General features: G+C 38.8%; 5 protein-coding genes, 1 long non-coding RNA gene and 1 other non-coding gene across 9 annotated transcripts in view; 2 read left to right on the top strand and 5 right to left on the bottom strand.

Moving 5' to 3' along the window:
- The first annotated feature begins 12,229 nt into the window (after positions 1–12,229).
- plekhf2 (pleckstrin homology domain containing, family F (with FYVE domain) member 2) lies at positions 12,230–50,715 on the top strand. The gene is made up of 2 exons (XM_040030542.1): positions 12,230–12,395; positions 43,510–50,715. Exon 2 carries the CDS (start codon positions 43,521–43,523, stop codon positions 44,256–44,258), a length of 738 nt encoding a protein of 245 aa, XP_039886476.1. The 5' UTR covers positions 12,230–12,395; positions 43,510–43,520; the 3' UTR covers positions 44,259–50,715.
- A 5,494-nt stretch (positions 50,716–56,209) lies between these two features.
- On the top strand, positions 56,210–72,880 carry LOC120732744. Of its 2 annotated transcripts, XR_005695667.1 has the most exons (6): positions 56,210–57,555; positions 65,407–65,548; positions 66,654–66,768; positions 67,310–67,354; positions 67,631–69,027; positions 71,664–72,880. It is a non-coding gene; the product is annotated as an uncharacterized LOC120732744 (long non-coding RNA). The 2 variants fall into 2 exon arrangements; XR_005695668.1 differs by lacking the exon at positions 67,631–69,027 and having other exon boundaries at positions 56,222–57,555; positions 65,407–65,505.
- On the bottom strand, positions 64,599–82,862 carry wdr73 (WD repeat domain 73). Of its 2 annotated transcripts, XM_040030544.1 has the most exons (9): positions 82,658–82,862; positions 81,651–81,718; positions 81,422–81,507; positions 81,234–81,322; positions 79,307–79,374; positions 77,925–78,089; positions 75,754–76,119; positions 71,655–71,934; positions 64,599–65,049 (listed from the first exon to the last, which is right to left on the bottom strand). In XM_040030544.1, exons 1-8 carry the CDS (start codon positions 82,714–82,716, stop codon positions 71,681–71,683), a joined length of 1,155 nt encoding a protein of 384 aa, XP_039886478.1. In that variant the 5' UTR covers positions 82,717–82,862; the 3' UTR covers positions 64,599–65,049; positions 71,655–71,680. The 2 variants fall into 2 exon arrangements, with proteins under 2 accessions (XP_039886478.1, XP_039886477.1); XM_040030543.1 differs by lacking the exon at positions 64,599–65,049 and having other exon boundaries at positions 70,716–71,934; positions 82,658–82,861.
- Positions 82,863–93,703: 10,841 nt separating this feature from the next.
- cunh8orf37 (chromosome unknown C8orf37 homolog) lies at positions 93,704–106,964 on the bottom strand. Its single transcript, XM_040030547.1, has 6 exons — positions 106,735–106,964; positions 106,356–106,458; positions 102,160–102,224; positions 101,733–101,798; positions 101,423–101,518; positions 93,704–93,969 (listed from the first exon to the last, which is right to left on the bottom strand). Exons 1-6 carry the CDS (start codon positions 106,878–106,880, stop codon positions 93,810–93,812), a joined length of 636 nt encoding a protein of 211 aa, XP_039886481.1. The 5' UTR covers positions 106,881–106,964; the 3' UTR covers positions 93,704–93,809.
- A 2,831-nt stretch (positions 106,965–109,795) lies between these two features.
- On the bottom strand, positions 109,796–109,877 carry trnas-aga. The gene has a single exon. It is a non-coding gene; the product is annotated as a tRNA-Ser (tRNA).
- A 3,069-nt stretch (positions 109,878–112,946) lies between these two features.
- cd83 (CD83 molecule) lies at positions 112,947–116,992 on the bottom strand. The gene is made up of 5 exons (XM_040030546.1): positions 116,882–116,992; positions 116,582–116,718; positions 115,571–115,799; positions 114,842–114,945; positions 112,947–114,623 (listed from the first exon to the last, which is right to left on the bottom strand). The coding sequence occupies exons 1-5, from the start codon at positions 116,925–116,927 to the stop codon at positions 114,462–114,464; spliced, it is 678 nt and encodes a 225-aa protein (XP_039886480.1). The 5' UTR covers positions 116,928–116,992; the 3' UTR covers positions 112,947–114,461.
- A 7,706-nt stretch (positions 116,993–124,698) lies between these two features.
- Positions 124,699–144,179, bottom strand: part of zgc:113232 (uncharacterized protein LOC541546 homolog) — a 31,636-nt gene continuing 12,155 nt past the window's right edge. The window contains exons 12-24 of the mRNA XM_040031045.1: positions 143,730–143,780; positions 138,185–138,328; positions 138,049–138,102; positions 135,321–135,374; positions 131,780–131,851; positions 131,200–131,235; positions 128,886–128,930; positions 128,723–128,755; positions 127,501–127,647; positions 126,215–126,391; positions 125,980–126,070; positions 125,592–125,669; positions 124,699–125,311 (exon numbers count right to left, since the gene is read on the bottom strand). Coding sequence (XP_039886979.1) covers positions 125,115–125,311; positions 125,592–125,669; positions 125,980–126,070; positions 126,215–126,391; positions 127,501–127,647; positions 128,723–128,755; positions 128,886–128,930; positions 131,200–131,235; positions 131,780–131,851; positions 135,321–135,374; positions 138,049–138,102; positions 138,185–138,328; positions 143,730–143,780 — 1,179 coding nt within the window. The 3' untranslated portion in view covers positions 124,699–125,114. The remainder of the gene's footprint in view (positions 125,312–125,591; positions 125,670–125,979; positions 126,071–126,214; positions 126,392–127,500; positions 127,648–128,722; positions 128,756–128,885; positions 128,931–131,199; positions 131,236–131,779; positions 131,852–135,320; positions 135,375–138,048; positions 138,103–138,184; positions 138,329–143,729; positions 143,781–144,179) is intronic.

Genomic DNA, 144,179 nt, shown 5'->3' on the forward strand with positions numbered 1-144,179 from the left:
GAACAAGTGAAGCGCTGTGAATACTTTCCAGATACACGGTAACCGAGGGGAAAAAACCAAAAATAGAGAGAAAAAGCTCCCAAAGGTGCAGAGATGCCTTGCTGCTGTATGATGAACTTTTCCTCAACTTGTTAAGAATTGTTCAGTTTACTTCGTAATAATAAATGATTTTTAAAAGGTTTGTTATTTTAGTTCTACCTCAATTGGATAATTAGAAGCAATTTATAATTTTCCTGTTACTTTGTATACCTGTATTTCTCACCTAATAGCAAAACTTAGTAACAATATATAAATCAAAATAGCTTTTTTGGTGCTAAAGGCTACTGACCCCCACATGAGATGAAAGGTTAGTATATGTATTCATGGTAATGATGTATCTGTCCCACAAACAGTTATTTATATGTTATATATACTTATTTATTTATATCAACTATGCCTGTTGATCAGATCAGACAGCCATCTATCCTAAACAGAACATATTAATAAAAGTTGTTAAAATGCCAAGCTTTGACACCGGAATTGATTAGGTGATTAATCCAGGCATCGATATTGCTCAATAGTATGGTCTGGTGGTACAGTGGATTAGGTTAAGAGTCTTTAAATGGTACAAAACAGAGCAGCAGGAATTGTTCTTTGTTGTGGGTATAGAACAAGTTTGTAACAAAAAATTGTAACAAAACCATAGATGTCTTTATTGGTTCACTGTTATATATTGATTACTTCATTCTTTACTTTATCTGTTAGAATTATTATTATTACAACGAGTCCATTCTGTATAAAAATTTGCACTTCAGTGCAGATAGACATGAATAGTCTACCCGACAGGCTACAGGAGGACATTTTTTATTAAACAAAGCAACAACCAATTCAATTAAAAGAACAGTTTTATAAACATGGAGTTTACCACCAATACAGATAACAACAGAAACCAGTAACACTGTGTTTGTAAAATATTTAAAACAATATTCTTTTGGTCTGACTTTTGATCACAGTTGAAATTGTTGAACCATGAACGTGGATTTTTGTTTGTCTGCTGTAATGAAATTTTCTGTTATATTATCAGTGCTTACCCTGATGTGAGGCATAGTTTGTGTTGTAAAGAGATGTCTTTGTTGCTTCTATATGTGTTTTGTTGTATAGGTGTGTATGTTCTATAGTGCACTGTCAAAATGTAAAGTTTGTGACTCCAGGAAAAATAGCTGGATCGCGATAAATGAAACTAAATCAGTAGAAATGTAAGCTCTTGGAGTTTAATCAGGAGTATTGTGATGTGGACTAACACGTACTTGTTTTGACTCTTTCTTTTTTTTTTTAAGGCATTTGTTCATCAAGACAAAAATATAGAATTACGTCAATCTTACCCATTTGCTATCAGATGGCACCTGAGTATGATATCTGGCATCATGATTGTGTGACGTTCAAGGAACTAATGGAAACAGACTGTGTGTCAGTGTAATCACACAGTGATTGTTTCCAGAAATGACAGAGGAAGCCGAGAGCTGCTTCCACACAGACACCTCCTGCCAGGAGCAGCAACATCAAGTGTAAAGATTCTCAGCAGGTGAAACTACATATTCCACAGAGAAAGCAAAGCCACCTACCAATCTTAAATATACTCTGGAAGGTTACAACTGAGTAAGGCCTCAGTGAGGTAAAAATTGTCCTTAGTCTATCTTCCCAAATTTGAATAATCCTACATGATTCAAATTATATTTCCAAATATAATGTGTGATATGTATGCAGATAAAATCTGGGTAAACAATGAGCAAAGTGTCATCTTGGCCAAGATGAAGCAATGAGGTCGACAACTGCAGCTTCCACAAGGTATTTTTAGCCTGCGTGTGTGCGTACTCACACGTGTGTTGTAAGTGATAGACAAAGCTGCTGCTTATTTTGCTGAGGAGCTATGAAACTGTCGCAGGGAGCAAAGGGGGTTGAATGTGTAGCACAAAGCAAGAAGTGAAAAAAAAAAAAACAGTGATCTGTCACATTGCAGTGAACCCTCACACTTGTTAGCATACTTTTGCTTCCTCTTCAATGTTGTTAAAAGCTCTTCCTTGTCCATGTATCCTCATATTATCGTGTTATCAACTTGTCAGCTAGTTTCATATGTTTGCAGAATGCTTTACTAATCTGACTCCTGAAGATGCAATTAAACTGCAACAAGCAGAAAGGTAACTGATCTCAGAAAACATGACTGAGAAGTTGGAGGTTTGGTTGCATTAGACATCCAAACTAAAGATGATTTTTATGATATTAACTATAAAATCTTTGTAATGGAAAGAATCTTCTTCTTCGTGAGCCTGAAAAAAGTTACAATTATTAATGTTCTGTATATTTCCCCAAAAGAAAAGTGTGCCATTATCTCTTTTTCTGTTCTTTAATGAAATGGGGAAAGCTGAAAGATGACTTTATTGGATTTATTTGACTCAGACCTTCATTTTTGGGCTAACAAAGGACAAAAACATTTTAAAATGAAACGGCCTGACAACCGTTTCAGCTGCATGCCTTTCAAGTCAGCATAGTTAAATATGACATAATGCCTATATTTTATTTACTCACTTCACTAACTGATAAAATAGAGTTGAAATGTTTGGGAATAGCAAAAATATAGATGACTGATATGAAATGATAAATATTATGTGTAGGTGTGAAGATTAATGTTGAAAAGAAGAAGCTGATGGACTCCTCGCGCTCCTCTGTAGTGAAAAATAAGAAACAAATTTCTTCATAATTTCTAACCAGTTGTCAGTTCTTTCGAGACATCACTCCAACTAATGAACTCAAGTTTTCATTTTCAGAGTCATGAACCAGATAATCAGCAGTGCATTCCCATTTTACGGGGACCACGGTAAACGAGGCTCCACTTAGCAACACCAGAGATGTCAGATGTCTCAAGTGAGGCTCCGGGTCACAAAGTAAAGGAACAATTTTCTCTGAAACACAGAACTGCTGTGCTGATCCATTAATTTAAGGACATGCTGTGTTCATTTCCAGTTCACTGAAACTTAATTTGCATTTAGATGACATGACATCCATATTAGGGTGAGCAGATATGAAATCGTAGCCCTACTCATGGTCATGAGTCGCTGATAGACACATCAGCTGCCACGGTGGTTGAAGCTGTAACCTTGGTGCTATAGCAAATGCTTCTCAGATCACCAGGCCATCCTGCCCCCAATTAAATCTGCCTCTACAGATAAGATCCTGGCTCAGCTCTCTGCAGCTCTTGTTTTTCAAAAGAACTGCCCCTACCTCCCAATACCATGAAGAAATGGCAACTAAATCATGGAGGACACAAACTATTTCTATATACATTGAAAAAAACAATGCATTGGAGTCAGTATAATTTACAGTCTTTCAGCTTTTACTGAACAAACAGTGTCAAAAGCTCAAAAAGGTATAATCAAGTATCCCTTCCTTCCCTCCCCATCTCCAGCTGCCTCCCTCTTCCCGCTCCTCCACAACCACCCACACATGCAGGGCCTTGGAGTAGGGGTATGTCACCAGGGTGCAGAGGAGGCTACCCCCCCCTCTGTCCCCTTCTGGCTGCCTCTGCCTCAATTTTATCCCACAACTTAGACATTCACATTATTCACACTCTCATTACACATACATATAGGATCTTGGGGGTGGGCACAATCACGGAGTCCAAATTACCATCAGGGTGTATACCTCACCCCTGACGTCGTTGCCCACCTCTCAATTTTAAATACACTTAGTCATTGAGGGCTAGCAGGAGGGACTATGCGCCTACCTGCTGCTCCTTGGCAGGTAGCTCCATGCCCTCCTGGGTTTTAATTGCACCTTAGAACACATATGCATCAACACTACAATGAGCGGGTGGAGGGAGGTTTGGAGTCTTCTCCCACCCCCATTCTCTGCGGCCTGCTGGAGCGGGGGGGCTAGGAGGAGGAGTTGGCCGTCCGACTGCGGTCTGGGGTGTGGGGCCTCCCTGCTGCTGCGGAGTCGGGGTGGTCTGCCTCTCCCCACCGCAGGGAAAAGGGTAACACCACCTGGGTCTGGGTGCAATTCCCCCCTCCAGGGGCAAGGGTACCTAGACCCGGTTGGTAGAGTACGCTTGGGGAGTGTGATTGTGTGTACAGCGTCTCTTTATGTCTGTCTCCATGTTGGTTGAGTGTGGAGTAAGTGCCTATGAGAGCATGAGGGTGGGAATGGATGTTTGTGTCTGTGTGTGCCTGTATGTCTGTGTCTATATGTCAGGTTGGGTATCAGACGCCACCTCTCTGGGGACATCTCAGGCCCTCCAAGGTTTGGAGGCCTATCTCCACCCACCACCACTTCCCCTGCCAGTGGCGGACTCCCTCAGGTGTCAGTGCGTTGGTGGTTCTTTGTGTCTGGGGGTGGGCGTCTGGGTACACACCGGCTCACTCCTTGGCGGCCGCTTATCGGGGCCTGGAGCCTGGGGCTCGCTCGGGCCACTCCGGAGGTGGGGTGGCCCCGGCCTCTCGGCCTGGGGCTCGGTCACTCAGGCACAGCTGGCTGCCGGCGGAGCTCACGGGCGCGTCACTGCAACTCCCCCTGGCTTCTGCTCCGCGGCTGCTGAGTGAGCCCTCATCTGGGACTCTCCTCAGCTCTTACTGGGACAGTGGCGCGGCTGCCCCTCTGTTGGTCTTCCTTGGTCTCTTGTGTTCTGGGGGCCTCTGGATGTCTGGAGTCTTGATCTCCTCCATACCTGCTTCATGCCCTGGAGGACGGGGCTGTGGCTCCCCACACTCCCTAGCAGATCGTTACATGGAGAAACCTTTGGAATGCAAGCATGCTGATCCACACAGGTATGCACACAGGTGTACACACGGGTATTCACAGACGCGGACTACAGCTTTCTTGGCTGCTGCCTCAAAGCACATTGTGCGCTGTCTATCTTGCGTGCTGCACAATATCGTTTATTATTTAGTAACTATTGATATCTATGACTAGCTAGTTTATTGTGATGGTGCTTTGTTTTCTTTATTAATTTGCTCTTTGTTGTGCTGTCTCCTCTGTTTGTTTGTTTTTTGTTGTTTTTTTCTTTCTCCATACAGGTGACCCAGGAGTTTTTTTTTTTTTTGTTTTTTTTTTTGTTTTTGTTTTTTTTTTTTGTTTGTTTTTTTTCTTCTCTTCCCCCCCTTCTCACCGTCTCTTCTCCCCTTTGGTTTTCTCTCTTTCTCTCCCTCTCTTTCTCTCATTCATTCCCCCTGTCCTATTTATTAAAAAAAAAAAAAAAAAAAAAAAAAAAAAAAAAATGACAAAGGATGAACTGAAGCTCTGCCATCACGTAATGTCGCATACTGCTGTTTCTGATGTCATTTAAAAAAAAAAAAAAAAAAAAAAAAAAAAAAAAAAAAAAAAAAAAAGTGTACTGCCTCCTCTGAAATATAGCGAGTAACTGAAAACAAGACGGGTACATGTAGAGACATGCAGAAATGACAGAAATGATGGAGAAGTGGAGCAAATTTGGGAGGCAAAGAATGTAAACATTGCTCATCTCATCTTTTAACTACACTTAAACAACATTTTAAGTACTCTTGATCTTTTCCAAATGGAAGGTTTTAACAATTTATGATTAGTCAGAATTAGCCAAAGTCATGGGTGTCAAACACAAGGCCCAAGGTACAGAACTGCCTGGCAAAGACTCTAATCCATCCCACTGGATCAACTTGGAAAATGTGAATGACTGCATACATTTTTGACTTTAACTCTATTTGCATAAGTTTTACAGCTTTTTTTTAATTTAAAAGAAAAAAAGCTCCCCCATGACCAGCCATACTACAACAAAACACTAATAGATAAATGACTAAATGACAGAAAAAAAAATTGTATGGTTGAGAAGAGTCATGCAGTCATTTTGTTCATTTATTACAACAGCATTTCGTTATCACGTGAAAAAACTTAGACACGCTGTTGAAAGTGCACTTTATCTTATCTGGTTTGGGCCAAAGTGAGATCAAAGTGGCCTGTATGTGACTACGATGTAAAACGAGTTTGACATCCCTGGTCAAAGTGATACCAAACCAAGAAAGAAACTCAAAGGAACAACTGTGATAGTTCTATTGTGTTCAAATTCAAAATTCAAATTCAAATTTATATTTTATTTGTCACGTACACAGTCATACACAGTAAGATATGTAGTGAAATGCTTGGACAACTGCTCGTGACCTAAAGAAAACAAAAAAAAAGGAAAGGCTATGAATAAGATAGGAAATAAATATGAAAAATTAAAAAGGGTAAATTTAACTAGGAAGGAATAAAATATAAATTAAGGTTAAAAATGAAATAACTGTACAACACAAATTAGAATGAAGGGTAAATTTAACTGGGAAGAATAAGATAAAATATATAAATTAAAGTTGAAAATAAAATAACTGTACAACAAAATACACAATATAGAACTATATAAGAATGTATGAAGAAATCTAAATATAAATAATATATACACAATAACAGCAGCTGTACAAGTATTAACCGGAAATGAAGAATATAGTGACCAGTGTTGTGCAAAAACAAAGTCCAGAAAGTCCAGTGTGTGTGTAAGAACTGTATGTGTGGGTCAGTACTGTGTGGTGGTGTGATTGAGAGACCGTATCGCCTGCGGGAAGAAGCTCCTCCTCAGTCTCTCTGTGTTGGTCTTCAGGGAGCGGAATCGCTTTCCTGACCTCAACAGAGAGAACAGTCCGTTGTTGGGATGGCTGAGGTCCTTCACGATCTTCCTGGCCTTGGTCCAGCACCGCCTGCTGTAGATTGAGTGCAGGTCAGGGAGCTCGGAGCGGATGGTGCGCTCAGCTGACCGCACAACCCTCTGTAGAGCTCGTCTGTCCTGCATGGTGCTGTTCCCGAACCAGGTTAAGATGTTTCCCGCCAGGATGCTCTCTATGGTGCACGAGATCATTATCTATCATTTTATTATCTATCATTTATCTATCTATCATTTATCTATCATTATCTATCATTTATCATTATCAAGATAAAATTCCTACACAGAGCAACATGATGATGGTTGGAGAGCTTTAAGTAAACAAAAACATTTTCTCATCCTTTTTGATGTTCCACCTCTCATTTCCTCACCCTAAATTTTTAAAGTGCCTGTTGTTGTTTTTATGGGGGTTTTTTGGGTTTGTTTTTTTTGGGTGGTTTTTTTTTTTTTTTTGCTGTGTTCTCATTGAAGTGAATATCTCCCTTCACCACACCAGCCTCTCTGACTTATTTTCAACCAGTTCCTGTTATTGGCTCTCTTACTGCTGGCTGTCCTTACTGACCCCATAAAAACTGACCAAAGCCTTCAGAGCTGCCAGTTATGGCTTATTTTATACCTGTAAAGGGTCATGCTGCTGAAAGATTTTACACAAATAAATATATATATATAAACATGCAGAGAAATTGAGGTAGTTTGTATCTGCAGTTTGAATAGAATGTGAAATTACAGAAAACAAAACAAAAATAAAAACAAAACATATCTGTAGCTGATTTGGAGAAAAAGGGTCCTTCACACAACACTACATCGACATTCGCTGCTCTCCCTGAAGAAACTGGTTCTTTTTGTATTTTCCTCTTTCTCGTCTAACATATCAGTCGGCTTGAAACCTGGACTGAACTTATGTGACTGCAAGAAACAAGATGACACACTCAAATTGCCTTCACACCTGAGATTAAATGTCATTGTTTGGAAAATCAGGTTGAGACAGGCTTGTCCCTTCTCACTACTGGAAATAGTTTGTTTGGTTTCAGTAAGGATGCTGCATGGGAAGAACACGAAGAAGATAGGACACATGATGGCCACTCACCCAATGTGAATTCAATTACTTGCTTTATTCTCACGTAGGTGCTATCAGACAATACACACACTTTTTACAAAGGACCTGGTACAACAAGCCTATCTAATTTCCTGTCTTAGTGAGCCACATATCCATGTTCTCACATACAGTTTAATCAGGTAAGGGCTGCATTGCATGTCATTGCAAAAATTGAAAGTCATCAGTCCAAATCATGTTTTTCCAATCTTCTGTTGTCCAATTGTAGTGAGGTTGTGTGAATTATAGCTTCAGTTTCCTGTTCACGGTTGACAGACGTGGCACCCAGTGTGGTCTTCTGCTGCTTTAGGTTTATGTGCTGTGTATTCAGAGAGGCTCTTCATATTTTCGTTGCGACAGTGTGAGTTAGTGTTGCCTTCCTAGCAGCTCACAGCAGTCTGGGGATTCACCTCTGAACTCAACAAGTCATATTTGCCCAAAGAACTACTGCTCACTGGATATTTTCTCTTTTTTTCCCCACATCATTCTCAGACATCTACTTGGATTTATTCACTTAAATCAACTTTTCAATCACCTGTTCCGCTTAAGTCACTTCATTCTGATCTGTTGAGTTGCCGCCATATTATTGGCTGATTAGATATTGCATTGGTGAGCAGCCAAACAGGTGTACCTAATAAGGTATGCATGTAGACTCTAATATACCTCTGGGGTGATTTAATGAAAAGATGAAGTGATAAAGTCGGTTAAATTATACAAATAATCATGTTAAGTGAAGTGAGTGAAACTAATTTTGTCACGAAAATATTCCCAATTTTCTCACATTTAAAGATGAGTTTAGAGAGCTTGTGATCAGACTTTTGTATGAGCACATCCACACCAGGGCACTGCTTTAGTATGTTGGTGTTGTTGTTACTCAAAATTGAAGGAAAACATGATTTTACATAAAGGCAATTGCAATGAGGGAAACACTTACAGCAGAATGCGTTGAAATTAAGAAATTATGGTTATGTTTGAATTGGCCAGCTTCACTATTTAGTCCTGTAAATAGCAGTTTCAGTGGTACAGTGCACAACAAAGCTTGCTACACACCAGTAAGCAGCATACAAAGGCTGTGCATTAAATATGTCAGCCTAAACAATTGTGCTGTTTGAATGACAAAAAGGGAAATTAGATATCTCGTTCTGAGCCTGAACAGCAAAAGATAATAATAAATGTCTGTTTATAGAAATGCTCAGTCCAGACTGTAACATTAGTAGACTACTAATAGACTATGAAAAATTTGCACATGAGCCAACGTGAAATATGTGCAATATGTGTTAATTCCCCATGAATAATACTGAAGAGTAGTATATAATAGCACAGATACAGCCACAGTTTCCATGCTGCAATTGTTTAGCTAAAGTAGCCTAAGACAGAGGTGTCCAACTCCAGGCCTCAAGGGCCGGTGTCCTGCAGGTTTTAGATGTCACCCTGGGTCAACAAACCTGAATCAAATGATTAGTTCATTACCAGGCCTCTGGAGAACTTCAAGACTTGTTGATGTGTTGGATCAAGGACACATTTAAAACCTGCAGGACACCGGTCCTTGAGGCCTGGAGTTGGACACCCCTGGCCTAAGATGAAAATAAAGTTAGGTATACAGAGAAATGTCATTAAAGTTGATTTAAAAGTTATGGAGAGCTAGATGTCATTTAGATGTACTAATCTAAAATGAAATGTAAAAACAGCTGTATGCTACATGGTATAGCAAATGCAAATGCAATACTGTGAGAGACTGGGAATGAGGGGGACAGTTAATTACAGTATAATTAATCTTATGTGAAGCTAAAGCTAAGCTAAAGCAGACCACGTTTGGATCATTAGGATCCCAGTGATGATCAGATTGGGTTCACAGACACTCTCTAACAGCAGCCATTAAAGACAATCTTTAAGGACATTTACATTATTCATTCCATTTACCTGCAGGTGAAACTGGGGTCAAACGTCTAGCCAACAGGCGTAGGTGGTCATGAATAATCAAACTTTTGTTTCAATAGATTCCAAAAAAGCCTGCTGCGGGACAGAAGTACATGCCACAGGCATTTTTTTTTAAAGCATATGCAGTGTTTCACAGTTTCTTTCATTTTTGCCACATTTAGATTGAAAACTACCTACAGAGAAGGGTGAGACGCATTAAACAATCAGCTGGAAGGAAGGAAAAGTGACACAAGTTGATGTGTAATGAATAAAAAACTAGACCCAAAGAGAAAAGTTAAATCCTTTGATGATAAGATGGAGAAGAAAAGCCAAGTTAAACTGGCCACCTTTGTCCTACAAGTTCTCATAAGGGTGAGGTAATTGGAAGCTCCAGGTTACGGACAATTAAGTAGTGGAAAAGCTTCTTAAAGTCTGCGACCCCTGGGCCACCTCACCTGGCTGGTAATCTAGTGTTGAATGACAGTGGACATAATCTTAAAGCTGGTGTTATGAAAGCTTTGAAAGCTCATTTTGTTAGGTGAACCTAACTGGATAATGAATTTCTTTTTTTCACTCAGCAGTCACATGATTCAAACTGAGAACAACCCGGTTAGGTCACGGGTGATTAGCGTTGCTGTAACTGTTGTTCACTAATCTCGTCTGTTCTAGTGCCTCACTGAGCATCACGATCTATAAAGGTTTGTAATCTCCTCAGTCAGAGCTCTATAGATAGACTCAAGAAGTGACTGTGATCAGTGAGTTTCCTGTTCCACTTAATGCCTTCTAATGTAAACTAGGAAAAAGATTATTTAGGACAAATATACATTATACACTGACCGGGCACAATATTATGACCACCTGCCTAATACTGTGTTGGCGCCGCTTTTGCTGCCACAACAGGCCCTGACCCTTGAAGGCATGGACTCCACTAAAATCCTGAAGGTGTGCTGTGGTATCTGGCATCAAGATATTAGCAACAGATCCTGGAAGTCCTGGAAGTTGTGATGTGGGGCCTCCATGGATCGGACTTTTTTGTCCAGCACATCACACAGATGCTTGATTGGATTAAGATCTGGGGAATTTGGAGGCCAAGTCAGCACCTCAATTACTATTTTATCATTTTTTATTTGGCTTTTAAGTTTGTGCTTTTTTCTCTTTTATATTTTTTCTTAGGGTGATGCAAAATGGCCTTGTAGCAGATTGGCCACCGTGTAGTACCAGGCGTGAAATCTCAGTCCATAGCATTTCATTTTCTGGCTCTTCAAATACTAAAATAACTTTCATAATTTTCTGGTTTCTTATTAAAAACATAGATAACCTCCATTATTTTCATCAGGGAAACATTCATCTCTCTTCAGTGTATTTCCCCTTATTGATTGTGTTGATTTTCATTTACTTTTCTTCCTTGTTTTCCCTTCTTTCACCTCCTAACATCAGCCCCAACAAAATCCATCTTACTGATGCAAACTCCACTAGAATAAAAACCAAAATCAGCTTTGCACTTGCTGATCTGAACGTGCTCATTCCATCCATATTTTGTCTGTTTGTAGGGAAAAATAATCTCCAAAGGTCCAAGTCTTTGTAAACATTCCACTCAGCAACACAAACTCAGATGCATAACCTTTGGAATTATTTATTAGAATTCATCTTTTTTAGCTGGAAGTTAATTAGTGCTAGTAAAATAAATTCAGACTCAGTTAGTATAACTTAAAGTTCAAAACATTGAAGTAAACACTTTGTTACCCATCTTTCTCATTGCTTTTTCCCCTGCAGTTTTCCACCATGACTGATGAATTTATTTAAAGATGACAGTGATAAATAGTTGACATGTGAGCTTAGCAGCTTTCTCCAGAGATATTTTAGACTATCAAGCTTGTGTTAGCCTAAAATATCATACGAGCAAACAGCTAAAAGCTCTGGGGGAAGCACCTAAGTAGTCATTGGGTTTGGACATACAAATAACAATTTTCAAGATCCCACTGTCGCTAAAGTGCTTGCTCAGAGACGGTTATATGATTGTTGGATTTTTCTCTGTATGTATAATTGTAGGGTCTACCTTACAACATAAAGCGTCTTGAGGCAACTGTTGTTGTGATTTGGCGCTGTATAAATAAAATTGAATTGAACTGAAGGGAATTGAAGTTTTATATCCTTGCTTTAACCTGATTCATATTTCACCTCTTTTCTTAGTTACATTTCATCTTTTGTTCGATCGTTCCACTGATTCCTGTCTTGCACCCTGTGGTTTTGGGGGTTACTTTACTAAGTAATATAAGTGTAAAAACTTATTATTTAAATAATTGTCAGTTGTTTGCTGGACGAGACAAAACATGTGAAGTTATAAACCTGGATTCCGCTAATGATGATGGGCATTTTGGCATTAAAGTTGTGCCAGAATAAAATATGTCATTCACATTTCAGCTTTGTTTGAAGTTTCTTACATGTTTGCAGGTCAGAGACCGCACGTTAGTTTTGTATTTACCGGCTGTCCAGCGCGCCCTGAACGCGGCGCGGCGCTGCCATGTTGTTGTTGTATTTTCTGGGCAGCGGCGGAGTTTCCAGCTGCTGTAGCTGTCTGCGGACGCGGTGGGTAGTTTCGGTGGGGGAGGCACTGCTTTAATCACTCTATTTGGATTACAACCGAGCTTCAAGTAACAGCAAAAGTTGCCGGACAACAGGAGCTGCCGTCGGGTATGTAGTTTTCCACGTTTTTAAACTTGTCTCCGTTGGTGTCCTGTCACTCTTTGCTAAGGGGAGCTACGGCTTGCTCTGTGGTTTGCTTCTACTTTTTCCCATTCATGCTAACAGGCGGTAGCTTAGCGCAGTTGAGCAGCTATCTTTCTTTCCCCGGAGTTCCACACAGGGAGTTAAAATCGATAAGTTTTTTTGTAGTCTTAAAGTCGAAAAAGCGGAGTTGATTTTTGTTTGACACAAGCAGTAACAGGTGAACATTGTTTGGGAAGCTAACTTGGGAGCTAGCTGGCTAACGCTGCCAACTGACACCAGCTTGGAAAACTTACGGGGCAATAACTTGAAAAGTCACAGAAACTTCGTGTCGTATCGTGTTTAAGGTGTTTCAATGTAAAGAAAGAATAAACTGAGCGTGATGGTTTCAGTTTGCCTCACCAGTGGTGGCTTTTTGAGGACTGCGAGGAAAAGTCATTGCGGTTTATTTATTTTTAGCAAGTCAGGACAAGCTGAAAAGGGACAATTTATCAGCGTTGGGTAATATTAGCCTGATGCGTGGTTAAAGAAACTGACTTTTCCACCTAGTGTAAAGTTTAATATTTATTTGGACTAACTTCACCCACCTTTGCCTCACTGTGCAGGTAACCTACAATCAGTTAGAGGTCCAGGCTCTGTTATTACAGCTTTTGTGGAAGCGAATGTGCGAATCTGATTGCTGGTGAAACCTGTCTACCTCAAAATGGGAAGTCTGCAACGCCTTGCCTCTGCCTTAGTCAGGTTGCCCATTATTTTCACTTGACTTCTTCTTCCACTACACTGAGTCTTTGAACTTAAGGTTAGAGGACGATCACGTGTCTTCCCTGGCCAGTATTCGCGTTCTCTCCTGCAACTGATTAATTTTCAGTTGGAAGAAGATTTGTACTATTTTTAATTATAAAATCCCTAATTCGTGGTTTTAAGTTTTTCTTCTTTGTCCACTTTACAGTTTTAAGCTACCCCAAATAATTAGAATAACTCAAACAAAATAATTAAATAAATGACATCCACTTTCTGCTGCTTATCTGGGTACGAATCGGAGGGGCGGCAGAGATAACCAGACCTCACTATCCACATCAACTGCCCGTAGCTCTTCTGGTGTGACATGGAGACGTTCCCAAACCAGCTGAATGACATAATCTCTACAGCATGTACTAGACTTGTCCTTGGGTCCCCTCCCAGTCGGATGTTCCCAAAGCACCACACATAGGAGGTATCTAGGAGGCATCCCAGTAACCTCAGCTGGCTCCTTTTGATATAGAGGAGCAGTGGTTGTAGGCCCCTCACCCCTCCTGTAAGGGAGAGCCCAGAGGACCCTATGGAGGAAATTAATTTCCACTGTTTATACCCACAGACTCATTCTTCCTATCACTTCCCAGATGTTGACAGCTGTGCCTTAACACTTAACTCTCTTTTCATCACAATTGAGTGGTGCAATGTTTGTAACACTACCACTGCATCTGTCAAGCTCTCACTCCATTCTCCTCTCACTAGTGAACAAAACTGCGTTGGAATAGTCCTCCATTTGAGGCAGAAACTTGTTCCCATGTTGGGGTGGGCACTCCGGATTTGGATATGGCTGCAATACTGGTGCTTCGACAAATCACTCCAGTGTGAGACAGTGGTAATCACTTGATGTATCTGACAGGATCATCTGCAAAAAGCAGAGACATGATTCTTAGACTACCAAGCGTGAAACCCTCCGCCTCTTGGCTGAATGTGAAATTCTGTCTTTAAAAGTTATGAACAGAATCTGTGACAAAGGGCACCTCTGGCAGAGTGCAACACCCACTGGGAATGAATGTGACTTATTGCTGCCAATGCTGACTAAGCTCTCACTTTGCATCTGCATGGACTGATTAGCCTGTAACAACATGCCTGGTACTTCTTAATTCTGAAGCACCCAAGGGATGTACGTGACACACCGAGACATGCATTCAAATGCCTTCTCAAAATCCTTTAGCCTAGTTGATCAAACTCCCACATGTACACTTGAACAAAAGAGTAAAGAGTATCCCCTTGTTCCCTCTTGCATTGTGGGTGCTACATTGTGACTAGATAGCTGTCGGTGTTGACTTTGGTGGCTGTCATCGCCCTGTTAGCAAACAGGATTACATTTACCTTTGGCAAAGGCTATTGTTTAAATTTTTAAAGAAAGTATTATTAAGTAGTATTAAACCACCCCACTGTCTTCACCTTTTCTCATTTGTCTCCCACACTTACAAAAATAATGCTGGAACAGCTGGTGGTTAAAATGTAGTAATTAACAAATCTTTTCAACTCTTAAGCAAAGTACTATGTCATGGTTAACAAAATATTTTTGTTTTTTTGGACATATATTAATTTTTATTAAAAAAAAGTATTTAGCTACAATTGTTCAACTTGAAATAAAACAGTGATTCTCTAAATCTAACTAAATAGCTCTGGGGAAACAAATACAGTCTGTAAGCAAACATCTGTTATGACTGAGTGTAAAGAGCAGGAAGAGATTTACATATTGATAAGGATGCTTTCTGAACTACTTTGCCGTGACAGGAACAGCTGGGCTTAATAAACTTACCTATATGGAGCATTTTTGTAGCGATCACTTTTGGAATTTCTGTAGGAAGAAGGTTAAACAAAAAAAGCACCCTCACACTCTAATAATCCTGTTCTACTATAGGAAAAACTCTGCTGTATTGCATTGATAGACTGAGTATCTCTGTGGGAACAAAAGGTTAAAGGAAACTGTGGGCGAGAGAAGATCTTGTTATAAAAATGTGTTTTCTTTTAATCAGACGTTTCATTAACCCTTATAGCTGCGTAGGTTGGTAGTTATCTTATGTTCCAACATGACATGTCTTGTAGTCTAATGGTTGCATTTGGATAAAGTTACATTTTTGCTTAAAACTGTGTTTCACGGTTCTAGAGTTGACTGCCTCTTTGCCTAATTATTGGTGATAAATGTGTGAGATCTTTTTTTCATAATAAAACTGAAATGTCACCCACAGCTGAGTGTCAGGCCTTTCATAATTTAATATGGTCTTCTTTTTTAAGTTCACTAGTATTTCATACATTAAATGAGCTCAAGGTATATTTTCACTTGTCATGCTTTAGCCAAATGGCACCCAAAAGCCTAAGGGCCTACAATGTAGACTGATGTAAAGTAGAAGAAAGCAACAGATCTTCACTTTGAAGAGATTTTTGTATTTCCATAGATTTAGGTTATATTTCTAGGATAAAAATTAGACACTCACTGCCCCAAAAATACAGTTTTTAACATTCTCCCTTCTAAATATTTAAAATACCAACTATATTGTGTCAAGTATATAAAAGTTCCTTAAGAGCTTGTCCAAAAAACTGGTTAAAAATAGTAATTAACCTTAAATCTTTATAGTCAGCTGCCTCTCCAGTGAATCACAGTCCTTAGGTTTAGAACATGAAGTATTTCTCTACCTGCAGCCCCCTTGAAACCATAGACATTATAAAATATGTACCTACCATGACACAGATTTAAGGCATTTGGGATCTATTGGACCATGGGACAAGAGACACAAGCAGGTGAATGTTGAGCATCACACAAGCAACCTGTACAGAAGACCAGCTGTAGGGAAAGAACAGAACAGGAATATACTGGACTGATCTATAAGCAGCACTTTCACTATAAGAGTGAGGAGATCAACTCTAGTATCAACTAGTAATCCAGAATCCAGTAGTAATCTTCTAAATAGAGTCTCTATACAAGAAACTCTTAACTTGTACCTAACCTTTTGAAACTGGGCAGCTTATTCAGCTTTAATACCAAAACTAGGGAAATAAAAGAACCCGGCATGCTTCTGAAGTGTCATGTGATTTTGGGAGTCTGTTACTGACTACTTCCTTAGATGGCTGAAAGTAGAACGCTGGGTGGGAAATTACCATCAGTCTTTATGTAATGAGAAAAATGGGACCTAATTAATGACTCCCTGGAAGAGAAATTGTGACTTTCCGTTTCTATTCCCCAAACAATGCACCTGGTAAATTGCAGCACCCTCCTCTTAGGAGGTAATCATCCATTTATTGTGATTTATCCAACGCTGCAGCTTTTGGATGATCTTCTAAGTTTGCAAGTAGCAAATCAGTCAGCCAAGATATCTTCTTCCTTTTCGTGTTTGAATGTGGTTCAAACTAGTTCTTCCAGAACTCCTGGGCAATGTAAAGTACACTCAACTACCCGAGGAACCAGGAACCCCTTTACCCCTCATCTCACTTTCGAAGTAGTCAGATCTGGCTCTGAGTAATCCAATATCCTGCACATAATCCAACGTGTCAGTTATAAATGGATGCAGATAAGGACAGCGGGTCATTTCCTGACTGACACATCAAGGAGGTCACAGATAAACAAAAACAGATTATCTAAACAGTGAGTGCTTCGTTTACTGTTTGTGAGGATGAGTATCCTTTGGAATCTGTAGAAATCTGCACATGCAAAGCACAGTTTTAAAAATATACATTTTTAAGCACTTTCCTCCTGTATACTTTGTAGCACACAGACAAAATGGTGCAAAGATAGTAGGGAAGCGCATCATTTATGTGATTTGCAGACAGAAGTGCACAGCCAGCATGTTGTTAAGTCCTAACATTTCATCATAACGTTTTGTCTTTCAGGCTGTTAATGTGTAAAATTGGTGCACCTACCTCATCTTTTCTGCACCATGGTCTCTCTATTTATCCCACTAAAACAAGAACAAAAATGAAGAAATGAGATAAATTAGAAAGCTTTAAATTAAAAGAGACAAAAATACTCTCTGTGTGGTTTTGTTTACGCTAGGCCATTTTAGCTGCTCGCCACAGCCCTGTTCATTTTAAGGAGTCCAGAGGTTTCTGTATGCACAGTCTCACGCTTGTTGTGTGTGATATATGCAGGGATGGTGATATGGCAAGATAGTGAGGGAAGTTAAATTTAATATGAATTTAAAGAATGTAATATTGCTATTATGCATTAGTGGGAAGAAAAAAAACTCTAAATATTGTCATGACTGGCAGACTGTTGGCAATCACCAGCACAACCCTAATTTTCTTTAGTTATGGAGGATGTTTAATTGCATATTTAGGAAGGCTTACTAATATCAGTAATATGTTAGACCGCTTCTTGTAAGTGGTTTAGTTTGAGTTGTATAATGTGTGAAATGTGAGTTTTGTTGAAATCGAATAACAAATATGCTATAAGTTGAAAAGTTGCTGGGAATAGTTCCTCTGCCAAGACAGAACGAAGCTTTTTAATTACAGCTCCTTGGCTTTTTGTCCTCCTGCAAAAACTAATAGGCCAAATTATGTAAAACTTTCTTTAGAGGAGGGGGTTCTATGCTCAGCGCTAGAGTTGTTTCTCTATATATCTGCTCTCATTAAATATATATCTGCTCTCATTAAATCATGACATCACAACTGTCTGAAACCCAAGCTTTTGGGTCATAGATATTATGTAAGCATACACAGATCTCATTATTGTGAAATATATATATATATATATATATATATATGTACACACACACACACACACACACACACACACACATATACGGGAAAAAAGAGGGGGGGAAAAGCAAAATTGATACCCTTTAAATCTACAAAATAGGGCATTATACTTTATGGCTCTCCAACTGCCTCTCTAGGCATTGTCTGCCTATAAGCCTCAGTTTAAGGGATTGTTGTGACTCAGGATGTGGATGTTATTTTAGAGATAACATTCATGAGAGGGTGAAACTGAACAAAGATGCTCTACAGTGATCTGAGAACTATTTGTGTTTGTTATCAAGTCATTATCTATTGATACAAGATATGAAGCCATTAAAAAATGAATGGACACTGTGTATCCTACTTCTTTTAGTCTCTCTCTGCTGTATAGCTAACATTAGCTAGACTGTGCTAATATAAGGTTGAACAGAGCAGCTTAATTGTGAGTGGACTTTCAAATTTAGTCCTGTTTTAGAGTAGATGTTTGTACTTAGTAGCACCTTGTTTCAACTAGTAGATGACACTGCATTCAATAGTAATAAGAACTATGCATAATTATTCTAGTGGTGCATGTTTTTTAATTATTTATAGGCCTCTTGTAACATTTGTTACGAGAGTGTGTCCCACAAAAATAGTGTCTTTGTGGTGAAAGCGAGGAAGAAGGTGCATATGTAAGCATGTGTGGAGGCACACCCATCTTTTCTCCAGCTCCACCGCCTGGATTGCAGTGCGCAATGTGATATCCCTGTGTTGGTGGTGTTCTGTATTATCATAACAGTGATGGTCCAGGCTCAACTGACCCGTCACATTGTCCTAACATTCAGCAATTTTTAAAATTATCACTAGCAACCCAACATTAGTAAGCTATATTTGGCTAACAGGAAATCTAACTTGATGCTGCATTTATTATATTGTATAAATTATTAAAGAAAACTGGAGACAGCTGAATCATCAAAGACTGTCACACCAAGAGTAATCTGACCAGTTTGCTCATAGGGAAACACTAGACTTGAAAGTCCTGTGCTAAATTGAGTGCATTGTCCAATAGTAAATCTCTCAAGCTTTTGTTTCAGACAGGTGAAAAAGTGAATTGTAAAATATACTCTGTGTGGGGAAAATGCTGCACCTCAGTAGTTTATTTGAACTCGTTCTAGAATACAGGAGATTGGACTTAATGCACTTACAGGTGACAATTCAATAGAAGTGTTGTACAATTGAATAAATCATGCTGTCTTTCTGTTTTTGGACATTGAACAAGCCTTTTGATCATGTAGGTCAGTACTTTGAATATCTTTTCAATTATAAAAAGCATTAAATATTTGCATAAGTCACATACAACAGCTTTTCTATGAGACTAATAGGGGACTAAAGTAACAGTACAAAACTAAGAAGAAGAGCATGTCCTGTAAGCATCTACTTTCAGCATTAGTACTTCTCATTTTCATTTCAGGCCACACCATTACTCAACACTTAAAGGTCTTCCATAGTAAGTCACAGTTTCACTTCTGGGTTTTTTTTTTTAACGTGGCCCCAGCAGAGCATGTTTTACTTTTGTTACTCTAATTTGGCTTGTCTGTGTCATTTGTGCTCATGAACCATGTCCAGTTTATTTCAGATTTCATGTCGGTGCTTATTCTTGTTAGATTTAAAGTATTATTATCCTACACTGGAAAGCTTTTTAGTGTTAGGCAAACAGTCTACTGAATATACTCAGCCTGTGCAGTGACATGAAGTAACATGGTTATAATCTTTATTAGGGCTGGGCGATATGACCCAAAATTCATATCTCGATATTTTTTAGTTGGATGGCGATATAAGATATATATCTCGATATTTTTATTTTAAAAGCCATAAAGTAAGAACAAAAAGAGAGTTCTTAGTCAAAGCTGTGTCCCAGATGTCACACAGGCACTTTTATTAACATAGAGCATAGATGTACATAAGATTTACTCAAAAATAAATTATGAGCATTTATTAAATAATCATGCTCCATAAATAAAAGAAAACAATGTTGTTTTTGTGCATAACAAAAAGCTCACAATTGTGCAGTCAAAATGTAAACTAACAGACGCTGAGCATAATAACAAAGACAGCTTTCACAGCTGCTCTGTTCCCAACTTCTACCGTGTGACTGACAGCATTGAGTTTGAAATCCTCTTCGTAACCACGTCTCTTAACAGGTGCCATTTATAGTCCTTATACACAGTAGGGTAATATTACGTTGAAGCACAGTACGTATCACTCCGCGAGGCTCCTCGGTAGCTGTAATGCTCTGACAATCCATCAAGCGGTGCAGCTCCGTAGCTTACCAAAGTCGTACTAAAACATTTTTGACAGATTGCTGAGCGCCGTGTACCACATAAAATCGGTTCGCGGCCATCAAGCACAACCCGAATTCATACATAAGGCGCGCTGTCAACTTTTGAGAAAATGCAAGGATTTTAGGCTGTGCAGTGCCTCTGGGCTGCATGGCGTTAGCGTGGTTAGCTAGCTAACACGTTGACGGCGTCCAGCCCCACGCACGGGGCGATGTGCAGTAAGTCGGACACGGCAAATCTCCGTTAACATCTTGTCGCTTCCTGCAGGTGAAGCGATGGGGGAGGAGGGGGAGCTGTGTTCAGTGAAGGAGGGGCGAGGCCGAGTAACGTTGCGTAAAGACGAAAGTGGACGAAAGAGAGGCAAACTTGCGGCTCCACAAGTATAATTATAACGTAACATAGACTATATCGATATAAAGGATATTGTCACACCTTATATCTCGTATAAAAATATATCGATATTTTTTAAAAACTCGATATATCGCCCAGCCCTAATCTTTATATTTCTCAGAATATCATTTTTCCTTCCTACAGATGCTCAGGGGTGTAAAACAAAGCCAGGCTTTCTTGTATTAACCTGCTTGACATAACTTACATCATTATTTCTGACTGTGATTGTATCACAATGAAGATTAGTTTCTCCGGAAACCCAGGCGCTGTGCTTCAAGTGAACGCTCACTTAAAAGGGGCGATTGGCATTTTACTAACCCATTAATCTTACTTAACTGTTTTTACGTTTTTTAATCTTATCACTGGTGCATCTCAGTGTGTTTGTTTTGGTTGTCTGTCATCAAGTTTGTATTTGACCTGAGAGAGAGAGAGAGAGAGAGAAATTAATAAATACTTAATAAATAATCAGAAATTTAGTAAGAGAAATTATTTTGCTGTTGGGATAATTTTCAGTTGTCAAATTGATCATTTGAATATTTCCATTTCTTAGGTAACTATTCTATAAGGTATCATTGTCATGATGTCATCCAGCATGTTATCAGATATTCATTTGTTGTGTAGATATCTGGTTTCTGTTTAGGGGATTCATGTTTTATTTTTAAAAAAACATGTAAATATATACCGTCTCTTCGTGTCCAACTGACATCAGTCACAGCAGTAGTTATACTTCAATTCACATCATTGTTGCTGGCTCAAACTTGCTGGTAGATTTCATACTGTCATACCAGAAATTTTTTCATTGTTTGCACAGAAGGAAATCCCCCCCCCCCCCCCCCCCCGTGGTGCACAGTGGGAGGGAAAAAGTATTAGAGCTTTTGCTCCTTGTAAATTTCTTTCAAAGACAATTATTGTGCTGTCATTTCTGTTGCAGTTCCTCATGAAACAATGTCTCGAACCTGTGTGGTGATTTTTGTTGTGAGTCTTTGCTGCAGCTGCCACTATAGATTACTACAAAGCTCCAAAGCTCAACTCAAGACATTCAAGACAGCTAGATTTACAATAATAATTTCACAGTGTACATATTTGTCTGTTTATATGCTGCATACTAAAAAATAGTAACCTCATGTTACTATAGGGTTGCCTTAACATCGAAACTTTTTTCACACCTTTGTTTTTCCAAGAAAAACAAGATGACTATATTAATCTTCTGCTAAAGTAGCACATTTGTCTATAAGTACACTTTATGGTGTTTCCATAGCTCTCTGAAATTAAGGGGATCCTTCAGCTAATAAAACACATTAGAGAACTTGAGTACCTCAAAGTACTGTAATAAATCGGATAGTTAACTGGCTTGAAATATAGTTGGTTAACCACCCAGATATTTGATGTAAATTATGAGGCATTAATTCAATTCAATTTCTTTCATTTTTATTCATACAGCACCAAATCGCAACAAAAGTTTCCTCAATGCACTACTTACAATAGTACAAAGAAAACAGAGTAAACCTCAATAATCATGTGACCCCCCCTATAAACAAGTGCTTTGGCGACAGTGGGAAGGAAAAACTCCCTTCTAACAGGAAGAAACCTCCAACAGAACCAGGCTCAGGGAGGGGCGGCCATTTGCTGTGACCAGTTGGGGTCACAATTTGAAGCTGGTTCTCGAGGGAACCCTGTGGAACTCCATAATTAACCTTAGTGTGCGAAGAGGACTCTCCATTTATATAAACAAATTGGAGTCTATTAGGTAGATAAGATTCAAACCACTGCACCGCAGTACCTTTAATGCCTACAGCATACTGTAATCGCTGTAATGAAATATTATGGTCAGCAGTATCAAATGCTGCACTGAGGTCTAGGTAACAGAGGTAAGTCCACTGTCAGAGGCCATAAGACGATTATTTGCGACCTTCACTAAAGCTGTTTCTATAATATGATGAGCTCTGAAACCTGACTGGAAATGTTCAAATAAGCCATTTTTCTGCAGATGATCTGTTAGCTGTTTGACAACTAGACTTTAAAGATTTTTTGAGATTGGCCAATAATTACCTAAGACAGCTGGGTCAGTGATGGCTTTTTAAATAACAGTTTAACTACTGCCAGCTTGAAGGCCTGTGGTACACAGCTTAATTGAGATAGGCTGATCATATTTAAGATTGAAGTATTAATTAATGGTAGGACTTCTTTGAGCAGTCTTGTTGGAATGGAGTCTAAGAGACACATTGATGGTTTGGAGGAAGTAATTACCCTAGTTACTCAGAAAGATCAATTGTAGAAAAAAACTCTAAATAAATATCAGTGGTAACTGTACATAATGTTACGTCTGTGAGATGATTATGAGTAAATTTTTTCTCTATTGATTAAAATTTTATTTGTTTTATTTAATAGTAAGATGTTTGAGCTTTACAGAAGGCTTTTTTTAAAGCAGCAAACTCTATTTCCACGTAAATGACGATCTTATAAAATAGTGAGACGCCATTTCCTCTCCAGCTTACAAGTTATCTCCTTTAAGGTGTGCATTTGAGAGTTATACGAGGGAGTCAAGTACTTCTGATTTGAAGCTTTCTTTTTCATACATAGTGAAGAAGTAAAATTATTAACAAGATAATCGACCTCTGTGGATGTAGCATTCAGGTAGCTGCTCTGCTCTGTGGTGGCACAAGAAGATAACAGTGGATGAATTATATCCCTAAACTTTGTTATAGCACTTTCATAAATACATCTACTGTGATGGAATATATTCCCCACTGCTGTATAATATATTATTGTAAATTTAGATGTTATTAGGAAATGATCAGACAAAAGAGGGTTTTCAGAAATACTGTTAAATGTTCAGTTTCTATTCCATAGGTTAGAACAAGATCTAGAGTGTGATTAAAATGGTGGGTGGGTTCTTTTACATTTTGAGAGAAGCCAATTGAGTTTAATAATAGATTAAATGAAAAATTAATTTTGCTTGTCCTCACTTTAGCACAGAGAAGTTAGTCGGATATGGACAGTATTGCAAACATGAACAGTTAGTGACAGCTAAAATCAGTTGAGTAGGCTGTGTGTGTTTAGGATGGAGGATGGGTTTAGTTTAGTTTCACTTTCAGGGTACTAAAATCAGAGGTAGATATAGTGATAAGACTTGTGATTCAAACACCACTGGTGTTTTGTTATGCATAGTTGTTCACGTGTACACAGTAGATACTAGAAAATAAAATAATTACTTGCTATTAAGTAACAAATAGATAAATACTATTTACTAGTATTAGTAGTATTGGTATTTAATGCTAATACTACTAAAAAGAACAGTACCATTCTTAATTATAGCCATTACAAAACACAGATATTTGTAAAAGTTTATATTATAATATCCAGGACTGTGGTAGTAGCTTCTTTCCAGTTTTACTTTACCCTTAGGATTGAATTGGCAGCCTCCAGTTGTTTTCTGTTATTTGGATAGAGTGGGAGTGAATGGGCCGGAGAGATTTGGGGGAAGAGATATAACAAATTCTTTTCATGGTGCATATAGAAACACCCTGAATTAACCATAAAGAAATGGAAACCGTACAGCCAAGCCAACACTTGGGTCACAACTTGCTAGTACCTGTTGGGTTTATTTACACTGGAAAAGCTCAAAGGTTGATCTGCTGCACATCTGAGTTCCACGGAATGAGATGAACAGATGGAGGACTGTTAAAAGCACATTCCTCAAAAGCTCTGTTCTGCCAGTATCATTTTTAACACATCAACACTAGAAACGTATATTCAAACTGTGCCACTAAGTGTGTTTTAGACCAGTATACACATGCACTAAGCCAGCCAAGTTCAAGTTCTGCTTCTTTGCCCCCCCCCCCAAAGAAAACCCCAAAACAAAATGAAGTTTGATTAAAGTTTCGTCTGTTTAGCCTCCAAAGTTACATGTTTGCATTGTGCTTCTAATGTTGCACTGAATTATTGTAGTGCTACCAACCCATGATAATACTAATTATGTGGCACAGCTCTAAAGGTGTAGCTGTGCTGGCCTTCTGACATTCAGTGAGTGACAGGAAAAACGTTAAAAGTTAACAGTTTATTAAGCACTTAAATTAGCCAGAGAGCAAAAAATCATTGTCCACTTTGTTCACATATGAGAAAGAACAATCCACATGTAATTAGTGGATAGAATTGGATGAAAGGTGGGTAAAACGATATTGGATTATATTAAGTACCTGTTTCTTTATCCTTTTAAAACTTCTTTATAGTTAGTTTAACTGTTTTTATATGTATAATGTTCCTAAAAGCAGCGCAGTATCACATGTCTGTTGGGAAAGATAGAGCCCAATCCTACGTGTTATAAAAAGTTCATAACACAGTTACAAAACAGGAAACCAAATGCCTAACCATATCTTACCAAGAAATAAATATGCCGGTTATAGTTGACTATTAAGGTATCTCACAGACTGATATTTTAAACAACAGATTTTGACCTTTTAAAATATGGACTTTAAATGATCAAAGGTGAGATATATATATATATATATATATATATATATATATATATATAAAAATTTTTTTATTTAAACTTAAATATTCACAAAATGTCTTTATGGATAACCTATGGGAATTAAATGACTAGGATGACTCTGTTCCACAGTATATGGGTGTGGATGACTTAAGTCTTGCGCAAAATCTAAAGCAAACATGGGCAGGGATAACTTTTAGGTGCCTTTTTGCCCCTCTCTTCCTTTGCATTCTATGCCTACTGTGTATTTCAAGTGATGTGTATGTTTACTGAGGGTTTTTGAGTTTTACTCTATGCTTCACAGTAGACAGTGTTTTGCTTGATTGTCCAGTTACATTTTATCTAATGTACCTATCTGTGGTCCAGGAATTTAAAACATCTTTATGATTTCTGTCATGTCACAAAAACTTGATTCTAAAAGTGTGACGATTTGGTCTGCAGCACTGGTTTTCTATTCTAAAGACTTAAGTGCAAGAAAGAACACAAACAATCAATGTAAAGTTTTATGAGCGCTAGCCTTTTGATAAATTTTAGCCAGTGGCTCTTGTTGGGAATCCGCAGCACGTTTCAGCATGTATTTGGCGCAACAGCTTGCTAGATTGCCTGGTTGTGCATTAAATCTGTTTGAACCTGTATGTGTGACAGATTAAACTTACATTGCTGCTGACTGTAATGACTGAAGGGAGGTGCGATGAAACGATTTCCTTCCCGTGTTGAGGCTTTCCCAGGCAAAGCAAAGATCTCAGCAAAACAAAACAGTGATAATACCACTCTGTTACACGCTGAAGTTCCCCGTGCTTGCTCTGTAGTAAAGGTTTTATAGTGATAAGATGTCCAGAGAGTATGTACTTTGGCATCCCAGACTAGAACTCACTGAAGTGGCCCAATTCCGATGTTTGTAATTCCCTGTCAACAAGCTTAATAGGGATGCACCCATTGTGAAATCCAGTCAATAGTTGATACCATTATATATTTTTCTGATTATTTTTCCCTTTTGTGTAACTGAAGCATGTGCAGTGTTCAGTCTTTCAGTACTCAAATGAGTTTGACAGCTTAACTTAGTTTGTTTTGTTTTTTTAACTGTAATTTCTTTTTTTAAAGGATTTTTTTTCCCCAAATCTTTTGAGTATTTTCTGTGTTAGATTTTTGTGCTTTTTTTTTTAATATCTTCATGTGGTATTCTTTCAGTGACACCAATGTCACTTAGACAAAATGTTTGACAGAAAATAACATTATTATTATTATTATTATTATTATTATTATTATTATTGCTAGTAGTACTGGCATAGACACCCCTTTCCTCTCAAAACTACCTGAAATCTTCATTGCATAGTTTCAACAAGGTTACATAAACATACCTCAGAGATTTTGTTCACATTGATACGATAGTATCAAACAGTTGTTCTTCAGCTGCACATCTCCCGTTCCAACACATTGCAAAAGTGGATTGGGATCTGGAGACTGTGGAGGCTATTTGAGGACAGTGAACTTAATGTTATCTTATAAAAATTGGTCTGAGAATGTTATCCTGCTGGAAGCAGCCATTAGAAGACGGGTACACTGTGGATGCTGTGGATGGTCAACAAGAATACTGTGTTATAATAATGTGTTGTTTATTCAGAGATGCTCTTCTGCATGCCTCGCAGCAAGCGGCTGTTGAAGTTACTGTTGCCCTCTTTTCAGTTCAGGACAACCTGACTCTTTTCCTGTGACCTCTGACACACACGGTATTTTCAGCGAGAACTGCTGCTCACTATTCTGATGCTGGGTTTAAATTTCAGCTTGCTGTCTGGACCGTCTTCATGTGTTGCTGTCAGCAGCTCGTCATGAGTTGCTATCATATGATTGGCTGTTTAGACATTTTCATTAACAAGCAGTTGAACATAATAAATAATAAAGACCCTTGTGAATGTAGAAAAGTAAAGTTGCTTGTGTACCAAACAAAAGAAATATTGAAGCACATGTTGATTTGTTTTTAAATGTGTGATATTATAAATTGAGGTGAAAGGGTGAGTTTATTAAAATGGATGTTATTTAATTTTTAGTAAAGGGCTTGCTTTGGGATCTGCTTTTTTTGTAAATAAAAAAAAGACTCTCTGAAGGAATGTGTGATTGTAATTTAGAACATTTCCTAAGAGGTTACTGCGCAGTAATAAAGCAATAAACAACTTAATGATATTGAAATGGTGACACCATAGTTTTATAATCTGTGGTAAAGGATATCTCAGTTTTAACTTTTACTCTGAAAGTTTCTTTGTGGCTCCTGGAAGTTAAATATCTCCTGATCTCAGTGACCCTAAAAGGGAAACTGTTTCATTTGGGAAGGGATTTAATCACTCTGCTGATCAATGTTTGAAGACAGCTAAAGTCAGAATGGGAAATGACTGTTTAGATGATTCACTTTTTTAAGTTCTGGGGGCTAAGATGAAGACTATTAAGCTTCATTATGTAATTAGTGATAATTGCTTGTGGCCTCTGGGAAATTTTATTGTAGTTTGTTCTACAAATATTTGTGTAATGTTCTCGTGGAACTTCTTTTGAGCATTTTTTCCTTGGGAAGAGAAACTTTAAATCATGATTGGGCCCATTAAAACGGTGGTGATTATTAGCGTGACATTTACAGGTAAAAGAGCGTTGACTGTTTGGCAGAAACCGATGTCTTAGAGTAGCCGACCTGTTATTTGTCAAGAGTTTTTGGCCTGTTATTAGTGTGATTTTAACCCTGGATGTATCTCATTTAGAAAAGTGGGTTTTCCCCCCACTTGATGGCCTCTGAAGAACAGAGTGTTTATAGGACTGGTGGCAGTTGTCATTACCTCAGTAAACTGTTTCCACTGTTCTTGCACACAAGTGAACTAGAGTAGGATGGAAATATTAGTCTTCTCTGGTTTGAGTAGTCTTAAGGGGAAGCCCTGTGTCACTATCATTTGCATGAAGTGTGAGAATTTGCTCTTAGATATGACATGAGGCAGTTCCTCTTGGAGGTGCAATATAGTTCTTAACAGTAATTCAGCAAGTGAGAATTATGTTTACTATGCTGACAACATCAGATATTGTGATAGGTTAAAGATCGATACTGTCACGGTGGGATGCGTTATGGTAATGTAGATGATTGCTTCTACATTTTTTTTTTAACGTTAACGATAAGAATAAGCATTACAGCTCTTTATCATACTCAAATACACAGTGTGTTAATATATAGGAAGTGTTTTGAAAAGGAAAGCTGTGGTAATTAATCATGGGAGGATGAGTTAGGGCTGAACTAGTTTCTAGTTAGCTCAGTAGGTTTGAGGAAACACTGGCCAAGAGTTTCTTTCACAAATTTGATGTGATAAAGAACAGGATTAGGAGTGAGGATGACATGCTTTCTGCTGTCTCTAATTTACAATAGACTAATTTACACAAATGCTGAGGTACAAGAGGCAGGACGTTTTTCTCCTCAACGTGGTCTTTGTCCCATTAGAAATAAACAGTGTCCCTTATTTGGATTTTACTGAATATTGTTATAAAGAGTGTATTGTTTCAGACAAAGACTTTATCGAGAGAATAGAAAAGTACTTTAAATTTTAAATTTCAATGAGCTAAAGACTCAAGGAACACTCGAGAAACTTTTCAAGAAAGAAAATAACAGCAAAGTGAAACAATGAGGGAGAAAAACTGGTACACGTTGTTTAACTGATATTTATTCCATAATTCTTAGAGGAAAAATTTCGCCTTCTGTGGGATTGAAGAGTGGCTCTGAAGATTTTATATTGAAAGTGAAATACAGTTAGTTATAAAGCAGGGCGATATGACCACAAATATTTATCACGATATACATTTGAAAATTTGCAATAACGATATAACTGACGATATAATTGACACTAGACAAAATACTTTACAACTCCACATCTTTATTAGTGCAAAAAAAACCCCCCAAAACATCAATGTATTTTCACTTAAACAAGCAGCTGTTTTTTTTATCTGCATTAAAGTTATATAAAAATTTAACAGTGCAAATGCAAATTGCTTGCTGACAGTTTAACCAAAAGGCATTTCCAGTGGAAATTGGCCGACATATCCTCAGCATAACCATGTATAATATCCACAAAACTTAAAAAGAGGTTATGCACACACAATACGGTAATATTATGTTGAAGCACAGTACGTATCACTCCGTGAGGCGCCTGCCTACGATAGCCGTAATGCTCCGACAATCCATCAAGCGGTGCAGGTTCGTAGCTTAGCAAAGTCGTACTAAAACATTTGACAGATTTTCGAGCGCCGTGTACCACATAAAATCGTTTCGAGGTCAGTAAACACAAACAGAATTCATACATAAGGCGCACGGGATTATAAGGGGCACTGTCGATTTTCGGAAAAATCAAAGGATTGATTTTAAGTGTGCCGTATTTTCAAAAGAACACGGTAATAACGACAACCCGCTAGCATGCTCTACCAAAAATAGTCCTTTGTTGTATATCTCCCGGACGGAAGCCAAACCAGTTCCACACTACTGAAGTTGCAGCATTTTTACAAACCAATTCTGAGTCATCTGTTTCATTCAACGATCCGCTTTCGCCCTTCTCATTCTCTGTCGCCACCATGCTTTTTCCGCCATGTGCTTATGAAAACAACCCGTATTCTATCAGGATGTTTCATTTTCTTATCGTTGCCCAACATTATACCGTTATTACCGTGAAAGGTATGATATGGCCCAGCCCTAGTTATAGCCCTATCCATAAAAACTTTCTGACCGAGTAGACTAAATAAAAAAAGATAATAATCTGCAGGTTTATTGATATTATTTTTAATGCTGATGTAAACTAGTAAACTCTGGAGAATTTTACTGTGTATCTACATGATCTCGATAATATCCTGTCTAGATATATTTCTCAGAAGTTTCCCAAACTTGCTTATAGCTTAAGATCCCCTAACTGGACCGGATTCAAGCCTGTGTCTAGAGAAGCTATGAATCATTTTCCAGTTAATGATGGGGAATGTAGTCATGCATGTCGTAAAAGATTAATAAATAATTTATGTCAACTTACAGGAAGACATAAAGCGATAACTGTGTTGTTGTTTTTTGGGGGGGGGGTTGTCTTTTTAAAAACAGTGCAATTCAGCCTGATACTAGATTGATAAGAACTCCTGTTGATTTACTAAGCGAGCAAAGTCTACCAGTTATTCAATTCAATTTTATTTATATGGTGCCAAATCACAACAAACAGTCACCTCAAAGTGCTTTATATTGTGTGTCATGCTGTGAAGAAGGTACTTTCGGCTCCTCCCTTATTTCCCAAAGGACCACAACGAATGGATCCAGATGTTTTTGGTTTTTTTTTTAATCACACAGATTTTATGCCAGATCCATTTCCTGACTGAGCCCTCCTATTTACCCCGGCTTGAGACAAGCATTGGGAGTACACAAGCTTGTAACCCCTGGAGGACAAGTTTGTGTCTTCTCCCAGAATCAAATCAGGGGTCTTTCAAATGTAAAACAAATTTTTTAACCACCACACTACTCTAATAAATATTAAATAATGGCAGTGCTGTTTGTGATTCATGCACTTTTTTGTTCATTTTACATGCAAGCAGCAAATATCCAGTGCCATGTGGCATTTTGTGTAAAATCACAGTAAAATTCTGGTGTTCCAAAAGTTGTTTTCAGGTTACAGACACAAATACTGGTTCAGAGACTAGCCTCCAATCCCTTTATCTGGTGTTCATTCTCACACGGCAGCTCTGTAATCCTTTGTAATGACATGACAGGATGTTGTTGGCACATAGCAGCAGGGTGCTGCGTTCAGGTCAGCAACAAGCAGATAAGACCTCTGTGAAGGAGACCGTGGTCAAAGAGCTGTCCCGTTAGCTTTCAGTCAGACTGGGTATATCTGAATGCAATACATGTGTTTAGTATTTCATCAGGAACTACAAGAAAAAAAAAAGATCTCTTACAGTGGAATAATAACTCCTCTGTGCACTTTTTTTCATAATAGACAAAAGTAGTACAATGAATTTTCAGATTCGAGAAATTGAGACTAATAAAACACTGGGACACGACCACATGGTAATTAACACATAATGCACTACACACAAGCATAAGACATCAGCAACTTTCTGAGACTACGTCCACACTAATGCGTTTTCTCTCCGTTTTGGCCTCCCGTTCACACGGAGACGGCGTTTTTGCTGAAGGAAAACGCAGCGTTTTCAAAAACGCATACATTTGGAAACGGTGCTTTCGTGTTGTAGTGTGGACAGCAAAAATGGAGACTTTCTAAAATGATGATGCATGTTAGTCATATGATGCAGACATGTGACCAATTTAACTAAGATAGCGGAGGGCATTATACAGCAGTTGTTTATTTTGCTCTCAGTTTTGACAGCCCTATTAAAGATTAATCAGTCTGTACATGCTTCAGATAGCTTTTCTTCAAATTCTTTAACTCTCAATCGCTTTTGTAACTTTGTACTTTTGTGTTACTCGCAGCAATAACTCCACCTCATTGTTAGTCCATTTAAAAAACTCGGGGCTTTCCCTCAACATTTTGCCACGACGTTTCAAAGAGCCCGAAAGTAAATAAGCGGCAGACAGAAATGAGGCAGGTCGAATCTTATTGTGTTTCACGCATGCGCAGTACTGGAACGTAAGCGTTTTCGTCCGTTTCAATGTGGACGCACAACTCTGTGAAAACGACTGAAAATGCTAGTGTGGACGCAGAGTGTTTTCAGACGAAAATGCCGTTTTCAAATCTATCCGGGCTAGTGTGGACGTAGCCTGAGGTTACGTTGGCTCTACAAAGATTCCCCGCAGCAGTCTAGCGATACAGTGGTAGTCTGCTTCTGATTGTCCTGAGAGTAGGGCTGTGCGATATGACCAAAATCTCATATCCTGATACAGGATATTTGTCATCCCGATAACGATGTATATCACAAAATAGTGCTTTTTCTGTAAATTCTTTGAATCTCCGGCATCTCGACTTGTGTGAAGTGTTTTCAGCTTGGCGAGTGTTTTGACCAATGCATTAAGCTGTAACGGCCGCCATTTTCTTTGCGATTATTTATTACAACCACTGCCTAAGCGAAAAAACCTGTGTAGGTGATCCTGTATGTGTCAGGAGTATCGGAGCCGTGAGACACATTTTTTCTAAACAGTGTCTCTGTGGCTTTCAAACCCCAAAACACGCTTCACCAAAAATTGGTCCACCCCAAGGATCTTGTCCCCTGACACAAACAGAGTAACCTGCCAGGATTTATAATCGGGGGAAACCGAAACAACTCTGACGAAGCGGATGGGCACAACACAGAAGAGCTACCTCGTCAGGCCAGGACTCCGCAGTCTATTTCACAACATACAGGGCCTGTGGACACTCTTTCATTGTAGAGGCTGTACAACATCTGGGGACAGGGAAGGACTGCTTGTTTGAGCGGGGAGGAGTCAAGGAAGCCATAAGTGCAAGGGGAAGGACAATCTCTGAATCGAGGAGGGGGCATTAGGGTACATCTTCGCCATCATACAATGCGGTGTATTGCAAGCCATTCCCAACTCTCGTGATGGTACTCATGGCCATTGATCAGTGGTTGGATCAATGGTTCTGAGAATTTGCATAATTATGATTAAGGAAACTGACCTACCAGCATTGTTTCTTTCAGTGGGCTGGTTTCAGTAAATTATGCAAAATACATGTTGCTAAGATTGGGGAAACTCAGTCAGCTATAGCCTGAAGAAGAATCACTTGGATGAGTGGCAAAACATTTCTCCCACTGAAAACGCTACATCCAGATGAACAGAATCAACTTTTGGAGGTATTTATTACATGGTGTGCTGCTGGGAAAAGCCTCTTCTAAAGTTTGAGTCTCCATACTCTTTCACCTGATTCTTGCGTAGGTGGTAGAAGAGGTTTGTCGTGTTTGAGTCTGTAGTGGGGACAGGTTTGCGGCATAGTTTTCCGTTTTCTGCTGTGTCAAGACTTTTCATAACCAAACCATGTCCATGCTACAGAGGTAGCCCCTCGTTTAGGAATAAGGTCCTTGATTTGTTTTGACTGGTCCTTTTATTTGGAGCTACCTGTTCCTGCTTCATTTTCACTGGCTATGCTGGTATTCTCTGTGCCCCGATGCCTAAACAGTGTATTTTGCGACACCATGAAACAAAGGATGGCGTATAATTTGAAATGATAGATGTTTTCATATCATCATCCGATATATTTTGTCATATCGCACAGCCCTACCTGAGATCTATTCAAACTGGGAATGATTTGGTTTTTGTCTCACTTTGGATGAAGTTTATCATCATGCATAATTAAATTTATACATGCTAAGTTTGTGTGGTTTTCCTACTGGTGATATGTGGGCCAACATGTCAGACCTGTTGAACTCCTCGTATACATGGACAGAATTTAAACTTTACAAAGGAGAAAATTGGGTGGGGGAATTTTAGTTTCTGCCTTATTAAATATAATGTTAATATAAATCTTCCCTTTACATTCAGTGTCAAAACACTGTCTGTACCATTTGCTTTTAGATCAGATTTGCTGCTTTTAAAATGAAGACACCTTTGTATTGATCGGTTCTAAAGAATATGTTTTAATGCTTTATCATTTGTAATAAGAGCAGCAGCTTAAAGAGATGTAGAATGGAAAAGGCAAGAACAAAGACACTGCCTCATCATTGATGGCCTCCACCCTCACATTCTCTCCTCTGGATAAATGGGTGCCCTTGTGTCCGTGTTTGCTGTTTACAGTCTACAGAATGGCTCTTTCTCTCTTCCCTGCCCTGCTTTCACCATCTTTACTCTCTCCCTTTAGCGTCTGACTCATTGCTGTCACTGCTTCTTACTTCCCAGACTTCCCAGTGCGGTGTCCACTGGTGGTTTAATTGCTGGTCATACTAAAGTCTTGAATCACCCACGTCATCTTTTCGTATATTCCAGAGAAGTCTTCTTTCACAAATATCTCAAACATCTTATTTGCAAACCACAACCAAATTACAGAAAAGGCAGTTTCTCTGACAATTCCCACGAGTTGGCATATTCATGCTATTATCTATGTAATTTTGAGAGTACGTGCTATACTCAAGAAAATCTCAAGACTTTTTAAGGCCATTTTACACTGCTTGAAAATATTAAATGAGAAATTGCATCTAATTCTGAAGTTCAAAGTTAACAAGTGCCATGTAATAATGACTGTAACCAAGAGGTCCGCCTGCAGTAGAAACACTTAACATAGGTGGTTATTTATAATTAAGTGTGAGATTGTTTTACACTGGCATCACCTTGGCAACTCTAAAGTAAAACCTTGTTTTTGCTTATTTGTTTGCAAAATTTTTATTAGATGGCCCACTTTAGAAAGCAAAACAGTTCACACCACAACTCCCCAAACTTTAGCAACTGTCAGAGCAATTGGAGTAAAAGGATTGGAGATGAATCTTAGTGAAATATCGCTAAGCACAGTATCAACAGCAGTGTCTTCTTTGTGTATTTTTCCTACAAGAATCATATTTATTCAACTTATTTTAACTCTACTTACCACAGTTTGAGAGCACACACAGATTTCACCTTATAAAGCATAGAATAACTGAACTTAAGATGGAAAACGGGCAAGTTCTTTTGTATTGAGCACAATAAGATGGGACTTAAAAAGGAAGATAAGGTGGGGTTTTTTTGTTGTTGTTTTTTTCCTTTTCAGGGTTTTGTTGGGGTTAGAACATCTTGCATCTCTCATAAAGGGTAATAGCCATGACAAAACCATAATCTCTGCCTTACTTGTCGTGTCGTTCTTCCCCACTTGTTAAAGAGAACAAAGTGCCCTGCTTTTTAATTATTTATAATTTTAATATTTATTTATTTATATTATTTATTTATTGCTTTTTCATGGAGGTTTTAATGTTTTTGGGTGCTGGCAATAAATGAACACCTCTTGTAAACTGAGAGAGAGGTCAGCAGCTCGTAATGAATTAATCATTGGGCTTATCTAAAGCCACTGCTGTTCCCGTAACCCTAGGTAGCACAGCCAGTCGTCATTGACATTCAAAACACCAGACTCCAGCTAAGAAACCAAAACTACCCATGAACAGCCCTGTTTGAAAAGTTGAGATGGTATGTGATTTGCACTAGTTTGTAGTAAATAAAATATATTATCTTTAGGCAAAGCTAATGAAAGACCATGCGGGCAAATGATTAAACAATTTGCAAAACACCTCTGGGTTTTATGGAAAAGTTACTTTTATTACAGCTTGGTAATAACATGGAAATAGTGGTGTAATGTGGGATCTAGAGAAGTAATAACCAATTAAAGCACTTTAAATAACATGTAATTAGGTAAGGCCAATGTACAAAATGTAACATTTCTCACATATTAACATTGTTACTAAAAGCTTACTAAGCCATTTTTTCATCACAGGTATTGTTACATTTGTTTTCACATTCTTAACCCGAATTGATACCACATTATATTCATTTCAGATAAAAATCAAGATTGTTACAAGCTATAACTGGGTTATGACCAAAAATATTTATCATGATATATACGCAGTACGTATCACTCTGCGCCTGCCTACGATAGCCGTAATGCTCCGACAATCCATCAAGTGGTGCGGGTTCGTAGCTTAGCAAAGTCGTACTAAAACATTTGACAGATTTTAGAGCGCCATGTACCGCATAAAATCGTTTCGAGGTCAGTAAACACAACCAGAATTCATACATAAGGCGCACGGGATTATAAGGGGCACTGTCGATTTTCAGAAAAATCAAAGGATTGATTTTAAGTGTGCTGTATTTTCCAAACAACACGGTAATAACGACGGCCCGCTAGCATGCGCTAGCAAAAATAGTGCTTTGTTTTGTATCTGACGGACGAAAGCTAAACCAGTTCCACACCACTGAAGTTGCAGCATTTTTACAAACCAATTCTGGTTCATCAGTTTCATTCAACAATCCACTTTCGCTCTTCTCATTCTCTGTCGCCGCCATGTGCGTATGTAAACATAGGCACTGCACATGCGTGTTTTACCCATATTCTATCGCGATATTTCATTTTCTTATCGTTGCCCAAAATTACACCGGTATTACCGTGAACGGTATATAGTAGGGGTGCAACGATACACAAAATTCACGGTTCGGTTCGATACTTTGGTGTCACGGTTCGATATTTTTTCGATACAAAAAAAATGTTCATGCCTTTTTAATTTGTCATTTATTAAAATTATAAATATATATTTTAACTCAAAAGTACAGTTTTTAAATTTAACCCTAACCCTTGTGCGCGTTTTTTATTTTGACAGCGAATGCGCACCTGCGGACCACTTATGTGCAGCCCTGGTTATTTAGCTCGTCATATTGCAGCCACAGAAATTCTTTTGTCCATGAAACCATAAAGCTGCACTTTCTTTTTGCCTTATAGTCTCATTTGTCATAACTTTTCCGTTTTGTGGTAAGCTTTTCTTTGGCTGTCACTTCTTCACCCTGACCTGTCTTATTTGGCTCAGCAGAACTAAAATATATATCTGTCTGTGAAGGTTCTCAGTCATCCAGGTCATCGTAGTCAAATATAAATCCTGCTGCTTTTACACACGCACTCACATAAGCTCAGTGATTCTCTGCGCGATCAACCTCTCACATGTTTAAGCTTGCTGCGGGAGATTTCACTTGTCATGTTTGCATAGTAAGCTAACGATTAATAAGACGATGTCAGAGGAATTGGTGCACAAATTATCATCACTCACAGATCAGTGCTGTCGCTCTCTATACACAGTTCGCACGATTGCAAAGTGAAAGCAAAAAAACAAGCACAAATTCAAACGCGATTTCAATATGTCACATATTGACAGTGGCTCACCGATGCCAATGACATAATTACCCAGCTACATTTCTGAAAGAATGCAAAAGCATTGACATATATTTTTCCTTCCTACAATAGCCCGACGGGCAGGGTAGCCCGTCTGAAAAAAATCGCTAGCTCCAGGACGTCGGGCTAGCGATATTGCAAGCCCTGTATCTGATTGAGGAATCACTCATCTTTGGAAAAGAGAGTTTATTACAGAGAAATGGCTCTTTCCAAAATAAAAGCTATACTATCCGCTTCTTCTGGGCTATATTCTCAGCAGCATAAGGAGAATCATGTGCTAACAGCTGTCTAAATGACTCGGCTAAAGTTAGTAGCATGCTTGTTGTTTTTGTCTTTGCACTAAGATGATGTAAATGTGCAGTCATATTCGTTGTGTTCCCACTAGTGCTTTCAGGTTAATCTCGTTGAAATGACCTTAACGCCACAACACGGCAAATCTCCGTTAACGAGCTACCGCCAATCGCCCCGTGCATGGGGCTAGACGGCCAACACGTTAACGAGCTAACTGCGCTAACACACTAGTTCCCACCCATGTAATTGAGCATTGCATGGCACATCCAACATACTGTTTTACTTTAGTCCATGACTCGCTTACCTTCAGGGTCATACGTCACATGAAAACCAAAATAATTCCAAACGCCAGATCTGAATGAAAGTGGGGAACGTCCATGTTGCAAGGAGAGCTTAACTTCTGTCTTGCTAGCTTGCCCTGCGCTCTTCCTTCTGACTATGCTGTCTGTGTTGAGCGCTCAGTGAATCTGCGCTCGACAGTGCAGCCTAGGCGGAGTAGTCGAACGCAGATTCACTGAGCGCTCAACACAGACAGCATCGTCAGAAGGAAAGTTGATAAAATAAATTACAAATGTTGTATTGTTCGATACATATGCGTACCGAACCGAAAGCACTGTATCGAACGGTTCAATATCGATACGAATATCGTTGCACCCCTAGTATATAGCCCAGCCCTAATGTAAATTACATCATTCGGTGTGGTTACTACCCCTTTATTTCAACTTCATTGCAAACTATTACTGTTTTATTACCGAAGAAGAGGGAAAATGATCTAATATATTGTCCATAATATAATTAAATGAAAATTAAAGATAACAAAGATGTTGAGTTGGTGAGAGGTGGAAAAAACCTTGGTATTCTTCAGAGTCTTCTAGAAATCAGCAATTGCATTTATATACATCACAACTAACTGTGCTAAAATTACCACCTCTGAACTATCGTCTGTTTTCCCTATAATTAGCAGCAATTTACATAGGAAATGCAAACTCATAAAACAAATTTTCTGTGGGTGCACTGCTGCAAGGGTCTCTAGGGATATTCAAACCTGTAACCTTGGCAGTATTCACACCTTAGTCAGGCAGCTGTAATCTGGTGTCAGGGTGGTTGATGCATTAAATAATTTGCTCCAACCTGGCTCAGTTTCGTCTACCTCTCTCTGTCCAGGGGAGCACAGATGGATGATTGATGTATTCATTTTCACAAATGAGAATCAGCAGCTGGTAAAGTTGAGCTCCACAGAGGGCAACGCTGGCACAAAGAGTTCAGTTCGCCAATCTCCAGCTGGCTGACGAACCCAATCTATCCCAAAGGGAAACTGACACTAAATACCAACATAACAGAGATGGATAATTGGTTCTGTCTGTGACGTTTATTTCTTTTATGAGCCACATTGGCAAATGAATGTAATGGACTGCATTTACTTTTTATCCTTCACTAATAATCCCAGTATCATTTGTTTTTTTTATTGATTTAAATAAATTTTCGCCAAAGTCTACTTAATCAATTACAATGTTACTTTACTTTCATCAATAAAACAGATTTTAATTGATGAAATTATTACATTTACACAAAGGCATTTCTGTTTCCAGAATTTTTCTTTATTTCCTTTGGCATATTAAAGTCGGCTTTCTTAAGCTACATTAAAGAATGTGTCTGCCAGCAGAAGCACCTATCTGTTAACTGTATTCCTGAAACAAATAACACGTTTTTTGTTTTTTTTTGCTGTAATTGATCATTTATCTTATTTATTTGAAATCCCACAGAGATCATACATAACTGTTTTGCTGTACTTTAACCACTTTTAAAAGGATAATTATATTTGTTTTAATTATTTTTAAATTGAAGCATTTACAAATGATAGCATTTTGAGCTTAAGGTAAAGAAAAGAGAAAAATCATTAGAAGAAACTTGACCTGTTTGCAAGATGACATTTCACTTAAATGACAAATAACTGAAACTGAAATGTCTCACCATATTAAATCATTATATTGACCATACCATTAAACCGTCATGACTGATTATGCCCTCAGAGTTCTTTTGTTTACTCCCGGCTGTGTTCCTGTCTTTGCTCATGAAAGCTGTCATTTATCACTGCAGAGCAAAGAAAGCTCTTTCTTCTTGTAGCATTTTCTGTGCATTTTTCAGTCTGTTTCATCCCACTCTGTCTCACTTTGATTACTGGGTTGGGAGCCTGCAGCCTGTATTTATGCCGCTATCTCTCACCAGAACCTTTTGCTCTTTGTGCCTTCAACTGTCTGCTGATGGGAGTTGGTCCCCGGGCTGCCTCGGCAGTGGGAAATGAGCCCTCGCTAACAGGGTTGGCGTTTCAGCAACCCCTCTGTCCTCTACGGGGCTTTTTTGTGGCAGTTCACTCCCTCACTCAGGGTTATTAGTGTGCAGATCACTAGGGAGCCCGGCCCAAGCTGCACTGGCATCTGCTGGCTAATTAGCATCGTTTCTTGCACTGCGGTTTTGTTTGGTTGTTTGTATTTTTTTTTTTTTTCTTTAAAGTCTGAAATCAAGAGTGCAGTCACACCTAAACTTTGGTTTCTATATGTTACAGTTAGTTTAGTTATGCAGTTTGTTCAAGTTCAGTCCACCCACTTACCAACAAACAAGTGGCTAGGAGCTTATTTGTTGCAGAGTTACAGAAACTTTCAAATAATGAAGTTTGGGAAGTTTAGAAGGGACATTGTGTAGCTTTGCCTGTGTTTAAAAATGATCAAATTTCAGGAATATTTTAAGAAATGTTGGTTCTAGACCCTCAAATGTGGTGAAGTTGGGTGCCGGTTTAGCTCATTGGGACGAGCAGGCGACCATATGCCGCATGTCTTCTCCTGTCTCTCTTTTGTTCCACTTTCTTGTCAGTCTTCGCTATATCTACCCAAAAAAACTAGAAAGGCCCAAAATAATTTTAAAAAATGTGGTGTGTTTCCTTTTTTTTTTTTTTTTTTTTTACACTTTTGTTTTGTATGAATGTTAATGTAATATTACTGACCATTTCATCACTGAATCATTAGTCTCTGAGAAACTTGCTAATATCTCCAGTTTAAAAACAAAACATTATTAAAGAAATAGTAAGAATAACCAGAGGGGTGGAGCAAATAATTGTGTTTAAATTTTTTAGTCAGGTTTAATAAGGCTGATTGGAAAGCACCGGGAAAAGAAAAAAAAGCAGAACAAAATATACATGTATGGGTGTTCACAGCAGTGGGAAGGGTTAAAAAGGAAGCCGCATCCACAAGTCAAGATCTTAAGATGAATGAATCTCAGCAGGCTTTTTCTAAGTAAATAAGACTTCAGAAGTTTATCTCTCTGATTTCACCGTATCCATGCTGCTTGTGCATGGCTTCATGTCTGTACTATAGTGTGTACTTCATCTTATCTTTTTTGAGGGCACGACTCTGCTCTCAAACCCTAGGGCTCGCCTAGAGAGTGCCAGCATCCTTTTGTATCTATCACCAGTGACCTTTGACCTCTTTCACTGCGCTTTCAGCCAAAGGGAGACCCATAAGCTGTGCTGTTATCTGGGTCACATCAGAGAAGAGAGACCTGCTGGTGTTTGGTATTGAGTCTCAATTGAATTCTCTCTTAAAAGCTTGAGGAATGGATCCATTCAGACTGTAACCTTTACTTACAAAGGACACACAAGAAAAAATAAAACTGAGATAAAATAGTGTTCAAAAATGCTGGTTCATGTTCAGGAATTGAAGAGTTAAAAAGAAGAGACAAAAAAGGTGCACATCGGGTAAACTATTTATTTATGTGTCACCCTGCGGGAGAGATGGCTCGTTTTTACCTACATTTGGATTGTGGGATAATATTATGTAGGCTAAATGTATTTTATGTGAAGACATTTCCCACACATTCAGTTATTCAGTGTTGTTTCAGTTTGTAGTTTGGGACTTAACAGCTTTTCTTTCTTTTCTTCATTTATTTCTTTATTTTTGTAATGTTAATGTCCAGTGGGTTGTTTGCTACACCTAGTCGCTAGGGTGATATGACCCAAAATTCATATCTCGATATTTTTTAGCTGGGTGGCGATATAAGATATATATCTCAATATTTTTTTTAAAGCCATAAGTTAAGAACAAAAAGAGAGTTCTTAGTCACACTGTGTCCCAAATGTCACACAGGCATTTTTATTTACATACAGCATAGATTTACATGAATAAATTTCTCAAAAATAAATTATCAGCATTTATTAAATAATCATGCTCCATAAATAAAAGAAAACAATGTTGTTTTTGTGCATAACAAAAAGCTCATAATTGTGCAGTCAAAATGTAAACTAACAGACGCTGAGCATAATAACAAAAACAGATTTCACAGCTGCTCTGTTCCCAACTTCTACTGCGTGACTGATAGCCTTGAGTTTGCAATCTGCTTCGTAACCATGTCTCTTAGCAGGTGCCATTTATGGTCCTTATACACACACAATACGGTAATATTACGTCGAAGCACAGTACGTATCACTCTGCGAGGCTCCAGACTACGGTAGCCGTAATGCTCCAACAATCCATCAAGCGCTGCAGCTCTGTAGCTTACCAAAGTCGTACTAAACATTTTTTTGACAGATTGCTGAGCGCCGTGTACCACCTAAAATCGGTTCGCGGTCAGTAAGCACAACCAGAATTCATACATAAGGCGCGCTATCAACTTTTGAGAAAATGAAAGGATTTTAGGCCGCGCAGCCCTTGTGGGCTGCATGTCGTTAGCGTGGTTAGCTCGCTAACACGTTGACGCCGTCCAGCCCCACAACTCGCTAACGGAGATTTGCCGTGTCCATCTTGTCGCTGCCTGCAGGTGAAGCTATGGGGGAGGAGGAGTTGTGTTCAGTGAAGGAGAGGCGAGGCCGAGTAACGTTGCGCAGAGACAAAAGTGGACGAAAGAGAGGCAAACTTGCGGCTCCACAAGTATAATTATAACGTAACATAGACTATATCGATATAAAGGATATTGTCACATCTTATATCTCGTATGAAAATATATCGATATTTTTTTAAAAACTCGATATATCGCCCAGCCCTACTAGTGGCTAATTATTTTTTTTTATGCCACAATCACCAGAAGTCGTAACAAATAAATTGGATATTTAGTATTTATTGCTGACAGATGAAGTGTGACTGATCAATCTGTTTAATTTGTTAAAACCCCTTAGCAGTCGGACGTACCGCCCACGGTACGTCCGACTGCTAACCCTCATAGGCAAAATTTGTAGGACTGCTAAGGGGTTAATGAATGAGGTGCTATCTCTTGCTGTACGAGATGAAGCCATGGGAGTTTGGCAATATGGAAAATTGGGTTTTATATGATTTTTGTATTTGGCAAATGTCACTGTCAATTAAATATAACATGTGCTAAAGACCATACGTTTGTCAGCCAATGTGATTATCGCATTGCTACTCGAAGTCACATTTTACAATATAGACGCCAGTCTTAAGCACAGACAGCTTAAGTGTAAAATCAGATCATGTGGCACTAAACCAACACGTGACAGATGAGATCAGTGAAGTTACCAGGGAAAGTGGAACAGTGATTCATTTCACTGTGGTTCTTCATTAGAAAGAAATACAGGCACTGGCAGGAAATCCGCTACTACAAACACAGTTATGCCAGTATAACTTAAGAACAGGGTGAGAGAGATTGTTTTAATGGTTTCTACTCCCCTCTGTATTTACAGTATTATACTGTCAGTAAACGGGAATCAGTATAATCAGTTTATGGCATAACAAAGTGAAAGTTAAACGCCAGAAGAACCCCAATTACTCTGCTTTTTTTTTTTCTTTCTTTTTTTTCTTCAAAATGTTAAACTGATATCAAGTGGGAACTCACAAGAACTCATAAAGAATCACCTAGAATGAGTAAAAGCATTTGCAAGAAAACAAAAGCATACATGTGACCAAGAGTTAAATATGTGAAGTTACTCTAAAAGAACTACGTAAAGCACTGCTCACAGTGATGGACTTGGCACGATTTTGTTTTAAAAAAATTTTTTTTTTTTTTTTAAATTGTCGGGGTCACTCTTGGTAGAGTGTTCTCTGTCTGGCTTTATTTGCTCTGCGGTGACTCAGATGGGCATAAAAATAAGTCCTGAAAATATTACTTTTCTTGCAAGTCTGCTATATTTTAATAAGATGTTGATAAAAATTTAATTAGTCAAGGCTCGCTGGTCTCGTTTTCAAACTAGAAACTTTTAGAATTGCTTATTTGGCTGTGTTGCTCGATTTAAAAAAACAAAACAAAAAAAATCCCCAATGTTTGTTCTCAACTTTCTTCTGTTTGTCTTCCTCCAGGTGAGGTGAAGATGGTGGACCGGCTTGCGAACAGCGAGGCCAACTCCAAGCGGATTGCGGTGGTTGAGAGCTGCTTCGGCGCTGCAGGTCAGCCACTGGCCATCCCAGGCCGTGTGCTGATTGGTGAGGGTGTTCTCACTAAACTCTGCCGCAAGAAGCCAAAGGCACGGCAGTTCTTCCTCTTCAACGACATCTTGGTTTATGGTAACATCGTCATTCAGAAGAAGAAGTACAATAAGCAGCACATCATCCCTCTGGAGAGCGTCACCATCGACACAGTGCCAGATGAAGGCGACCTGCGCAATGGCTGGCTCATCAAGACGCCCACCAAGTCTTTCGCTGTGTATGCTGCTACTGCCACCGAGAAGTCCGAATGGATGAACCACATAGGGAAATGTGTCGGAGACTTGCTGCAGAAGAGTGGCAAGTCCCCTACAGGAGAGCACGCGGCTGTATGGGTGCCCGACTCGGAGGCCTCTGTGTGCATGCGCTGCAAGAAGGTGAAGTTCACGCCAGTCAGCCGCCGCCACCACTGCAGGAAATGTGGATTTGTGGTCTGTGGGCCGTGCTCAGAGAAGAAGTACCTCCTTCCTAGCCAGTCGTCCAAACCAGTTCGTGTCTGCGAGCACTGCTATGAGCAGCTGACATCCGTAAACCAGGCGCGCTCAGACTCCATCACTCGGCCGGGGTCAAAGTTCCACAGCAACAACCTCTCGGACGATGACGACGATGACGACAGCAGTGACTGAGGAAGGTCCGATCCTCCCAACAGTCTGTCCATCTCTCTGCCGTGGAGGAAGTACTCTGCTGATTACATTTTTTGTGTTTTCCATCCTTGTGATTGAATCATGATCCACCAAGAGAGGAATTCTGGATTAATTCATTAATTCACTTCGGAGTTCTGGTCTCATCAACAAACCAAAATGTTTTACCCTTTTCTATGAATCCAGCAGGGATAAATACTTTCCTGAACACAGTGATTAATCAGTCACTTGAGAAACTGCCTGGGTGACCAGCAGCACTTTGAGATAAAGTTTTGACTGTTCATCACAGCCCTTCTCCCTTCCCTCTTAATTAGCTTCAGTTAGTCACTACAGAAAACAAAGGTGCTAATGAGAGACTTGCCCTCTGCTCTATACTCAGCTTAAGTTAATTTCTTCTTCTTTCTTTTTGTCTTTCTTTCTTATTTTTGTCCGTGCTCTCTCTCCATGGACCTAAACAAGGTAACTGCTTGTAATTTCTGCAGGGAAAAGCAAATGTTTGGGCTGTAGCCTGTCTTTGGTTTTCTTTCAGGTATTTCACCAAACAGGACTTTATTATAACAGAATTCTGCACTATTTTTGTAAATTGGACTCCAGCAAAATGAAAAGTTTCCCTTTTATAAATATCTATTGTGCTAAACCCAGAGCTTTTTCTAATCTACTATAGCTGCTTTTGACAAATCAACTAAAGCTTGTCTCACGGTGAGCGATTGTTTCTCTTTTAACAACCACGTATGAGTTTTCTTAGAGGCTGCCCCCAAGCTTACTCTGCCTTCTTCTATACCCTCACATAGTGCCTTGTAGAAAACTCAGCTTAGCCTTCAGCAAGCAGAAAGGTTATTAGATAATAAAACAAGACTGCAAAAAACAGCGACTTCATGATAGGTTGACTCTGAAACACATTATAGAGGGTAGGGTTGTTGTTTGGTTTTGTGTGAAGACCAGGGCGATTATAGACCAGGGATCAGATGGGAACGGTTCAATTTGTTCCTAGAAACACTTGAAAGTCACTTAAACCAGCCATCCAATCTTGTAAGGGCAGTCACCGGCTTTTCCATTTAGCTGCTAGTGGGCAATTTTTCACTAGAGGAACCTAATTGCCTTGTTTCCACATTGTGTTAAAAACCAGAGGATGAATGGAAAGTATTGGTGATCAACATTCTCTCTCACACACTCACACACACACACACACACACACACTCACACACACACACACACACACACACACACACACACACCTTTCAACAGATGGCTTGTGTGGACCTGTGTTCCAGACGAGGCTGATTGAACGCTAGTTGAGAGGTTGCTTTAGACCTTGTGAAAATCTTTCGTAGCCGACCATGGCTGGGAAATCTAGTTAGACTTCTATCAAACACCCCATTGCTTATCAAATAATCTAAAGTTTACCTTCAGAAATAAATAACTAGCCAGCCAAATATACTCTGATTCTGAATATTGATTGAATAAAGCACACATTACTTTGCAGTGCTGGGCTGATATGTTCATTTGTTCCCAAAAAGCTGTTGCACTGACCCCGCCTGTGAGTAATTATACAGCATTTCCCACATATTTTAATTCCATTTTGGCTCCATTGTCCATCCATGCTAAACAATACCCTTCATAAAGGGCCCTTTTTGAAATGTTTTAATCAGCAAGTACCCTGTGATACATAAGTAATTGAGCGTTACACTCACCTGTATCTCCAATGAGTCTTTCATCCTCTTTAGCTGCTAGGCCCTGTTCTGCTCTGCAGCTGAGCTCAGAGTTTGAGACACAAAAAGCATTATAGCTTCTAGCAACCGTAGTTCTAGGGTTTGCAGCAGAAGATCTCCAGTTGTCAGATGGAGTACAGGACAGTGGTGCTAGAATCCATTGAAACAAGAACTTAAGCAAAGTAATGACCTCCAAGTCCAACACAATGCCAAGATGGCCAAAATAGCATCTTGAGTAACGTGAGATTAGAAGGCCTTTGGGACTGAACTTTTAAAATAAGGTCATGGTGTTATCAGCTACCAAATCAGTCATGGATCGTGGTGTTCCTTCAAACAGACTGCAAAAATAAAATCTGCTAAACCAAGTTGCAAAATATTCTTGTGGGGCTGTTAAGTCTTTGCTATAACTTTAATGTCACATTATAACAAAAGACAAAAATTGGTAAAACATGAAGTTGCTAGAGTGGGTAAAGACAAAGAATTGAAGTTTTTTGCACCTGGTTGGGTTTTGTTAGCTGTAGGTTATTTTTATCTTTGTGTTATACAAACGGATCCGATTAATGTAATACCTCACAGAGAGGTAGCAGCAAGCAGTAGTTTGGATTCTGTTTGCAATACGATTGTTTAACACTCAGCTAATGCCTCCAGTGAATGACTGAATGAAATGAAATGCAGTAATAAGGAAGTTTTAGGGCCTGGTGTGTGTTTTTCTTTTCTTGCACAACTGTGTGTGAACCATAGGTTGTGAAATTCCTACCTGCTCAGCAGCTTAGCAGGTTTTCTGGAATGAACATCAGGAAATCGGCATGTTGTCTTCCTGTCACTTGCCCTTTACTGTGCTGCTCTTTTACGTCAGAGGGAAATACTGTGTCATAAAACAAACACACCTCTTTTGAACTCTGCCAACACAAGCGACCATAACAGTCTGTCCATCTTTCTTTCCTTCCTTCCTTCCTTGTGTACTTGCTTCCTTTTTCAGTACCATCACTTCTCCATGGAAACCACAGCTTGTAGATCATGTGACACAGTGTGTGTGTGAATTAAGTCATGTGATTGGGTACTGAACAAGGAACTGAAAAAAAATACTCCTTTGGGGAATTGACTACCTTCTACAGCCTGCAGAGAACTCAGGTTCAGTTCGCTTACCAGATGTTCATGTTATCAGTTTCAGTGCGAGTTTCTGTTCTCGGTGAGTCCTGTGAAGAGTTTCATTCCTCAGACCAACATTTTCAAATAAACAGCACTCAAAGTTGACTCTGAACTCCGCAGGATCATAAATTTCTCGGTATTTATGACCCAAGCTTGTACTCAGATACTCGTCAGTCTGCTTTTCTGCTGGCTCATTCTGTGCTGTTGGAGGTCTCAGGATTGTCACTATTTGTAAAAGTGCACTTGTAGCATCTAAACCAAGACTGAGTTAGGATTCTCGTCTGTCCTGTTTCCCTGCGTCACTGCATGTCTGCTTAGAAAATTCAACATTTTTATCAGATTGACGCATCACGCGTCACATTGACAGTATTCTTAAGAAAAGATTTTGCAACTCTGGAATATTGACGCAAATTTTTTTCAGTCACACTAGAAACGCAAGACATGCAGTACATGACAGTCATGTCATCTGCCAGGAATGCATTAGAATGCCAGGCATTTTACCTATTGACAACTCGACTGAACGAGTAATCTTAACATATTGTATGAACCTGTCGAAGTGTGAAAGCAGGACATCAGCAGCTTGGATGAGACTTTTTTTGTTTGTTTTAAATGAGCTACAGAGTGTAAAGGTCACCATAAAGTCAGCGTGGACTGCTGCATTGATTTCACTAAAGTGCATCTGTTTGATCGGCTGACTGAAAAAGTCAAAACACCTCCTACGGGACAGCCTTTCACACCCAGCTCCATCCAAGCAGACTCTCACTCACGTGAAACTTCATTTTCACAGACGGGTGAAAGTGTGAACTTGTATTTTGGAAGTTTTCTTCTCGTTAAATAGAGCACACTAACTGCATCAGGTTTTTTGGAATGAAACTCATAGGTGTTTGTTTAAAACAAAAGACATGGGATAAGATGTACATGAGCACACTGCAGTCAGGACTAGAAACCGAAACCACAGAAGTGATTTTGCTTTTATCTGAGATCAAACGGGATTGGGAAAACAAGTTTGCGTTGCTTCTAACAAAAGCCGAACCTTTACCTTTATGTCCAACACCTCTGTGAGTGTCTACAGATGATTTCCTTCATTTTGACTTTCTTTCTACACAGATATATGGTAACAGTGCAGCATTAAGCATCTCAGTAAACCAGCAGAACAGGAAGAAGAAAGGGATCATTTTCTTGTTATGATCTTATAGGTTAAACTTTCTGGTAATGTTATAGCGATAAGAGAAATGACCATGTTAATGATCACTAACCAGCTGTCCTTTATACTCACTGTGGCGGTGGTGCTCACGGAGAGACGATGACGTCACAGTCGAATCCAGAAGCACAAAGTCCGGCCTCAGGTTTGCTGTGGATTGCACTCAACAAAGTCGGCACATGGACTCTGATCCAGGTTGTTACCATATACTGTCAGATCCACAGCGACTGGACATTTTCAAATGAATCCTCATGTTGTTTTAAGCCTGTTGATTTTTGTACATTTGTACAGATTTGGGTTCTTTGGGTTGTAATGTTTTTGTTGTACAGTTCTCATAAGTTTCTGAAATGACGCTGTCTCAAGTCTCTTTGTGCTCAGCCCTCCTCTTCGTCCTGTCTGTCACATGTCATCAGCATCTGCAGCTTTGTAATACGGTTAAAAAACAGATGGGAACGTTTTGATGGCCGCCATGCAGCCACGTGTGTTTTAAGAGATCCTGCTCCTCAGGACAGGCAACAGCAGCCGGCAAATATTAAATGCACGGTTCAAAGACACCTAGTTCCTGTGTTTTTTGGGGGGGTTATATGCACTTAAACGGGTCACAACGCTGATTTCTTGGTAGTAAAACTTCTAGTATACAGTACAAAACTAAGGATTGCAATATGTATTTGTTTTTAAATGTCTCATTCCACAGTTTGACTAAAATTGAATCAAACTCCAGTCAAATTAGATTTTTTTTTTTTTTTTCACCTCCCAACCTCCCAAACATATTGACCAAGAGAAATGACACAGTCTGATGCAGACGTACAAAAACCCGATGAGTCATTACTCCCCCCACAAGATTGTCTGTACAGTGTGATCCTGCTGCAGAGTGAACCATGAACATAAAAAAACATCATCTGAATCTTGGCTGATTGAGAATGTTACACTTAACTGCCTTTTATTTTTTTTTTCCCCACTTTTCCATTTGGCCAGAATTTTTGTGCTGTAAAATTACAGTGTCCAGCTGTTTGTGTGTTCACACTGTGAGCAACATGTCTGACAGTTGGCACTGTTTGTGTTGATTGTAGATTGAGGGGTTCTGATTACTTCTCCAAGCATTGATTAAGAAAATGTCACATGTAAACAAATCACACATGTAATTGTTTTGATTTTTAGAGGATTTCTTTTTCTTTTTCGTAAATGGCCCAATAGTGAAACTAATGCAGGAAGGGCACGTTAATAACAAATAAATAAAATAAAAATAAAACCTTCAACTGAAAGAGTGAATATAATGTGTGTTACTTGTGACTTTTTTTTTTTCTTTTTTTTTTTTTTAAGCCGATCACTCCTCTGCTGCATTCAGGCGATGCGCTTGTATTCAAAACTCTAACATTATCTCAAGCATGTGACCTTTATGTTGTGTTTATAGGTCGTGAAATGGCAAAGCAGTGGAAAAGTCACCGGAGGCTGTAAATAATCTAAACCTAACATCTAGTATTTGTTCTTGTTAGTAGCATGGATTTGCAGCTGGAAGCTGTGCAGAAAATTGATTCATTATCATGATTTTTCTCGGTTTTTTCCAGCACACATTTCATCTTTCAGTGGCTGTAAGAACAGCTGAGCCAGCCACAACGCTGCAGGGATAATTAAAGCTCAAAATCTACTTTTTTTTTTTTTTTTTTTTTGGACAATTTGCTGTGAGTCTGACACATACGGGTCTATCAGGATAGTGTGGACTCACTCTCCACACATGTCCAAACTTAAGCGCCAAATGTGACAGAAAGACAGTCTTTGAGTCCAGAGGTAAAATACTAAGGCTATAAAGATATAAATAGGAGAAAAGTGAATGTTTTTATTTTGAAAATATGGGCCAGTAATTTTTATATTCAGCCAGTAAACTAACACATGGTGGTTGAATGCTGCTCAGTTCAGCTCATGTCGCTCACAGTATGAACCACTTGGTTGAGGGTGGTGATGTTTTCAGATGTGGGATAATATCCCCAAGTGAATCGGAGAAGAGCTGCAGATCTTGAGATTCACACATTTTCCTTAGGAGCCAACTTGGGACAGCTGAAAAAGATCTCATTGCTTCTTGTGATTTAGGTTTTGTTGTACAAATGTTTTCTGTTGCTGTTTGATTTCATTGTTTGTTTTATTTCCTAGTTTTGCGGGTAATCTTAATTCTCTAAAAAGGGCTTAAATCAGAATGTAACCCGGCATATCATCTTCATACTAATTCTTTAAGAATTGCTTTAGTATCTCTTATATAAATGATGTAATGGTTAAAATTCAAATATTGTCCTGTGTTGTCTTTATTTGACCTCTTTCTGGGAAAAAATAAGAGGGTCATCTTGTGAAAATAGATTTCATGATTATTAAACGTGATTTTTGCACTAACAAATGCAACTGAGGTTGATTTCATCTTTAAAAGTGTGTTACTGTTGAGTGTGTCTTTTTTTTTTCTTTTTTTTTAGTTAGTTATGTAGTTATTAAAGAAAACTTGGTATGAAAATCCCAGCAGTAAGAAATAAAAGCTCGTCTTCACAGCCATGACAAACAGGAAAACCAAAGAAACGTAAACAGCTCGAACTAAGTGTACTGTGGTTAACTGAGTTCCTGATTAAGATCAAAAGCTGCACGGAGAAATCAAACACCCTATACACTCCTGGAGACTAAAGGGCACAGTAAAAGTGCCCAAAAGAAGTCAGAAAAAAGAGCTGAAGACACATTTATCTCATATTCTATGACTCGTTGCATTTATTAATTTTTACACGCTTTTTCCATTAGTGGTTTTGTCAGGAAGGGGTTAAAAAAAATCTGCCAAACAAAACATCTGGAGTCACCGTGGCGACACCTTGTGTATAAAGGAGCACCCAAAGTAGCTTCATTGTGTTAACCCCTATAAATTAGCTCTTATACCAACATATAAGCACTATAGACTAAGTAAGTTGGTATGAAATTTTAATTACACTATAATACTTTAACGTAGTCAGATGAAATTTGACGTTAAATTTATAGATTATTCAGTAGATACTGTAGAAATATTACATCAATATGTATGTAAAATGCCTTATAACCTTATAACATTTGTTATAACACTAGTGTTTAGTACAAATGGCATGCGGTAATCTAAAAATAAATATATTTCTGTGGGTCAGTACTGGAAACAAACCGGTAACGTGTGGACACTCTTGTTACTTTTAGTCTAATTTAAAAGCATGGGTAACATAAAAATGGCCACAGCCATTGTGATGTCACCTACTGGCTTTGGACACCATATTTGGCCACTGCCTCGGTTGACAAGCTGCATTCACAAATTGTATCAGTGCAGCAGAGTTTAATCAGCTGAGTAGCTGACAGACTAATAAAATGCTAGTTTTTAACTCACTAAATCCTGGATGGTGTTTACTATACAGTGTGCTGTAGTATAAGTCAGATAATACATTCAAAATTGCACTGAAAGGCTCCCAGCAGCACACACATCATACAGTTTAATGACTGACGGTCGTGGATGAAGCCTAGCAGAAGCTGATTGACTCCAGATGTTTGGATGCCTGTCGGTCCACACCCCTGATGCAATTACCCACTGAATGAGCTGTGAAAAGTAATCACCCCAGGCAGAGTTGTAATCCATAGAAGTCAAAACACATTTGACTTTTTGCTTAACCTTTTAATGCTGTACAGTTGGACATTTTAACATAAGAGCCTATTATGATAGACTCCCTTTTGGGGCTTTCCTCTAGTGGCCGATAGAGGAACTGATTGATAGACTCATCTTTTGGGGGCGTTCGCGTCTAAATAAGTCTGTTTTGCCGTGAATGTAAGTAAAACCCTTATAAGTTATAATGATCTAACAATGCCTGACATGTTTCCGTCCTTTAGTTTTAGCGATTTGTATGCAAACTTTTTAGTTTTTTAATGTTTAATTATAGCACAGTTCTTATTTGTGGCCTCAGTTTGTACACTTAGTCCAAATTTGGTTCCAGTTAGATAAAGCATTTAAAATTACTGATCTGATTTATCCTCACGGGCCATCCATCGCTGTCACTGCTTCTGTCGACTGCCTTTACAAACTATGAAAGGATCATGTGAAAACAGTGGGGCAGGAGTCAGTCAGCAGATTATTCAGCCAAAACTGTAGCTTTCCACAGTTTCCATTGCTCTTCTGAGTGTAAATTAAAGAGTTGTCTTGCCAGCTAGTTTCAGTTCATTTTTATTTATGCAATGCTATTTCACAACAGGCATTTTTAATTCCCTGTACACTGTAAAGACCTAACAATATTATAGAGAGAAACCTAACAATTCCCTTTAGGCAAACACTCACAGTAAGACGGTGAAACCTCTGGGAAAACCAGGCTCATAGAATAGAATAGAATTCAACTTTATTGTCATTGCACATGCACAGGTACAGGGCAACGAAATGCAGTTTGCATCCATCCAGAAGTGCTTTAGTGATATAGATATATTACAATATATATTAGCAATAATATAGATATGTGAGTATATTACAGAAATGGGTCTATTATGGTATGTTATAATGTACACGGTATGAAGTATGTTGTGAATATTCTATAACTATAAGTATGTACAGGCTGTAGTGAGTACAAGCTATGTACGGATATGAACAGGATATAAACATGAAAAACTATACAGAATATGAAATAAATAACTTTACAGAATCTGAGATATACAGCTATACAGAAATGGGAACTATGCAAGTTGTAAACAGTTGTAGGATTAAAGATTATCGAATGTACAGAATGATTATTTACACAGAGCTATACAGTAGTGCAGTTAAGATAAGTGAGGGTGTAGATAGTTTCTACAGAGGCTATATAAAGTGCTGGTGGTTGTGAGTGGTGGTTCAGTCCATGTTATTATTGTGTGTTTGAGGGTACAGTTGTCCATTGTGGGTGTGTGTGTGTTCAGTCCATGTGTTTAACGTGGGTCAGATGTCAGGAGGCAGAGTTCAGGAGTCTGACAGCTGTGGGGAAGAAGCTGTTCCGGTACCTGGTGGTCTTAGTCCGGAGGCTCCTGTGGCGCCTCCCAGAGGGCAGGAGGGTGAAGAGTCCATGTGATGGGTGACTGGGGTCTTTGATGATTTTCCCAGCCCTTTTCAGACACCGCTTCCTGTAGATGTCTTTTATGGCAGGAAGTGGTGCTCCGGCGATGCGCTGGGCAGTTTTCACGACCCTCTGCAACGCCTTCCGGTCCGAGGCAGAGCAGTTCCCGTACCAGACTGTTATACAGTTGGTTAGGATGCTCTCGATGGTGCAGCGATAGAAGTTCACCAGGATGTCTGAGGACAGGTGGTTCTTCCTCAGAGTCCTCAAGAAGAAGAGGCGCTGGTGAGCCTTCTTGACCAGCTTGGAGCAGTTGGTCGTCCAGGTGAGATCCTCGGAGATGTGGACTCCCAGGAACTTGAAGCTGCTCACACGCTCCACAGCCGTCCCCTTAATGTGGATGGGTGGATGTGGGTCAGCATTCCTCCTGTAGTCCACGATGAGCTCCTTGGTCTTCTCGGTGTTAAGCAGCAGGTTGTTTCTGTCGCACCACTCAGCCAGACGATCCACCTCCTCCCTGTAGGCGGCCTCATCGTTGTCACTGATGAGGCCAATCACCGTGGTGTCATCTGCAAACTTAATGATGGTGTTGGAACCATCAGCAGGTCTGCAGTCGTGGGTGAAGAGGGAGTAGAGGAAAGGGCTCATCACACAGCCTTGTGGTACACCGGTGTTCATTGTGATGGTAGATGAGCAGTGGTTATCCAGCCTCATCATCCCTTGTGAAGAAAAAGTGTAGTTAGAAAAGCACATAGAAAAACAATAAAGCAGCAGGCTGATGTGGCCAAGGATACGTGCAAAAAAGGTACAGCAAGAAAAGGAAAACTTTAATACATGCAACAGTGGCATATGCACACTTTTCATTAAAGCCACCATACCTTGAAAATACTTTCAATTCAGCTATAAAACATCCACAGCAACCTTCCCACAGTGCTTGCAAGTTGTGATGACATTTTTCAATTGTGGGCTTAAAAACTTTGACTAAGACGTTATGTTTTCATTGAAGCATTCTGAGGATGATTTGCAAATGTTGTTGAGGTGCAGAATATAAACAGTTTAAAAAGTACCACGATTACCTGCAGCAGTCTAAATATGTGTTGGGGACATTAGTTAATTTTAACACAATGACGTTATATCAAAATTGTTACCCAGAGCTATCAGAATAATAGCTTTTCTCCAAAGCATAGGGTTAAGGTTTGAAGCTAAAGTTGGAGTCATCATTCTGAATGTCAGCATCCTGAAACTTGTGTCCATAATGTGCCCATTAGATTGCCTGATATATGGTGATTAATGGTCCTCAGACAATATAATGTAGTTTTTGATTAATTCATGGTGACTCTTTATCTTTGGTACTACGCCAATAGCATATTGCATAATTTCGGGAAATTAAGCTTGTTATGACGCAGGCCAAAATTTATATATCTGATATTATTTTAGTGTGGGACTGATTATTTCTCCCTCTGTGTTAGCCCAGTGATGTGACTGTGATTGTCCAGGGTGTACCTCACCTCTCTTCCTAAATTAGCTGTGATAGGCACCAGCACTCTGTTACCCATATTAGATAAGTGATTAAAAAAGGCATGGATATACTGATGATATTTCAAATATTGAACATGTAGAATATCCTTTTCAAAACTTTCTTATTAGGGTTGTCTGTTTTACAGTCTTCATACAAACTAAAGCCACAGCAGGAGCCAATCAGCAGCTTTATGTTAAATTTTAAAGGAACGTAGTTTGCAGGCTTCATACGGTTAAAAAAGTCTTTAATCCCATTATGCTATAGGAGATGTAAGTGTGTGAAGGAATAATGAATAAATTATGATATGTTAAAATATCTGTCAAACACACACAACTTCTTTATCAAAGCAAATCTCAGAAGTACCATAACAAGGAGTTCAGGTGTTTAATATTTATTAAATACAGTCAAAGTTATCAGACGTTTTCAGCACTGCCACTGCTGGATGTGTAATATGTTCATGGAGATGGCACACAGCTGAAAAGTAAAGCACAGGATGAGATTACTCAAAGAAAAATGTTTTATCTATATGAAAAATTTTTGATCAGCAGAAAAAAGTCAAAAATAGTGTGTAAAATATCATCACTAGATGTGAGTAGGTTGCAGATTACAATCAACTGAGTACTGTTTTCTTACTCCTCCCAATTTGAGCATAAGTCTAGTTATGGTGGCTTCTGTAGGATACACAACTCTGGCTGATGTTTATCTGTATTGAGTGTAAGCTATCACTCTGTGTTTACCTAAGTCGGTGTCCTTTTCTTTTTACTCTGAAGGAGGCTGTAAAACTGAGAAAAGAGTTCAGTACGAGTCAATGAGTCAGTGACGCTAACATGTGCTCGATTGCAGCGATACTGAGGTGAGTTGTTGAGAATATTCTGAAATTTTCTGTCTTTAATTGCTGCAGTTTTTGCTACTGTTAGCTGCTGTTAGCCTCTGTTAGCTGCTGTTAGACAGCATTACTGAAACATTCTTTGTAGTGGCTATAATATTTGTGTGTCATATGATGTGAGAAAGTAATAAAACTGTTTATCAAAGGTGTTGTTTTTAGGACACATGAGCCGAACATTAACTCCCATAATATTAATTTATACTCTCTTCCCTGCTGTCCGAAAAAAGAAAGGGTCGCACATTTAATCTGCTGACAATATGCAACTGTCACAATATCAGGAATAAGTGAGCATGTTTTCAAGCATTAGTCCCCTGATTTCAGTTTTGTCATGAGTATAATGCTCTTTTTTGGATTACATTCCTATTAAATACCTAGTAATACTGATTACATTATTTGAAAATAAAAAAGATTTAAGTATAATTTAGTTGTTGATTTCTTAGAATAAAATACTCACTACAGTAAAATAAAATGTGCATAATGTGAAAATTATAATAACTCAGTGTTGCTAGAACTGCACTAAACAAAATTGAAGGTATTCCAGTATTTAAATTTTCACAAAGCCCTGCATGAAGAGCATGTTTGTGCATCAAGCACACTTTACGTACAAAAATGAAAATGAAACAGCAAAAGGTGACAGAAAATGCTCTGACTGTTTCTGAAAAAGGAACCTGCCCAACTTTAATCACCATGACAATGATTTTTACTGATGTGCACACTCAAAAATACTACACCAACACATTCTTTATGTAAACTATGCACTGTAAGATATCTAATGTAGCAAAAAATAATTATTTTATCAGAACCAACATTATTATATTAAATGGCACCTGGACCTCTGTATAGAAATGACATGCACTATGTGAAAGGTACAGCCAAGGATGAGACACAAGATATTTTTAGAATCAAACATGGTCATATTCATATCTCATCTAAAACATGATTAAACTGAGGATCAAAGGGAATCTAATGCTCATGCAGCAGGGGTGCCAGAGCCTGTCTGCCAAAGGGTCCATTATGGTACATTGGATGCCTTTGGAAAGAGTGAAAATTACAGAGAAAGAGGGCATAATTTTTGGACTGTACTTTGCACCTGGAGAGCACTCTGCAGCAAGTCATTATTAATGGATCATGTCAGAGTGGTTGTCCAAACTGCTCATTTTTTCTGAGGCAGAAGTTTGAACAACTGTCACTTTTGCAGCTGTCTGAATCAAAGCGCTGAGCCCGCCGTGCATCTGTAATTTACAAAAGCAGATTACACTGATGTGGAAAAAGTGAAAGATTTTTGAAATTTCACATTTTTCTTGATTCGTTTCATGCAGTTCACCCTCTGAAGAAAGTTACATTACAAGTTAAAAGTCATAAAAAAAACAAACTGCGATGTAAATGATCAAAAACGCTCTGCTACTCGTTCCCCAATTTACGTGCTGCATTGAATGCAACGTTCGTTTCACTTGCATTTACACGGGCCACCACAGGGGGCTGTAGACGGCTTGGCTATAGACTGTATATGATATACTACACGACAGATTTAACACAATAAAATGCAGAAATCGACAGCGGCAGCATTGAAAAGGTGGATTTTAAGGTCACATCGTGGAGTGTGATCGCAAAGCAGAGCTGGCAGAAGCCTCAGTTCACTCACCTGTTCAACAAAGCTCTACGTCACCAGGCCTGGCGCCAGGTAAACAATTACTGCAGTTAAATGACACCTGCCATGGATTCCCCTTCATGGATTAGCTTGCTCATGTGAAAGCAGCATTAACCTGGCCTAAGGTAAGGTGGCTGTTTTGTGTTACCACCTGTTGGGGCTGTTTTGTGTGTTGTGTGGATGAAGAAAAGTTTCAAATGGACAGGATGGGGTTTAACATTTTCTTAAGTGCCACATTGTGCTAATACCACCTGTCATTTCTTCTTTTTTTATGTGCCATTGCAACATTTTTTTTTTTAATGGCAGTTTCATGCTCTGAATTTGTCAGTGGCTACTACACCGTTTCATGTGTTTTAAACAATTTTGGCTTATAGACAGATTTTATTGTAATTTTCTGTAATATATTGTTTTGTAGGGAACTATGGTTCACACAGGATATGAACAAACCTGCTGCTGTCGGAGATTTTTTATTTTTTATTTATTTATTTTTTTTGCAATTGGTTTGTAGCCAGGTTATCTGAATACTATCTCCTATTACCTTCCTGCTATTTTATCTCTGTGTAGATTAACAGCTGGTAGCTTTCAGTGCCAGCTACAGTTTCATGCAGTGTCTCTCTTCTAAACCAATCCAAGTGTGGCATAAAGTCCTGGAAAAATTGTGCCAGAACTCCTGCTTTGCATTAAAAATGATTTAAAATCATAAATACAGACACGGGAAGATTTTAGAATGTCCACCATGCATAAAAGAAACGGCACAAGGAGGTTATAGGGGCATACTTGATATTTATCTAAGATTTCATATGCGCTGCACTTGTGACTGGATTCTGATTTTTTTTTTTTTTTTTTTTTTTTTTTTTTTTTTTTTAAGCATGTCTTTGTACATGAAGTATCTAAAACTTTCGGACAGCTGGGATGCATTACAGAGATGTGGTGGAGTAGAAACTTTCCACAAAATAGAAATATTGTTTTACAAACTCCTCTAACAGTGAGGAGAGCTGCATGAGGCCATAAAGGTGCTTTTTATTTTTGAAAGTTCTGAAGAGAAAGAACTAATTTAACATTGTGTGAGTAGGATTATTTAAAGAAGAGGTGATGGATGAGTATCAGACTGAAGGCAGACACGAGTGTCTGGTTTCTCTCTCTTCCTCTCACCTCATCTACGAGACAAACACTGCACCCTCGGGTGATCCCTCGCGATGTGATATTTATTTCTCTCCAGATGAAAGTCATGAGAGAGTTGATCACCTTACACTGAGCCTAGGTCTGCCTTAAAGATTCCACTGACTGCAGCGTCCCTGTGAGTGACAAGTAATCAAAGCAAGCAGTTGCTATTAGTAACCTGATAATGGAGTGTAATAGCAGTAATCATGATGGTTATTTTTAAAGAGATATCAATCCTGTGTTACACCGGTGCTGGGTGATATAACTCCAGGTCAGACTGAGGCCGCGGGCTCTGCCAGTAACGATTCACTTAACACTGGATGGAGTCTGAAACTGGACGCATTTCTCAACCTTACCGTTTTTGAACACAGTGGTTATAATAAATAATGCATCTGGAAATTTGCTACATCATTATCTGTCCTCCTTTTTTGCACCTCTTCAGCAAATATCCAATTTGTTTTCCTTTCTTAAGGGTCATTGTAGATGATGATATTCTGAGACATTATAGCACCTTGAAAATCTTGTACAGTGATAGCATCACAGCTGCGGAAGATCAGAATAAGTTCACAGGCATGTTGTTGAAATCAAAATGAAGGCTTCAGAGATGGGTCTGATCTGACCAAGTGAAAACCCCTAAAACTGAAAAATGCACTCAGTGGCTGCTCGAGGCTGACTCCAAAAGCAAATCCATCCCCAGAGACTTCCTGGTTAAAATGGCCAACATTAGGGCATAAAAAAAGCCAGGTCCAATGCATATTAGGCCTGTAATGATAGTTTCCTCCCTTCGTAACCACTGTATAGGGAGCTGATATTTTCTTACTCATACACCTGGACGGTGGAGTTCGCAGTGTGGCTGCTTTGATTGGCAGGTTTCTGGACTGTAGCCAATCACTGCTGGCTTCACCTCTGCTAACTGGAGTCACTGACCTGGACCGCTACACTGTTTTCATGCTGTTTGTGCCATTTGGAGCATTTTTAATGGATTGTCAGACAAATGATATGGTCTGATGTGTGATTCCATACCATCCAATAAGTCTGTGCATCAGTTTTGAGAGGGGAAATTCTTGCATTTGATTAGTTTGTTACTGAGCACTAATTTGCAGGTATCTTGCCTGTTTATGGACGCAGCTTGAGATGATGAAAGAAATCATCATATTGACTTTATTCATGGTGATAGTGTGATTTGTTTTTTTATGGCCATTTTGAGGATGGTTTTTTTTTTTCTGTTATTTGACAATAATCGCTGAAACACTGTAGTTTTGTCTGCTTTTCCTGCTTTTTGCTTACTCAATATTCCTCAAATGAATTAAAATGGTGCTACACTTTAATATCTGTGTAACTGTTAACTAAACAAAGCGCCACAAAGGGAGAATTTGACGCTTTGGGTAAAATGGCAGCATGAGCAGCATGATTACAGTATTTAATTTAAATACCTCTGAGGAATTAAATCTTCAAAGACCTCATTTACAAAAATATTCCTACATTAATCCTTCCAAACAGTATGCTTGTGTTTATTGGGAAAGATGCTGAGCATTAAATTAAAAAAAACAAAAAAAACACAAACTTGGGCCAGAAATCTTACAGAGCTGTGATCTGTGTTTCTTGTTTCCCTTCCTGGCACAAATGAGGTTTTATGCATAATTAGGGACCAAAACAGTAAAGCAAAGATTCAGAAAGACAAGATCACGGTGATGGTCGAGGTAATTGAAGCTAGGCAGCAAATTATTTAGCTCAAGCTCTAACTTGATGTACAAATAATGAATTATGACCCAACCCCAGACACACACACACAGACACACACCCCAATACTCATTTTTCTGCCAGTCACCTCTTGCACGTTTAAATGTACATTTTTAGTATAGCATCCAATGAGTCTAACATGAGGCATAGCAACCTTACTGAAGCTAGTGTTAGCTCAACATGAATACAATGGCAGCAAAGATTAGCTGACCTATTTTGATAAGTAGAAAAGCACAAATGAGACACTTTCTAAAATCTTGAACACAGAAACATCAGATTAGTCAGAAGTTTAGGAATTAGTTTCAAGATGGCAACACGAAAACTTCACAAGTACACCGAAGAAGTTAATGTTGGTTGAGGTGGATACGTTTTGGTAAAATACTGCCACCTCATGGTGAAAGTCTTCATAAAGTTTTGTATTAAAAATATATATAAGGAGACCTACTTTTCCTTATTTTCTATATATTTTGAAGGGCTCAAAGTGTGATAGTGAAGGGTCCACCAGACCACTACACAAACACCAGCAGCCTGAACTCTTGATACAAAACATGTTGAATAAATGAATCTGGTGATTTCAGTTTCATTTGTGTAGCGCCAATTCACAACAACAGTAATCTCAAGGCACCTACTGCAGAGTGAGGAGTCTACAAAGTTAAATGGAAAACTAACAATCTAAAACCCTTTGAGGCCTTGGCAACAGTGGGAAGGAAAAACCCCTTTAAACAGGATGAAGCTTTTTTTTTTTTCTTCCTTCCTCCACTCAAAACAGTCTGACCATTCTCCTCTCACATTTGAAAAACTGGATATTTTCTGCGTTTTGGTCCATTCCCTGAAAACTGAAGAGATGATTGTATGGGGGGGGGAATTCCAGTAGGTGAGCAGTTTCTAAATATACTCAGACCAGCTAGTCTAGCTCCAACAACCATGCCTCACTCAGTCATTTAAATTGCTTTTTTTTTTTTACCCCGCTCTGACTGATGCTTTGACCATGTCTACATGCATAAATGCATTGAGTTGCTGCCATCTCAGGCATACAGCTTGAGTTTTGAGCAAAAAAAGCCCTGCTCACATGCTCTTCTCAGGGACAGCCAATCAGAAGAAAGTTTGTTAAGCAACTTGTTTCACAAACTGGGGGAACTGAGTCCTTGTTTGACCTATACGGGGATTATTTTGACTTGTAAGTCATGCAGTACTACTCTAGTGGAGTCCATGAATAAAAAAATGGGAAGACAGACCTTTTTCTGCTCATTTCTATGTAGTTTATCATTCCTATCACATTGTTCATAAAGCTTTCAGTCTCGCAGTGGAAACTGCACGAGTGCGAAGATGACTTTTCTAGGAGATCGTTTCCATTTCAAAATAAGGTTTTCTAAGTAACTTGTACATGGGTTCTACTCAAGTCAATATTGATCATCAGTTTTATAAATAAGACCTTTTGTTAGAGTAGACATGTTCCCAGAGCTGTACAGATGTCTCTAGTGCGAGGCCTTAAATTAAATTGGCTTGGAAATGATTTAATTAAATGTTGACACAGTTTTTGAAATTGAAAACCAGAACTGAATGAAAATTGGAAATGAAATGCTCTAAGCTCATCTGAGTGTCTTTCTTTTTTCTTTTTATTGGCTGAACTTTATTGGTACTTTAACTAAATGATCATCACGATGTCCCACCAGAGATGCTCAGTTCATAACAATCAAATATTAAATAGAAGAGTTTCTGTTTCTTTATAGATGTAATATAAAACCAGAACAAGTGGTAATTTATCATGAAGTTTGAAAGTCCTTCAGACTTTAAACCAATAAATTCAGGCCTGTCATTAGAAATCATTAACATCAATATAAAGCCGTTGCAGTCTCCAGTCCTCTGGGAAGCTCCGCCTAACGTTATCGTGTGCACCATCCTGCTTAACATTCGTGATGACTGTTCAGCAAATGTGGTTGAAAAAGACGTACCGGCCCTTTATTGGTGCCGGCTGGAGGAAGCAGTAGATATGAGAAGTGAAGAATATTTCATATTCAGAAGCACGCATCAATAGATTGGAGATCTTAACTATTTGATGACTTTATTGATTTGCGTTTGTTTAAAAGTTTTAAGATTGTCCTTTTTCTGTACTCCACACTGAGGTCATTGCATTTCATTTTGTTTTTTTCTGAAGGTATGAGTTGAAACTTTGCAAAGGTCAAGTGGAGAAGCAAAACTGAAAGGCTTTTACCTCGCCAAGAAAAATAAATATGAATAGAAAACTGGAATTTAAAGTAATATTTAACTCTCCATTGAATAAAACACAATATTCATCTAAAATTTGAACGTAAATTCGCGCCCACTCCTGCCAACAAACGTTTTTGGGTTTGTTTGTTTTTTAAGAAAAAAAAAATCGTTGTGAATGTTATTTTAAATGGAGATCATCCTTGTTGGAGAACAGTGAGGCTGATGGGTGATTAATGAGTAGTTACTGGTGGTTGGCTGTGATTTCTTTAAGCAGCATTTTCATATTAAAGCTTGATGACGCTGGGCTGAAATTACTTCTAGTATAATGGCTGTTTGATAACCACTTATTACCCACACGGCTTAGCTCTCCGCGGCACACTCTGCAGAACAGAGTCCAATCAGGAGCTCATTCACAGACGGGCCGGATTCACACCGACACAGAAAATGTTCTTTTGTTATGGTTTTGACTGCGTTAAAGGCTTTCTCTGTGTCCTGGTAAGGCTGAGCGGTTGAACTATTCTGTAAAAATTATCATATGGAGCTGAATGTGAAGTACTTTTTGGTTCACGGTGCACTTGTTATTCTGCAGTGCACACTGATCTCTGCCAGTGTATTATAACACTAGCTAAACATGACTTTCATGTTAAGAAAAGAAAAAAAGTAAAACTTGGCACGGTCACAGAAACTTGCTGGCACCATGTGGCACCGTTGAAGTAGTTCTCCTTTATCTTTCTTTCTGAGCTATACAGTCCTGTGGTGGAGGGGAGGAAAAAAGGTTTTAACAGGACTCTTTAACGCCTTTTGAAAGAGATAAGTATCAGCTAACCTGCTAAGCAAGTATACTTGCTCAGCAAGTGTGATCACTTCTATAAAACCAGAAGTTTTCGTGGTTTGCTGGTTTCGTTCAGGTGTCTGTTAAGGAATGGACCAAAGTCAGACCATGCAATGCTCAGAGGAACTGCAAAAAAAAATCCCAAGAGCTATAGCTCAGACTTTTATGATAATACAATTAGATAAAGATTGAACAAGTACAGCTTGTTTGAAAGCATTGCTGGGGAAAAAAGTTGGAACCCTAATATAACATAGCAGACCACTAAATTGATATAACAGAATAGAAGATAGAATAGCCCTTTTATTGTCACTGTACAGCAGGAATAAATGTATACAATCAAGAGGGATATGTCGAAACAAGAGAAATGTATACAAAAATAAGCGAAAAGCGCACATTAGAGAACAAGTTGCAAAGTGCTTGGAAGTGGTGCAAAGACAAGACTTGGTCTGACTAGAGATCTGCTTTGGACAGATGTTTCATCATTATGCAAAAACTAAACACAGCATATCAAGACAAATGCTTCATGCTAATCGACAAGCATGGTACCAGAGGGGTGAAGATTTGGGTTGTTGCAGCCACAGGACCTGGGAACATCGTAGCCTTTGGTATGCAGAGGAGTTCGTGGTCAACTAAAAGCATTCTAGATTCATATCTCCGGCCATTTCTTCGACAGCTCAAGAATAGAGTCCTGTGAGAACTTCCTGTTTTGCACCTGCAGCTTTATGGTCTTTCTGGATGCCTTTTGATTAGCTGTCCTAGGCTATAAAGAACACGTGTATTGAAGCTGCTGTTCAGTCAGGTCTCAGTCCAAAATTTGTGCACTTCCGTGAAAGCCCCTGTACTTAATGTAGAGTTCTCTGCTGGCTGCAGGCATATTTGGATAAATATTTTTTTAATTGCAGCGGGTATACACTGTCTTTGGTGTAAAATATCATCATAGTGTTTGATGACTGGGGGGGACTGGAAATTGTTTATCCTTTAATGAGATAATTACAGATTTAATTAAGATGAGATTTTGCTCACATTACTGTTTTTTCTTTAAATGAGGATTAATAGATGACATTTATGTACAACCTCGAGTATCAATGCAATGATGAAAACCACTCAATAATGAGAATTAAACTGAGTGTTTTCAAAATGAAATTTAAGAAACAAAGACTAAACAAAGACCACTTGCTTTTGGTTTTTTTTTTTTTTTTTTTTTTTTTTACAGGAAAAGCTCTCGAAACACATTCTTGTTGCAGGAAAATGATTAAAATTGTTTAAATTGTGCTGGTTTATTTTTCTGGGCCTTTGTCAGGGGAATAAACTAACAGCTGAAATCATTCAGATTATGTTCAACAGTGATATGAGGTCTAAACACAGGTAGGTAGCAGCTTTATGGTCCATTAAATCTAAATTGCCAGTTGTCAGTCATTCTCAGGGGGCCACAAGTGTCCTCTTAAATGTAGGCAGATTTCCATTTAAACTCGATTTCGCACACAGGCGTTGCGATGTTCCGGTATCAGAGAATAGGCGTGACTCAGTGGGATCTCTTGGTGAAGATGTTATAATGGCTGTGGCGTCATTAGGCCATGAGAGAGTTCAGGCTCACGGCACACTCTTCTGTCAGTCAGTATAATTACCGTCTCCCGGGTCCTTTCAAAAGCCTCCTCACCGCCTGCCTGTATAGTTTAGCCTTCACAAACACAAACACAGAGTCAAGAGTCAAAATTTCTTTCAGAAGTTTTCATTATACTTTTTTTTTGCCATTAATAGAAACCGGGGTTTATTTTGACTGAAAGAGAGACTCTCTGTGGTACCCATGTAGTCAAAACTGTCATTCAGAGAGACTGTCTGAAACACATCTGGCTGACAGGTGTATAGAACAAGGAAGTCATGGAAACAACGAGCTTGTAGACTCAGTGAATGTAAACTTGGTTCCATTTATGGAAATGCAAAGAGGCTGTGTGGGAGGTCACTATTTTCATTTGTCTAAATTGTAATTGACAAAATGAAGGCCATGACAGCATCCCTCATTTTGATGTTTTCTTAGTGGCAGTTTCTGAGTGGGTGGACACTGAGGGCCCATCCCTGACACTTCGTTCCCAGCAGCCCGGTCAGCAGATCAGTGCAAGAGAGCAACGGCTGAAGGGTACAAAAATTTCAAATTAAGTTTAAGGTCACTCAGAAAACGGGTTAGTTTTTCCTACATACATTGTTTTTGTCTCTTCATTAAATCTTGCTGTCAGGACAATAATAAATGTATGTAACCTTTTGGAAAAACTTTGTAGCATTACTACATGTTTACGTGACTCTGTAAATGGTGAGGCTGTTTCACAAACTGCTGGGATTTTTCCCCCATACAGCCATCTCTGGGATTAATGGTCCCAGTAAACAGCAGTTCTGTTGATGTCAGAGGGTATTGAGCTAACAGGTATGCAGAAGAGCACCTCTGAAAGCACAACATGTCAAACCCTGAAGCACTTTGGCAGCAGAACAATCAGTTGGGGTGTCACTTCTCTCAGCTAAGAACAGGAAACTGAATCTACAAGCTTAGCAAAACTGGACGGTGGCAGATTGCCTGGTCTCATAAGTTTCAGTTCCTGCTGCGACATTCAGATGCAATGGTCAAAATTCAGTATTTAACCACCACAGCCTGCCTGAGTATTGCTGTTGACCATTAGGCACACAAAGTATGACCATATCTTGTGCACCATGTCGCAAAGCTCACATCATCTCAAACTGGTGTCTTAAACATGACAATGAGTTCATTGTACTCAATAGAGCACTTTTGGGATGCAGTGGAACGAGAGCTACACATCATGGATGTGCAGCTAACAAATCCGCAGCAACTGCGTGGCGCTATTTTTTTTTTTTTTTTTTTTTTTTTTTTTTTTTCTTCAATATGGACCAACATCTCTGAGTAATGTTTCCAGCACCTTTGTTGAAGAATTAAGGCAGTCCACTTCAGCAACATGTACTTAATAAAGTGGCTGGTGAGTGTATGTAAATGGAAAAAAAAATCTGTGATCTGTTATTAATCCTGTAACACCAAGTTTATCATATTTGATACCCAAATTTTCAAGGGGTTTCAAGGCTTCTACATCAGTGTGATCTAGAAAAAATATTATACATATTAAAACTCCTATTTTTGTCAGAAGGTTCAATAAACACGTTTTCTCCGAGGAAGCCTTGAATGAAAATGTAACTATATGAAGCAATAGAAGCAAATATACCTACAACACCTTGTTGAACCTTTTGTGTACCTTTTTAACCATGTCATTCCCTCTGTGTTTTCAGAAAAACTGAGTTGTCTGATGATGTAATGAAGAGAAGCTTTCAGTGGGCTGCCGCCAAACAAACATGTTCAGCTTTAATTAAATGGTTGAACAGAGCGTGCTCAGTCTTACGGCTGGTCTGTTTCTACTCTTATATATTTATATTTTCCTATGTCTGTGTGCTCGTCTCTCTTCCACGCTGTTATTTTTGAGTCTCCAGCTTTCTCCCCACAGCTCCTCAGCATCTGCTGGACTAGAATAAATTCACTCTTTACTTAAGAAATACTTCATATCCCAAGCGTGTGCATCTGTTGTGTGTCAGCTGGCTGTGTTTGGGTTTTTATTGGAAAAAAAAAAAAAAAAACACGAGTCTGGGGTAAATGGGCTTTTATAGTAAATATCCATGTTTTGAGCAGAAATCTCAAACATTAATCACACTTGTCACCAAACTGGAGCATTACATTCGGAATATTTGGGATTATGATCATTTTATTATTACTATTATCATCATTTTACAAATTGCATGTTCTCCCTACGGCTGCATGGATCACTTTAGACAATCGAGCTCTCCACACAGTCCAAAGACATGCATGTTAGGTTAACTAGGGTTGGATGATGTTGATCATGTTAGCTCTGTGATGAGTGGGCAGCCTGTCTAACGTAGACCTGTGTTCTCAGGTGGGATTGGCTCAAGCCACCTGTGACCTTGAATTCGATAAGCAGGTAAGAAAATGGATGGATTTACATGAAATATACCAACATAGAAAAAGTAAAACTGGATGCAGAACGTTTAGCTTTCAGGCCCCGTCTGTAGCTCTGCTTTTAAGATTAGCCATAAAAATGTCCTTTTTGATAAAGCATCTAGTTTACAACCCTTAGCTCCACTGCAATAGGCTTAGGCTGCTGAGGGCTTCCCATGATGCACTCTTGTTCGCTCTCTGTGTGTTCACACGCCACTGTGCGCTTAATTGTGTTTTTGTTTTTGTCTCGTCTTCCTAGCTTCACCCTCAACTGGTTGCAGCAGACGGCTGCTCCTCTCTGGGCCTGATTCTGCCGGAGGTTTCTTCCTGTTAAACTGGGTTTTTCCTTCCCACTGTTGCCAAGTGCTTGCTCTAAGAGGATAGTTTGATTTTCAGTGTTTTTTAGTGCCCTGAGGCAGCTGTTGTTGTATAGTTTGGTGCTGTATAATGAACAGCTATATGATGAATAGCCGGCATAAATACCACATGCAGGTGAACTAAGCCATAGAATCAGAGTAGCTGTTGCTACCAGTGTTATTCAGTATATTATTATCTCAGTATAATATTATTGCCCAGTGTATTAGTTTTGTTTTTTTTTAAACATGAAAGAAATGAAAATGAACAGTTTTTAGAGCATCTGTGCAGCATTATTTATTCATTGTATCCTTGGAAACAATGATGAACATGGCTGTAATGCAGATTCATTCACTTAGAATTTCAGAACTGCATTTCTCAAATCTTCTGCCAAACTTTTCGTTATGTGTTATTCTGTTTATACCTGTAATTTTAAGAGATTTAGTTTGGCCAAGGCATCTACAACTATATTTATATTTATAAGGCATTTGGAGTTTGTTAAAGGGAAATCTTTAAATCTCCTGACATATCCTTCAAGCAACATTTGAGAATAATTTTAGGGCTGCAAGAAATGAGTCACTTCGATTTTGATAAAGCTATTCCATATTTGTGACAAATAAGTGAATTACTCGCTTCAAATGTCAGAAAAACACCAATCGCACATCCCAGCTCTCAAGATGACATCTTGATCCAGAAGCAATTACCATATTTTAAAAGCTGGAACAAGAATTTTTTTTTTTTCTTGATGAATGACAAATGATCAATTAGGACTGTCATATATTCAGTAGATACATCAATGGAGAATTAAAAAAAATAAAAATAAAAAGTCCCAGCAATATCAAATGGATGAAATTGCAGCTTCTCTTCAGCCTGTTGCTATCAGTCCCACAGCCTCAGCGTTAATTGTGAGTCTTCACACTCCAAAGCCTCGGGTGGGTAGCGCTGTTATTATCAGAGGAGTGATAGAAGTTTAAAAAAAAAAGAGCATGCCTCTGGGTTATGAAACTGCGATATGCTCAAGAGCTGCTGGGAAAAGTATTAACAGGAATTCGGATGTCAAGCAGCAGAGACACTGAGATCTGCCGCTTACAGAGAGAGACAAACGCTTTACTCTCACACGCTGTCGAGTAGAGAAAGTCATGAAATGAAACCTTTAGCAGGGGCACTAAGACACCAGAAGAGACAAGTGTATGGTACAACTTTGGAGGCAGAAAGCAAAGTGGAGATGAATCCTTAATGAATCATCTGCCAGCTCCGTGGTTTATTTTGATGCCGGCTGTCTTTGAATGAGCCATCTGTTGGGTAAGAGGGAGTTTCTAAGTTGTTGTAAAGGGCAAAGAAACTAGCTGGACAAAAAAAATAGTTTGACTAATGCTTAAGATTGAACAGAAAGAGGGGTAGCGTTTTTAAAAACAGGATTTTTGTTCACCTGGGACTGAGGCGAGTAGTGCACTGATGGAAGGCACGAAGGTTTAGGAGGAAATTGGAGTTCGCTTCAGGGCAGAGCTGCAATTTTTCATTATTTGGTGACGTTAGTGTCCGAGGGGAGTCTAATGATGCGTTCAACGGGCAAGAAAGAAGGCAGTAAAGTATGAAATTAAGTTTTGCCTGCTTTTGTATCCATTTCTTTGATGTTCACTGGTGAAAAGAAGGAAAAGGAAAGGGGAAAAATCATTTTATTGCCTGTGGGAGAGCATCAGGGAATTGTGGCTCTATGAGGAGTCAGATGGGGGATATTTTCTAGGATCGTTGCCTTAGATAAATAATCTATAGTCATAAAAATAATCTAATGATCAAAGGGTATCTTTAGGCAAATTTCTAAAGTCAGAAGTTCTTAAAAAAGACTGAGACTGACTCCCGTGACTATTAGCTCAGGGCATGTTGATTACTCTGAGGTTTTCTCATTAATCTGTTTGTAACGCTGCAAGAGAAAAAGTTTTCCAACGTTCTGGAAAAATATTTGTGCATTTCCTCTCAGCAGGCTTTTGAAATGAATAGTATCTGAATCTCCCTGGGCCAGCTCTTCTGTAGATGTTAGCTGCCTTTTTTTCTTTTCCCACACTGCTTCAATAATGCTGAGGACGTGAATCCACTGTGTTCTCTATCCAGTTATGCTTTTACTGCACTAGCAGTGTGTTTGGGGTCATTTTCATGCCAAAAAATTGATTTTATTTGATGGTGCATTAGAATCTGGTGTTTTAATTCCATCAATATTTACAGTGGCTAAAAAGCAGACCCGAGTCACGACAGAGCTTAACTGTGTTTTACAGCTAGCTGCAGACACTCACTCTCCTGACCACCTCTGTACATATTGTTAAGCATTTGAACCAAAAACTTCCTGTTGCCACTGATTCTCAGTCCAGATCTTTTGTAATTTGGCACCTTGGCCACTGACTCTGTGGACAAAGAGACAAAGACAGTGGACTCGGTTCAGTGGGAGAACAAATGATGAGAGCTCAGCAGGTATGTGGGTTTTAGAGCAGTCAGGAGGAAAAAGGTTTTAGGAATTCATCTAAATTTAGAAACTAATTTATAGTTCAGCAACTGTAACCTCAATTTGTCTGATACTTCTAGTCAAATAGTTGTTTCTGCCTTTATATATTACCTTCATCACATTCATATTCGGTAAGTACTGAAAGGCCTCCTGTGTAAAGGTTTAAGGAGCATTTGTCCTGCTGTAATGATATTATAATTTTAACAAAATGTATTAATTAAAAAGGTTGGCCTTGATTCTGAACGGGAAATTGCGATTTTTCTGCAAATGAAAACAAACATGAGTCAGGAGTAACTCTGAAAAACTCTCCTGACTTGAGCTGCAGTTGCTTCACTCAACTAAAATCTGGCCTCAGGATCCTCATCTGTGCTCAACAGTTCACACTCACTGTTATTGCTACATCGCTGCGTCGCAGATGTGGCGTCTCACAACAGATGTTTTCAGATTTTGGAACTCTTTATAAAAAGGGAGATGCACTTTCCTAATTTTTTATTCCCCCCCCCCATGTAGTCTCAGTATTTTCCAGCAAATGCAGAAAGTTGTAGCTGAGATAAATGTCATTTAGAGAGACTAAACAAAATGCAAGACAGAAGTGAAACTTGAACAGAGGAAATGGTCTCCACCTCGCGTTTCAAGTGTCAGTTCACTAAAATCTGAAATAATCAGACTGTAAAATCGTCTAACCAAAATGAGGACTGGAAAAGAAGGGAACGAGGTTTGCAGTTTTTCATGATCTTTAAAAACAGTTTATTTGCAAGAGCTAATTAAGTGAAAAAGTGGTTTAAAAATAGCCATCCAAATCTGGATGTGGTCCTGAGTCAGTGCCAACCTTTAGACATCTATGGAGAAAGCTTTCAACTGTGTCAGTCGTCCATCTCGAGAGCTATCGGTGGCCTGTGGTACTCATGTGCTGGGCTCTAAGTGCTTAAAAGCAGGGGTCCTGCTGCTCAGTACCAGGGTTAAAGCAAGGCCAAAAGACAGACTCTAAACAGCAGATTGTTGGTCACGTTTGCACTAAGTAAAAAAAAATGCCACTTTTACAGCATCAACACAGTTAATGAAAACATAATTCACGTTTTGTAGTTCTGACCCAGCCATCCGAGGTACAAACATTTATCACCTTATAAAAACTGCAGTACAAATATGTTGTGTAATCGAACCCGACAGTCATCTGCTTTAATTTGTTCCTAAATGAGAGCAGTCACCGCCAACAGCTGTGAATTCATTCCAGCAATTTTTCTGTAATTTAAAGGCAAAGATCAGTTTGATTCTCATGAAACAAGTTCCACATTTCCATCAGTTTGTTTTCCTTCTAAATTGTTTCTTTAACCATATTCCAGTTTGATCATAAAAAGGCGATTGATCCTTTTTACTGAGACACATCAGTTTGTGGAGCAGTGCCTCAGTAATTTATAACATGGCTCTATCATCTTCCTCGTCCCAGGCGATCCTTCACTTTGTTCATGGTGTTGGGCTCCCACCCTGTCGATCCGGGTCCACCCAGTCCCAGACGTGGACGGAGCCATCCGAGGCTGCAGACAGAAGCGTCCGCGGCCGCTCGGGGTGCCAGATGTGGGAGGTGACGAAGGTGGGAACACTGTCATCAGTCTGCTGTGATGAAACTGCGTGACCGCGATGCTCAAACAGCGGTCGAGCCTCCTGCGGCTCCGCCCCCCAGAGACGGGTGTTGTAGATCTGAACAACGCCACTGAAACCTGATGAGGATGAAGGCAGAAACTTTAAAAGGCTTCTTTTTGACCCACATTTAATCGTTAGGATGATATTGTGCTAAAATTTCAAATCATTCAACAACTATGAAGTCAAGAAACCGATAACTAACTTATCCACTTACTTTGAAATGGTAGCATTAGTCTGTTAACAAACTGAACTTTCATTTCTGCAGACACCCACATGTTGACTGTAGACTTTAAGCCCCTTGATCATCTTGTTTTTTTGCGTTTTTGTGACAAATTACTATACTTACATCTGATTGCTATAAACAGAGTTGATAATTACAATTAGCACACAAATGAAGGCCTCTACTGCAGTCGCTTACCTAATGAAATGTTTTTCTATTGGTAATCATATAGTCTGCAAGACTGTGCTGCACGTCAGATTCACAGATTTAATTTGTATTTTTAAAGAGAGCTGTAAACCAATATTCATGTCACTGGCTCTCATGCAGGGTCAGAAATGCTAAAAAGGCCCATAATTAATTTGTTATAAGACTGAGGTCACTGTGGCAACGTCTCCAAAAGTATGAAAACAAGACCTTCACGAGCAGAAGCCTTTACAAAAGAGTGATGACAGATTTCTCATTCTCTCGTTGATGCTCAGTGATGACAACATTTCACGGCGCTTTGCTGCTGGAAGAATTCAATAACGCTACCCTGATTGAAATTTATGAGTAATTAAATCTGCCAATACATCCTTTCAATCTTTGGATGTTTCTGTTAGTAATTTCAGAGGCCATGTTTGTAAAACACTTCACTTCCTCCGTGTCTTCTTTTACATGACTGTTCAAATCATTTCAACCAGTCAGCATCTAACCTACGCACATGGAAGACTGTACGCACATGCACCTCCATGCACCTACACAGAACCGTAACTCAATCCTGAGTCATGCTGGGGGCTCCACTGTGACGTGATGCAAATAATGAGGTCTGAGTTTTCCTCGCTGCACTGTACAGAGAGGAAAGCTCAGAACTCTGCATTGCAGAGACCGAACAGCCACTTCATAAACGCATGGCACAGCATAGAAGAGCCACCTCCACGGGCAAGACTCGGCGGTCCATCTGCATCTAAAGGACAAAGGACACTCTTTCGAGGACGCCAATCTTCACATTTTGGACAGAGAAGACCGATGGTTTGAAAGGAGTGAAAGAAGCCATTTATGTCCACTGTGAGCGACCATCTTTGAACAGAGGCGGTGGTTTACGACACCAACTGTCTTCCATCTATAATCCCTTCCCAGACGCCTTAACGCCCACTCACATCCTGGGCCATTTAACCATTTGAAATCACATGATTTCACATGGCCAAGGTATCACTATGGGTCCACCCGAAACCTTGGCTGATTGTGACCCACACCCATTTTCACACCTTGGCTAAAGTGATTAGATAGAGGATCAATAGAGGGTCCGTTACCCTCTTGCGGACACTCCCATAAGGCTTAAAATCTGGGACTCTCCACCATTTGTGCTTAGAACTGAAGAAGCTTCTTGGATAAGAGGTGAAACGTCTTCAAGAAAACTTAAAGTCCACACGCTTCACTTTCCAAGCTCCTTAGACTACGATGACCTAGATGACTGAGAACCGTAACAGACAATTTTAAAAATCTTTATCCAAATATTAAATGAGCAATTCACAAGGCAGATCTCATTGAAATCGAACTTCCTCATATCAGACAATGTTTACATTAGCAGCAACAGTCTAGAAATAGATGCTGCTTTGGCTGTTTTTCCTTTCTTAAATGAGGTAAGGCCATGTTATCCTACACAACACATTGTGACACATGTTGGTTATTTTCTGTTCTTTGAAGCGTGACACACTTTTTTCCCCCCGCTATTATTTTCTGCGCGAGCCAGTGTACACGCCTGGTTTATTTACACCCATCACTATAGTACTTTTAATATTGCAAAGGCCAACTAGTGGCCTTGAAAGGCTACGGTGATTCATTTTCCCCACAAGTGAGGCTGAAAATGTCAAGTTTGTCCTGAAGGTGGCATTACAGTAAAGGTCACACGGTCTCTTTAATATCAAAAAGGTTCCTTCTCTACGAATACTTGCAGAAAAATCAGCCAAAGCTGTTCATCAAAAGAAAAAGGGGAAGAAAAAAGTACGAAATTAGAGTTTTCTTCATCTTTTGTTTTAATTTAGTCAGTTCAGTCTGCAAGATGTAATTACTGGATACATTTTAATTGAATTCTTTGCCCTAAGCCCGTTCCTCAAACTTGACACTCTTCTATTTAGCCCCACTAAAAGAAGAGCGCATAATGAATATCAACATCAGCTGAATTTTAAGATGAGTATTTGACATCACAGCTTCACAGGGTTACTGTTGGGTCTTTATAATGTTAACATTAAATTACATCTAGTCAGAGGTCCAAATTAAACTCATTCCACAAAACAATTGGACAGCTATCTATTTTCTGCAGCTTATCCAGGTCTTTGTCACAGCACCACTACTCTAACCAGAGTTCTTCATATCGGTCCTTCTCTTAAAAGTAAATCCAAACTCTGAGCTGGTTCCACAGAAGAGGGTCTTGAAAGCTGAAGGCTCTGCCTCCCATTCTACCCTAGGAACCACGAGTAAGCCCAGGCATCCTGATAATAACAAATTACAGTAGTCCAGCCTAGAAGTAATAAGTAACTAGTTTCATAACATCACTCTGAGACAGAATATTTCTAATTTTAGAGATATTGTGCAAATAGAAGAAAGCAGTTCTATTTATTTGTTTAATGTGTGTGTTGAAGGACATATCCTGGTCAAAAACAACTCCAAGATTCCTCACAGTGTTACTGCAGGCCAAGGTAATGCAATCTGGAGTAAGTGTCAGGTTAGATACTATATTACAATAACCTCAGTTTTTTTCTGAATTAAAGAGCAGAAAATTAAATGTCATCCAAGTCTTTATGTCTTTAAGACAATCCTGCAGTTTAACTAATTGGTGTGTTTTATAACGCTGTGTGTCATCTGCATAGCAGTGAAAATGTATGCTATACCTTCTAGTGACACTGCCTAAAGGAAGCATGTATAATGCAAAAAAAGAAAAAAAAAGAATTGGTCCTAGCACGGAACCCTGTGGAACTCTATCGCTGTAACAAAATATTATGGTCAACAGTATCAAATGCTGCACTCAGGTTCTAACAGGGCAAGCACAGAGATGAGTCTACTGTCAGAGACCATAAGAAGATCATTTGTAACCTTTTCTGTGCTATTATGAACTCTGAAGCCTGACTCTTCAAATTAGCCATTCCTCTGAGGATGATAAGTTAGCAGTTTTACAACTACTCTTTCAAATCTTTTTGAGATGAAAGGTAACAACAACAACCACAACAACAACCACAAATACCCCAGCAGCCTTTTACAGCTGAGGGGTGAACAACAAAGAAAATAAGAAAAAGAAAGGTGGAGGAAAAGGAGAAGCTGATTCAGCAGCCCAAGGTGAGATTTCTCACAGCAATGAAAAACATCCCGATTAATAGGATGTCAAGAAAGTAAACTGTAAGTTATGTCATTTTTTGTATTTATCAAATCTAAAGCTCACTCATTAAATTTGTGTCAGTTTGAACAGAGCCAAGTATGCTGCTCATCACTGTTTAGCTGAGCTAAGCCAATGTAGTTTTCCTAAAGATTGAAGTTTCTGCAGATCCCGAGATTAGTACAGAAACATCATATAATACACATCTGTGCAAGTGTGACAGATTACTAAATATTTAGGTAATCAGTGTGCAGATAAAACAGGGTTTTTCAGCGTGATCACTTACAGAAAACATCAACATCTGAAAAAAAACTGTTTGTATAAACTGACCTGACACTGAGATACAGTCATCCAGTGTTGGAGCCCACGACACTTTGACATCGACCTGGCTGCAGCGGCCTGGTGTTTGGACGTCTAGCTGAGCCTGACACCCCGCCCCTCCCAGATTTCTCAAGTCTGAAACCACCGCCTGTCCAGACGAGGAGACTCTGATGACCCTGCAGCTGGACGGATGTGGACCTGCAGCAGCATCCGTCCACCAGATGACAGACTCGTCTGAAGATGGTGAATGTGAAAGCTGAGGAGGAGCAGACGTCCGAGTATCGGCAACGTAAACACTCCCGTTACAGCAGCCGGCGAGGAAAACCGTGTCACTCACGAACTGTAAGGAACTCAGAGGATCTGCTGAGTCGGTCTCTGTTGGGACAAAACAACGCAAAATGTCTCAAAACACACATTACAGAGAGATCACATACTGCAGTCTGCTGCAGAGATGGTTTTATGACTAGAACATCAGTGTTTTGAAACTGAACAGCTGAGGAAACCCCCAGCTGAAAGAGCATTTAATGGCCCTCCTGCTGCAACAATTACAGGCAAAGTGCTCAGAAACAAAAACATCAGGCTGGTCGTTTGTTGGCCTTGTTTTCGGTGCACTGGCTGTGCATAATGATCAGAAACAAGCAGAGAAAGGACTGTGGTGAGGAAACTGCTAACATTTGATAATATGCAGCATGCAGTGAAGCAGTGGTTACTACTTTGGAGCGTCTACAGATCAAATGGTTCATGGGGAAAGAAAAAAAAGAAATCGGCCCCGTTCAGTAGCGTATAAACTTCAGTCATTTCAGTCTTTATGTTCTGATCATACACATCATGTCTTAAAGATGCCAGAATCATTGTATTTTAGCATAGAGAAAAATATTCCTTTAGTTAAGATGTGACGGAGAATAACTATTTATGTACTTGGCACAAGTTTAAGGAAACAAATTTAAACGATAAAAAGAATTTCTGTTTTGTGAACTGTTCCACGCCTTGTAGCCTCACAGTGACGAGGTCCTGGGTTTGAATCCACTGGTCTTTGCATGTTCTCTCTGCCTCTCCACATACTGCAGCTTCATCCCACAGTCGAAGACATACATGTTAGGGTGACTCGTGATTCTAAATTGGCCATAGATGTGAATGAGTATGAAAGGTCCTCTTTCTGTGATAGACTGGCAACCTGCCCAGCATGCACTCTGCCTATCTCCCTCCGAAAGCTGGGATGGACTTCTGATGCTCTACTGCAGGAGCAGACAGGTGGATGCACGCTCTCTTTGATGCCAACTATTTTTTTTAATTTTTGGGAACCATGGAACAATGATATTTATTGTTTGCTCACTTTACTTTTATTACTTCCAGGCCTTAAAGCCACAGTCTCACCTCCACTCAGAGCTTCAGCAAACTATTTTTGTGTGGAAAAATAAATAAAATAAAGCAGGGAAAAGAAATGGAAAGTTACAGATCTTCCTAGGGGTTACAGTGGGTGGCCTACAACATAATACTGCATCATAACACAGCTCAGCCTTTCTTTCTAGATCAAACTTACTTAAGCGAGCCACAAAAGAATAGCAGGAAAACATCTCCTGGCTGCACAGAAAGCTTTTGTCCTCGCTCTCCTCAGGAACACATGCAGTTTTTTTTTTCATCTTCATGTGACACTAAATCTTAGATGTCCTTCACAAACAGTGATTGTATCCCAGTCCAACTGTAAGCTCAATAATTACACTGTTTTCTTTTCATTATAAAAACTTTACTACAAATATGATTTACATTACTATAGTATTAGTAGGAGAGACAACCAGTTTACCAAAAGTAAGAATACAGTTAGATTTTGAGCATAAAACAAACCACACAAAGTCACTTTAATTCTTTCACGCTGCCATTCACGATTAGTCTCTGGATGCTGAAGGAAATCTGAATCTAGATTATATTTTCTTGAGAAAAAGCAAGACTATGTCCCCCTATATTTTTTTTGTTCCAATTTTTTTTTTTAAGCATTTATGACATTTCTCAAATTTCAACATCTCACAACAGTGAGATGAACAGTCTCACAAAACTGCATAAAGCACCACTTCGACTTAAGTTTTCACCTCTACTTAAATAAGACACAAACTAAACCAATCTTATAGTCTCCATGCTCACAGGCGAGCGTGAACATAAACTGATAACTGTAAATGTGGGGTTACCCAGTTTATAGAGAGTCTCTCCTGATGCGAGTTCAGTCAGCTGGACGTCGCTGATCTGAGCTCCGTGAAGAACTTGTGGTGCTGATGAGGGTCGAGCTGCGATCCTGCTGCCTCTCTCTGAAGCACTCCTTTTCCCTTTAATACTTCCTGTTCTCCTGATCACATCTGTCATGGATGAAGAGGAAAAGAAAACCAGTCACACTGTCAGAAGTGCCTCACCACATTTTATAATTATTCCCTTTACCTTGTTTGCTGTAAACCAGGAAAGGGGACCCATTATTCCCTTCTTTATTTTCTTCCTATATATGCTATTACAATAGCAAACTCTCATATTAAACACGGTTAAAGGTCAGAAATTGAAAGCGTACGTGAAGTGAAACCCCACTTCACTGCTCTAATCACGTCAAAAATCTTTTTTAACTTGCATTAATTGGTGGAGATGTCTATGTCTAAACACCACTTTCATTTAAATTAAGACAGTCAGACACGTGAAGTATCAGGTGTCAGGAATCAATATGAACCCTGTAACAGTGGTTGGGCAGTCAACGTCTTACCACCTTTCTGATGTCCAAGAATTGGTCTCAATTATTATCGGTGAACAATTCAACACAGGAAATGTGCACGATATGATACAAATACTCTTCTCTCAGGTTAGGTTCCCTCCTATATTTGTCTTCTTTGGGCTACAACAGAAACAATTTTTAACTTCAATTTCAGCAAAATCTCCCCCCCCCAAAAACAAAATTGTATAAATAAATATTGAATTCAACAGGAAAAGTTTCTTTTATGATCTAGTCTGTTATGATTCAGTGATTTTTACTAGTTAAGTCATTAACCTTGAATAAAAAAAGGTTCATCCATTCAGTGAGTCGTCTCAAAACAGCTTCTGTAGATAAGAGTTGCATTTAAAAAGCCCTTGAATATTTTTTATTGCGCTCTGTGAAACATTATCATAAGTGAGAACCTTTTTGCATTTAGATGAATACATTCAGCTCATAATGCCCAGAAAATCTGGTGCTTTTTGTACTGAGATCATGTCACTTTAAATTCATATCACTGAAAATCACCGTTAATCGCAGCGATGATTTGCAAGTTTTTGACTGATAGTAAATTCTACTCTGTAGGTTTTAAGTGAGCTTTTATTCATAATTAGTTCTTGGTCTTAATTAATTTTACTGGACTGCTGTTAAGTTTAATTTTATCTGATTCCTATTCTTTTTCTTGGTTTTAATTTCATGTTTTTTATGCTTTGTTCTGGTTTATTGTTGGTTATCTGACCTGTCTTACTACATTTCTCTTTGTCATTATTTTTCTCTTATATAAAATTTTTTAGGCAAGTGCCTAACTTTTGTACTTTGAAATTTTAGGGAAATCACACTCACCGCTCTCTTCTCCTCCAAGGTCCCACACCTGCAGGTCGGAGCTCAGCCCGTCGTTGGTCACAGCACACCTGCCGAAATAACAGAACGTTAATCAAAAGGCTGCGAAGCTACTGATTATATCGTCCCCTCACATTTACCATCAGATCTAAAGATCTACACAAGCACTGACTCACACCACCTATAACAACTACAAAACACAGACCCTCCACACTGTGCATCGCACCATGATGTACGATATGTCACCTCTTCTGGTGCAATGATTTGTTAAAAGTTAATTATTGTCATTATCAGCTCATCTAGTAAATGTTTTTGTAAGTAATTTCTTAGTCTAAACAAGTTTAATACAATTATGATGATTTTTAGACAACTGAAGAATTGTACGTTTAGGATTTAGGCTTAAAACCTTTAAACAGTTCATCAATACTCTGAATTGCTCTTGACTGACCTTCTGTACTTTTATAAATCTGTTAATGTGTTAAATACGTGATAGGTAATAATAATAAACTGAACTGTAGAAAATATAAAGAGTACCTGAATAAAATAATTTCTGTGCTCCAGCCTTGCTGGGTGCTTTTCAGTATGCCTTTTTTGAAGAAGACCTCTTTTCATTCATTATTCCCCAAAAAGAAGCTTTGAAACCAAAGTTTGGTGCAGGAAAAGGCATCGTGTGGATTAGAGAACCTTGGAAAGAGTGAAGCAAGTTTCTCTCCCTGAAGTGGGTCACAACCAGTGTTTGATGAAACAAAGTAACAGTACTCCAATTACTGCCTTGTTTGCAGTTTAAATAAGCAGGTAAGTACTTTTCAAAGAAGTAATCAACAACTGTTAAAATGTTACATTTTTCTGCTCCTGAATAAAAGCCTGAAGGATCTGCAAAGTTTCTGTCTCTCCCCGATTTCTTGGGATACAGCCGTGAGCTTGGGAAATGTTGTATTTATTATTGTTAAGGAGTTAATTTTCTCAGCAGATAAGGCTGTAATCTCACAGATTACTTTATAATGGAAGTAAATTGTAGACTGTAGTCAACTGAGTTGTTTCCTAAACCCTCCAAATTATATAGTTGTTAAAAGTGTATAATCCTACCTATGGTAGCCGCTATAGAACAGACATGTTTTAGTCAGCAGAGAGATCAAAAACGTTGGATACAGACTATACGCCATGTTTGGACTGGCTCTGCCGAAGAGTTTTTGCCTCTGTTAGGAAGGCTGTCAGTCCTCTGTTTACCTCAGCTGTCAATGCTGGCTGATAAACATTCACCAGTTACAAGTTTTACAGTCTCCTCCAGAGGAAATGGATGTGGATGCTTCTTAGTCCAGTACAGGCCAATAAGTCAGAGAAGCTCACTTCTGATTGATGACAGCTAAACTGAGAAGAGTAGTTGAGGATATACTTAACTGTTGGTTTTCCCGCTGTTAGCTACTGTTAGCTGGTATAAGATGCACTTCAAAGAGATTTTCACTAATATTAACTTATAACCAGCTGTTGTTGTTGTGTTAAAGCCCAGACTTCAGTTCAGGAGATGAGGCTTGAGGTGAGGAGGAAGAGGATGATTTTTAATTAAGTCGTGTGTCTCTTTCCTTCCCGTTTTCATTTCTTTTGTCAAGTTGACCTTTTCTCAAGTGATCAAACATATCTTGAGTATGAAGGTGCAGGTACGAATTTTAGTGTCGCTCCACTGCACCGTAGGAATGCCTATGACTTCTCTTCTCCTCTGCCTTTGTCACATGCATAAAGCAGTTTTAGTCAGAAGTGAAGTCCTTAGTGGCTGCTACTACAAATACAGGGGAGGAACGTAGCGGTTTCCACAAGCTGCAAAACACTCTGTTGGAAGTTGTTTCTATTAAATAACCTCAAAAATGACTGGCCGTACCTTTAATGTAACATGTTACTTATAAGGGTAATTTATCCAGCACTGGTCTGAACTCACCGTGTTCCAGGGATGTGTGTGAGGCAGCGAACTGGACCATCTGTGAAACCACCATGGGAAACTTTAAAATCCCGTTCTGCGCAGAGACTCTGAACACAACAGCAAACAGGAAAAGTTCAGAGTAACATCTGAAACGCCTCCTAGAGAAAAATAAACTCAAAGTTTGGACTAATGTTCTGATTTTTTACCTTATTTTCATCAGCAAGAAGTTTCAGCGGCAAGCGAAGTTCTAAAATTTCATTTTTGGCCTGACTATAGCCTGCGACACAGACGCCTACAAACACACCAAAAAAAAAGATTAATACAAATGATTTGGCTAATGAAGGAAGAGCTGAAAAGCTGTCTTCTATAACAGCAAAATCAGAACCATGTTCTTCAAGCCACATCATCATATTTTAAATTATTAGATCAACTTACTCTTCCCTGACGTCCACTCGAGGACCTGGGTGGGATGTTCAAGCTGATACACATGAAGGTCTTTGTACCTGAAGGAAAAAGGTTCGTGAATTTCTGTATAGAGTTTAACATAAAATACAGTGAAACTTAATTTTGACGTGACGTGGTTTTGAGCGCTACAGTCAAAAGTGAAGGTGAGCCCACCTTATGTTTGTTATAGTGACTCTGTAAGATTTTAAAAAGTATATTGAGTTAAAAAGTTTTTTTTAAGGAATTCAGAAAAATATAAATTCACTCTGCCTTAGTTTTATATGCAAACCTTTCAAAAACAGCCCTACAGCTGCATTCCTGATGTTTATTCCAAGTTTTTTGGTGTCTCCTTGCAAATGTCCATTTTACTGTGCGCCTTCTTCTTTGTATGTAGTGCTGTTTGGTATTTATTCCCGTTGTCTAAATATTTAGTCCCTGTGGAGCACCCAGCATGTCGTTGAACATGTACAATGACAATAAAGGGATACAGAGTCGTACTGTTTAAAATATAGGCCTTTTAACCGCGACACCAGACTTCATTCACAATTTATGATATTTAATATTTTCTGTCTACAGAATCAACGCGAACATTTTTATTTTTACCTACAACTTGATTCCTACAGTCGAGGCATCATATCATATAATTCGTCTAGATTATAAAACTCGAATTCACTAAATTTATTTTGAAAATGAATCACACATATAACACCTCTTAAACCACGAGTAATAAGTGTAGGAGATGAACTAATACAAGGTGACAATTTGGAGCTTATTTAAATTTTAGGTGAGATATCCGTAAGCCGAATTTAAATAAATTAAATATAAACATAAATATATTTAAATAATGTTTTGTTGCGGTGTTTATTAACAATCTAAAGCTGCTGGAGGGTAAAATGCCTAAAATTAAGAGTTTGCTTTGCAAAGCTGGTAATGTTAGTCAGCAAGTAGTAATAAAAACACAAACTTGACGGTTCAAACAAAGTAAAACGTTTACTCACGTTTTCAGTGACTCGATAAACCAGTCATCTAAAATATCCTCAAACTCTGCATCTTCCATCTCTCCCAACAGCTCCTGCAGGCATGGGTGCTGCTGCTCATCCACCACTTCCTGTTTATTTCCCTCTGCTTTTTATTCTACTGCTTCTTTTCTTCATGAAAACTACACCGCCACCTGCTGGTCTGGAGGAAGCGAGCCTCAATCTAAAGTAACATATTAAAGTTTAGATAGAAACAAAATAACAGCAGGGTCTTTAGCTATCGTTAAACAAACAGATGCAAGAAGCAGATAATCAAGTACAGAGGCCTGTGCAGCTGACTAGTAGCCTAAAGGTTGCTGGTTTGAGTCCCTGTTCAGATGCTGGCATGGGCTCCATATGAGCTGTTTTTGTACTCGATCCCCACACAAAAATAAGCAATAAACAAATATCTAACTGAGCTGATATTCAAAGCACTAATTTGCTTGATTCCATATGCAGCTTTCTACAGCCTGAAGAACAGAAGTCACTGCAGGATGATTTGCAAATTTATCCTCTTGGTATCCCTGGCACAGCTAACACAGCACAGCTTCTTTAACTTTTAATTTGATATTTTAGGCCAACGCAGCCAGAGGCATCCTTAAATATCAAGACTCTCCTTATTGGTTTCAGGCTTTACAGCAGGTGGCATCTACATGCATACAATTAAAAGATAAAACAGCACACAGGAATAAATTTGAATCACTTGATATTCGCTTGTTAAACTGATTCAATAGAAAACAATAATTTTAGACATTTGAAGATGAACTTACAGTAAGTTTTGCATCCCAGCAAATCACTTGTATTTGTATAGTGCCAGTTCACAACAAGGTGGCTGATGTTGTGAGGTAAAGACCCTACAGTGTTAGTGAGAAAACCACAACAATCGATCTCCTGTGGGTAAGCACTTGGAGGAACCAGGTTCTGTGTGGGGCGGCAAAAGAAGAAAGAAGAAGGTGAGCATAGAGAGATGAGGTTAAATCAGGGGACGGCGCAATCATGAGGTTGGTGGTTTGATTCCCAGCTCATGCAGTCTGCGTTTTGAAGCGTCCGTGAGGAGCTTAAAGCTGCAGAATACAGTGCTGTGAGGATGAGCTGATGCGGCTTGCAGTAAAAAGTTCTTTGCTTAAGTAATAAAGGGGTGAATATATATCAGCCCAGCATAACAAAAAGGATTTCGAGCCACTGGTCTAATGCGTGTATGGTAACAGTCATCTCAAGGAGGCCCAAACAAGTGTTTGAAGACAAACGCAGTGGACGGCCGTGCTTCATATCACGGCACTCTGACAGCACATTTATTGTTTGCTGCCTTCAGATGGCCACAGAGGCTTAATGAACTGAAGACCCAGCATTTTTTCCAAACAGTACAAAGCAGCTGTCATCAACAGACGCCCTGTTGTAGCTGCCTTTATTATAAAATACCATACAGATAAAAGAATTGGAAGTCATAAAAATGCCAACAGTGCGTAACAAGGAAGCACAGGAAATTACCAAGAGTCTCAGAAGAATATTTTCAAGACAACTTTTGGGATGTTTACCCTCCTCCAGCCTTTAAGCTGTGCTTCCGGTTGTCTCTATCAGACTAACGAATGCAAAATAGTTGAGAGCGATTAACAGATTTTGAATTTTGCAAATAAAGCGTGGTGTACTGAGGGAATACTTCCCCCTTTATCAGAGCAACAGAGCAAAAGTTTATTTTGATAATGTGATTAAATGAAGCTGCCAGAAGGAAAACGAACCAAAAGCAGATGTTATGTTTGGGATGCTGGGCGTTTCTAGTTAAATGATCAAATATTCAAGCCACGAGTGCAGCTTATATTTGTCCTCAATTTTCTCCAGGACAGCAGCTGAAACCTCATCAATCCCACCATGCTCAAAGCTTCATCTCTCCGGCTGTTGTTTGCCGTTTCTCCTCCTCCTCCTCCTCCTCCTCAGCAGCAGTGCTGTCATTCTGTTCCTCCGACTGTCTCACAGCAGAGAATCTGAGTCACATTTCGACCTTCCATTTCTCCCGTCACTCCTTGAGAAACAAGGGAGTCCAAACCAGAGTCTGTACAGGACAGTAAAGACGTGCGTGCTTGCATACAGAGCTGCAGGAACTGTTTGCTCTAACAAAATAATCAGTGAGAGTTATTTCAAATACTTCAGGTTATCACGTCTGAATCCTCATTTAGTAAGCCACTAAAATATTAGTCTGTCAGTGCTTTAGATATGATAAAATGTGTTTTTTATCAAACAAGATGTTGCTGACAGAAAGTGAGGAAAGACAGAGGTGGCAGTGCATTAAAGTTACAGAGGTGAAGATGAAGCTGGGAGAATGGAGAAAAGAAAAGGAAGAGAAACCCCCTGTTCAGCCTGAGCTGAATCAGCAGCTTTCTGTAGACATCGCATGCTTTCAAATCCAGATGCCACTCTTTGTCTTCCCTTTCTCCCCCTGCCCTTTTTGCCTTATTTGCCTCTTTTTCTTGTTTTTTCAGCTGTTTCTTTTCCTTCCTTTACTGCTTACTTTGACTTTTGTCAGTTGTTTCTCGACCTTCTTCCATTCTTTCTTCTTTCTCAGCTGCTTTCCTTTAGGTTATTTCTTTTCCTGACTTTCTTTATCCTGGTCATGTTTCTTATAGTTTCTATGCGAGCATTTCTTTTCTTTTCTCTTTCTGTCACCCCCACTCAGGCTCTTCTGTGGTGTCCTGGATTTCGCTGGATCAAGGTTTTGTCTTTTTTGAACTTTTATAATAATCCCACGTGTCCATGTCCAGTATTTCACTGCCACTTTTTACCTCCTCCTGGCAATCGCTAAATGGATTATCAGCCTCTGAACTGGCCCTCCTGCTGGTTGTCCAGCAACTTTTTCCTTTCCATCCACCTCCAGCAATGTGGTCAGCGTCACACTCCTCTTTGTACAATGATACCATCTCGCTGTTTTTCTGTTTTCAGTTCACATTCACGCAGGCTGCTGCACATTGTGCACTTTCTGGCCAACATCTCTTTGATGTGCTGCATGGCTTCCTTTCTTCCCTCTTTTAATTGGCAATTTTCAGCCTGAGTGGCTTTAAAGGCTTTTTGCACCTCCCTGTTGATATTTTGTGGAGCAGTACTCAGGAATCCTCCTTTGCATATCCAATTGTTTATTTAGAAGAAAGGCACCCAAGGCTACTGGAGATGGGGTTGTGTAAATCCTGACTCCAGGAATCATTAAAAGGGCATCTGATAAAATGTATTGATTGGACAGCGGGAAGCTGCGGGAAACAAATTTAAAGTCTTGGGTGTATATCTGACGTCACCTGCTGAGATTCTTTTCATTTTTTAAGCTTATAAATTTTACTCAGCAGCGGCGACTGAACACTGAGTTTCATGAGTCAGTAAAACAGTCACACATCGCTAAACACATTCAACATATTACAAAACCAGCAGCCACATGCTTTCAACAAAGAGCAGCCTGTTTCACATTAGCTGTCACTGCTGAGTCTATCACACCACAGAGATGTGAATGGCCTCTGTCCCAAAGCTGTTGTTTCACACTCGCAGCAGGAGAGCCTGGGTTTTCCTCAGATACGATAATTGTTGGACAATATATCAGACGAGCCGGATAACTGCCCCCGGCTGAGCGTCAAAAGGATCCCAGCAGGTCCTAATGCTTTCTGCCAATAAGCAAAGACAATAAACAGTGTGCAGAATTTCTTCACAAACTGTGGTGTGAGGAAGACTGCTTTACCAACATTGGTTCACAAACAAAGAGGTTTGGCAATACTGAGTGACAGCGTGCAAGAAAGCAAAGAACAAGTGTTTTTCAGTTGTCTACTGATGTGATTGTTCCTCTGACAAAAGAATGATGTATTACACAAATAAATAAAACTATTTATTTACTTCTGTGATATTGATTTAAGTCCTTATTTGATAAAATATTTTGAATGAGAAAAGGGGCATTTTCCGTTTCCAGCCAACTCTGTCTCAGATGGTATTCTGTATTTGATGCCATCTTACATGCAGTGATTCCTTAGTTTAGGGGGGATTTGCTCCATTTCCCTTCCTGCTTGTGAAGAACTCTTCCAGCTTGTTTAGCTTTTCTAGTCTGGTGGAGGTGGGATCCACATAAGAACTGTGAAATACTCCAAAATAAAAGTGATCTCCTTTCTGTTACTTTCTAGAGGCCTTTGTAAAACCATGAAGGACTCTGTTGCAGGTTTCTCAATCCTGTCTTATTGCTCTTGCAAGTCAAGTGCATGATGGCTTAAGGTTGAGTCGAGCCCAAGTTAACAGCATTAAAAACCATGTTTACAGCCAGGTATCTATGGTTAGTTCCCCTCACTGCAACTATATAGTGGGTGTTTTTTCTGTTAAATCCATCCATATGGACACTATTAAGGCTTACGCGTAAGCGTGTGGCCTTTTGACTGACAGGTATACCAGCATAGAGAGCTGCGTGTTATATATCACATTGGAACTCTTCAGCAGTTTTTTCTAAAAGGAATAATCTGACAAATGCTATTTTTGTTGCCGACTGGTTGGCCTACTTCATTTTTTTCTGTACTTTTATTTTTCTCTTTCTCCCAGAAGATAGTGTTTGTGTGGGGTTGTGAGTCAGCGGGTTTTACTGCTCCCGTGAGCTCTTCCTGCAGATTCCCACAAGATCTCTGGCTTTTGCACTCGCTCGGCTCATTACCCACCTGTGTATTTAAGGTCGGCCTCAGTCACCCACTCTTCACCAACTCGTACAGCTTCAGTTTAGCACATTTTAGTGTCTTGTTCATGCTTTGCTGGGTGAACTTACTCTCTTCTGTTAGACTCTTCTTGGTGCGTCAACCATTTGTCAGCCAGCTCCCTGAAGAACGAATCCCCTCTGGATCTCCTCCTCTGAAAGAAATACCTACTTTGAGAAAAAGGCACAAATTCTATCCACAGCTCCTCAATGCCCAACTATGTGCAATAATGTAGGACCACAACATCTATGCTCAGAGTGCATGCAGTGATCTTTTCAAAGTGTGGATGGAAAAACAAGATACCAACCAACTGGAAACATTTTGGCGATTAACTGTGTGACAACTTCAACTACCAAACAAGTTGTTTCTGCCTACGGACCCGATGTTCCATCGTCTCACTCACAAGAAACAGATCATACTGCAGATTGGATGCATGAAGAGGCAGATAGAGTGCTATTCTGAGGAGTGGAAAGATCATAACATGCTCTAATTGCATAAACCACAACGAAGATCTCGTGTAAAGATATTTAATCACAGTCATCAGACTAATCAGTTGTACATTATCAGTCTTTTAGTATCCAGCAGCTTTACAACCTTCTAAGTTTTCACGTCAGTCCTTGCTTTGCTTTTAGAAGCTTGTCATGCTCAAGAAAAATTACAGGGTTTGGTTGTGTCTGTGTTGCATCACGTCACAGTAAACTTTCACTCTTCATTCGCTCAAAGAAGCTTTTTACACTCCAAAGTGAAGCCTTTTAAAATAATCCGCAGAAAATAATTCTGAAAATATTGGTTTTGTATTTTTGAGTGGAAAGCTTTTGCTGTGATCACTTCTTATTTTGTCTGATGACTTTGCAATCACAGCAGCTATTTCACTGACATCTCAGCTAGGAAAAATGATTCACTGGCAGCAAAGCAAAGTGCCCGACATGGGCTGAAAGCTGCAGCGCACGCTCATGAATGTTAATGCTTGGAAATAGGACATCTCCCGATGAGATGATGCACATCAATACACTGCTGGTGTGAACACTTACATACAAGAGAAAACAATGGACGCAGGTGTAGCAATGGGTAACGCGGCATTGTCTTACCCATCACTGCTCAGGAGGACTCATGTTTGAGTCATGATCAAATCATTATTTCCCACTTAAAGGAAGAAAGCAAAAACTGTCATTATGAACAACTCAGCAATGATTTTGCCGGTATTAAACACAATATGTGTGATTATGGAGCGCTGGAGAAGACTGAAGAACATTTATCCACCACTCATCCACCCGTGGGAGATGTGATGCGGTCTAGTTGTTTACTGAAAAACACAAAATCTTCCTGCAAAAGTCTCCACGATTATTTATGTATGACTCGTATTATATAACCACCGATATGCGCTCTACCCTGATATTTGCTGTGCGGCATGATGGCACCATAATATATGGTGTTATTCAACACCTTATATATATGTACATGCTGATTTGAGCTTTCATTCTGTGTATATTGGACTTCATAGAAAACAATATGAGGAGGAAAAAGAATGAACTTTTATCTTATTTCTTTTATTTTTTTATGTAACACTAAAGGTATGTTATAAAATGTAGTATTCAACTAGGGTACTGTGCAAAAGTCTAGAGTTACCCTGCATTTCTTCACATTTTGCTTTCATACTTTTCAAAGTGGTCTTGAGACATAATTCTCAAGTTTTTGTGAAGGTCTTTCAAATTTTTTGGGGGGGAAATGGCTGCTTTTTCACTCATTTTCAGTCCAGCCCACGTACCTCCATCTTTTTAGGAGGAATGTTTTGGGGTGTTTTGTTTTTTTTATTAAGCAACAGCTTAATTTTTCAGAGATAATAAACACAAAGTCAATGCAATAAAAGCATAACTGGATAGAAAAACACACAAAGCCCCGACCTTAATATTATTGATGCAGTGTGGGATTGTCTTGACAGAGAACACAACAAACGGCAGCCAACATCCAAAGAAGAGTTTTCAATGTTCTTCAAGAAGCATGGACAGCATTACAAGAACGTTTACATAAGACCGGCTGTGTTGAAGAATAAAGGTGATGATATTAATTACTGACTTGCAATTAAATTAAATTCTATTCAATTCAATTTTATTTATACAGCGCCAAATCACAGCAACAGTCGCCTCGAGGCGCTTTATATCGTAAGGTAGACCCTACAAAAATACATACTGAGAAAAACCCAACAATTATATGACAAATGGTGTCTGTCTCCTGAATTCGAACTGGAAGCTGGTTCCATAGAAGAGGGGTCTGAAAACTGAAGCCTCTGCTTACCTTTCAAGCACATTAAAATTTATACAATCTTTTTCTTGGCCTATAAACTATATTTCCATAGTTTCAATAAATCCATGCACCCACTCATAGGAAGATATAAAGAAATATAACTTAGGAAGGAGAGCAGAAAACTTTTTCAGAACACTGTAAATTGTTCTTGCATTTAACCAAACCAACACTGAATGTACCCACTCAACCTTTATTACTACTAAAACATACACGAAGTAGCTTCGGCTCATTTTCACCCACACCATCCTGCAAGGCACCCAATGTGCATGAGACCAGTCCCCGAGAAATGCACGATTTGTTTTCTTTTAGAGAAGCTGTGGCTGTAATCTATAGTGTAGCTATTTTAGTGTTTTAATGAGCTGGCTTCTTTAGGGGGAAGCAAAGGGCACAATGCTGAAAAACCAATGTTGATGTGTTTTGTTTTACTGGATTTGTTGGCAGTAAGAATTTGCTAAATAGGTCCAGATTTAAAGCTTTAATCTGAGATAAGATTAGGGTTTCTATGAATAAAGAATAATGTCCTATACTTTTGCAGTGGGTGCAAGTTTACTTCAAACCATCACCAGGTTTTGTGAACCAAAATCTAAGAAAAGATCTAAATCATCAGTAATTGATTTATGAGATTTTTAATCGGCCGTGTTAGCAACTCTCAGCGCATGTCAGGAAAACTCACCTTGCTCCCATTTGCTCACTAAGTACACCACTGATGTGACTCCATGTGGCTTTATCTGTGTTTACAGCTAAACAGCTTAATCTCATTAAACTGTGACTCGACTTTAAAGCGCTGCATATAAATTATCTCGGAGGCATCAAACTGTCGTCACTTCAAAAGCCATTACTGAAGCTCGACGGTGCAGAAAACTGCAGATTTTCAAGTCACAACATGGAGGAAACGCAGCCTCCTCGAAACGAGACGAGCTGAGATAGCTAATACGCTGTTTCATAGCAGGGCTCTTTGCTGCTTTAGTTCAGTTAGTCATTTATATAATATGAAACAGTATTGTGGAAAACGTTACAACATTAATGTCACGTTGATAGAAGAAAAAAAGATGTGTACAATCTCCAAATTGACTAAGACTTGGCTTAAGTCCTGATTAAAAAACGGTATATAACGGAGAACATTTACATTTAAATAAAGTTCTGCTGTAAGACGGAGATGGTTTTCATTTTAGACTAAGAAAAGTCTAAGTGGTTAATATTATGCACAAAATACAGAAATACTTATTGTATTGTTATATGTTTTTTTTAAAGAATTTTAATTTGTTTTATCATTTTGATTTGAGGTCTTCACTATAAAGCAGGATTAGGAGCTTATTAGGAGTAAATTCAGGTGTGACTCTGCATTTTCAGGGTTGCAATGATGGTTCAGGTATGATTTGTGTTGGACTTTGAGTTTTAAGATCAGTGGTTAAGGTCAGAGTTTCAGTGTAAAACCATCTCGAGGTGTCATATTTTCACTCAGCATTTAATTTACACTATGCGTTAAGTGTTGAACAGATTGTTTGCTCAGGAAATATGTTCTGTATTTATCAACATGTCTTTCCACATTTTATAAAAACGACTCAGTGAAGCCGTGCTCTAAAGCTTTGTTGTGATGCTGAGAATGAATGAATGTTTCTCTCTTTTTTGTCACAGCAGTGTTGCGATTTGCTGTAAGACGTTTCAGGTTCGTTACACATTAACACATTGACCTATTTTAACACATTAAGACTCATCAATTGATGAGTCTTAACTCATCAATATCTTCATTCTTTCATGTTTCTCTGGCTTACTTTTCTTGATTTAAATAACCTTTGCTAACAGTTTTACCACTTTTCCAGTCAAAGCGCTTTGAGTGCACACACATTCACACAGCATTTCTTTTAACATTTAAAAAGTTTTTAATACTTAACCCCACTTTTTACACACTGCTATTACTGAATAGCTTGTAATATGCATTTGCTTATTACAGCAAATACACTGGTGTGGAGCCAGATGCTGCCGTCAGAAAGACAAACGGGCATCAGGAAATGTTTCCGGACATTTATCAACATGCAAACTTTTCTTTTTCTTTGCAGTTTTTTTATGGATAACATAATGCATAAAAAGACCCATGGGGTGATTTGGAAATGGTGCCATTACACTGTTTGTCCAACAGAGCAGCTCTAAAGTCACAGTTTACATGCAGCTACTCTCAGCTGAGAGGAGGAGGTGACAAGTGTTGTCTTTGCAGTTTGCAAAATTCACTGCTGGTGAAAAAACAGCGATGCCATAATTTAATTAACTGTAAAGATTAACAGCAGATATAATGTCATAATTATTACACACTAAAATGCAAGGATCTGTTGTGGCCTACCAGAATCAAATATTAACATCCAACATGTATAAAGTCACTTTGGAAATTATACCACAGAGAATTATGAGCTGAATCTGCAGCATCACCTGGTTTTGCAAGTTTTTATCAGGTTTTGGCCTCATTGTTGAGAACTCCTACGGTTGCCTTTGATTGCAAGCAGAAGCTCTGTGCAAGAAAAAAAAAAGCTTGTGAGCCCAGCCTGTGGAGGATTTAGCAGCTAAAGAGGAGTCGACAGGAAGTAAATACTTACCTTGACTCGGCGCTTCATTTGGTAGTCCCTAGTCACCATAATTTTCAGATGCCTAATATTCTTTGTAATTTTTTTTGCTTCATATCCCAATCTCCTCTGGATTTTATATCCACACACTCAAATGAGTTGTGATAACTCTGAAAAGTGGTTAATGCTAAACATGTTTACATTCAGATGAGCACAACTCAGAAATTGGGAGAAATAAAGGAAGAAGATGTTTTCTGAAAATGTTCCAATAAGTAATCCCCCCCCAAAAAACGCAGCAGCTGAGCAACAGAGCTATAGAGTTTATCTCAGATTTTCTAATTCACTGGGAATTAGAAAACAACCAAGCAGGTCAAAAAATAAATACAGCCGTTACATCACAAGTGCCATTTGCTCTGTTGTGCTGCAGATGTTTTTCCTCCTTTTACTGCAGAACTTTCATTTTGAACTCCTCTGCCTTCTGGCAGTCAAAGCCTTTTAAGGCCATCTGACATTTTTTTAAAAAGAAACATTATTATGTTGACATCACTGTTTTTAAAAACGGCGAAACTCTGCGCTTGGGTGCAAATTTTGATGCCAGCTATCAAACTAGAAGTTAACAAACTCTTCAAATACAAAGATACATTTCATAGATCAATTATCAATCAAAATTTTCATTTTATTGATAATTTCAATCATTTTACAGCTACACATTTGGAGAAAAGAAGGACCTGGATTTTAATCTAGTCTGGGCCCCTCTGTGTAGAGCAGGAGTCTCAAACTCACGGCCTGGGGGGCCACTTGCAGCCCATGTCACCCCTACTTGTGGCTCGTATATTGATGTGAAGAGATATGATGCAATTTGGCCCTTGAAGTTACTTTTTTCTTAGGGAGGATTTGTTTGTTGTTGAGTGCAATGTTAAAACAATTTCTTTAAAAAGCCCAAAAATGATTTAATATGACGGTAATATGAGCAGAGAGCACAAACATGCTGAGGGATTGGCTGTGTTAGCTCAGCAAAAGTTATTTGTAAAGAAAACAGTTTTCACTGGCAGTCAAAAACTAATTTGTACACTTATGTCTGCATTTTTATTTTGTTAAATACAAACAAAATTATAGCAGATGTGCTGCCACGTGTCTGGCCAGAGAAAATACCAATTTGCAGTTTTGTCCTGTTGTCCTGGGTGGCTGTAGGAGGCAGAGCAGGTCACCTACTGATCGGAAGGTTGGTGGTTCGATCCCTGGCTCCTCCAGTCTGCATGTCAAGTATCCTTGGGCAAGATACTAACCCCAACTTGCTCTCCGATGCATCCATCGGAGTATGAATGTGTGAATGTACTTAGAAAGCACTATGTATAGATAAAGTGCTTGTGAGAATGGGTGTGATTGGGTGAATGAGGCATGTTGTATAGAGCGCTTTGAGTACTCCGGGAGAGTAGAAAAGCGCTCTATAAGAATCAGTCCATTTACCATTTATACAATATTTAAAATTTAAAAAAAAAAACTCCTACATTTTCAGAAATTTTGGAGGGTTTTTTTTGTACTACTTGAACAGTCTTTCTAGCACTGAGGGTTAGGGGTTAGGGAAAATCAGTCTTGGTGTTTGCCACAGACCCATCTGAGCTGAGGTTGGTCCCTGAGGTCTGTCGGCTCTAACGTGGAGATCCAGCTGCACTGGCAGGCGTACGCCCGCAAGCCTCTCCTCTTCTTCAGCTTGGTTCCAAGCTTCTGACGTTCCGGCATGTTGTTCCTGCCGGCAGAGAAAGACAGACAGTGAACTTTAATCGTTACAGGGATAAGACCTTACCCTTCCAGCTGCAGCCCTGCAGACAGTCTGCTGGAAGGACAAAATATCTGACATGCACAGATGAAAGTAAGAGGAAAAAAAGGATTCTTGCCCTTAAGGAACTTTTTAGCTATGAACAGATGCGTATATTTTTATATCTGTTACATGACAGATACGTAGAATGACCAAAGCTATAATTTTGCAATTTTACAGAAAGTCATCTGATTAAGAAACATTTTTGTTAATGTCAGAAATTATAGGGAAAAAAACAAAAACAAAACATACACCGCAACTACACATGAGTGAAAAGCATGTAAGAATGTAAGTATGCTAGTCTGCTGAAACGTAAGCTCTGCTCCAATTTCACTGTATGATGCCAAAGTATAGCGACAATAAAGGAATCTTTATCATATGAAACACACTGACCGACTGGTTCCATTTCTGTGTTTCCAGCAGCTCAGGCAGTGTTTTCATCACACAGCCTCTGACAGACTTCACCAAACAGCAGATGGATACAGTTAGAGACTAGATGGTGAAGTAAGGGGAAAATCTAGCAGCTTTAGAGACAGTTTGTAATTTAAAAAAAATGTTCTTTGGACACAAACACCACTTTAAACTGATGTCAGTGTTGCTCTGTAACGGGTAGATGGGTATACTCAGGACCTCAGTTTGCTCACAAAACAACCTCAATTTGTGCAGTCATGGATTCCACAGGATGTTGGAAACAATCCTTTGAGTTTGACACAATGCCATCACATAATTTCTTCAGAGTTGATACAATCGTCCGTTTTAATGCATCACCAGAGCTCTTTGTTATGTTTCAAGAAACCAGTCTGACATGACTTTTGCTCATGCTGGAAGCAGCCACTAAACATGGAAAATTATTTCCTTATAAGAATGAACATGATCGATGACAATAAACAGAAAGGCTGCAGCATTCCAGTAATTAATTAAAAGTAGATAGAAGTTAAAGTACACTTCTACTTCTTTGTTTTCAATCATGTATACACTGTTACAATGATGTATCCTCCATGACAAATATCATCCATATAGTAACCTTTCCAGAAACACAAAGAATAATACCAACCTATACTGTGTCAGTTTGGGTTAAAGTAGGTCTTTTCATTTCAATGCAGGGCTTTTCATTTTTACATCAGCGGATTTTACATCAGTCAGTACTGAAACTCTGCAACTTAGGAAACACTGAGTTAAAGTCCTGGCTTTAGCATGAGGAGAGAAAAAATGTGAATTTTAATATCCTTACATAGAATAACATCATGAAATCGAATGGGCTAGATAAAGGAATCAAAGTCATTCATCGGAAATAACTATATAATGACTTATTTTTTATCTTTTAAATATACAGTGATTAACAACCACCAGTGCCCACAAACTCTTTAATCAAACCTTTTCATGTTTCCGAATTTCCAAAAAAAGCTGAAAAGAAAATAGTAAAGCACATTATCATTATTTTTTTGAATAGATGGATGCATGGATGATTACTTTTTGATGAAGATGCTAAATTACATTTCTTTGTTAGTTTTAGTTGTTAAATGTCTGGCTTGATATATTTCTGAGAGGTCCAAAGTGCCCGCTCAAATTTGGGTAGAAAAACATGAATTTGGTTTGTTATTTGCTTATAAATGCAAATGTCATTTTTAGGTTTAAACAAGTTTTTGACCGATTTCTGAATTTTTTGTATTTCTTTGTTTTTATGACAGGTGGTCGAATATATGTGTTAAGCACTGCGTTAAACACTGTAATTAAATATGAAACATTTGATTTAGACATGAAAACGTAAAATCAAACATATTTAAAGTTTACACCGGTAATAGTCCAATATGAATAATCCTGACCCACTGACCTAGATTCATCTATAACAGTACCCTGATCTTCGCTAAATAAAAATGCATGCTTCTGCGTGACAAATGAATACAGACAGTCATTAACATTACGCTCAAGTGTACTTAACATGTATTTTCCTCTAGCTTTGTGCTGTTTGAGGTTGATGTTTTTTTAACTTCTGCTTTATGCTTGAAATAAAATCTGTGTCATGCAGGTCACCCCATAATAATTTATGAGTAGAAAATTATGCAAAGAATTCTAAACTTGCATACTGTGCCACTCCCTTTTGCTTTTAAAATTATAGGCACAGCAGACATGCACTTCTATCACTGTTAATGTCCTGGTGTAAGCCTCTTAATTAAGAAGAAACAACAACCGTGTGGGTAGTAATGGATGCATAAGCTACACATGACCAGGCAAATGTCAAATTAGTGTGAAAGGAAAATCGCCTGTTTAAGAAAGCCTACTCAGACCACTGAGGACAGAAAACACGATATTCCTTATTAACAAATTATGGGTAAGCTACTTAATGTACTATTCAGACAAAAACAATGAATTTAATTCGTTCAACACAGATCAAGTGTGAAATTAAATTACAGCTCGGTAGCTTAACCCTCCAGTAAAATGTGTTTGAATAGATTATAGCGTAACTTTTATTTTAATCTGTCACCAGGTCTGTAAAAAAGAAAAGTAAATTTGCATGTGAATATGTTTTCCCTACATTTACATTTAGAGGCTATGAAGTGCATATGTACATGCCTCCGATGTGATGTTTCTTTTTTTTTTTTTTTTTTTAAACTTCACCTTTTGTAGCTGAAAGGTCGAAGCTCTACTCCTAACGGACTGAAGCTTTATTGAGGATAACACTGACGTGATGACATGAAGGGCAAACTCATCATCCTGAGTGCTCCTGAGTGCTTCAAAGTGCTCTGAACCTAAAGTCACACTAAAAGTAAATTGCACACTTGTGGAGTAAAAACATTGCTAAGTGCTAACATGTCATTGGTGCGGACGTATATCTTTGGGTATATCCTGGTGTGAAAACTTGACACATTTACAGCCTTCTTAACATCTCATAATGTCTTCCCAAGCACTAAAAGCCTTCTGGACACATACGTTTAGGTTTCCTGCACTTTCCAATGAAAAACACTTTAAGACCGTCTTAAGCTTCACAGAGCCAGCTTCACCGTTTCTATATACTCTGGAAACCTTTCATAATCAGAAGATTTCTGATGTTTTACCCGCACACTAACAACAACTCATTTAGATGTATTAGATCTTTTGTGTATGTACTTATATATTAATTCCGATATTACTCATAAATCACCACCTACCCACCTACCTATCGATCGATCTATCCTACATGCATATCTGTGTCGTCTTTCAGAAGGAAACTATATAGACCCAAGCACCAAACAGCTCCTTTATTACAATTTTATATTTTATGTCACGAGATTGAGAATATCTCCCTTCTACTTAGCAGAAGTTAGGTGAAAAGATGTAGAAGACAACTTTGATGGGCATCTAAACAAAAGCCTTTTTATCAAAAAAAAAAAAAAAATTGAAGGAAAGATTTTCTCTGCAGTCTTCAAGACTACAAGGCAGCAGATCTAACCACAGCCACATCATGCTTACTATTGTGGGGACCACAAGTTTTGATTTCCCAGACTTCCGTGCAAAAGCTCACCATGCAGTATAGGCGTAACCCCATGGGAAACATGCTTTGCTTTGGACAAAGACTGGATTTAAGTAACTGTAGTTACATATTTGCCTAACAGGTGAAAGACCCCTCATATGAAACACCAATCTCTTGGGCAGCTGTGTCAGGAAGGGCATCTGCTGCAAAAATCTGCCAGATTAAGCGTGTGGAGATAACCGCTGTGGTGACCCATTGTGAATAAGGAGCACCTGAAAGTAGCTTTATGTGTGATCTAGACATCTACTAAACTTTCACCTCTGAACCACAATGAACATGATATTAATCTCGACAGCTCTGTACCATTTACACACCCTTTCAGACCCATAATCAACAGAAAATTGCTCAGTGGGATATGGATGAATGGCTGAAATTAGGTTGAATTCGTGTTAGTGTAAAGGCCTGAAATGCCAACCTTTCTCTTTTCAACTCAATTCAGATTTATTTTTAAAAGAGACTTAATCCACAAAATAATGTCCATAGGCATCTGGTACATGGGGGAGCAATTTTTCTTCATTAATGAGGTTATTTTGTTTCCATTGTCAAAGTGAGAATATGTCTAGACTGAGTTTTCCTTATTCGGAAAGGATCAGATGGAATGCTTTAAGATCACATTGCCAATTGATGCAAATAAATTCAGTTTTTGAGGAATTAAGGCAATTTTATAAGGATGGTACTGGACCAGAATTTCACCATCAGCTAATCTACTAACAAATTTGACTTCAATCAAATCTCCAATAATATTAAAAGAAATGTAGAAACAATCATGAATCAGTGTCTTAGCACCATCAGCCTTAACCCAATTTCCCTCGGGATGAATAAAGTATTATCAATCAATCAGTTTACACCTACGTATTTCCAGCTATTGAAATGGAAGAGAATCGATCAACTTGAAAAGAGAAAGTCACCTGCAAACAGTAGAACAATGCAGTCACACCATGTGCAGATACAAATGCTGGCAACGACATCACCCACACTGTAGGCTCTCCATACATTCGACACAGACGTTAATCAGCCTCAGTGTTCAGTTAAACCCTCAGTTCCTTTATTTATTTATTTATTTATTTGCCTTTACAGTAGCTCTCAAACTTTTACTCAAATACTTACTTTACTTAAATAATGGTCAGACACCTTAGTCTCACTTCATACTTTTCACCTGATTATCCGTGGCCCATTAGTGTGACCCGCCATAGTCTAAGAACCGCCGCTATAACGAGTGACAGCATCACCAGAAGTCAACCTTTGCCCCTTCTGCAGCTGCACGTGCGGACAAAATGACACCATTACCCGTTGTAACATTAATGGAGGTCACCTGTGTGGTGTTATCTGTAGAATGGTATTCTACTGCTTTAGTATTAAAATTATGGAAAGCTCATTTCTCACATCATCATAAGTAGATAAAAGCATGAGGATGAACCTGTTTGTGTAGTTCAAACTGCATTCACAATATCACATATTACTAATTATTTATGTCCTCATGAACTTTGTTTTCATATATTTTCTGAGCAACAGAAAGAAATCTATGAACTGGGATGTAAACACAAGCAACAAGAGTAAAAACAGACTGGTGCTTGTCTGACAAGTAGCACGACTCACAGATAACTAAGACATTATGTGAATTCTGTCAAGAGAAAGTTTACAGAAAGAAAACCTAATATGCTCACATTTATATAACTGTGATACTCAGTCTGTAAGCTTGTACCAGCATTCTGCTTAGTTTATAGTTTTCTGGAGAGGCTTAACAAGTGTGTGGGAGTAGGATAGTGTGGTTGTTTATATTCTAGTCACAAAGATCTGCAGATGCTGAGTTGTTTCCATTGGGGAAAGGTAACTGCTCTTATCAGTCATTAGGACTGTGGGTGGATTAATGAGGGCTGAACATGTTTTACAATGTGCCCTGTTCTACTTTACTCAGAGTTCAGCTCGTCTAGAAGGAAAAAAAACAAAAACATATACATTTAAAAGTAGCTCCACAGAACATTACTGCCCCCGTCTGGTCAAGCACAAAAACCCAATAAATCTTGAGAAAAAATAATAATATAATTTTCTTAAAACACATAAACATTTAAATTCAATTTTTATGCCATGTGATTCGTTTTTATATTGCGCCAATTCAAAAACGGTCACCTTAAGGTGCTTTATATGGTAAAGGTAATGACACCAACAAGTTCACTGTCCCAAATATGGGAACAAGTGAAAAACACTGTTTTGGTCAATGTAGCCATTCCATGCACTAAGACTGAAATACTGAGATACTGAAAGGGTTCTGTAATAGAGCACAAGCAATGAAAGACTTTTATAATTCACTTACATACTTACAATGTGAATAGACTATAATAATTAGAACATTCATTCCATATCCCCAAAAAATCCAGCCTTCCTGACATTATGTGTGAGTAAGAGTTGTGGATAATTTGGAGTCTCACACTTAACAAGGTTGGTATTAAGATAAACATCCAGGAAATTCCTTATAAAATAATAAAAGGCAGCACAGAGGCTTTTAATACTGTAAAATAGGATTTCATGACTCATTCTTTTTTTTATGTTATTTGGGTACAAATGTGTTTGCTCATACTTGATTGGCCAGTAAAGCCTCATTCCAGATGATGATGTCATGTTCAGAGTTTGTTTTTGTCCCTCTGCTGCATTAATAAAGTGGCCTCATTCAGTTTCACACTGTTACCTGTCAGAACAAGGCGCACTACTCAGTACGCGCACATCAAACAGCTAAAGTCCACAACAACTGATCTGCACTTATGTGTAACAGACTACTTTATCACTGCTCCCTGGCTTTGTGGGGAAGGTGGGGTGAATACAGTTGAAACTCACACAGGGGATCTCAGTGTGTGTGTGTGTTATGGATCATCAAATTGATGCCACATAAGTCGAAAAAGTGGTGAGAACAATGAAATGCTGTGCAAATTCACTTCTGTACAGCCCCACTGGTACTGGTTTGTAACCTAGGATCCCCAATAAGGACGACAATAAGTGTGTGTGTGTTGGGGGAGGGGGGGGGGTCACAAGATAAAACCGGTAGCAGGTTTAAAAATATGTATGGCAAATTTATAGACAAATATAGTTATTTTGATTCAAATATATCCTTTTCCTTGCAAGTTTTTGTATTTTGTTTTTATGTGTTCAAGAGGAAAAATGAAGCAGAAAAAAAAATCTGTTTTATCTGAAAAGTTCACAGCTGGGAAACATTTGAAACTGATGAAAGGAGTGGAGAGACCAAGCTATTCTAGAGACTAAAATGCCAGAGTGGGGTCATTTTATTATACTTTTTCTGATGGCTTTACTCGTGTTTATCTCACCTCTAGTGTTTCATTTATATGTGACAGATATTCTAAAATGTTCTAATAGACTTAAACGTGACTGAAAACTAGAATTATGTAAAAAGTAATCAAAACATTTTCATCATCAACTTTGGCAACAAGCCTTATGCAGCTGCACATCCTACTATTCTAAGTCATCATAATTCCTGTAAAAAACTACGAAAGCTTCAATGAAAAGTTGTAGATAAAGTTCAAATATTTAAAAATAATCACTGCTGGGCTCGTAAATTATCCCGATCAATCACTTGAAGGTTATAGGCTGACCAAAAACCAAAGTTTTTAAGAAGTACTAGCAGAGCACACTAAACTGCATATACAGTCTGTAGAGGCTAAGCCTATGCTTGAAGCCAGTGAGGTGTTCGTGTGTCTACCTTAAATACATTCCCACAGACACACCATATGTAAAACACAAAAGGTGACCACTAGCGCCATACATAAGGAGCAATTTAAATCTGCTACTCGCGTTCCTCTTTAAAACTTCTTTAATCACACATTTTCTTGTCAAGATGAGAAAAACATGGCATCGAGCCTGCAGACTCACCTGAGGAACAGGTAATCACAGGTTGAATCCCACTCACAGTCATCAAACATCAGCACCCGAAAGTCGCAGGATACACACCTCAGCTGGTCACATGATCTATTGGTATACAGTCAGTTATTATTTGCAATAGGCAATGAATACACACTATAGGTAATCACTCATTGGTCTATAATCATTTGAAAATGCACCGTGGTATAATTTATTTAAACTAATAAAAAGTATGTTGTGGATCCTAGAGTTCTACATCTTTATAAACCAGGACCAGACGAGACCTGACAGACGCTCTCAGTATGAAATTATTTTTTCACACCTCTTGGATGCGGCTGTTCCGACACCATTTGCGACAGAGCTCCCGCCAATAAAAACAGGACAGCACCTGGATGCAGAACACGCAGTGCAGATTGTGTCCAGACAAACAGAAAGAGCAAGAAAATCAAAATCCTGCATAAACAGGATACACAGCCTGAACAAACACACAACCTGGTTGTTACTTTTATATTTAATATAAAGACTTTTATCTGGCCACTGATACGCTTCCACATAATATGTTACTGACTTTTATCTTGGTTAACTATCCTTCATACACTGATTTAGTAAATATCCAAACTTATGGCACATGTAGAAATACTAACTCGGAGACAAATGCAGTTTAACTTCCTTGCATCCTGTGATTATTGCATGCCTGCATGTTTTTGTTGTTTGTTTTTTTTAAATTTTGAATAAACTAAAAGACTTACTTTCTTCCTCCTGACTGAGATGGAAGCCTCTTTTCCACATGTGGCCCTTTAGGAAACTGCTCAGCCTAAAATGAAAGGTTAAAAAAAAAAAAAAAAAGAGTTATTTCTTTCTTAAACTGTGAATAGAATTAAACCAAATAAAACCTACATTTATCGCCACCTGCTCCTCCCCATCCCTCTTGTGTATGTGTAGTTATAATCAAGTAGAGCTGTCACAAATAGGACATTTGAAAACCCAGGTGTATGTTTATGGCTCTTACTGGTTATTCATAATACAGGTAAAGACTTGGAGATGAGACAGGTGCATCATAATAATGTCTGACTGTGAAGGCAGAAGCTGAACGTAGATATCGGCACTTCACTTTAAGTGTTTCACATAATCGTATTCTTCCACCTGCCTCTTCTTATAACCCGCTCCTGGTGCCTGAGCTGCATCCTCTTTGTACCAAACGTAGCTGGTCACAGCCAGTTTTAGTGTTGTGGGTCAGAGTGACCGAGTTTCCCTCTGTCAGAGGACCAGAGCGGCTGAGTCATGTGTTATTTAGAGGATCTGAAAAATAATTTGGACATAAGAATTTGAGCCGTACCTATATTAATAGATTTTGCCCCCACTTGAAAAAAAAAAATCCTTTGAGTATCTGGTTCTCCAGCTTGAAATGCTCCGATGTGTTTACCTGCTGGTCACTAACTTTCTTTTTATTGGTCAAATTGGTTGATCATAGCTTTTCTGTTAAATTGATGCTGAACTGAACAATTTCTAAGGCACAAAAGCAAAACAGAGGAAAAAATGTAACAAATTGCATTCGCAGGGAACTACAGTGTATTAGGAACAGATATTTCCTGTGTGTGTGTGTGTGTGTGTGTGTGTGTGTGTGTGTGTGTGTGTGTGTGTGTGTGTGTGTGTGTGTTTGGGGTTCTTTGTGGCAGCAATTTATTTAATTAGTGTAATTGTTTTATATAGCACATTTTTTGGCTTGGTCTTGCCTAATAAGTCAACTTGTCACATCATCCATTTAGTTAATAGCTGACACACATTAAATATTTGGAATTTTGTTACTGGAAACTGTGTATCCTCTACTTTTATTATACATTTTCCCTCACTTTCTGCAAAATTATCACGATTAGCTAATACAACTCCTTTGAGAATAGTTTCAAACAATAATTTTCTGTTTTTTTCCCCTCAGTATACCTGTCTATCAGCTCAATTATCCAAGTTAAGGCTACTACCTGCTTCATTCATTGGGCACTGTAAGACTGTGGTTCTCAAACTGTGGCTCATGAACAATCAGAGGACCGTACTTTCAAGCAAGATTAGAGATTTATCAAAGTAACTTAAAGTTTTACCCTAAAAAGTGGTTCACTTCTTATAAGAATACACTGCGATGGTAACTTGTGCTGCAAATCAACACAGTATAAAAATCACTTTTTGCTGACCAATCAGTTTCCTAAAAAGCAGTGACCACAGAAAAGTGGCACCTGGTGTGCTCTTCTGCAGCTGTAGCTCATCTGCTTCAACTTTGATGTTTTGTGCATTTAGAGATGTTCATCTGCATTCCTGGTCTCGCGCAAGTGGTTTTTCGAGTAACTGTTGCCTTCCATTCAGCCCACAGCCTTAATCCTCTTACCTCTCTGGGTCAAGGCATTTTGACCCCGAAAACTGCTGCTCTCTGGATATTTTCTCTTTTCCAGAAAATTATCTGCAAAGATGGTTGTGTAAGAAAATCCTAGCAGATCAGCGTTTTATGATATACGTAGACCAGCTAGACCCAGACCATGTCACCAATGACTATGCCACATTCAAAAATCACTAAAATCATCTTTCTTCTGATTCTCTGCTTGAACTTAAGGAGCTTGTCTAGACCATCAGCATGCTTAAATGCATTGACTGTATGCCGTGTGATTGGCTATTTAGATTGGATTTGCATTAACAACCACTTGACTGGTGTATACCTAATGAAATGGCTGGTGAATGTACAGTGGGGCAAAAAAGTATTTAGTCAGCCACCGATTGTGCAAGTTCCCCCACCTAAAATGATGACAGAGGTCAGTAATTTGCACCAGAGGTACACTTCAACTGTGAGAGACAGAATGTGGAAAAAAAAAAAAAAATCCATGAATCCACATGGTAGGATTTGTAAAGAATTTATTCGTAAATCAGGGTGGAAAATAAGTATTTGGTCAATAACAAAAATACAACTCAATACTTTGTAACATAACCTTTGTTGGCAATAACAGAGGTCAAACGTTTACTATAGGTCTTTACCAGGTTTGCACACACAGTAGCTGGTATTTTGGCCCATTCCTCCATGCAGATCTTCTCGAGAGCAGTGATGTTTTGGGGCTGTCGCCGAGCAACACCCACTTTCAACTCCCGCCACAGATTTTCTATGGGGTTGAGGTCTGGAGACTGGCTAGGCCACTCCAGGACTGTCAAATGCTTCTTACGGAGCCACTCCTTTGTTGCCCGGGCGGTGTGTTTTGGATCATTGTCATGTTGGAAGACCCAGCCTCGTTTCATCTTCAAAGTTCTCACTGATGGAAGGAGGTTTTGGCTCAAAATCTCACGATACATGGCCCCATTCATTCTGTCCTTAACACGGATCAGTCGTCCTGTCCCCTTGGCAGAAAAACAGCCCCATAGCATGATGTTTCCACCCCCATGCTTCACAGCAGGTATGGTGTTCTTGGGATGCAACTCAGTATTCTTCTTCCTCCAAACACGACGAGTTGAGTTTATACCAAAAAGTTCTACTTTGGTTTCATCTGACCACATGACATTCTCCCAATCCTCTGCTGTATCATCCATGTGCTCTCTGGCAAACTTCAGACGGGCCTGGACATGCACTGGCTTCAGCAGCGGAACACGTCTGGCACTGCGGGATTTGATTCCCTGCCGTTGTAGTGTGTTACTGATGGTGACCTTTGTTACTTTGGTCCCAGCTCTCTGCAGGTCATTCACCAGGTCCCCCCGTGTGGTTCTGGGATCTTTGCTCACCGTTCTCATGATCATTTTGACCCCACGGGATGAGATCTTGCGTGGAGCCCCAGATTGAGGGAGATTATCAGTGGTCTTGTATGTCTTCCATTTTCTGATGATTGCTCCCACAGTTGATTTTTTCACACCAAGCTGCTTGCCTATTGTAGATTCACTCTTCCCAGTCTGGTGCAGGTCTACAATACTTTTCCTGGTGTCCTTCGAAAGCTCTTTGGTCTTGGCCATGGCGGAGTTTGGAGTCTGTGGACAGGTGTCTTTTATACAGATGATGAGTTCAAACAGGTGCCATTCATACAGGTAATGAGTGGGGGACAGAAAAGCTTCTTACAGAAGACGTTACAGGTCTGTGAGAGCCAGAGATTTTCCTTGTTTGAGGTGACCAAATACTTATTTTCCACCCTAATTTACGAATAAATTCTTTACAAATCCTACCATGTGAATTCATGGATTTTTTTTTCACATTCTGTCTCTCACAGTTGAAGTGTACCTCTGGTGCAAATTACTGACCTCTGTCATCATTTTAAGTGGGGGAACTTGCACAATCGGTGGCTGACTAAATACTTTTTTGCCCCACTGTATATAGGGCCTTCCAAGGCTTACTGACTAAAGCACTAAACCACACATATTCCTATCAGGCACTGCTGACAAATGCCGGGTTGACTTATGAGGGTAATAACTACCTTTGTGTAAGTGCTTAACCTGAATGCAGATATTGAGATAAATAAATCTTGACATTTTGAACTTACTCTGTGGTCCTAAACGAAAACAAACATGTGAAGTGAAACTAGTTGAATAAATATACTTATTGCTAAGGCTTGATAAAATCTCTGGGGCATGCCAGCCTGAGGGCCAACACCAGCTCTTGGTAAGATTTTATGAGGATCCTGAGCCTGACAAAGAAGAAAGAACAACTCTGCATTTCATTCATCCACTTCATCACTTCAGACATGATACAGCAGTGCAAAATAAGATTATGGGACCACAACGCAAGATTAAGTCTTCCTAACAATTTCAGATACAAGCAGTGCCAGCTCAGCATCAGTTAAAAACTTAAAGTATATGACAGCAGTGTGCCCCTCAATCATATGCAAGACTTAAAAAATGTTTTAAGGTGTACTTGGCAAGCTTTCCTATATGCCGTGCCTTCTTGTAATTCACAGTTCTCTTTCCAGAATTCAGAACGGGTTCAAGTCAATCTTACCTTTGGCTGAGGGAAAGGACTGCAGTCTTCCTCCTGTAATTCCTCCAGCAGGGCGTCAATATCCTCAGTGACACTGTTCACTGACCGTTTAGGCTTTGTGGCACTAAATCAGAAACAAATACATGGATTAGTGTCTTGGGGTTGTAGCAGGTGCTGGTGACAGATATTAATGACTGTTTTTAAGAGCAAACCTCTGTATCTACAATAACCCATATTCTGCATATTTCGGCAGTTTCTAGTATAATTTGAAAACGTTGAAGCCATTGAATATAAACTGAACTGATCATTAAGTGTATTAAATAGTAGCAATGCATGGAAGCTGAAGTAATGCTCAGCTAACTTATACCTGACATGTGCTAGCCAAGTTAGCTTTGTTTACCCGTGCTTTTTCTGTCCGTCTTTGTCTTTCTCGTCTTTTCCAGCCACATTTGAGTTGGTGCGAGCCGCTGAGGACGCGATTGAAACGTTGCGACAAAACTTTTTCTCGACTTCATCCAGCAACTCGTCCAAATCTTCATCATCCATCGTAAAGAGTTCCTCCCACAGAATGCTGTACCCCCACCCCAGCTAATCAGCACAAGCTAGCGGCCGAAACCATGAGAGCGTTCATCGTTGCTAAGCAACAGTGGAACATAGCGGAAGCCGAACTGCGGTGTCTTCAAAATAAAAGTCTAAATTGAATCATGCTCAAAGAAAGTTTTAATTTATACTTGACATTAGGTATTACATTAGGGATTTGCCCCAGAGCCTCTGCTTGTTTGCAGATGTTTGTGTCTACCTGACATATGTAGGTCAGGCATGAATCATGAGTCGGTGATCCCCACATGCTTCAAAGAGTCCATCATTGTTCCTGTCCCGAAGAAACCCCACCCTGCTTCTCTCAATGACTATCGCCCTGTAGCCCTCACCTCAGTAGTGATGAAGTGCTTTGAACGCCTGGTCAGAGACTTCATCATTTCTTCACTACCAGACACACTGGACCCACTACAGTTTGCTTACCGTCCAAATCGTTCCACAGACGATGCCATCTCTCATCTCCTCCACACATCACTCACTCACTTGGACACTAGAAGGGGGAATTACGTTAAAATGCTCTTCATAGACTACAGCTCTGCATTTAACACCATAATTCCCTCCACACTCACCACCAAGCTGGAGCATCTGGGACTCAGCTCATCTATGTGTCAGTGGATCTCCAACTTCCTAACTGGCAGACCACAGGCAGTAAGGATGGGCGGACATGTCTCAGCCTCCACCACTCTCAGCACTGGAGCCCCCCAGGGGTGTGTTCTGAGCCCCCTGCTGTACTCTTTGTACACATATGACTGTGTGGCCACTACCAGCTCCACCACCATCATCAAGTTTGCTGACGACACCGTCGTGGTGGGCCTGATCTCTGATAACAACGAGACGGCCTACCTGAAGGAGATTAGGAATCTGGAGAACTGGTGCCAGAGGAACAACCTCCTTCTAAACGTCAGTAAGACAAAGGAGCTGATAGTGGACTTCAGCACTAAGCAGGAGAGGAACTACCAGACCCCTGTCATCAACGAGTGCCCAGTGGAGAGAGTGGACAGCTTCAAATACCTCGGAGTTCACATCACGCAGGACCTGTCATGGTCCTGTCACATCAACACCGTGGTGAAAAAGGCCCGTCAGCGTCTCTACCACCTCAGACGCTTGAGAGACTTCCAACTGCCCTCCAAGGTGCTCAGGAACTTTTACTCCTGCACCATAGAGAGCATCCTGACGGGAAACATCTTAACCTGGTTCGGGAACAGCACCATGCAGGACAGACGAGCTCTACAGAGGGTTGTGCGGTCAGCTGAGCGCACCATCCGCTCCGAGCTCCCTGACCTGCACTCAATCTACAGCAGGCGGTGCTGGACCAAGGCCAGGAAGATCGTGAAGGACCTCAGCCATCCCAACAACAGACTGTTCTCTCTGTTGAGGTCAGGAAAGCGATTCCGCTCCCTGAAGACCAACACAGAGAGACTGAGGAGGAGCTTCTTCCCGCAGGCGATACGGTCTCTCAATCACACCACCACACAGTACTGACCCACACATACAGTTCTTACACACACTGGACATTCTGGACATTGTTTTCACTTCACTACTTAAATCACGCTGCTGTTATTGTGTATATGCTGCTGTTATTGTGTATATATTTATTTATATTTCTTCATACATTCTTATATAGTTCTATATTGTGTATTTTGTTGTACAGTTATTTTATTTTCAACTTTAATTTATATATTTTATCTTATTCTCCCAGTTAAATTTACCCTTCATTCTAATTTGTGTTGTACAGTTATTTCATTTTTAACCTTAATTTATATTTTATTCCTTCCTAGTTAAATTTACCCTTTTTAATTTTTCATATTTATTTCCTATCTTATTCATAGCCTTTTCCTTTTTTGTTTTCTTTAGGTCACGAGCAGTTGTCCAAGCATTTCACTACATATCGTACTGTGTATGACTGTGTACGTGACAAATAAAATTTGAATTTGAATTTGAATTTGAATCTCCTGGACTATGATGTTTGCACCACCTGCACTCATGTATATATCATGTATATATCTATCTATCTACTTAGCACTTTTAATTCTTATTCTCATTTTTATTTTCATGTCTATTTAAGCTTAATTTATAACAGTATTTATAACAGTATGTTTGCACTGAAGCACCGCAGCAATTTCCTAATGTTGTAAACCCGCTCAACATTTGGCAATAAAACCCTTTCTGATTCTGATTCTGATTCTGATTGTAGACAACAGTGTTATCGATAGTGAGAGTAGGGACCTGATAAAATAGGGTCTAGAGAAGTGGGGTCATTGTTCTCTAGAGAGATTGCGAATGAAAATCAGTAGAAGAAAGAAATACTCAAGATAGCAGTGAGACCCAAAAAAAAACCCCATACAGGAACACACACTTTGAACAGAAGAAACAAAGGTCTATGTCTAACCTTTTTTCAGGTTAAAGTATACTGATATCTTACAGGTAACTATCAAATAATTACATTTGACAACATGGGCGCGCAACTTCTATTATATATTGGGATGTTTATTTATAATGGGATATAATGGGATAAATAGAGCTATTTGTATTTATTAGTGCTATTTGTATTTTTCTTGCTGTGTTTTATTTCATTTAGTTGTACAGCACTTTGGTCATCTGTGTTGTTTTTAAATGTTTATAAATCTCAGTCATGATTTTGTTCTGTTTTGTAACTCTTTAATATATTGTGATGTTTCATTAAGTTTAATTACAACGCTTATTTTATTAATAATTTTATTTTGAAAATGTGACAGGATGTACTGTTAGTTGTTCTTTCGTTGCTTATAACATTAGAACAACCGTTTTTAAACTAATGTAAGCTAATTTGTCAACAATAAAATAGTCCCGTCCTTTGAAAACCCGAGAATGAAGCCAAAAAGATTCGTTGTCGGCAGGATTCGAACCTGCGCGGGGAGACCCCAATGGATTTCTAGTCCATCGCCTTAACCACTCGGCCACGACAACCGGATGGAGCTGTAACTTCAAATTGCACGTTTTTAACAGGCCAAGTTAGTCTTATACGAACGACAGAATGAGTTCCCTTGGTTCATAGCGTAGTTCTACTGAACTGTACTGTACTGTACAAAGTACAAGTACAGTTCCGCAGAACTACGCTATAGGAACAGGTGTATTTGTAGATATCAGTGGTGTACCCTGTATTTACAACAGTATTTGCAACCGATTTCCCTACTTCCCTTTAGTTGAACAGCCCTACACACCCACATGCTGTAGTCTCACATTACAGTAGTTACTGCGGTTTAATTTGAAACCGGTGTTCCTTAGAATGTGAAAATATCCAACATATATTGTGCATCGAGCTGTAAAAAGGCGCGAGGTCTGAGTTTTACAAGAAGTGCTGCTTTGAAAAAGTCCCAACCACTCAAACACGGTGAAGTGTGAAGACGGCGGAAGAAACTTGGTTAACCTCGTAGTTGAGTTATTTAGGGTCAAGGAACAAGTCTGACTTCCTGCTCATTCAACATTAAAGAAAACCCAAGTCGTATTCCCGTATTATGAGTTCAGGTGCCTTCCCATCAGGTGCAACGCTTTTCCGCGAAATTTCCTGAAATCAATTAAGACTTTAGGGAGTTCCACAGTTTTATGAAAACAAATATTATACTAAAATAGAATACTACTCTCCCTGAACACTCACAGAGCTTGATACAATACTCTTCAGGTTGAGGGATTGCCCTGCTTCCATTATGACACATAAAATATGGATGATCTGATATCCTCGTGTTGAAGCTTAGCATTCATCCAGCGGCAACTTAATTCCATAATATACAGTGAATTGTATGTATTCATCTATATAAAGCTTCCTTAACCATTGTGTCAGCTCTCCCTTCACTTCAGATGCAGCCATTTATCTAGTTATCCACTTTTTAAATGCTTATCCGGTTCACATGAGCCTGTTCCAGCTAACACTTGGCATTTTCCCAGGACAAGCTGACAGAGGTGGTTCACCTCCAATTCAATTCAATTCAATTCAATTTTATTTATATAGCACCAAATCACAACAAAAGTCGCCTCAAGGTGCTTCATAGATACAGAGAAAAACCCAACAATCATATGACCCCCTATGAGCAAGCACTTTGGCGACAGTGGGAAGGAAAAACTCCCTTTTAACAGGAAGAAACCTCCGGCAGAACCAGGCTCAGGGAGGGGCGGCCATCTGCTGCGACCGGTTGAGGTGAGAGAAGGAAGACAGGATAAAAGACATGCTGTGGAAGAGAGACAGAGGTTAATAACAGATATGATTCAATGCAGAGAGGTCTATTAATACATAGTGAGTGAGAAAGGTGACTGGAAAGGACTGGACTCCAGCATCGTCCTGTTGAGAGGAAGCAGTGCCATGCTGCCCAGCTCTTCACTTCATTTATTAGCGTCTTCTGCTCCTCTGTCATGCAGTGTCCCACAGGGCTCAATTTTAGGGCCACTGCTCTTTTCACTGTATCTACTGCCTCTGGGTTCTATCCGTAGAAGGCATGGGATCTCATTTCATTGTTATGCCGATGACTGCCAAATTTATTTGCCACTAAAACACAAGGATGGCATCACCATAAAACCTCTCTTGACATGTCTAGATGACATTAAAGCTTGGTTGGCTCTAAACCTTTTAAATTTTAATGAAAAGAAAACAGAAGTGTTGGTGTTTGGACCCAGTGGTCCCTGTGAGTCCTCCTCTGTTGTTTTAGGATCCCTGGAAGTCTATTTTAAATCTGTTGTTACTGACCTTGGTTTTAAGTTGGACAGTGATTTTAAATTGGACAACCAAATCAGAGCAGTGGTGAAGTCCAGTTTTTATCATTTAAGGCGACTGGCAAGAGTAAAATCTTTTATTTCGAGGCAGCACCTTGAAACAGTGATCCATGCTTTTATTTCTTCCCGCCTGGACTACTGTAACTCACTTTATGTGGGGGTCAGTCACTCATTGCTCTCACGTCTGCAGCTGGTTCAAAATGCGGCTGCACGACTCCTAACAGGAACTCGAAAAAGAGAGCATATAACCCCTGTCCTAGCCTCTCTGCACTGGCTGCCTGTGTCTTTTAGAGGTAATTTTAAAATTCTTATGTTTGTTTTTAAATGCCTTCACAGTCTTGCCCCGCCTTACCTCTCTGAGCTTCTTCATCCCCACATACCCTGTCAGTCTCTCAGGTCAGCTGACCAGCTTCTCCTGGAGGTACCGAGATCCAGGAGGAAGCTCAGAGGGGACAGGGCCTTCTCTATTGTGGCTCCAAAATTATGGAATAATTTGCCCATGCATGTTAGAGAGGCCCCTTCACTGTCCACTTTTAAATCACGTCTTAAAACCCACTTTTATTCCTTGGCTTTTAACCTCAGTGAGACTTAGTTTCTCTTTTAATTGAAGTAGTTATTTAATTAATGATTTCACTCTTCTTTTATTTGTTTTTTATTTATATCTCATGTAATTTTATTTTACAGTTCCAATGTACAGCACTTTGTGTCAGCTGTGGTTGTTTTAAAGTGCTTTATAAATAAAGTTGATGATGACGATGATGTAACTTGTCTAACTACACTTTCAAGTTAGTAAGGTTTGTCAGGTAACAATGAAGCCCAAGATGCAGTTTAACAGCTGTCATCTTAGAAGTGTTAGTGTAATAACTCATAGATTAGCTTTTCTAACTACTCCTATTATCACCTAGTTCAGTTTGTAGTAAATTTACTGGCACTGACTGGTAGAGTGGTTTTCTACTCTGAGAACACTTTTACACTACAAACTCCATACACCAATCCCAAACCAAGCATGTTGCCCAACAACACTTTAGCACGGAGACTCAAGGAACTGGGGATCGAACAACTGATCCCACAAGTTATTAATGACCTCTTATATTTTATGTCAGAGTTTGGAAAGCAACAAGGAATGCCCAGAGTCTGTCCAGGAGAGGTAGAAGCTTCTGAGTAATTTCTGACTTCCAAAGTCGGTTTCTGCACCATCAGACATAAATTATTAGACACTAATGTGCTGCACTTTAGTTGATGAACAGACCCCAAAAAGCTGCAGAGACACAGATCCAAACTCAAAAATGTATTTATTTAATATACAGGCAGTATTTGGGAGATCACTGGTACTGCAGATGTGTCCATATAGTGTTTTTTTATGCATTTTTAAACTATCAACAACACACATTAGGAGAAGCACATACACATAAGAAATACCAATTGGTATTTCTTATGTGTATCATTGAATCAAAAAAGTATCCATGAATCATTAATTGAGATACAGAAAATAAAGCAATAATTTTCTCATGTTACGCTGACTGAATGCAGAATATCAGTGTTCCCATTTCTGTCTCTCTTTTTCTGTTGAAGATTTAGGCACTATACATGTTGCTGTGGAGCAGCAACAAAAGAACTTTTATATCTGTTACCAAACACGTTGGAACGAACAGGCGAAGACCTAAATGCGGACATAAAAAAAAAGAGAAGTGGACCGATAAAAATAAATCCAGACTACACTGACCCGCTCTTAGGACTTTCCCCAAAACAAATGTCACGCTAAATGCAAATAGATCACGGGTGTTCCTATATGTCATCATGTTTCACTTCTTCTTTAGAAGGTCACTTTGTTTTTTAACATTTCAAGTGACAAAAGTCTCCTTTTTTTGGTGTTGTTGTTCTTGAAGGTCATTTACAGATGTGGTACTTCCTGAGAATAATTCTCTGAACATAATTTTTTTTTCAAGTTACAACATTAATAAGTCAATAATATGGATTTAATCCAGAAAATCACTTATATAACAATAGCTTATTAAAAGGTCTGCTTTAAAGAAAGAAAACAAGAAAATATGAGAACATAAAACAATTAACAGAATCCAGAATGCTAGTTTCTGTCATGGCTCAATTAAAGCAGGTAGTTTAAAGTAATTTTCAGTGTGGACACTTTAAACTTGTAGGAATGCATCCATCCTCTGTGTAAACATTAGAATTCTTGACAAACACATAAAAATATAGATCCTCTTACTGCGGTGGGACATTTCAGTCTCATGAATAACATCAGTGCCTTTTACTCCTGATACTCACACATCTTCCACTACATGACTACATGTGCACAAACAACGCAACTGTGAACCTTCTTGGCTCCATCCTGCACAGTCACTGTTTGCCTGACTTGACAGTACAGTTTTTATATGTTTGTGTTTGTCTGCCTGCAGAAAAACGTCATTTTCTTAATAAAACTTTTAGCTATGGGGCGCAATTAAAGTGATATCACCTGAAAAATTCAGGTTTTTACAAAATAAATGTGAATCTTTGACTGACTGCTCATGCAAACTCACTGTCTTTCTGTCTTAACCAGTGGCTCTTTTATATTTAACCCACAGACTGACCAACCGACGTCTGATTACTGGACCTGCTCTTTGAACCAGGTCACCAGTTTCTCCAGCATCTTGGCATCTGTGGAGATCCAGCTCTATATCTGACTTTTCTGATGATTTTTGAAAGGTTGTCGCATAATCTTCCGATTTCCATCAGTTTCCACATGTCAGGGCAGAGTGTACTTATTCTATTGGCCAACATTAGTCCTCATCTTTACACACAGAGTATAGTTTTTGTGGATGGTTTTGGACCCAAAGTGTAGATCAACTTCAAGTCTTTTGGTTCCACTGGTTTGTTCAGGAAAAAATCTTCTTTTGTTATTTGTTCTTGCTGTTGTTGTTTGTTTCTTTCTCTCAATCCATTCGTCAAACAAACCTGTGGTGGAGATATGGGAAATACATTTAGATTAAGAATGACCAGCATATGCATATTGTTTGAGTATGTTTAAAGATGATCATTACAATCTTTTGGTAGTACAACAAAATGATTATTAGGTAAGCTGGGTTCTAAGTGGATGCACATAATAGAAATCTCTTGTGGAAAATCTGTTTAAATATTAGTGTGTTTATATATAATTATCCTCCATTACTTACGTAGCTTATGAAAGACAGCAGAAGTGCTATCATTATCACTACGGAGGCGAAAAGAATCAAGTAATCATCTCTCTCCAGACTTTCTGTGGGAGCAGCTGGACAATCTGAAAATGAAAACACAAATTAAAGTTACTCAAGTTTGAACTCACTTGAACTGTACCACACTGTGCTAGCTCAGGTTGTGAACCTAGTCAGGCTATTCTGCATACAGGAAACTCCTGTGTGGCTGGATTTTGTACATTTTTCAAACTGTCATATCAGAAAACTCAAGGTGCACTTTGCTGTAGATATCTAAAGAAACATTCCCTCTTGTTTGGAATCCCAATAAATCTGCTCAGACTTTACCAATGAGTTTTTCTTTGTCTTTCTTTGCTAAAATATAGAACATGGTAAAAGCTGAACATCAGCATTAGCCACCGTAAAAGCCTTTAAAAGCTTTTCCAAAATAAGCTTCTTCTAAACCAGCTTTTGATGGAAATCTAATGCTCTTGATGTTTTCCAAATCATGTGCTTGACAGATGATTCCCACACTCTATGCCTTGGGCCAAAGAGTGATGGTTTTGTAAAGCTGATGCTCAAAATATAACAGTTGATTCAAGTTTGGAAGTTCCCCCTGAGTCAAATTTCAGTCATGGATGCCTCAGGGAACTTGGGAAAGTTTGGGAAACCTGTATGTTGAATTTGCATGAGCACCTAAAGAACCCAGAGACAACTGGGACAAACGTTTACCTGCCAGCACCAGGTGAACGTAGCCGTCCTGGTTTTGCTCTCCCACAGGTGCTGCCAGGTGACACATGTACACGCCGGCGTCGCTGCACGTTGTGTCGGCCAGGAGGATGTCGTGGGTCTCGTTGACCAGCGCCACATCTCTCTCCACGCCATCGTACCATCTCGTCGTACCATCTGGGAGGTCTCTGGTCAAAAGGCCATTACGAGCAGACGATGGGCTCTCTGAAACCTGAAAAAGCATCAGTCCAGTGTTAGAGTCATGTGCCTGATGAATGACCAAACAGGATCTGAGACTAGACAGCCAAACCAAACACGCCTGATGTCAGTGTCATTATCGCTTCTGTTAATGGAAACAAATGCCACTACTATAAATAGCACTTCTTCTTTTTAACTTTTAACCCATTAACCACAGTTACTGCACGCCCCATATTTGAGTTGAACCTTGTAGTTTTAAGCAAAAGCCTAAATATTTAACCAGTTCATAAAAACAAGGATTAAAATAATCACCAGACATGTTTATACTGCCATTCTGACCTTTATACACAACGGCTGAGCAGTGTCTTGTGACCAGCAATAATCTTTATGACAGTATAAGAAACAAATGAATAAACCTTTACTGTTACTTTCACTGCTACTTTACCCCTACTACTTTTAACATTACTGAAATAGAAGAAAAAGTACATTTTGAGTCGCAGGTAATTCTACTTTAACATTCCTAATTAGACTTTATAGACTAAAGAATTAAGTTGTAAGTATGGCTGCTCTTGTTATTACTGCAGCATACTCATAATGTTACCCAGTTGTAGTGCTGTACTTTGTGTTTTCATTGTTATAACCTTTTCATTATGTGATTGACTACAAATATTTTGACTTTCGAAAGAAACGAAAGTGATATTAGTTTGCAGTAATCTGCCAAGGAGAGCCTGACATGTTTTTTTCTTCTTAAATGTGCAGCATGACAATCAAAATAAATTGTATTTGTATTTATTTGGTTATTTAATTTATTTTTACCTTGTACCATCTCACTGCAAGGTACTGGACTCCGGGCTTGAATTTCGCTTTGCACGGAAGGATAGAGTCTTCACCCGAAAGGACCACGACTTCTGGTGTGTCCTCCTTGACAGCTGCACCCACAGCGAGGCACACGCCTGAGGAATACAAGAATAAGATGTTTCTCAGTACACGTATTTATTTTTCTTTCAATACATATAAACATGCAGCTCTTGGTTACAAACTATACCATACAGCTACTCGAATGTACAAACTCTAATAATATAACGTTCGACTAAAGTAAACTGAAAAGACACTCACCCTGCGAGAAGAGCAGAAGACAGCCAAGGAAATCTACAGATATCATCTTGTTGACTGAATGTTTAGAAATCGAGAGTGAGGAGAACGGTGCCCTCAGCCTTAAATGGGTTGTAGTGAAGCGGAAGTAGGGAAGGGGCGGGGCGGATGAGCGCGAGGTCTCGTTCAACTGCTGCTCTCACTTAGTGTAAAGCTATAAACAATGAACGCTGTTCTTATCGTCCTGCTATGTAAGTATATTAGAAATGGTCTTGTAATGCATTTTACTGTACGTTTAAGCCAACCTAAGCTCTCAGTACGTTGCGGTGAGGTACCGGTATGTAATATCATTTTTTTAAAGCGACTTTTTATTCAGATGATTTTGCAACATCGGCATAACAACAACTTCGATTTCGATTAGCATAATCAAGTAAACAACATCCTATGTCTCCAAATCTTATGTTTCGCTTCACCGGAGAAAAAGTAGAGAAAGTTTGTGAAAGTCATTTTAGCATCAGCCGACTTAAAGACCTTGCACTATAGATCGAACACACGTTTGTCTTTCGTGTAAAATGGCAGCGAGCAGCACTATAAATCAATCGATGGGAGTTTGAATCGAGTTTTGTATTATTTTCTGAGAGTTGGCAAAATTGAAGTGTTTTTTGTTCATAACTTATGGTTTGAAATGTTTTGTAGTGTAAATACTGCATGAAGAAATAGCACAACACTTTCCCTGAAAGCTTATTCAACGTTATGCATTACCGTTTATATGCCTTGTTTGCGAGAATAGCCCGTTAGGTTATAGCTGACACGTATTTTTGTAATTGTATTCTGCAAGAAAGTTCTTACCATTTTGAATACGTAATGTTGTTTTTTTTAATCATCTGATTAATTTTTCGGTCACTCAAACGAAAGCGCAAGCATCCAGGGATTCCCCTTCCTTTCCTCTGAGGTGCTTTCCAGTGCGTATGGCGAAATAGAGAGTATGTCATTGAAGTAGGAAATTCCCATCTTTGAGTCACGTAATTTCTTTTTACTACCACTATTACACGTGGAAGTATCCGAAACAAAACAAGAGACACGTCCCATATAACAGGTTGTTCTTTGATGTGCGCTGGATTTTATGTCGTGTACATGCGAAGCTAATGTTTTTATTTGTGCCTTGGGGTTCATTACTATTGTCAGAATGTTTAAATAAAAATAAAGATACAAACATATTGTATATCCTAGAGATTAATAATGGGTGAAATGGAGAGAGATTAACAATCACTGTCCAGGTCTTCGATTAATGATAAGAAGATGAAACCAAAACCGGTGAATCACAGAAGTGTTCATAGTCTAATGCATTTCTTTTCTTCTTTTTTTTATTAAGTTGCTGCTGTGGGGTCGGCCATAAGCAGCTCAGAGGTGATGCAGAAAAGCATTCCTTACTCCTGCTGCCAAAGCAAAGCACTGAAGTTTGACCAAAACTGTGAGAACACCTGGAGTGTTAATGGCAAGGTATAAATATTCCTGCAAGTTCACACAAAAATCTGTGTTACAAAAATCTAATAAAGTGTCAACTCCCGGTCCTGTTCTTTCACACATCAGCTGAAGTCGGCTAGTAATTAAAAAGGCATGGTTAGAGATACTTCAATTGTTGAAAGCAGTTTTTCAACTATGACAAGAATGCACAGTCAACAGGCTTATTTCAGAGGATCAATGAGTCCAATATGAAAGAAATAAGAACTCTTTTGAACATTAAGCCATGTAAAGCCACTTTAGAGCCCAAGAATACAATTCTAAAGCTAGCAACTGGTATAAAACCCCCAAAACAACCTACTAACTCTGCTTTTGGGTTTGTTCCTTTCTGCAGACCTTTGCCCACTCCAAACATGTGAAAAAAGACTGTGTACATCCATGCCAGAAAATTGAAGGTGGAACAATTGTCATGGATGAATGCGTGGATCTAAATGTTACCACAGTTTGTCATACGGTACGTTATCCACTCATATTTGTTTTAACTTAGGCCCTTTCTAGAGGGAAAAACATTATGTAAAGTCATGTATGATGCAGTTAAAACCCCTAAAAAGGGGTTTGTTTGAAAGCATGGTTTCTTGGAGTCATTTCTAACTAAGTACAGACTCCATAAGTCAATTCAGACAACTGTACATAATTACAAGTTATTGGGATGTATCGTGACTTTGCCAAGGTCTGGAAGAATACCAATCACGCTCAAATAGGAGGAAATTGATTAAGATGTTCAAGGTTCTTTCTTGGTGCCAACCAAGAGAAGTGCGTGCTCCAAAATTAGCACCTTCAGGCTCAACTAAAACTTGTATCTGTCTACATGGACAACCAAAATGACTTCTGCCTTCACTTTGTGGGTGTACAAGAACCACTGGCAGCAAAGCAGTCCCATGAAAGCATGATGCTACCACCATCATGCTTTACAGTTGTTACAGAGCTCTTAGGTTTGGAAGCCTCACCTTTACCTCTACAAGCATACCTTTTGTCACTGTGGCCATCATCTGACCATAAATCTTTAAGGAAATGAACTGAGGAGGGAGCCTAATAGTACATCTTTCACCATTTTGCATTATTGTGATTGCAGCCATTCCTTAGCTCTCTATGACTGGTGCTTATGGCCACTGAGAAGTAGTCATGGCAGTTTACATATTAACAATCATGAAACTCTGGTTTGGCCATTATGCAAATGTACTGTTAGGGAAAACTGCAGTTAGATGAGACTTAGATGAGAAACATCTCTCAGGTCTCTTCTGAAAACACTATGTCCAGATAAACAGATTGCTGATGGCTACCAACAGCATCTGCTTGAGGTGCCATTTGAGAGATGTTTAGAGATGTTTAAACAAATTTTAGTGGGGCTGTATGTATAACTTTGACCCTGTAATGATTAGAGGAAAGCAACGCTGAGAGGAGATACATATCCAGTGCTGGTCCCATGCACAGGTACATGGGAGCATAGGAGGTGAATCTGGTGTCAAATCTGTGCCAGATATAAATATATAGATCTCTGTGCTGTGGTGACCCAAAGGCATGGCAGTCAAAAGTATCCATTTAAAGTCATGTCAACACAATAAAGAAAGAACTCTTCAGGTTTATTTTCACTTTATCTGTTACAGCGCTCTGGTATTGTTAAAGAGGAGTGCATCCACTACCAGAGCCAGCCCTGCTCCCAGACTGTTCCTAAGGATTTTAATGGGTCGTGTAGGCATCAGAGTAAGTCTTGTTTTATACAATGACAGACAGATTTTTGACTGTGTTTTTAAACTCCATTTTTGAGATACATAAACATAGACCTAGATTCCACTCCCCAAACAATGTTTAAGCTTATTTTTATTTCTCTCTTCAAGAAGATGATACAATTTTGAATTGGTGTAGTCAAAGTAGGCCATGATTTTTTTTCAGTGAACAAAAAAAGGATAAAAAAAAACCCACTCCCGTGCATGACATGAATCACAGTCTCACAGTCTTCTGAGTGACAGTAAAATTATTTGTTTTCTGCAATGTTTTGATGTTATTGATGTTAAAACACAAGCAATATCAAAACATCAGCAGCTGTTGAAGATGTTGAACAGCACATGTTCAATACAGGACTAAAGTAGATGGTCTAGTAGAATGAGGCAGTCTTAAAATACTCTTTAAACTCTCCATCATGTGTCTAACATGACACACATTTACATAGGAGTGCAACGCTACTAACCAGACACGAATGTCCCAGGTAACAATCTTGTTATAAGGGTGGAAATGTTCCTGTTTGCTTGCAAACAGTGCTCAGCTTATTAGCACACAGTACCAAGTCATTTAATCAAATCAATGGAGAATCCAAAACTTTGTGTTATGGCATCTATTCAGTAAGCTGAAAAATATTTAATTCCACAATAGAGACAAAGGATGCACACATTAAAACTAGTGAATGCTATATTAGCACCTATCTGAATAGTGGTTTATTATAAGCATGAAAATCTAACCTGCTAACCAATTTTCTTTCTGCTGCAGGCACCGTTGGATTGGCACTACTGACAGCCGGATGGATTGTGAAGCAGATGATCTCCTGAGTCGTCTGCTTTTGCCAGAAAGAAAAGATGCTTTTAATATCAGGGGTGGAAGGTATTTCTGCTAAGGGAACAGCTATGCTTTTGCTTCCTGTCAGCTTGAATCAGTTTGCACTGTCTCGCCATGCAGTGCCGTGCAGACAGTGTTTACCATGAAGGCAATTTTATACTTTTATACTTTATACAGCTATAAGCTCAAAAATATTATATTTACACTTCTTCTTACAGCACTGAAACACTTTATCATTCTTCAGGCACATCGGTTTCCATCCTTTACTGTTAAATGACAAAATGAAAGTGATTTAGAGAGCATTGGAATATATCCTACAACCTAAAAACCTCACTTCTTTTTTTTTTTTTTATTTGAGTCGTGTTTCTCTCAGGGGTGTATTTACCAAGAAAGACCCTCTTAAAAATTTCATGGATTTCTTCCACAAGCCAAAATAATAATGATCACCAGTCAATTTTTTCGCTTTTGTCTCCTTGCCCCTTTTGGTAAGATTTTTAAGTTTAGTGTTAAATGATGACAAAATATTTAAAAAGTGTAACATTTTCCTTATTAATGAGACAATTTGCTGCTACCATTTATTTATTGACACTGAATGTGTATGGACATGACCTGCTGCTATTTAAATGACAAATTTATTGATGAAGATAAACATTCAATTTATTTGAAACACACTAAACTACAGTACAGAGGTGTACTTAGCTGCTACACTTGGTAAATACAACTCCCAGAGTTCACTGAACAAAGCTGCTCACAGAAACCTTTCAGAAATTGTGACTAGTGTATTATGAAGGGAAGAAGGTTTCTGTTGTGTCATAGGACTGGAAGAGGTTTAAAAAATGTGTACATGCCAATTTGATGTTTACAAACCAGTGATGGTAAAAATCCAGGTACTAATTTTAACAAACTGAAAGTATAAACAGGTCCCACTTGTCACTTTACTGTTATAATCTCATGAAACAAAAATACAGTGAAGTGCTGACTAATTTATTATTTATTTATTTAAAAAAATACCCTGAATGCACTTGAAAGAAGGTCAGAGATTGTCGAAGCAGAAAAGAGCATCTTGTGTTTGTTTGGTTTACTTGAATTGCACCAGCGACCTCAAAGCTGTATTTTACTACTGTAGGACTAAACCAAGCACAGAACACAGCTTGTTTTAGTGTTTCATACATTTTCAAGCATCTCTAAACAAACTGCTCAAAACTAACTAAACAAATCTAAACTGGTCAAAACAATTACCACTGACACTATCCAAAGTAACACAGCAAATATTCAGGTAATATCTGTTTTGAAACCACTTACTGACATTAACTGAGCTGCTAATAAATAAGCTACTTTCTTTGAACAATTTTATTTTTGAATAAATATGCTCCATATAAACATTTCAAGTTATGACAAAATAAGCTATTTAAACTATGTGATTGGTGCCTTGGGAAACTGAGATTAGGCGTTTTTAAAAACTTTTATTTTTAATTTCATAATGGGAAATTGACATTTCTTTTTTACAAAAAATATCTGCTGCTTTTATTCATTTTAAGTGACTAAAAATAAGGTATTTACAGCTTTTTTGACAGGCTAAAGTAAACTCTTTTTAGCTGAGATTTAATAAAGAATCAGTCAATATTCAAGACAATACTCATAGATTATTGAATTTTATTTATGTTGTGATCCATTCTTATTCTGCAAAATGCCAAATTTATGTGTGGCTCATCTTATTAAAAGATGACATAAATACAGTTATGTGGCACATAGTTAAATAGCTGAAGGACAACACCAGCAGTGGAAGGAGTAACATTCCCTAAACACACAGTTCTCATGTACAGCTCTTCCTGCAGAACTCTTAATGCAATGGCAGCTATGAATGTTTACAATATGTATTTGAATAGTAACTGTAACGGTTTTACTACATTTAAATGACAGCTACAACTAGTAAAACAGAATCAAAGCCATTCTCTGTATAGATGGAGTGGAAATGAGATAAACTGCCAGTATTTCTTTACCAATGTTTTCCACTCCATTTCTCTCCTCCCTACAATAACTGTTTCGCCCAAATGTGGCCCATATCTGCAGTTTTCTCTACAGGCACTTTGGCCTTGACTAATGGTACTGTACTGGTACTGGTGGAGTAAGTTTAATACCAGGCTACATCTGACCCAACACTAGCTGTGACCAATGTTAGGACCACTAAATTATTTTACAATACATTTACAATACATTATTTTCTTTTTTGTTTTTTTTATTGACCTCTCATGTGTTTTACAAATATTCGACACTTCCACTCCAACTAGGGAAACTATTTTACATTTTATTACCAACTTAAAGTGTAAAGTATTAAAAAATAAAATATTAAAAGTGTTTTCATTTGGACCAGATGAATATGTAATAAATTGTCCTACACATCTGCTACATTATATATAAGGCATTAACTTTAAACTCTTTCTGCCCATTAAAAAATGCATTAAAAAATGTGAAAAAACACACAAACTTTAGATTTTCTCTAATTTTTTTTATCATCAAGACAGTCCATGTACTTTCAATACAACGTGTTTTAATTGTGATTTTTTAAATCAGTTTCTTAATCATATCATTAGCTTTTGATTAAATAAAATAAAATCAATACATTTGTTTTAATTAACAAACAATCATGCTCTTTTTTGCTTCCCGATTATCTCTTATCTTTTGAAAATGATTATTTCATTAAAATTGGGCATTAAGTTAATAATAGAAACATTCCAATAAAAGCACTAAAAAGCTGTCCCACTGAAATACAAAAAGGACATATCAAACGTAACAGCTGAGTATTTAAAAACTATGCAGCCAATTAAGTGGTGCTTTTGTTTGTTTGTTGTGTGTGTTTGTGTGTCTGTGTGTGTGAGAGAGAGAGATATGGGGTGGGGGACTTTTAGTATTATTGTTTTTATTAGAGACTTCATTAGAGACTGAAAAAAAATGTGAAATAATCAAAAACAAAAACTGAGCCAAATAGAATTAATAAAAAAAAAAAAATTGCTGTGTTTGAAAATCCTACTGCCGAATAGGTGTTTATTTGTTTGTTTGTTTGTTTTTTTAACCACACTGTTGTAATATGTTCTATTGAAGCACCAAACATTAGAATGTAAAATTCCATATTTTTACAGTCATGTGTCATTTCATGCAGTAGGGTGTAGGGTACTTATGTGCTTTCCTTCTTCTGTTGCTGCTATCATATGTTAATCAATGCTGTCCATGCTGGTAGTATAATATTATTGCACAGCTATGAAATAAAACAAAACAAAACACAATTATTGTGTGTGCTGAGTGCTTTCTTAATGAAGAGGTAACAGATGTAGTTTTATACAAAAAGTTCATGTCACTGATAATCATAGTTTTTAAGTTGGGTTCTTTTGCACAATTTGTTGTGCACAAAATTGTTCTGTACTACTCATTCTGCCATTTTATTTTGTTGAAATGTTAGTTTGAAACTATAACATTGTTTAGGTCACATAGTAAATGTGTATTTTTAAGCCACACATTACCATAAGTGTACTTTTCATATATTTGAAAGAAATCCAGTGAAAAAAACCTGATAATAAGAGTGTAATATGCTATTTTTCTTTTTCATTTTTATTTGAATCACTGAAAAAAAGATGTTTATGACGTCGTGGAAGATCCAGGAAATTGAAACCAGGCCATTTCTGGGGTCATTGACTGCAAAAACTTTGCAAAAAGTAAAATAAAATAAAAATGCACCCAGTCAGAAAAACTGAAGACTCAGACTGACTAAAGAACACATCTGTTTATTTGTTTCAGAGCGCAGTACATGTACTTTAGAGTCTTTACAAAATATTTACATAGATTTATCTATTTATTCTTTGGGTACCAGAGAAATTAAAAAACTAAAATGAAGAAATAAGGAATCAGCTTGGGATAATTTATCATTTTCTAAATTCACAACATACACAGCAGTAAAAACTGCTGCAGAGTTTGAACATGTATGAAATATAATCCCTGTGTGGTATCAGATGTTGACTAGAGGCATGAGATTTCTGCACAATCTTGAAGTGCATCATGACACTACACTTTATCCACTGACATTTATATCACAGCTTTTGACAGACTATTGTCACAATATTGTATGTAAAATATTTCATTGTTAACACCAAGTTATTCCTATAAGCACCATAATATCTGATGTTTAGTTTCAGATTTTTTAACTCACTGGCCCTTTCACCAGACCCTGCTCTTTGCGCATCACTGGTGCATAAATGCTGCAGTCTCGTGCCTCGCAAAATCCCGGTACACCTGCAAATCCAACCATGCCGGGTGGACCCACGGGACCAGGGAAGCCACGAGCCCCACGGGGACCCTCCATGCCATCTTTTGGTTCTGCTGGGTTACCTGGTGAACCTGTAAAAAGCAAAATTTGAAAAAAGAAAACATAGTGCAAACATTCATTACGCTATATCAAGACAGTACTGAGTTTTTGGCTAATTACGGACTAAATAAATAAATTAGTATGTTTTTTATTTTTTATTTTAAAAAAATTCAGGCTTTACTACTTGTTTATTACAGATACACTGTTATCTTTCACTGTTATCTAATTCAAGATAAAAAAATTAAAAAGAAACCCAGTCCTGAAGTAATGTTTACAGGATGTTTGACAGTGTGGATGCGACCAGTGTCCTACCTCTGAGTCCCTGTGGTCCGTTGAGTCCTGGCAGCCCTATACCCGGATCTCCTACAACGCCTTTGGGTCCCTTTCGACCTTTTAAAAAAGATAAAAGATGCAACTCACAAAGCTGCACAACTATGTTTTCAAACGTTTTTTTTTCCTTTTGATGAAATACTGACACTGTGAGTAAAAACCATGGCAAGAATACTATTCTAAATGATTTTAAATTGTTTAATTTACACTAGTGCCGTTCTTTAGCTATCCAACTTTTTCCCCACTATGTGCCCTTATATGTCCATCTTAACCTTTCAAAGTTCTTAAACTCTAAAACCTTCAATAAAAAGCATAAATATAAAAAAATAACATAGGTATTTAATCGGTCAAGGGAGTAGGAAACTCTTGCCTCTGTCGCCGGGTGTTCCCTTTTGTCCCTCCAGTCCTCTGTCACCTTGAACACCTCTGGCTCCTTTTGCTCCGGGTTTTCCTACTTTACCCTGGTAGATGAAGGCAGAAATTATATTAATATACTAATAGGTATAAGGGCAGGACATCCAAGAGTTTATATCACATCCCTAGTTTATCTCACAGCAGCTATTAAAATGACAAATAAATAATAAAAAGACTGAAGAGGGACTTGCAGCTTTGCCTGGTGGCCCTGGTGGTCCTTGAGCTCCTGGGGGCCCAATGAGTGTCCGGTTGTTGATGGGACAGCCCTGAGAGCACTTGGCTCTGATGGAGGAAGCATACTGAGAGATCTGAGCTGTAACAACACCTCTGCAGAGCTGCAAGACCTGCTCATCAGTAAGCCCAGGACCCTGCAGGACAACAAACAATTCAAATTCTCTGCATCAATGCTGCGAAACTCCAGCGTTACAGTAAGAAGCTATCATCTTACTCTTTAAGTGTGAACGAAATAATAAACTGGTCAGGTTCAGACAAAATCAGACATCTGATGCTGATCACTAGAGGTGTTGGAAGTTTCTCTGACGTCTAAGATACAAAATGAATGATAAGTTAGTCACGAAAATATTGTGCACATTAATTAATAATGGGAATTCATTCTAATTATTAACGATTTTAGTAGACTGAGGCCCAGCTCTTAAGAAGACACGTTATTGTGATTTATCCAACAGTAATTTCTTCTGTGATATTATCAGCCTTCTGTTTGTGAGATGTATAAAAGCTAAAATAATATAAGCCAATAATATTTTCATATAACATTTGGACTTTTCAAAATGACTAACTGAAGTGAAAATAATGGAACCAGGAAGGAAATGACGTCAGGGAAATAAGTTTCAGCGATACTTTTAGTTCCTCTTTTAAATAAGGCAGTAGATATTATTTAGAACACACTGAGTGTGTTTCAAGTTTAACTTAAGTTGAAAACAGGGATTTTTCAGTTTAATCAGAATCAGAATACTTTATTGATCCCTGGGGGAAATTATTTTTTTGTTACAGTGCTCCATTATAAACAACATTAACAAGACAGACAATACGCTAACTAAGAATAGTAATATATATATATATATATATAAGTCACTTATTAATAAATAGCTGAAAAGAAACATGTGTATTTGTAGCAGTAAACAGTGTGTTAAGTGGATGCGTTGTACAGGGAGATGGCCACAGGCAGGAAAGATTTCCTGTGTCGTTCAGTGGCGCTTTTCGGTAATCTCAGTCTCTCACTGAACGTGCTCCTGTGACTGACCAGCATGTCATGGAGTGGGTGGGAGGTGTTATCCAACATTGTCTTTATTTTGGACAATTTATTTTATTTATTTAGTGGTGAAAAACAGCAAACATGAACCTTCAAGTATTAACACTGATGGACTGGTGTTCACAATGGTTACAAATGAATATTGTTTCAATGTTCAATTTGGTTAATTCAAAAATCCATGCATTCTCCCATGCAGATGTTACTCACAGATGGACCTTGCACTCCTTTAGGTCCAGCTCGACCCTTAAGACCTGGGTCCCCGGCTGGACCACGTTGTCCTCTGACCCCTGGGATGCCAGGAGGTCCAACCGGGCCTGGAGCCCCAATGGGACCAACAGCTCCCTTAGGCCCACGCTGTCAAAAGAAGATGTTTCAAATGAAGAAGAAAGAGGCATGTGAGTACTTTTACACTACAACAGATTACTGTTTATAAAAAGCGTAATTAGTATGACTAATTTTTAGTTAGTTGCCTGAGTTTTTGCAAATTATATGTTTACACAGATTACAGCATGGGCAACGGGGAAGTGAAGTGAAGTGATTTTGAAAATGTGTGATGATAAAAAATTTTTTGAATGTTTTGTCTTGAAATCCCATCATAATAACATAAGCTTCGGCTCAACTGTCAGCTGTTAACCTGGCAGACCGTATGGAGAAATCATAAACAGTTCTGGCAGCTACGAAGAACAGATGCTAATGTAGATACCTCTGCTTTGAGACAAGTGATAAAGCTGCAGCATCAGAATGTCTTTTGAAACAATGTTACACTGGATGCCTGTTTGTATGTTTATTCTGAAAGTTGTTGTTTCATAGTTTAGAACAAACTTCATGCTGCACTGAAGCAAAGGACAATACTGGAGCAGGGCTGGACTGTCAGTTTTCCCAAAGGGCCATGTGACTAACTGGGGCTGTTGTGGATGACTGAACCAACAAACTTAACTCAGTTGTACTCAGTATTAAATTTATCTCCTTCTAAGCTTATTGGTGCAGTACTCCACACCAGCCCCTGTATAACTTTGCCTTTTTCAGCTTTAACATGACAATACCCTTGTGTATAAAGCCTGTTCCCTAAAATGTGGGTTTTCTGATGTTAGTGTGGGAAAGAAATGACTGGCCTGACCTGAGTTCAATGACATGCAACTCCTTTAGGATGACCTTAAAACTCTGAAGGCTATCCAGACCGATTAGCCCTGTTTAATGTTCATGCTCATGTTTAATTATTTATATATTTCTTTTACATATGGAGTAATGTGTTCTGATTTTTGCCAGATATATGTAGGATATTCTACTAAAACCGCTAAAAACTTGGAATCAGTATAATAAGGAAAGACATGAAATGGTTTTTTTATGGATTCAGAAACTCACGCTGCGTCATGGGCATGTATTTCTATGACGTTAGAGTAAAAACAAGAAATGTAAATCAAGTACGCACCTGTCCTCTATCTCCACGGTCTCCTACGCTTCCCTGAAAGGTAAAACGAAAAAGGAACAAACTCAGTGAGTAAATCCCAGCGGGGGTGGAAAGAGGAAATGAAATGGAGAGTACGGTTTGTAGGAAGATGTTTCTTTATCTAACTGTAAACAGGTAAAATCACCTTCTGTCCTTTCTCGCCTTTCATGCCCTTCTTCCCTGCTGCACCCTGCAGGGGAAAGTAAATATGATGAAAGAGGAAGTTTTTATGATTGGCAGAGGATATAAAATATAACCAGCAGTAGGTGCTTTATTTCTTGAGTCACCGATAACAGAACTAACAGGACAAGCAGGAATAACAAAACACCACTCAACGGTGGGTAATTCCCTTCTGCGTTTAATCAGGTCAGGAGACATTTTCAGAAACAATGTCTTTACCCACATCCTACTGACAGGGGTCCTCGCAGACTCCTGCAGAATAACTTTTTTCCTGTTGTTCCCATTTTTTATGACTTCAGTCAATTTGTTCCAAATGATGTGACACCATTATTTTCTATTTTGAGTAGTGCTTTCTAAAAATACAAATGTTTTAGAGACCCAGTTCAGTGGTGTCAGGATATCATCTCTGCTTTCTGCAGGTGGTAACCTTCAGCTTGCACTGGGGTGGTTTGCATCTGACTATAAAACATTGAGAATTATCATCTCCAAGTCTGAGGCCATGGTTCTCCACAAGAAAAGTGTGGAGTGAAATTTGTCTGGGTTTAAGGATAAGTTGCTGCCCAAAGAGTTTATGTATCTGCTTCATGAGTGAGGGAAGAAAAGAGCAAGAGACTGGGAGACTGATTGGTGAGGCATCTGCTGTAATACAGACACTGCACTGTTCTGCTGTGGTGAAGAGAGAGCTGGGGTTGAAAGTGAAGCTTTCAGTTTATGGCTCATTCTACATCTCCACCCTCATCTGAGCCACCACCTCAGGGTAGTAACTGAAAGAATAAGACTGCAGCACAACTTTGTCCAAAGCATGTTTATGCTCATGCTCAGAGTGAGGGTTCTGAGCTTGGCCATTCGGGAGGAACTCAAAGTACAGCTGGTATTCCTTCACATCAAAAGGAGCCAGCTGAAGTGATTAGGGCAGGAAGCCTACTGGATGTCTCCGAAGGCATGTCCTGGAGGAGGTCTCAGGGTAGATCCAGGACATCAAGGTTCAAGGTTACTTTATTTATACCTGTAGGTAAATTTGCTTTACAGAAAAATGATAGCATTAGTTTGCTATTATTTTTGCTTCTTGCAGTAAATTACTCTTTAGTCTGTATTCTGTTTATGTTTAATATGCTGGTAACATGAAGGCTAAAAATGATTAAGATGGACTAATAGGCCCCATGCTGATACGTCTGTGCCCTCCTTCCCCGACCTTTTTCATGCTACTGCCACCTTAATACCAAATATTAAATAAAGAAATAAAAAGTGCCAACTAAGAAATTTTGATCATGTTTCTACAACCAGCACAAGATGTCAGCAGTTAAGCAGAGAAGCCCAGACCTCCCTCTCCCCAGCCACCTCCTCTAGCTTATCTGAGGGAACACCAAGGCGTTCCCAGGCCAGCCGAGAGATATAATCTCTCCAGCGTGTCCTTGGTCTGCCTCGGGGCATCCTCCCGGTGGGACATGCCCAGAAGACCTCACCCAGGAGGCATCCTAGTCAGATGCCCGAACCACCTCAACTGGCTCCTTTTAATCTGGAGGAGCAGCAGCTCTACTCTGAGGACATCATGGTGGTGCTATAGTTGCTGCCTCATAGGAAGAGGGTGTTAATCTGGTGGGGGACTGAGTAGTTTGCAGATGTGTTGAAAAAGAAAAGTATTTTTAACTTTCAGCCAAATTTACGAGTGGAGCGACAACCTTCCAACTTTCATTTTGAATTAGATCTCAACAATATTAAGACATGTGGTTTTACTGCTATGGTAGTTTTTTCCTCCATTTATTCTACTCCAACATAAATGAGAAACTGCTACACCCATGAGATAACAGAAAGCCTTAAGCCTTAAGCACACACACAAACACTAGCAGCCCCTGAGCCTTGACACTAAATAATACCCAACAAAGTTCATGTCGAACACAACAAAACTCTGACAACACAGACAAGGGAACTCCCCAACTTAGCTATTCAAACCGCACCTCCGTCCACACACAGACACATGAAAGTGATTCTAAATAGGAAAGTATTTAACTAGCTACTTATTCTGACCATACAACTGACAAAAGATTGTTTGTCTGTTTTCACTGACTCAGAGTTTTCATGAATTTATGAAGGACTTCAAAGCCTGAACTGAATTTGAATTTTGAGTCAGCACTCTCTGGTAGCTAATGTGTTATGTTTTGTTTACAAGTGAAAGTGTGTCTGGTCTTTTAGGCATACAAAAGGTCACAAGTTACAGTCGCTATACCTTTATTTTATATTACTATTGTAATGCAGTTTGACTGTGTAGTTAAAGAACTCACCTTCTCCCCATCAGGTCCCGTCTCACCTTTGGGCCCCTGTTAAAAAAAATCAATTAAACACACAACTAAATAATATATCTTGATATTAAAGGTCTGTTGGTCAGTTCTGAAAATTATCAAAATGTGTGGAAGACGTTTGGAAGAATGACTAAACACTAAACTAACACAAATAGAATGATTAGCACAATACTTAAGTCAATATTTAAACTATAACTGCTTTTATTAGTTAATACAGTAATCCTGACTGCAAAACCGCCTGGTAACCACCCATTGTTTTGGTCACTAGGAGGCTGCGTGGAAGACACAGAACTGTCTGCAAAAACTCACTATTTGCTGACTTTTGGTGGCACTTTTTTCAAGTTTCACTACTGCTCTTTTGAGTAGTTGGCAAGTGTTTGCAGACAGGTTGGTGTCTTCAAAACAAACTACTGGCAACTGTGGTAATTTGCTGACAAAATCAAGTGTAAGGAGGTTTTTGGTGCAGCAAAAACAATGCAATGTTTGATATTTCTTAAAAGACTGAAAGATAGAAGAGAGAAATCCTTGAAGATGTTGAACACAGAGTATTGCGTGCACACACTTTTGGGCCTTGGAGGCCCTTTGCTCCTGGTTTTCCTGGTATTCCAGCATCTCCTTGTTCTCCTTGGGCTCCCTGTTGAACAAATAAAAAAAAAGTAACTGAAAATTAAATAGGCTTGCGCTGTGCAGATATTTTATCTATCATTTCTGCTGTTTTTACAATTATATTAAAAACAGCTAAAGAAATCTTAAGCTATTGCCTATATGGTAACTTTGAATAGACGATGATGAGATATGAAAATCAAACAATTGGTCACTTAACGATATTATTTACATTACAGTAATCAGTCAAAAGTCTTTCATCAGAATAATCAACAGTCTTACTGAAACTGACTCAGTCATTCAGAAATCACATTCATGTCAAGACTAAAACAAGTGATGGGGGGGAAAAAATCTGCATTTCTCTGAATAAATATCTTGTGGAGTGCCACAAGGGTCTATGCTGGGGTTTCTTGTTGTTTTCTCTGAATTTGAAGGAAATCCATCAACCACTTACATTTCTATATGCCAAAATGTATATCAGGTATGTTGCGCTTAAAGCAATGTTTGGTTTTGAAAAGTTCTCTGAACACCAACTTTGAAATAATTACTCAGGATTTAACTGATAGAATCCACTGTAATGAACAAATGTAAAAGCACTGTATGGTCAGTCACCAGTTTACTGAGCTTCTCATCTCTCTGTCAACCTCTTCTCCAGATGTTCCAGATATGTAACTCTGGATTAAAGTATATTAGAGACACATAAAAATACATTAAGTTTGCCTGTTGGATCTATTAGCTATAATCCAAACTAACAGTGTGTTTGTTATTTGCTTTTTTACTATTAGCGATATCCTCTTTTCATAGTTTCACTGTTAAGGTCACATGGGTTTCATTGACTGGATTCATGCCAAAATAATCTGCTGATTTGAGCTTTGGGAAAATTCTTTACTTATTCAGTAGAACAGCTGCTTAAAGTTGTACAGTGTTATGTTTTAATGAAAACCGCTAGCTTCACTTCCACTTCTGGATTTTCCCTGACTTGCAATTTGCTGATCTATGGACAGTTTCCATAACTTAGATCAGCTGAACTGAGAAAGAATAAAAAAAAAAAAATCAGTCCACTGCTAAGTATCTATTCTGTGCATCCAGTAAATAGCTTGAATGTACTCAGATTCAATATATTTTTGTAACTAATTTGTTAGGTTTGATATTTCCCAGGATTATAAATAATCTCACCGCATTCATCTGTAACTGTTTGATGTTTTCTGCTTTCAATTTCTATTTCTTAAATAAAATGCAGCCCTATTATTCATATTATCTTCATGGATAAAAACAGATATGAATTTGTTTATGTCTAGCAATATGTTTCACTTCCCTTTGGTATCTCCCAGAAAATTAAAAAAAAACACTGGCACATAAAGGCTAAATGCAACTGCTAAAGTTCCCCTAAGCCTACAGAGACCATAGATTTCACACAACATTAGTTTGACATTTACATGGGACTGGCCAAAGAGTGGTAAGACAATGAATAACAACGAAGCAGCAGATGTCGCGATAACCAAAGGGTCTGTCCCTATTACTCAATTTAAACCCATGTGTAACTTTGGCTTTTTGGCTTCTCAGACCAGATAACCCAGGTGGTCATAACTAGGGTACTTTCTCAGTAATTTGTTTCTGTTATTGGGAAAACTACTTTTACAAACTGGCTATGAAGATTTGTGTTTTGTTTTTGATGAAAGGTTATATGTATTTAGTTTACTGATTGTCAGTGTAGGTTCTTAGTCATCCAGGACATGGTAGTCTCGAGTGCCTAAAAAGAAACCAACTGGACTTTTTTAGGTTTGTGAGGATGTTTCTCCTCTCATCCAAGAGGCTGTTTTAAAGTTCCAGGGATTTAAGCTGCATTCCAGATTCCAGATATCTTGGAAGTCGGGAGTGGCATCACTCCAGAGTTAGAGCGTTCCAAGATAAACAGAATTTGTTTTGACTGTCAGCAAGCTAGAGCCATTCAGGTATCACTAGAAATAAAGCATAATATGTATTCTCTATGCTTAAAAAACACATTTGTGGATAGAACCTGATCACTGCTCTGCATAGGACTTATTTAATGAGTGAAAAATACACAAGAGTTGGAGTACAGAATAAAAGTTTGCAGTTTTACTATTGTTTACATTCAGTGCTGCCATGTTGGTATGCTCCATCTTTTCAATTGGGAACTTTGTTCCACAATTCTAACCCGACTTCCAAGTTATTCAGGAGCGGGTTAGAATTAACACAGTATGCAGTATTAACCTCCAGTGGGAACTGGAAGTGGTCTTCAGGGTTGTTGACACATTAATAATCATCTGAGATGTCACATGAGTCAAGGAGTGAAAAAAGCACTGGGTCATTCGGTCACTGAGTTGTGTGAAAGTGTGAAATCTTTGTAAGATGTTGCCCAACTCCATCATAGAGGGATCTCGAGACTGGACTGTAGGTGACTGACAGCTGGTGTCGTAAGTCATCACCTTTGTTAAGTGATTGTCACCCACCTTCCAAAATGAAAACTTTGGCACTGGCAACATGACATTCTAAAAATAATAAGTTGTTCTTAAGACAATGTTGCCAATGTTCTTATAATTCTTACCTGTTGTATTTCACTAACATTACATGGACAAAAGCACTGGGGCAGCTGCATAATAGATGTACAGGAACTGCTTGGCCATCGAAGTCCGTACCATGAAGCTCAGTTTTTGTGCTACTGTTTAAGCCAGAGGGGGTTTGGAACTCTTACTTTAATTTATCGCACAATGCGCCTCAGTATTCAGAAACCCTGCTCTGTAATTTGAACAGTGATCTTCCACGCCATGTCTGAATTGCTGCCGTTCTTAAGCAATAACAACACTTAAAATTTATCACTGAATATCAAGAAGGTAAGATTTTCGCAAAATGGCTTCTTTTTTAACCATTACTGCATGGCTTGGTGCTAAATTTTGTGCACCTTGTGGAAATGGGACTAAAAATACCTGAATTCAGGGGTGGTCTTTTTTGTTCATATAGCGTGCATTTTGGATCCTTTCTTACATTTAATGATTGATAAAAATTGTGGGGCATTGGGAATAAACTGTATTTCAGCTCCTGCAGTGGGGCATTCCAGAAAAAGTCTGAGAACCACTCGTGACAGGCAGGGACCTGAGATCACTGGACTAGAAAGACTGGACTGGCCTGTAAGTAAAACACACGTGCAAAAGTAACTCTTTTGCTCATGGGAAAATCCTCCAGTTTAAGGGAACAAAAGAAGAACTGGAATGGGCGTGATTTATTGTGGGAATTGTCACAAGAACTGTTGTATGTTTGTAAATAATGAAAGGAACCAAACACGGAAATGGACTGTGGGAGAAAAAGGAAAAACTGAAAGTGAGTTTTTGAGTTAATTGACTGGGCTTTCCTAAGTTTGATCAATTGAAAATGTATGTGTTTTTCATGATTGGTGTTTCAAGACATTTAAGTGGTTATGGGTATCTAAATTTTGCAATTTGTCTTTCCCACCTTGTATTATAACTGTGACGCCACTCACTCACCCCAGCACCCACTCTGCCTCGAGGTCCTCTGATGCCACCATCGCCTTTACTCCCCTGCCAAGGAAGAGCAGGTAATAACAGGTTAAAGGAAGAAAACACAAAATAGACACTAGAGCCCAGTTTGTGTCTGGATGACAATAACCTATAAAGTTTCATGACTGTAACTTCCACAGTTCACATTTCAGTATCATGTTAACAACAACCTGTCCTGACATTTAAGCACCATTCAGTGTATAGAAACCACCTTTGGGGCTAATTCCTGGTACAGTAGGTGGCTTTAGGATCTATTTTTCCAATGACTTTTACAAAAGGAGTCATATGGTGAAAGAAACATTGGTGGTCCAGGGTATATGCTACAGCTGTGTGTTGCTGTTAAGGCCACAGTATTGCAGAACTACAGTAAAAAAGAAGGTTTTTACTGGAATTTTACAGTCCTTTGAAAAAAGGTACACATTTACTGCTTCCATAGGAATTAACTACGGAAATCCAAATCAAATCCACTTGATTAGCTGATCATCAGCAAGTGTGAACATTTATAAAAAGCATACATTTTTTTCTGGAGCATTTAGGTGTGCATTAACACAATACCATGCAGTGCTCAAAGAAACTGCAAAAAACCCAAGAGCTACATCTGAGATCCTAAAGTCCTCAGCAAACTGTCAAAGTTGACGACAGTCCAATAAGAAAAAAAAAAGGTGGGGTGATGATTTGAGCTTGTTTTCGAGCCTGGGCACTTCAAAATTATTGAGTTGAACATGATTTCCTGTGTATGCCAAAGTATTCTAGAGTCAGAATCAGAATTCATTATTTTATAAGATCAATAACTAAACTAAATAAATAATACCATATATGAAAGTTGTAAAATACAACAAAATGACTCTAATAGATATAAATAGCCCTAATTATAAATATTCCAGTATATTACACAAATTAAACATATATGGTTGACATTTAGGTTCCCATCTTATCACACTGTACTTTGTTTTGTTTTTTGTAGAGAATGTACAATGGGTGTACAACTATTGCAGTGTGTACTTGTGCTTTACATGGATGAGTTGTACAGAGATGCACAGGCAGGAATGATTTCCTGCGTCGTTCAGTAGTGCATTGGGGTAATCTCCGTGTCTCTCTTGTTACTGGCCAAGATGTCATGGAGTGTATGGGCGGTACTGTCCAGCATTGTCCTTGTCTTGTACAGCCGCCTCTCTGAAACCACCTCATGAGAGTCCATCCCCACAACGGTACTTGCCCTGTGGACCAGTTTATCCGGTCTTTAAGTCTGACATCATTAGCCGTGTCTGTGCCCAAACTCTGCCGCAGGTCCCTAAGTCAAACGATCACTGCGGCATCACTGAGAGTTGAAAAACTGTCTAAATTCTTTCATCTGTAATAATATGATCCGTGTGGCTGCTTTACCAGGTGTAACAATTAAGTTTAACACCCAGGCATCCATGAAAACAGAATTTATTAAATTCAACAGCGTTAGAAGTTAGCTTGCTAGTTTGCATCTAAATATAATATACCAGGTTCTGACTTAGAGATTTCTGAAAAAAAATTAAGACGTACACCCCTGCTATCACGTCCAACATAAATGAAGACAAAATACTAAACAGCAGTGACGTTTGTAGGGTTGCTGAAGTTGGGCTAGCTGGTATATAATAATGTGCTACGACACTAGCGACACAGCTATGTTAGCATAATATAAACACAGTGAAGCTGGAGGATGAACGCTAACTTTTTTCCACTCAATAGTGAGGGATCCTGATTGTTAGGGACAAATGCAATTGCATGGCAGGATGATGTAAACGGACCAAACTTCAGTCAAGAGAAAAACTGAGATAATCCATCCACAATGCGAGGTTAATCATTAATTTATTGCTCTGCAGGTGGGGGAGAGACATAAGAGAGGTGGAGAATAAACTTAACCTGGGTGTCTGTTGTCTTGTGTAGTCTGGGAGACCCTCAATCCCAACCATGTGAGACCATCTGTCTGGCAGCTAAAGCTTGGTCAAATGTCAATCATGAAACAGGACAATGCTGCCTAGCACAGCAGTAACTCTACAACACAATGAACGAAAAAGAAAAGAATTGAGGTGTTGCAATGGTGCAGTCAAAGTCCGGACTTGAAACTGACTGAAATGATGTGGACCTTAAGAATGCTGTACATAAACACAACGATATGAGAGACTTCTAGTCATACAGAAAACCATTAATTCTGGTTATTTCTGCTAAAGATAGCTCTAAAATCTGTTGACATGTGTTTAGTTTTTCACGAAATTGCGTAGTACTTCATCAGGAAAATGAGTCATGTCATGAGTCATTTTGAGGAATAATCAGAGACCCTGCAACATGTTTTGTAAGTTAGACAACACTGAATAGTCCAGACTCGTTTTATGACTCACAAAAAATTCTGCTATTCATGCAATTAGTATAAAACAAAGAGACACTGACTCAGAAAATACCAGGAAGTAAAGACTAACTTATAACTATGATGTCTACTCCAAACAGTGGGGCACAGACAAAATAAGAAGTTTGCAATTTGAACCAAATTATTTCTGCTTATTTGGTACTTGAGCAGATAGAGCGCAATGTTTTTATTCATGTAGGAATTACATGTTCTGAAGTCGTAGCTCTGTGTTCTCCAATGAAATGACTACTGAGGTTCATGCAATTTCTTAGAAACATGAACTGGATGTTTACAACAAAGCCTTGTTCTGCCTGTCGTTACCTTGGCACCAAATGGCCCCGGTTCTCCCATAAACCCTGGGACTCCTATAGGACCCTGTGAAAACAAAAGGTAGGAGTCAATGGTTGTAGACATAGAAACAGGTGCACAGTTTTTCTTTTACTTCTAATCTACTCACATCTTCTCCAGGGTCACCACCTCGTCCTGGCAAGCCACTGTAACCTTTAGTCCCCTGAAAGAGACCGAAGGAGAGAAGGATATAATCAGACAAAAAGCAAAGATTGTCTATAACTTTTTTGAATATATTGCAAAACGTCATCCAAAATGAAAAGTTTTAATGACTGCTAAAACTACAAAACTCAAAAGGCATATTGAAAGGATGATAAATGTGAAATGGACTGGTTCTTATATAGCACTTTTTCTACTATACTATTTATAAGAAGAAGCATAGAAGAAAAACAAAGAAACACTACTGGTGAAGATGCTCATAAAGGGAGTGCAGAATTATTAGACAAATGAGTATTTTGTCCACATCATCCTCTTCATGCATGTTGTCTTACTCCAAGCTGTATAGGCTCGAAAGCCTACTACCAATTAAGCATATTAGGTGATGTGCATCTCTGTAATGAGAAGGGGTGTGGTCTAATGACATCAACACCCTATATCAGGTGTGCATAATTATTAGGCAACGTCCTTTCCTTTGGCAAAATGGGTCAAAAGAAGGACTTGACAGGCTCAGAAAAGTCAAAAATAGTGAGATATCTTGCAGAGGGATGCAGCAGTCTCAAAATTGCAAAGCTTCTGAAGCGTGATCATCGAACAATCAAGCGTTTCATTCAAAATAGTCAACAGGGTCGCGAGAAGCGTGTGGAAAAACCAAGGCGCAAAATAACTGCCCATGAACTGAGAAAAGTCAAGCGTGCAGCTGCCAAGATGCCACTTGCCACCAGTTTGGCCATATTTCAGAGCTGCAACATCACTGGAGTGCCCAAAAGCACAAGGTGTGCAATACTCAGAGACATGGCCAAGGTAAGAAAGGCTGAAAGACGACCACCACTGAACAAGACACACAAGCTGAAACGTCAAGACTGGGCCAAGAAATATCTCAAGACTGATTTTTCTAAGCTTTTATGGACTGATGAAATGAGAGTGAGTCTTGATGGGCCAGATGGATGGGCCCGTGGCTGGATTGGTAAAGGGCAGAGAGCTCCAGTCCGACTCAGACGCCAGCAAGGTGGAGGTGGAGTACTGGTTTGGGCTGGTATCATCAAAGATGAGCTTGTGGGGCCTTTTCGGGTTGAGGATGGAGTCAAGCTCAACTCCCAGTCCTACTGCCAGTTCCTGGAAGACACCTTCTTCAAGCAGTGGTACAAGAAGAAGTCTGCATCCTTCAAGAAAAACATGATTTTCATGCAGGACAATGCTCCATCACACGCGTCCAAGTACTCCACAGCGTGGCTGGCAAGAAAGGGTATAAAAGAAGAAAAACTAATGACATGGCCTCCTTGTTCACCTGATCTGAACCCCATTGAGAACCTGTGGTCCATCATCAAATGTGAGATTTACAAGGAGGGAAAACAGTACACCTCTCTGAACAGTGTCTGGGAGGCTGTGGTTGCTGCTGCACGCAATGTTGATGGTGAACAGATCAAAACACTGACAGAATCCATGGATGGCAGGCTTTTGAGTGTCCTTGCAAAGAAAGGTGGCTATATTGGTCGCTGATTTGTTTTTGTTTTGTTTTTGAATGTCAGAAATGTATATTTGTGAATGTGGAGATGTTATATTGGTTTCACTGGTAAAAATAAATAATTGAAATGGGTATATATTTGTTTTTTGTTAAGTTGCCTAATAATTATGCACAGTAATAGTCACCTGCACACACAGATATCCCCCTAAAACAGCTAAAACTAAAAACAAACTACAAACTACTTCCAAAAACATTCAGCTTTGATATTAATGAGTTTTTTGGGTTCATTGAGAACATGGTTGTTGTTCAATAATAAAATTATTCCTCAAAAATACAACTTGCCTAATAATTCTGCACTCCCTGTATCACACAATAAAAAAAAAAAATCACTGAAAGCACAAAGTGTATGAACAGCAATAATATTACATAATGTGCTTTTAAAAACTTCGTGAGCAACAAACTTAATTGAATCTGAACAGTCTGATAGTCAGTTTTATTCCCATTCTGTTCACACACAGACTTCAAGGAAACTATGTGTGAGTCAAAACGCTACAAAAATGTTCCCAAAAAGTAAAAGATACATCTTTGATCTACTTCTACACTTTATCTTAGGATAGGATTAGGATTCAAGGATCAAGATGCAATCAGAAAGAAATTAGGTAAAATGACTCAGCAAAAAAGTAAAATAAAAAGGAGTGGTAGGAATAACGGGCTCCAGAAAATGTAACTAGCTAAACTACTTTTTAACGACTCAGTGAATCAACTGATAATCATATAATGATCGGAACTGCTTCAGCTTCAGGAAATCCTAAGAGAAAACTGAAAATGAAGTTTTGAGTTGTTTGTTCCTGTCAGTGAATCACACTGACGTGCTGCTGTGAGTGAAACTAGTTAAACAAAAACTTGGGTTGTTCATTACATTACACATTATAAATAACTTTGGCAGCAGCACACTGTTAAATGGTTGTGAACTGGTTAAACAGGTTAAATAGATTTTCTGGGAACCAAGTCAAGTTAAGATAACTCCTGTACTCACTTTTACTCTTTACTTTCACTTTTACTTACTACCCTTCAACTACAGCTCTTCAAAGAACCTTAGCCTCAGTTTTGTTATACTGGCACTCTTATTAGACACTGGTGTTCATTCATTTCTCAGTTTGACTCAGTATTTTAGTGAGGATTTTTTACAGAAACTTTTCAGTAAACATCTCTGTAAGTGTAAAAATATTCAATAAAAAGTCAGATGGCTGAGATCAAAGTAAGAGAGAACTCTTTGGGAAAGTTCAGAAACTACTCTGTGTTTTTGATTCTCTGCCAAAACAGCTAATACAGTGATTTAATCCAGTGCTTCCAGTTTATACTTTACTTTGATTACATCACTGAAACTTTTCATTTTTCTACTTTCTTTTTGGCTTCTATAGCTCACTTACATATAGACAGAAAAGGTAAAGGTATACATATACTTTTTTAAAACCCTATAGCAATAAGTGTAATATATGGTATTTTTTTTCCTCTCTGAACTTAAAGTTTCAGGGAGACCTAAAGTTATAAGAGCTAGAAATGACTCACAAGAAAATTACTTTCTTTCCTACTGAGAGAAAAACAGCTTATGGGGATTTTGCCTGCCACCAATGAGAATCTACGTTGATTTATTGAATCTGCTTATCATCCGTTATATCAGATCAAATATATATTTCCCATTTTTCAGTGTCACATTTAGATTACAAAGGTCATATGAAGCACAGGAAGAAATGATCTTTTTCCGCTTGTGACTGATTGACAAACATGATCGTCTGTCATAAGTTTAGTTTGTTGCAATAAAAAAAAATACTGTGAAAAATAAGGGTTGCCAAAGAGTTTCTTATTTAGTAAGTAGGTGGTTTTGCTGTCTAAACCACACAAGTTCTTTTCCCTCCATTTCCAGTCTGTATGCTAAGCTAAGCTAAGCACACTCCTGATTTCTACTCGTTAAACAGATTTTTAGGTATCTTCATCCTTTCATCTCGTGTGTGTGTGTGTCATCTTTAGTTAATTAGTGTAATTGCTTTATATAGCACATTTTCTGGCCCCGTGTTGCCTAATAACCCAACTTGTCACATGATCCACTTAGTTAATAGCTGACACACATTAAATATTTGGAATTTTGTTACTGGAAACTGTGCATCCTCTTCTTTTATTATATATTTTCCCAAATTTTCTTATATATTTCCACACTTTTCTCAATATGATAGAATTTTTAATATACATACACATTTTTCAGTCAGTGATTTCCATTGATAGAGATCTCCAAAAGTTGATTCTGTTCATCTGGATATGAAAAGTGGCAGGTTAGCCTTGTTAGACTGTGAGATTTCCATCAGTAATGGGGGACAGCTAAAAGCTGATGTGTACCATAAACCTACGCATACGGATCAGTATTTAAGGTTCGACTCTCATCATCCACTGGAGTATAAACTGGGTGTCATCAGGACGCTACAACACAGAGCGAACACCATCCCCACAGACACAGCAGCCAGGGAAGCAGAAGAACATCACATCAAGAAGGCCCTGAGTAAATGTGGTTATCCCAGCTGGACTTTTGTCATTTACATCTACAGGCCAGTGGACACTCTTTCAATGATGAGGATGTGCACATCCTGGACAGGGAGGGATGCTGGTTTGAGTCAAGGAGGCCATTTACGTGAAAAGGGAAAGACCATCTCTGAATCAAGGAGGGGGCCTAAGAGCACATCTTTCGCCATCGTACAATGCTGTGATTGCAGCCATTCCCCAACTCTCTGTGAATGGTACTCATGGCCATTGATCAGTGGGCTTTGATCAGTGGTTGTTGATCAATGGTCATGATAATTTGCATAATCATGATGAAGGAACTGACCTCCCAGGCCACTGTTCCTTCAGTGGGCTGGTTTCAGTCATTATGCAAATATGCTGTTTATAAGATTGGGGAAACCTGCATGAATGACGAAACGTTTCTCCCACTGAAAACGTTACGTCCAGATGAACAGAATCACCTTTTGGAGATTTACTTACCTGGATGATTGAACATGCATTAAGATAGAAATCTTGTTGTTTTTTTTTTTTGATTTTCTGATAAAACTGAGCAAACAGATTATTAAGATCGCCTACAAATCATCTTGTTTTATTCTTGTTGTGGTTAATTAAATTTTTATTTTATTTTGAATACAATAAAAATGTTTCTGTACCTTGTTAATCATTTATTTAAAAGGTTTTCCTGAAGGAGGCTTTTGAAAGCCTTCAGTCAACATGACGTTTTTCTGACTACTACTCTGAAGTCTCAGTAGGACCACTGGTGAGGTGCCAGCAAACAGGTGAAAAATATAAAGTTAAACAAATGAATAAATTACAATACAATATTTTGGGGGGAAGGCAAGGAAACATACATGTGCTTGTGCTGGCACATTTAAGTAAAATTCAACTTCAACCATTTTTATTCTTTTTGTTTTTTTATTGTGTGTTGCTATAACTTATTTTGGCTTCTAGGCTGAAATAGGTTAGAAAAAGTTTGAGAGCCAGTGATGTATACTGTTATACAAAAGTGTTTTTGTCATTTATTCAGCTTAATAAAGTGTGTACTTAGAGTCAACTAACACTGCATATGTTTGTGTGTTACATTAATACTAAATTCTTTAATTGCCCATATTTACATCATTCTCTTTATTTTAGCTTTTTTGTAGGGAGTTTTACCAGCTCTTAACAGTGTGCCTTGGCTTTAGACAGTTTTGCTATTTTTATGGCTGATTCATTAGTTTGTGATGTGGGTCTCGCAAAAGGGCAGACATGAGATATCCAAACTGAAAAAAAAAAAGTACCCTCTGGGCAGTAATAATATTTATGTGAGATTCCTGTGAAATGTGGCCAGGAGCCAGACTCATAAAATGCAAAAGTTTTCTTCCCAGGCTGAATCATGAAGGCCATAATCTGGAAACTGAAAGGATGACTGGGTGCACTTAAATACAGACACTCGGGCATGAAAAAAAAGATTTGAGCAGAATAAAAGTGCCTCAGTTTATTTGTGTACCTTCGGACCGCTCTTTCCGATTGGGCCTTGCTGTCCAGGATAACCCTGAGGAGGATAAACAAGAAATATTGTTCTCAGATTTTTTTTAAATCAAAGGAGAAAAAAGAGAAATGAGTTCAAATATGACGTGAAGAAGAAAATTATATAAAACAGTGAATTCGGGAAATTTTAGAAATGAAAACACTAAATAAGCCGCTTTGTACTAGAGCCTGAAGCTTAGGAGCTTGTGTCACTTTAAAAGGAGGAGTCTGAGTGATATCATCTGTTGCTACGTAGATGGAACACAATTAAATAAAGGAAGATTAAACCACAAGGCAACCCTTGACAGAGTCACATGTGTACCGCTATAGTATGCGTCAGTATTTGTTGTAATGGAAACCCGAAGAAAAGAGAAACGTGAATCTCCTCAACCCAGGAAAGGTTTATGGAATTATATCTGTGACT

The sequence above is a fragment of the Simochromis diagramma genome, unplaced genomic scaffold, assembly GCF_900408965.1.
Source record: "Simochromis diagramma unplaced genomic scaffold, fSimDia1.1 OVJJ01000361.1, whole genome shotgun sequence".
In the NCBI taxonomy this organism is placed as follows: domain Eukaryota; kingdom Metazoa; phylum Chordata; class Actinopteri; order Cichliformes; family Cichlidae; genus Simochromis; species Simochromis diagramma.

What these genes read in the sequence shown, in the direction of transcription:
- plekhf2 (XM_040030542.1), top strand. Translation starts at nt 43,521, where the DNA reads ATGGTGGACCGGCTTGCGAACAGCGAGGCCAACTCCAAGCGGATTGCG.
- wdr73 (XM_040030544.1), bottom strand. Translation starts at nt 82,716, where the DNA reads ATGGAAGATGCAGAGTTTGAGGATATTTTAGATGACTGGTTTATCGAG. An exon ending in TTTATCGAGTCACTGAAAAC is followed by an intron (nt 81,719 to 82,657) that starts GTGAGTAAACGT and finishes TTTTTCCTTCAG; the next exon opens with GTACAAAGACCTTCATGTGT. An exon ending in TGACTGTATCTCAGTGTCAG is followed by an intron (nt 71,935 to 75,753) that starts GTCAGTTTATAC and finishes CATCCTCATCAG; the next exon opens with GTTTCAGTGGCGTTGTTCAG.
- cunh8orf37 (XM_040030547.1), bottom strand. Translation starts at nt 106,880, where the DNA reads ATGGATGATGAAGATTTGGACGAGTTGCTGGATGAAGTCGAGAAAAAG. An exon ending in TCTCAGTCAGGAGGAAGAAA is followed by an intron (nt 101,799 to 102,159) that starts GTAAGTCTTTTA and finishes TTCTGCATCCAG; the next exon opens with GTGCTGTCCTGTTTTTATTG. An exon ending in TGTGATTACCTGTTCCTCAG is followed by an intron (nt 93,970 to 101,422) that starts GTGAGTCTGCAG and finishes CTCTGCCGGCAG; the next exon opens with GAACAACATGCCGGAACGTC.
- cd83 (XM_040030546.1), bottom strand. Translation starts at nt 116,927, where the DNA reads ATGATATCTGTAGATTTCCTTGGCTGTCTTCTGCTCTTCTCGCAGG. An exon ending in TTGCAGTGAGATGGTACAAG is followed by an intron (nt 115,800 to 116,581) that starts GTAAAAATAAAT and finishes ATGCTTTTTCAG; the next exon opens with GTTTCAGAGAGCCCATCGTC. An exon ending in TGCTGTCTTTCATAAGCTAC is followed by an intron (nt 114,624 to 114,841) that starts GTAAGTAATGGA and finishes TCTCCACCACAG; the next exon opens with GTTTGTTTGACGAATGGATT.